This window comes from Podarcis filfolensis (assembly GCF_964270895.1).
Source record: "Podarcis filfolensis genome assembly, chromosome: 6".
Lineage (NCBI taxonomy): Eukaryota > Metazoa > Chordata > Lepidosauria > Squamata > Lacertidae > Podarcis > Podarcis filfolensis.
This window is the reverse complement of record NC_139609.1, coordinates 57851307-57993669: the sequence shown is the minus strand read 5'-3', so window position 1 is coordinate 57993669 and position 142363 is coordinate 57851307. Positions and strand designations below refer to the sequence as shown.

The window sequence follows — 142363 nt, the reverse complement described above, 5'->3', positions numbered from 1 at the left end:
TGTCAAAGGCCTGTGCAACAGGCCCACAACTTTAGGTTCCAACAACTGTCACTGACTCTCTTCTCCTCTTCTCTCCTCTTCTTCCAGCACAGGCCCTGGCTGCTGTGAATGCTGTGAAGTTCCACGGAGCCACGTTTTAACCCACGGCGTCTGCACCCCAACCGCTGAACAACGCGCGTGGTCATTGTTAGGGTTCTCTCGGCACACCCATCTCCTTCAGTCAAGCTGCGGAAACTTTTCGGGAAAGAATAGCTGCCATCAAGGGAGAGCAGGGATGGCATTTGCCTTTGTCCCATTTCCTCCTGCCCCACTGCTGCTGCTGCTGCTGCTATGGCCTGTACCAACTGCCCACAGTTCAGCAGGCTATAGTGCAGGAGCCGTTTCCATTCTTGCCAGACAGGTCCTCTGTACCAGGTGCAGCAGACTCCCAAGGCTAAGGACCGGCAGCAAAAGAACAGCTGTGTCTCGGCAAAGAGGCAGCACTGAGCCAGAAAAGGGATGCTGGCAACAAGAATGGGAGGTGATGTAGCTCATCTCCTGGAGCTGTATAGCCTGCAAGTGCCGGCAGCAGGGAAGGAAGGTTGTGTGAAGAATGACTTTGTATCTGCAGCCAGGGAATTCATAACCCTCTACTGAAGTGAGCACTAGATGTTTCTTCTCCTCCTCCTTCTCCCCCCTTACACACACACACACACACACACACACACACAGAGTCTCTCCTCTGCCAACCAGAATGGCTTTTAGCATCTTTCGCCTGTGGAGCTAAGCAACCCGTGCACGGCCACGCTTCCCTGCTTATGCTCACAGCCTTTCACAGGAAAAGGAAAGACAGCAAGGAAGCACAAGTGGACAGACAGAACTTTGTGGATGTGGCAGAAGACAGAAGGTTGACTGTGTGGGGACCCAAAGCGGCTTTGGAATCTTGCTAGGGTTGTGAGGATGTTGCTGTGGCTGGGATGGGCCGGCGTTTTCTTCTTTCCCAAGCTTAGGGGTTGGGTGGATGGAATGGAAGGTGCGGGCAATGTATGTGGACGTGTTTTAGGGGTGCGGGTGGAAGATATAATGGGGGAGGGAAGATGTTAGAAAAGCTTAGTTGGCTGTGATTCGCCACTAGGTGAAGCTTTAATGCTTTCTGCAACCCAGAGAGGTTGTCTTTTATCTGTAGGGAAAGAAAAAACAAAACTGGGACTGGATGGGTGACATTTCTTCTCACATCACAGCCAATTTGGGAGAGTGCCACTGAGCATTTTCCTCCTGGCTTCTCCGGGGCTTCAAGTAATAGGATCAAAACTGTGTGCTGGATAGATCACTGTGTTCACCAAGCACTTGTCGCTTGCACCATCAGGTACTGCTGATGAAAACTGGATAGGGGACTAGATGGAATATAGATCTGAACTAGACTGGATGGGCCATGAATCAGCCTCCATGGAATGTGTGAAGCAAAACTCTCCTGGCTACTGGAGGAGGGGAGGAGGGGGGACTGAAGCAAGACCTCTGATGTTCATCATGTATCCTCTTGCTTTATTCCCCACCACAACAGCTTGTAGGCAGTGCTTTTTTCTAAAAAAAATGTTTAGGAGTACTCTCATTTTCCTACTCATATTGAAATGCTGCCCCTCAACGAGGCCAAACTTAGATTCACAAACTGTTTAGGGGTATCTGTCCCCCTGCATCCCCCCAGAAGAAAAGCACTGCTTGTAGGTGATTTGGAAGTAGAGTTCTCTCTCAAACACAGACGCCTGCAGCCTTCATCAATCTCCTCTCTGAAGGGTGCAGTAATCATTGCCGTGACCTTTCAGAGCAATTGAGCTCGTATATTAAGAGCATAGGACTAGTGATGCACCTGCTCCAAGCTCAGACCACCTCAAATGAGCCCTCATTAGTTTCTCAGTCGTTTGAGAGCAGAACCAGCTCAGAATAGAGATTGGCCAGAGGTGCAGGCAAAGAGAGAGGACTTGGCAGACCTCAAGAAATACCAACCAAACCTCTCTTGAAACGTATTCAAACAGTGCTGATTCATACCTAGCCAGGAAACTTACCAGAATGAGGGTCTAAATTGGACCTTCTTTCGCCCTGCAGTTGTCTTCTGAAAGGGGACTTATACCTGGTAAGGCTTATCTGAATATAATTTAGGGCGAGGTAGTCAACTTCCGTGCTCTCGGAGGATGCTTTCTTCTCTAGTGATCCATGGGCTGAACATATATTTCACCACACAACCTAGACCTTTTTAACAGTAGTCAAGCTCTGCATTAAAGCTGGCACCAACTTGCAATAAGGGCTTTGCAGTTCTGCAGCATAGCACTCAGGCGTGGATAGGGCATTGCACAGCAAACCCAGAGAGATGTAACATTAAAGCATGGGCTGCCTCACACCACACCTTTTGGAAAGAATTTTACTTCTACTTGGACCCTGTGGGCCAAAGTTTTTACACTCAAAATATTGTTGGGCCATCATGAGGCACATGAAATTGCTTCATACCAAAAATAAGGTCAAGCTGGACAAAGTCTTCCCAAACTGGTTCCTTCATTCTGTCTCAAATCTTTCTGAAAGAAACTCAGATTGTTCTAACTCTAGCTTAGAACACAAAAATGCAGCTGGCTTTTCTTTTTTTAATTCCCTTGAGCTGGATTTTCAGATGGGGTCTTGGTTATTTTGTTTTTGTTTTTAAAAAGCTGGATTCCCATTCATTCAATGTTTTGTTTGATTGTTTCCTTGAAGGGTTGACACTTTAGATTGAGATTCAACTTCTAGGTGGCAATTTGGTTGATTTTAAATGCTTATACATTCACCAAAAAAGTTAGCAACTTCATTCTGGACCTGGCTTTATCATAAGCATGTCCATAAATGTATTTATGAGTTTTAGTGAAACGTGCATCAAAACTGGGGGATCTTTTTTCCATATTTATTGGAGCAATACTGCTGTGGCTTCTAAAATCTGCCATTCTAAAACCATATAATCAAGGCTGATGGAGACTGAACATGAGTTAGTTTTCTAAGATAATGCTCAAGCTACAAGGTGGGCTGATCTCCCACGCCTTAGGTCATGATGCTTTTAGATATTGTTTCTAGAAGGTTTGGGAGCAGAGAGGATGATTTGACCAGAGAGAGAGAGAGAGAGAGAGAGGGGGGTAGAAGTAGAGTCTCTGAATTTTACCAAGCCCTGCCTGTGTTATCCACCATAATCTGAATACTGTGTCAAATAATCTTATTTAAGTGAGGCTCTTTGCAGTGTTGTAGTTCTATGAAAAGGTTGGCTTGACAGAAAAGAATGGTTTTGAACTTTCTTCCCAGTGCAATGCTCTAGATGCTAAGAAACTCTACTTTGCAGTTTCGTTCTTTCCTTAGCTTGGGTCACTTAGGAGTAAGTTCAGTATCCAATGTATGTGGTTAAATCAGCAGATTACAGGTCAGTGTACAGAACTAAACTAAATGTGAAAGTGACAGACCCATCTCTTATAATGTGGGTCTGCCTTAATCTCATATAAAACCTGGCTGAGTGAGAAGTCCCAGTTTTAAAAGTCTTGCACAGGTGAGAGGAGCTGAGAGCTCTTCCCAGACCTTCCCCATAGCCCTTTTCCCTCTACTGGGCTGACTTATTTCTAGTGAGAAGAAAAGTGATGCTGGGAGGCAGACTGCAGGGAAGATAAACTGAAGTGGAGCAGAGTATTCGGTTTTCCACACCACGTGCACTATTTAGTGCGCTAAATTGGAATCTGTGTATACACGATTGGGCAGTCCTAAATTTCAAGAAACAGGCCTACCACCATCAAGTCCAGTTTGGCCCTGAGGCAGGGATTGGGGGAGGCTGCTCTAGGTGCTGTTAGACTCCCAACTCCTTTTGACCCCAGACAGCATAGCCAATGGTCAGGGAAGTTGGAAGTTGTAGTCCAACAACACTGAAGGACCACAGATCCAGGAGATGAAATGAAAAGGGACAGGTACAGAAACTGTCCCCCTACCCCAGTGAAGGATTGCTTCTGAGTATACATAGATAGAATTGCACTGTGAATTTTATTAGAGTCCATTTCCCACGTTCATTTTTACAAGCTTCCACCTCGTAATCTCCCAACTTGGGGTTAGCTTCCTCCTTGACGCTTCTGAGAATCCACCTCAACTGATATTGACCAGAATGATAAGTTTTTGGCAAGTAACAAGATCTTTGTCATATAGCGCAATGGAAAACTCTTGGCAGGCTATCCCTAAGTCAGAAATGTTTTCCACCTCCCTGTCCAATGAAATGATGAAGTCTGTTTTGTTATTTAAATGATCCTTTTGGCAATATGTAGAACACTCCAGGGAATCAGAGTTTTTGTTCCTTTCTTTCTCCTTCAACATTCCAGGATGATGATGTTAAAAATTATTGGTTCTGCTCCTGCAGTAGCACCCATGTTAGCTCATTAAAAACTGTCCCTTCATTATCCTCTACATGCCTTAATATATGTTTTATGGAAATTATACAGTGATGTGTGCTAAATATCTATATCTTTGTTTTTTTCCTCTTCTCACTAAACTGTTTTTGTTTCAAGCTTATGTTCTCTCTCAGTGCACAGGGCCACTGAAGCCAGCCCTGTCACTGAGTTACTGAAATGGAGTCACTTTGGGCAGTTTTATCAGAATAATTAAGAAAATAAAAAATAAAAGAAGACATATTTAAATAAATATATATATTTTCTGCTTTTATTGAAAGCAAATTTATTTAAAAATAAATGTAAGCTGTCAATTTAGAGGAATGATGCATTTATTTCCTTGTTTGTTGGGTACGGCAGTTGCTTTTGTATGTCAGGGACCAGTCCTCAGCTGAAGCTGTTTGGCAGTGGCTCATTTGTTGACTTAAGCCCATTGAGGCTCTGGCCCAGGAGGTACGTTATAGGAAGATGAGTAGGACTGTAGCATATCAGGGACCGCAAAGATTGTCTTGCTGGTACGCAGCTATCCCATGGGGATTCTTGCAATATAGGTGGCTTTTCCCCTACTTCGTGTCAATGCTACTTCTTCTTTTATACTTTTTGTTCACGTGAATGTGTTTTTGTGTGGCAAAGCAGCTGGATTTCATCCTGTCTCTCTCCATCATGATCACTCTCCCAGCTACTACCCTTCCCTACTACCATTCCCCTTAATATTGTTGGGGAGAGACACATCCTTCAGATGTGACCTGCATTTTCCCTTGTTGTGAAGGAATCCTTGACATTTTCTAAATGGTGGCAGCTCATTAGATAAGCAAGAGTCGAAGAGAGGCCTAAATTAGCCTCTTGAAAGCTTGTCGGCTTGGGATTGACCTTCCCTTGACATCAGAGTAGGCCTCCTTATTCCACCTCTTGAGGTAGTGGTTCTACCTGTGCATCTGTTTGAGAGATGTGGAGGTCACCTCAAAAGGGTACAGGTGTCAGTGAAACCATTCAACCAGTGTTCATAAGAAAGGAATGAAGCAAGGACTCTGCCACTTTTTGCAGCCTCTTGCCTATTTTTCTGTCAAGGAAGTTTTGGATCCTAGGTCCAATTACCCTTCCCTCTTCTTTTCTTGCAATTGAGAAAGGCTTTAAAAATGGCACGAAGGATGTCAAGGAATGTTCTCCATCACCCCTCACCAGCCCTCTGCTCAGTTAATAGCTAGGTGGAGTCTGTGACCAATTATTGCTCATGTCACTTTAAGTGTTTTGAGGTTACAAGCTGTGAGCTCTCAACAGAATGTGTTTCGCATCACAGTTTTACAGTATTGTGGAACATGTTTTTAAATGGTTTTATTTTAAGTGTTTTCCCTTCACTTCTAATAACACTTTCATATGCCAGCAGCACCTGTAACCAAGAGGAACTACATTATTTATGCACATTATTTGGAGCAATTTTTATTTTTATTTGCTTGTGTTAGGTTTAAAAAAACTATCAAAAAAGCAATGTGATGTTGATGTCTTTCTTTTGTATAAAAGTGACCTTAGATGATGACAATTTTAAAAATTAGCAGTCTGTGATTTTAAAAAACAGTATGTCAGTGGCTTGGGGTTCTTCACACCAAACCATGGAATAATCTTTCCAGTAATTAAATCTGCAGCAGCTTGCTTAATATTCCCCTCCCAGCAGCATTTGTTCTAGATGTAGCTACTTAAAAAGGTCAAAATCTCACACAAGGAAAACAAAACAAAACAAATAAATGCATTTGTACCTTGCAAGTTTGTATAAAGCAAATAAATAAAAATTGATGGTTTGTAAATGGACGGTGTGCTTCTCCCATTCTTCTCAGTGTGCATGTCAAATGAAAGAAGGAATGACAAAGAAGCAGCCTGCTGGTAAGATTAGTTCCTGACAATCAGTATCTCAATACGGAGACAGATAGGTAGCCGTGTTGGTCTGCCATAGTCAAAACAAAAATTTTTTTTCCTTCCAGTAGCACCTTAAAGACCAACTAAGTTAGTTCTTGGTATGAGCTTTTGTGTGCATGCACACTTCTTCAGATACACACTTTCCTTCCAGTAGCACCTTAAAGACCAACAAGTTCATGTTGGTATGAGCTTTCGTGTGCATGCACACTTCTTCAGATACATCTGATGTATCTGAAGAAGTGTGCATGCACACGAAAGCTCATACCAAGAACTAACTTAGTTGGTCTTTAAGGCGCTACTGGAAGGAAAAAATTTTTTTGTTTCAATACGGAGAGCCAGTGTGGTTTAGTGGTTAAGAGCAGTAGACTCGTAATCTGGTGAACCAGGTTCGCGTCTCCGCTCCTCTACATGCAGCTGCTGGGTGACCTTGGGCTAGTCACACTTCTCTGAAGTCTCTCAGCCCCACTCACGTCACAGAGTCTTTGTTGTGGGGGAGGAAGGGAAAGGAGAATGTTGGCCACTTTGAGACTCCTTCGGGTAATGGGATATCAAATCCAAACCCTTCTTCTAAAAATAATAATAATAGAAAAATAAGTATCTCAATACTAAATGCTCTTCACCACCAGCCTTGTGCATCAGACCAGTTGATGGCCCTGCAATTCTGTGCATAGGAAGAGAATCCCACCAAGTACAATGGGACTTATTCCCATGTAAGTCTGTACAGGATTACAGAGGTTCAGCACAACTCTGTAGAGATCTTCTGAGAACTAAATTCCACTGAATTCAATAGCAGTTCATTCCAGGTAAGGGGGGAGAGGATTGCACTCAGAGAAAGGAGACTTAGATGTTATGTTAATGGGCAAGGTAGCGCAACACAATAGTTATTTGTACGGCGGTTCCATTTTTGCCAAACCTTTGAGAGATCAAGTTATAAAATGATTGCAAGAATTTCAATAGAAGCAGCAAGGATAGTTGGGTTATATCATGAGCATGAAAATACATTTCAAAATGTGCTGAATGATTCGCTTATTGGAAATGGATTCTCTTCTTGTGTCCTTAGTTACTTGTCAAGCACCAAAAGAGAACATATAGATCTTGTGCCTTAGTGACGCAGATATAGATAATACAGCTGTCCCTGGCCAGTTAATTAGCTTTTTATTATGGTATTTCTTTGCTCGCTGCTTGCATGAGAATGGGACATGTATTCTATTTTCTATGCAATAGAAAAGGAAATGCTCCAAGACTGCGTCAGAGGGATTTTTTTTAATTATTATTATTTCTTGAGGCTAATAGAAGATGTTTGCATGAAACAAAATAGTTGGCAAGATGCTATGCAATATACCAATGGTCCAATGGCTGGACCCTATATCTAGTTGATAGATTCTTTTTTGGTCTTCACATCTTTCCACCCTGCCCTCTAAGCTAGGGATTCCCAAACTGGCCCATGGGCCACCAGTAGCCCATAAGATTCATTCAGGTGTTCCACATCATCTTGGAATCACAGAACTATAGAGTTGGAAGAGACCACTAGGCTCATCTAGTCCAACCCTGCAATGCAAGAATCTTTTGCCCAACATGGGGCTTGAACCCACAAACCTGAGATTAAGAGTCTCTCAATCTGTGGATTTGTGGTTGAAGATGGGAGACAGCACATCCATTGCATAAAATATTCATGTTGATTATTAATTGTATTTTTGTTGCTTCTTTTAATTCCAACATTGGATGTAATTGTATTCTATGGAGTTGCAATGGCTACAACTGGCAGAAAAACCATTAAGTGGTCTGTTAAGATGCTCAGGATTTTTCAAGTGATCATGGGAAAAACAGCTAGCAGAAAGGAGTGTCTGCCCATGATGACTGTAATTGATGGGCAGGTTCATGTGAAAGCAGGTGCCCCCTCCTCGACATTTACTTCCCAAATGCAAATAGGGAATGTGGAAAGGAAAACAGCCCTCGAGGCTACTGTGCATTAACTTCTAGAAGCCAAACAAACACATGAATGAATTTACTTTAATACGGTCACAGACCAGCATAAGCAAAACATCTAAATAAATAGCATAACAATATCTCTAAGTGGATAATTATTAAATTAATTGGGAACAAGAACCAAACGTAGATTAAAACATATACATAGAATACTTGATTAAGCATAGGTAATGGATGAATGGTTGGATGGTGTTCTTGAAGCTACCAGCATGAGTTTGATCAAACTGCGGGAGGCAGTGGAGGACAGAAGTGCCTGGCGTGCTCTGGTCCATGGGGTCACGAAGAGTCGGACACGACTAAACGAGTAAACAACAACAACAACAATAAATGGATGAATAAAACGATAAGGAAAATTTAAAGGAGATCAGTTAAAAAAGAACAGTTGTATGGGGTGGGGCTTCAGAAGTGCAGATCTAACAATATGGGCCTTCTATTTACGACTGATTTGTAGCATAGACCATCCTTCGACGAATAGCTATCATGGCAGCGCAAAATCTGGCGACTAAATCTGTGACTTCTGGGCTTTTGTCCTGTAGTAATAGGGGGGTGTAGTGTTGTTCTGAACACCCAGGGAACTTACATAGGATGGGCTGGATAAACCTAGCTTGAATGTCTATGTAATACTGGCAATAAAGAAGGGCATGCTCCGTTGTTTCCTGCTGCCCAGAGCCACATGAGCATTTTCTCTCCTCATGTGCTATCTTCCTATAATGGCTTTCCTGAACTGCTGAAGGGAGGGCCTGACAACGAGTCAAGGTGAAAGCCCTTCGTTGTTTTGGTATTTTAAGATTAGCTATGTATGGCATTTGAGACCAAACACACACATGAATAATGTCATACAGTGGTACCTCGGGTTAAGAACTTAATTCGTTCTGGAGGTCTGTTCTTAAGCTGAAACTGTTCTTAACCCGAGGTACCACTTTAGCTAATGGGGACTCCCACTGCCACTGCACGATTTCTCTTCTCATCCTGAAGCAAAGTTCTTAACCTGAGGTACTATTTCTGGGTTAGCGGAGTCTGTAACCTGAAGCATCTGTAACCTGAAGCATCTGTAACCTGAAGCATCTGTAACCTGAGGTACCACTGTAATTTGTGTGGCTTTCTTCTTTTCATTCATTTTTGCCAGCAGTTTTCCCCATAATTCAAGCCTCAGAGAGACCTGCTATTAGCTTCCCCTCGCAAACCCAGGAGAACAGGAAGCACAAGCTGAGCATTTGTGATGGCGCTTCCCCGCCCCACCCGCTTGGAAACTCCAGAGTGACAGCCCAGTGAACTTTAAGAGGTGTCTTCACTGCTGGGAGGTTAATGATTTGCAAGGTGACGCAGGAAGGGCTAAAGGCCTTTCCAAGGTTCACTGGCTGCGGAATATGTGGAAGTGACAGCAGCATCCTGCACCTCACCCCCCCCCTTCCGTGACATTTGCATCTGCACCTGAACATCCAGAGCCGTTCTAGGCCTACAGCAGCGAAGATGATAGAGATCACAGAAATCCAGAGTAAGTATGACCATATCTTACAGCCTGAAAGGAAGAAGTTACTTCTTCTTATACCAGTGTAATCAGGTTAGCTAAGAAAGAATGATTGGGTCTAATCAAGGCTTCCTTTTGCCAGCTCAGCTTTTAGAGAATGTCACCCTGACCTCTCTTCTTTACTTCTTTACTTTAATACTTGCCTTTTCACTAGCAAGTTCAAGGCAGCAAACATAATGCTCTCCCTCCTCTCATTCTAATAACAAACCTGTGAGGTAGATCAGGTGGACTGTGACTGAGTGGCCCAGCAAGCTTTGTGACCGAGTGGGGATTTGAACCTGCACCTCCCTAGTCTTATGGTCCAGTGCTCTAACCACTGCACCACACTGGCTCTCTAGTTCCAGTGTTACTCTGTTGACTGTTTCACAGGCACTTTTTTGGTTTGGTTTTGAAAAAGATCGGAGAACGCGCTGTTGGAAAAGGAAGTAAATTAATATCTTTGCCTCTGTTCCCAGGGCACAAGAGTTTCAGTATAATCTTTAACAAAAGTACAATCTGTGGGAGGAAAATAGAAGCCCTGTGACCCACGTGTATGGAGTAAATAACAAAAGAATCGACTCAAATAGAATTAAAATGCATGGCTAAACTCTCTCCAGCAAGAAAGAGCCCCCAGGAGCAGAGTTTAAACCCACAAAAGTCAAGCAGAAGTATAGCTTTAGGAATACAGTCATACCTCGAGTTGCGTTTGCTTCACGTTGCGTTTTTTCTGGTTACATATGCGGCAAACCCAGAAGTGTTTACTTCCGGGTTCACCGCTTCATGCATGTGCAGGAGTGATCTGCAGGCTTCACGCATGCGCAGGAGTGATCTATCGCATCACACACACGTGCAGAAGCGGCACTCTACTTATGGACTTTTCGGGGTGCAAACGGCACCCCGGAATGGATCGCGTCCATAAGTAGAGGTACCACTGTATAGGTTGTTGAACCCATTTAGTGAAATGCTTGCAAACAGCACTCCTTTCTTTCCAACCCCTCTTGTGACGAACACGCCACACACAGTTAAGGAAGTTTAAAATTCTTTACTTACAAAACGTTCCAAAGATCAGATTCATGCATTTCACAGAATCATAGAGTTGTAATGGACCACAAGGGTCATCTAGTCCAACCCCCTGCAATGTAGGAACCTTTCAGCTAATGTGGGGCTCAAAAGCACGGCCATGACCAGTCGCATGCTCTGCTGACTGTGCTATCATATCCAAGCAGCAACGGGAGGGACGGGACGGAGGGACACATGCAGCTTCAATTCCTCCTTTTACAGAGGTAAGGGGGTATGACTTAGCTGAGTTTAGGAACAGACCTCTCTGGTTCTAGCCCTTTTCATGCACAAACTAGAATTCATGCATAATTATCATAGAATCTTAGAATTTTAGAATCTTAGAGTTGGAAGAGTCCCCAAGAATCATCTAGTCCAATCTCCTGCAGTGCAGGAATATGCAGCTGCCGCATAAGGGGATTAAACCTGCAACCTTTGCATTATTATCACCATCCTCTAGCCAACAGAGCTATCCAGGCTGCAATTTCCCACAAATTTTACATTTATTGCTCTGCCCACTTTTGCCTTTGGCCCCATTGACACACAGCTCCCAGAAGGGAATGCAGCCTTTGGACTGAAGAAGGTTTGCCATCTCTCAGCTAGACTGTGATGGGACAGTGAGTTGCAGATCACCAGCAGAGTTTGTGGCAGGGACCTGTTTGCTGTCTGCCAATGTATCACCCAGAGGGATCTTTCCAAGACTGCCAACTATCATCCTGCAAAGGAACACAGCACATAATAATGAATAGCAGGAAAATTAATGCAGCTGTCCAACACTGACATTTGACTATGATAGACACCCTAACCCATACAGATCTCAAAAGAAAAGCAGGACCATGCAAGAACAGGTATTCTGAGCCCAAATTGCAGACACCAGAAACGTATTTTCCCACTATTGAGTTATAAGTGGGCATTCCTCCCCCTGATCTTCAGAATGCTGTGTGTTTGATTACATTCATTTCATCTGTTACAGGGATTGGTGTGGGACTTGTGGGCTTCGGGGTGTTTTTCCTCCTTTTCGGTATGCTATTGTACATGGATTCGGTGCTTCTGGCCTTCGGAAATGTAAGTTTCTTTCTCAAGCTCCAGATGTTTCCTTCCAGATGTTGCTTTTGTCATCACATATATCAGCCAGTTTGCCTTCAAAGCTTTGATGAATCATAAGGATCACTAAGCCCAGTTTACAGGCACTGTTGTGGAAGGTAGTTCCATTGACATCAACTGGGAGACTTGCTTCCAAGCAGAGTTGTCTAGTCTAAGGTTTTAAGGAATGACTACCAGCCACGATGGCTGTGTTCCACCTCCTCTGTCAGAAGACGTATGTATCAGTCACTGGAAGCCACCGGAGGGGAGAGTGCTGTTGTGCTCAAATCCTGCTTTCATGCTTCCTATAGGCAAATGATTGTTCAAAGTAACAACAGGATGCCGGACTGCATGGGCCTTTGGCCTGATCAGGACTGGCAGCCCATTACAGAATTGAAACTTTTGTATTGTGTACCAACCACTATACACAGCACATGCTGCAAGGGTATGGGTGTAAGTGATACTTCATGGACTGAGGAAGGTGATGTTCCTCCAGCAACACAATATCCTTGGTCAGCAGCTTCCTGTGTCAACAATGAAGTGGCTGAAGGCAATGGTGTAGCATGGGTTGCCAGTGCCCGGGGCAGTGCGGAGGGGGTAGGTAGGAGGGAGCAAAACAGGCAGAGTACACATGCACATTCAGTATCAGTATTAAACTTTATTTCGGTCACAGACCAGCATAAGATAAAACATACCGAAACTGAGCACATAAGACTGAAAACAGGTAATGAGTAAAAACTGGTAATTAAAAGGTGATTATATATCATACCTACTTAAAATATAGAAACAGGGACAAACAGTTAAAAGCGACTATGTGGGAGGGAGTGTGAAGGAGCACAGGTCTTGTATTTTGGGCCTAGTTTGTGGTGCAAACCATCTTTTGACGAATATCCATCATGGCAGCGCAGAATCTAGCAACTGAGTATGTAACATTTGGGTTTTCATCTTGAAGTAGCAGGGAGGTATGAACTTGTTCTGTGTGACCTGGGAATTTATGTAGTCTGAGCAAGTAGTATCCATTTAATGATATGTCATCCCTGGTCCAGGTTTCCTGTATCAGTAAGCTGTGATGTTGTGATAGAAAATCAGTGAAACAGGTGTTCCTGATAGATGCTGCCCATACAACCACATTCCAGGTTAGAAGGGCAACCTTATGCTGGCCTGTTGGCTGTCAGTCCCTCTTTCCCTCACAAGGTGGTTGGGGGGCTGTTAATTCCACCTGTGCATGCACAGTCAAGAGTTATTGCACTGTCCTTGTTTGCAGGGATAAGCTGTTTTCAAGGGAGCCCAGCAACGGAAGCGTGCAGCTGTATTCAGGCAGCACCGGGTGTTGAAATTCTATGCCCCCTAACAATTTTGTGCCTGGGGCAACCACCGCTACACGATGCCACTGGCTAAAGGATCCCCACAAGACAAAGAAAAGAGAGGCAACAGGACCAATGTTCTCCTTTCCCTCCAAAGACAAAACAGAGAGAATTACTGAAGAGGATACAAAGTTCATCAAGCCTGTAGGAAAGATTCAGCCTTTATGCCCAGCACCCCTAAGAGAGAATACCAGGGATAGCCAATGTGGTTACTCCTGATGTTGTGCACTGCCGTTCCCATCAGCCCCAACCAGCATGCCCAGTGGTCAGGGATGGGGTGGGGTGGGGCTTGGTCCAAAACATCCAGAGGGTATTGTGTTGCCTACTCCTGAATTCTAAATGATCACTATATAAAGTGTTTTGTGATTTAAAAAAAAGAAAAGAAGTATATACATAAACATGAAAATCAGGGGCAAGAAATCAGGAGCCCTCTAGATATTCTTGGACTACAACTCCCATCAGCCAAAGCTAGGGCTGACAATGATGGTGGGAGTCAGAGTCCAACAGCATCTGAAAGGACGCACGCTCTCCATCCCTGATAGAGCGTCTACTAGCTATAATACACTCCAGTAATCCCTGGGTTTTGATCTTCTTCTCTTTAGATCCTGTTCCTGTCTGGTCTGGCCATTATCATTGGACTAAGAAGAACCTTTGGTTTCTTCTTCCAGAGGCAGAAGCTTAAGGGAACCAGTTTCTTTTTGGGGGGCATAATTATCGTCCTGCTTCGGTGGCCTGTCCTAGGCATGCTTCTGGAGACCTATGGCTTCATTAACCTCTTCAGGTGATTATTCATATCAAAGCCACAAAGCTTTCTAGGGAAACTACTGTATGTAGGCAAGTCTGGGTAAGTCCAGGGTTGTTGATAGCTGCACGTGATGCCAGACCTGAACTCTACAAGTTTACAGTTTCTGAAATTGGTGCTCTAAGTTGGAGCCTCATGGGCTACAACCTTACCAGTTCTAACAAAAAGAAGATGGGACAACATTTGCCCTCCTCCAGTTTGCAGGGACCTCATCTGTTTTTCAGTAATTCTCAAATATTATATATGGAGGTTCTGAGATTATGTCCACAAGCTCCTTTAGTACCCTTGGGTACAGCTCATCACCTCGTGGAGATCTGAATTAATTTAAAGTACCCATGGGTTCCCTTACCACCTCCTTTTTTGGACTGTATCTCCCTCTTTGCGTTGTTTATTCTGTGCTGCCATTCCATTCACACAATGGATTTCCACTTGCACAATGGATCTTCCCCTCTCCTCTCCTGTACAATCCTTTATGATCCTCAAAAACTGCTCTAGAGGGTTGGAGACCCTCCAGACCAGATTGTTCCTTCACCCACAGATGACCTCTCTCCAGCTACTTTTCTCTCGGCCAGGATCACTTCTGGTATTGGAGCCTCGGCTGGGAGAAAGATGCGCAGAGGAAGGAGCCATGGCTAGAGAAGCTATGAACAAAGGAGGGGGTCAGCACTCTTTAGCCATCTTTCTACTTTGCTTTCAACACAGAGAATTGCTGCTGTCACATCTAGTTTAACTCTCGGGTTTCGTTCCGGCTGCTGATTTTCAGCCATTATTAACAATGACTTATTTGTCCTCAGGAGTTTTTTCCCAATTGCCTTTGGGTTTCTGGGATCATTGGTGAACATCCCATTTTTGAGCAAGGTAAGAAAAAATTTCGTGTGTCATGTGCTCTCAGGGGAGCATGATTCTATCTGGCTGGTTTGGTTCCCTTAAGCTTTACAACAGGGTTGGGGAACCTGCAGGCTTCCAGGTACAACATACGACTCCCATTGTCCCCTGAGTGGCTGGGGCTGATGGGAACTGGAGTCCAACAATAGGACTCATCTACACTTCCATTTGTGCCATGATTTGTAGGCACAGGTCTGTGATTTTAAAAAACCCAAAAAAAACCTCACTGTATACTGTTGAACTGGAACAAACATCAGTCAAGTCCTCTGAAGGCTGATGTTTGTTCTGATTCAGTGGTAAACAGTGAGTTTTCGCAGGGAAAGAGGTGGGACCAAAACAACAACAACAACCCATGCCTGGAAATAATAGAATCATAGAATTGTAGAGAAATGTGATTGGTTACAAATGACTTCTTGTTGCAGCTGTTCCAGAAACTTGGAGACACCACCTCTATGGTATAGCCTGGAGAAGTGGCTTCCTACCACAGACAACTTCCCCTCCTACAAGCAAATAGACCTGTTTTATAGACTACTGTGTTGTTTTCACAGCGGTGTGCCATTGAGACCTCCTGCCCAGTTCATACCTTTGAAGGCCTCTGTGTGATCACCTGCAGGAGTGTGCAAGGTTATTAGCAGGTTCATATCCCAGCAGGAATTGCCTGGAGGTGCTGTTCGCAAGAGCACTTACAACTGAACTGCTGGTACATAGAGATGATCATGCTGGAAGCTAAACAATGGCTATGGACAATGGCTGAGTGAGCATCAGTACCTGGGCACATCCGTGTTCACAAGATTTCTTAGCAACAAACCAACATTTAGGACTTGTCAAATTGCTCCAAGGAAGACACATCCCTTGGGGTCTTCACCTTCCAAACAGCTGCAGTAGAGTGAGTAAGCAAAGTACCCAGTTTCTTTTGTTTTGTTGACATGCTGTACCCACTGATATTTTTCAGCCCTTGTGAGAAGCCATAATGCAGGCATCTCCAAACTCGGCCCTCCAGGTGTTTTGGGACTACAACTTCCATCATCCCTAGCTAACAGGACCAGTGGTCAGGGATGATGGGAGTTGTAGTCCCAAAACAGCTGGAGGGCCGAGTTAGGGGATGCCTGCCATAATGGATCAGAAATTTGAAACTGAAGGGATTAAAAACACACAAGTTGAAAGGCATAATTTGAACACTATGACACTAGAACAATTTGTCTCATCTCACTAGCCAAATTCAGCAATAGGAAGGAGGAAAATGAATATAAGGGTGAGAAGTGTTGTTCTGAGTTTTCTGTCAATTTCGAAATCCCAGTAAAGAAAATGGTTGGGGGAGGGGATGAGTTCGCAAAATAACTTGCAGTTCAAAAAGACACACACACACAGCCTGTACTTTGGAGCAATGTCTATTTAACAGAACGTGAACGCTATTTGATTCCACCATGTGCATATTTTCTATTTTTTTATTTAACAAAACATAAAACATGTTTTAATTATATCAAATAAATCATGTTTCTCAAGATGTCACATGTGTGCATGTCTGTTTTGCTCAGATGGGAAAATAGGAGCTACAGGGAGACCACTTGATTTGGGAAAGACAGCAAGGGTGGGGAGTTAAATCCACTGGTGAGGGAACAGTGGCTGCATTTTGTCATTTAAAAAGAACATGGGAGAGCCAACCATGGACCTCAAACCATCTTACAGTGGTACCTCGGGTTACTTACGCTTCAGGTTACATATGCTTCAGGTTACAGACTCCGCTAACCCAGAAATAGTACCTCGAGTTAAGAGCTTTGCTTCAGGATGAGAACAGAAATTGTGCGGTGGCAGCGCAGCAGCTGTGGGAGGCCCCCATTAGGTAAAGTGGTCTTCAGGTTAAGAACAGTTTCAGATTAAGAATTGATACGGAAAGGGGGGGGTACCATCTTCGGCCCCTCCACCAGCCCCAGGGGACTCGAGGCGATGACCTCGACAGCTCCCTAAACCCCACACTGTCGCACAAGCACCACACTGCACCCTCTGCACCCTAGTCCTGTAAATAAAGGACTTCTCTTTCCCTCTCCCTATACGGGCGGAATAAGCCCACCATCTTTCCTTCGTTTCCCTCTCGCTCCATTCTTAACGTGAGTAGACCGTGTCAAAATGTATCTCCCATTGACTATAATGGCCGCGCTTTGGCCAATCAGAACCGTGCATTCGCCTTGCAGAGGTAGCTCAGCTAGCTTTGCACGCCTCATTTAACCTCCTGACAGGTTGTTGACAGCTCCCCTGCTGGGAGAACAATGGAATCGAAACTCCTGGACCCCTGAATGTATCAAAGACTGCAACAATGTATCCATTCACTTCCGACTTTGATTAGCAATATGAGAGTGAACTTGAAATAAGCTGAAACTTCTAAAATTCATATAAAATCAACCCTAGCACCGATTTCCTTCGTTCTGGTGTCAATCAGCTCAGCTCCCTTCGGACTCTACGATACCCTATTTCCCTCCATAATCTCCTAAGCGACAGGTCACGTACTCAGGAAGACCCTAATCCTGTCAGATCGTTCTGCCAAGCCCTTCCTCCGGGCAATGCCAGGTGGCAGACGATGCATATCTGGACTATTGTTCTATCACCACCGGTGCTCAGGAAGTGCTTATCTATGCATATCTCTCACTCCGCACACTGCCCCCTCCCTTCCCTGAAATGCTAATGTGTGTAACCCCACCTTTCTGTAACATATTCATGATGTAAGCTGTGAAACCCAACCTTCCCATAATGTATTCATGACGTTTATTGCACTGTATTCTGGGACTTGGAGGGAACTTTTAAAAGTTCATGTCACCCATTTCTGGCTGTTCAATCTTGCCTTGAACCTGTTGCACAATAAACCTTGGATCTCCGCATCTTGCTCCTGTGTCCGGCTGAGCTCATTTTTCCGCTAGGACCCGCGGACTTAGTCCGACGAGCCGGGAGGCTGAGCAGACTCGCACCCGGAATTTTACCGTAACATTTGGCGCCCAACGTGGGGCGGGCGGTTCTCCCGTGCTGCTGACCGGGGGCCCCGAAATCTTCAGCCGGCTCCGGGCCGCTTTGCCCGGGAAGACCTTTTGGACCCCCGGCCATCCTCCGGGCGGTAATCAAACGTCCCAGGGTTCAGCCGGGGAGCAAAGGACATCCAGCCGGCTTCTTCGATCCCGGGATCATCATAGAAGACACGTGAGTATAAGGAAAAGGAAAACCCAGTGCACTGGTGGGAAGGGGGTGGAATCTCCTGGCAACTGAATTCTCTGCCCTCCTCTCTATCGCTCTTTCTCGCCTGTCTCTTGGTCCAGTTGCTGAGAGAGACCGTGGACTGCCGCTCGACCCGAAAGGGGGGTTCTGAGCTCTATCTCTTTTCCTCTCAAACCCTCCAGTCAGCCGCACCAATTGAGAGTCCGAAAGTAAGACGGAGAGACCCGGCTTGGAAAGACAGCCGACTCTCTGCAACGGACATCTCAGTTGAAAGCAAGGGGCTGGAGTTCTTCTTCCGAACTTCCCGAGCGCCCTTACGGAGGGGGCAGGAAGGGGTCTTGCTTTCTATCAATAATCCCAGCCGCACCGGTCGGGCCACGTAACACGTGTATCGTGCGTGAGCCCGCTTCCGAAAGCAAGGGGGATTTTCCGTCAACAAACAAAAACTCTATCAAGGGACTACCCGATCTGGCACCGCACGGCGCGGGCGTCCAGTAGGGCCCCTTTTCCTGAGATTGTAACGATAGGTAGGAGGTTGCCAGGAGGGATAGCTCAAGAGGAATTGGGCGGGATTTGGCAGAGTGGAAAGGAAAACCCCAGGAAATAGATAAGTAAGGAAGAAGAAATAAGTGAGAAAGGAAAGAATTTTAGGAAATAGGTAGAAGAGCTCTCTAAAAGAAACCCTGTTAGGAAGTTGCCAAGCAACTGAGGATAGCATTCCCTGATAAACCCCAGCCCCCCTTTCAATAAACCTCTCTTCTTTTACCCCAGACACGCGTGAATTTAAAATGGGTACCCAAGCTTCCAAATACGAGCGGACTCACTCCGGGAGGAAGGCTTCCAGAAAGCCATCCAAATCCCAGAGAGACCCCGACTCCCCTCTCGAGGTTGTCATCTCTTATTGGAAGGCTATTCCCGGGCATAAGGTACTATCGAGACAGAAGCTAGAAGACCTTTGCAAAGAAACCTGGCCTACAGGCACAGCCTCCGCGAGACCTGAGCTACGCTGGCCAAAAGGAGGCTCTTTTAATGAAGACCGCCTACGATACCTCAAAAAGTATCTGATGGAGGAGAAGCCCCGTCAGTTAGAATACCTAGCCGCCTTCGAGACGGTCAGAGGAATGTTCCAAGTTCCGAAGGAGGCTACGAACTATCAATTGCCAATCTTAAGTCCTGCAAGGCAATCTCTACCCCCCCCCCGTATGAAGGATATCCTACAGATGACCATACGGAACAGACACTCATCCCCTTCTATTATAGGGGAACTACTCGACCCGCTCTAGATGAGAATTCAGACAGCGATGAAGGGACAGGAGAACCAGGAGCACAAGGGGGCATAAAACAGAGATTGCGAGCTAGAGATAAAAGGAATGTTACCACAGGAGACTCTAGTCATGCAGAGAAATCCAAAGAGACCCCGGGGACGTCTAGGGACACGGATCCGGTAGTCACCCAGATGCCCTTAAGGGCCCTACCGATCCCACCCTTGCAGCCGGACGGACCCCCTCGGATGATATACACCCACCAACCATTCTACACGGCAGACCTGGTAACCTGGTCAAATCAAATGCCATCCTTAAGAGATGACCCGGACAAATGCCACCGCCAGGTCAGCGCCATTTTTTCAACCCATAACCCAACTTGGCCGGACGTCCATGTTCTCCTGAACGCCCTTTTTAACGAAGCCGAGAAGGCAGATATTTTAGCCAAGGCTGCAGAAGCAATTGAACTCCCGGATTATCAAACGGGACGCCCAGAAGGGGTAGAAGCACTCACGGCTCAATGCCTGCGCGTCGAACCGGCCTGGGATTATAATACTACAGATGGGATTTGGTGTTTAAAGTTATTCAAGAAAGCGATCCTAGACGGCATTAAGGCTGCTGGACAACGTACTGTTAACTGGACGAAGGTCCAGACCGTGTTACAAGGGACCAACGAACATCCGTCCGACTATTATACCAGGCTGGTATCAGCCATCAAGACCTGGGGGGGGGATTGATCCAGATAACCCCCAGCACGAAGTTATAGTGAAGGGCTTCTTTAAAGACCAAGCGTGCCCTGACATTAGAAAGGCTCTGAATCTACAAATAGGGTATGACGGAAAAAGCGTCAGTGAAATCCTCTCTATTGCAAAATCTGTTTTTAACTCTCGAGATGAGAGGAAAAGAAAAGACCCCAAACCTGAAACTGAGCAGATTCTAGCCCTTAGTATGGAACCACACTCCACCAGAGGCAGAGGTTTCAGTCGAGGAAGGGGGGTCCGGGGAGGAGGACCTCCGAACCCTCATAGACCGTGGGGACCCACTACTGGGGGATGCTTTTACTGTCAAGAAGACGGGCACATAAAAAGGTTTTGCCCCTACCTCAATAATATGGCCTATGGCGTACCGCAACCTAATATGGCCCACGGGTATGGAAACCCCACACCCACCACCTATACCCCTCATACAAACCCCTCGGCCCCCTTCAACCAACCGACGCCTCCAAGTGTACCTGCTCAAACCCAAAGACCCCTACCAGGACCGAGGACTCAGATGCCCGCAATAATCCCACCTACTCACCCTTGGACAAACGCCACCGCACCACCCTTGCACCCACCTAACCAACCTCCCCCGGACGATATAGAAACCTACTGACAATTAAAAGGGGATCCCAACCAAACTCAAACTATCTGTCCGATCCTAACCTTATCTCCAGAAGACCCGTTTTGCACCATAGAGATTGACGGCCATCCTTATCAATGCCTCTTAGATACCGGAGCCACATATTCCACCCTAACGAATAGCCATTTGGAACCAGGCTCAGAGACCAGAAAAGTTATGGGACTGGATGGGATACCCCGTACTTGTCCACTTTCACGCCCATCTAAAGTTACCCTCGGACCCCTGCTCGCTGAACATACCTTCCTCTTAACCAGCAGCCCTGTAAACCTCCTCGGAAGAGACTTACTTTGTAAATTAAATGCGACAATTAAATGTTCCAAGGAGGGCATCTACCTACACATGCCCGAGGAATCTATCCCCGCATTCCAGGGAATAATAGCAGAAGAGAAAGCAGACAGGCAATCTCCAGAGCTCCCTCCAGAGTTGAAGGACTTACCCTCCTCCCTATGGGGCACCGAGTCAACATCAGTGGGCCTCCTACTCTCAGCAACTCCCGTAAAAATCACCTACAAAACTGACCTACCTTTCCCGTGCACAAAACAATATCCTTTGCCCAAGGAAGCCATCGAAGGACTAACACCCATGATAGAGGACTTCCTTGAAAAAGGGATCCTGGTTCCTTGTGCATCCCCATGCAATACCCCAGTGCTCCCAGTTAAGAAACCGTCCGTAGAAGGAGCCCCAGTCCGATACCGCTTTGTCCAAGATCTCAGACTGGTGAACCAATTTGTGATACCCCGCCACCCAGTGGTGGGCAACCCAAATTCCCTCTTGAACGCCATACCGGCAGAGACTGAATGGTATACAGCTGCGGACCTATGCTCTGCCTTCTTTAGCATACCCCTAGACCCTGCCAGCCAATTCCTCTTCGCCTTCACATGGGGCCCTAGTCAGCTAACCTGGACTAGGTTACCCCAGGGGTATGTGGAGTCACCCGCGATCTTCTCAGCCATACTGCATCAAGATCTGCAGGATGTACACCTCCCTGCTGGCTCCTCCCTCTCGCTTTATGTAGACGATCTGCTCCTCTGTTCTACTAGTGAGGAAGCATGTAAAACCGACACCAAACATCTTCTTGCTGAACTAGCCCGGAAGGGACATAAGGTCTCACCAAAAAAAACTACAATACTGCAGGCAAGAAGTAAAGTACCTCGGGCACATCCTAGGAGTGGGCACCCGAAGCTTAGCCACTGACAGAATAGAAGCAGTGACAAAAATTCCCCTTCCAAAAACTAAGCGGCAATTGCGGGGTTTTCTGGGCATGGCTGGCTTCTGTAGAGCTTGGATCCCAGGTTACAGTGAAATAACAAAACCCCTGTCCGCCATGACCCGCCAAGACCATCCGGACATCCTAATATGGGAGGAAAGAGCCTATAAATCTTTTGAGCGGCTAAAGCGGGAACTAAGGTCTGCCCCCGCTCTAGGTTTACCCGACTACAGAATCCCCTTCAACTTGTTCGTCCATGAACACATGGGGGTAGCCTCAGGGGTACTGACTCAGCCTTTCCGAGACCAAGAGAGACCGGTAGCATACTATAGTCTGCAATTAGACACCACCGCGAAAGGGGCAGTAAGTTGCCTAAGGGCCATAGCCGCCGCAGCAATCCTCCTTGAAAAAGCCCAAGAGACGGTCCTAGGACACGAAATCATCATTCATGTTCCCCACTCTGTCTCCACCCTCCTAACTTTGAGAGGCTGCCATCATTTTTCAAACTCCCGACTAAACAAGTATGAAGCCCTCCTATTAACACCATCAAACGTTACTATCAAACGAGTCAACTCCCTTAACCCAGCTACCCTTCTGCCTCTCCCTGAGGACGGAACCCCACACCACGACTGCGCCACCATAGTTCGACAGGCAGAAAGACCCAGGGAAGACTTAGATCATCTACCTTTGGAGAACCCGGACCTAATACTTTACACAGACGGTAGCTCAAAGGTTGTGGAGGGGGAGAGGAAAACAGGATACGCCGTGGTCACTGATTTTGAAATCTTAGAATCCAACCCAATTAACCCCCAATATAGTGCTCAAGCTGCAGAATTAATAGCACTCATACGTGCCTGTGAGATCAGCGAAGGCAAGCGGGCTACCATCTATACCGACAGTAAATACTGCTTTGGATTGGTACATACTACCGGTCAAATCTGGCTACAAAGGGGCTTCCTGACGGCAGCCGGCTCTAAAATTTCACATGCTGCCTTAGTAGAAAGGCTCCTGACTGCCATCCACCTACCGGCCGCGATCGCAGTTGTGCATTGCAAAGCACACACCCGGGGTAGGGACCCAGTATCAAAGGGTAACAGACGAGCTGACAAGGCAGCTCAATCAGCAGCACTCCGCCCCCCGAACAACGAGTCAGAATTTCAGGCCGTACAAATCCCAGCCAACATAGATCCCACACAAATTTACAAAGAAACCCCTGAAGAGGAAAAAAGCCTCTGGCGCTCTGTGGGTGCATTCGAGCAAGATGGCGTGTGGGTCCTCCCAGATGGCAGGACCGTCCTTCCAAAATCCTGGGTTCCAAAATTGGTGAGGGTCCTCCACCAACGAACACACTGGGGAAAGGGGAGGCTGGTAGAGCATGTTAAGAGGTCCTGGTACGCTCCGGGACTTGCAGTCGCAGCCACAACCGCATCAAAGAACTGTACCACTTGCAACTCCTTTAACCCCAAGCGACAACCCCGAAAGCCACCGGGAGCCAGGCCGTGGGCATTCGTCCCCTTTGAAAGCCTACAATTGGACTTTATCGACCTACCACACTGCCAGGGCTTCAAACATGCCTTGATCATAGTAGATAAGCTCTCCTCCTGGGTAGAGGGATTCCCCTGTAGGAAACCCACCGCTTCTGTAGTAGCCAGAGCCCTCCTACAAGACATCATTCCTCGGTTTGGCATTCCCCGCCGCCTAGACAGTGACAGAGGAACCCATTTCACTGCTCAAATAGTGCAATCAGTGGCAAAAGCTCTACAAATAAAATGGGATCTCCACACACCCTATCACCCTCAGTCCTCTGGTCAAGTAGAGCGCATGAACCAGGAGATCAAAATACAACTGGGAAAACTCTGTAAGCTCACTGGACTGAAATGGGTAAATGCACTCCCACTAGTTCTCCATAATATAAGGAGTGCCCCTACTGGACCACTGAAACTATCTCCATACGAACTCTTATTCGGGAGACCTCCCCCTGTCTATAATACCATCTTTCCCCTCTCTGAACTCGAACTAGGGGAGGCAGAACTCACTAATTATGTCATTCAGCTTCAGACACAGCTACAACGTCTCCACCAGTACGTGGCTCTCGAAGGACAGAATCTGCCCATCGACGTCGAAGCCCACTCCTTCCATCCAGGTGACTGGATCCTCGTCAAGGTCTATCAAAAGGAACCCCTTCAACCTGCGTGGGAAGGTCCCTACCAAATCCTGCTGACTTCACCAACCGCCGTGAAAGTAGGTGAGAAAAACTCCTGGCTACATCACACGAGGTGCAAGTCGGCACCCCCCCCCCTCCGGAGGCGGAAGAAGACTGCGGTGACGACTTCACCTTTTCAACTCCGCCCGCTTTGCCAACTTCATACATCGACGACGAAGATCAACAGACCGGACCAGATCGGAGCCAAGATCGGGCTCAACAGACCGGACCAGATCGGAGCCAAGATCGGGCTCAACAGACCGGACCAGATCGGAGCCAAGATCGGGCTCAACAGACCGGACCAGATCGGGGCCAAGGTCGGGCTCAACAGACCGGACCAGACACCGCTACATCCAACTGGACTTCCGAGATCATCCCCGACACCAACGCCATCAAACTCCGCTTTAAACGGGTTTGACAGCTCACTTTGACAGCCGCTTTGACAGCTCCATAGACTTCCGCTGGTTTTGACAGCTCGCTTTGACAACCACTTTGACAGCTCCATAGACTTCCGCTGGTTTTGACAGCTCGCTTTGACAACCACTTTGACAGCTCCATAGACTTCCGCTGGTTTTGACAGCTCGCTTTGACAACCACTTTGACAGCTCCATAGACTTCCGCTGGTTTTGACAGCTCGCTTTGACGGCGATTTGACAGCTCACTTTGACAGCCACCCTGATACCTCGCTTTGACGATTGGCTTCGCAGCTTACCCTGACGACCCCGTGGATTGCCTCCTTCCTTTAACCCCGTGTGACTATGAACCTGATCCTTTTCCTCCTTTTCCTCGTCACCCCGACCGGAGCATCGCCTCCCTCATCAGACCACTGCACCGGACTGCAAACGGACTATCATTTCCTCGACTACCACAAGGTCGAGACCGGAGGAAAGTCCAACCCTGACCGAATGGGGGACTTTGACTTCTGTCTCCCGGAATCCCGGACCCTTCTGCGCCATTCGCTTGTACCCCGGCTCACAAACAATGAATATTGGGAACTCTTCATCCGCGACAAAGACCTACACCGCATCGGGTCAGCTGCCCTCACGCTCGATCACTCGTTTTACCGATTGCAGTGCTATAACGGGACGTACCTTCTCTACCAAAATGGAGAGGTCACGCGGAGCCCTAATTGGACCGAAAGCAAGGTACGGAGAGCTTCGCCGGCATACACTGACTCGAACCATCCCTCCGAAAACCTGATCTTCGGATTCCAGTGCCTCCTCATGACCCCAGGACCCCGGAAGCCTCAACTCCAGGGACTTTGTCTGAGGCGGTTCTGTTGCTTGTGGGACCTTGGAGTCACCCATGACTGGAAGGGAGCCGAATACCTGGAAGGATGGCATCATCCCGTGCACCCTTCACGCCCCCCCACATGGGACAATGTCGGACCACTAAGGTGCGGAGGCATCGCCAAGGAGAGGCGACTCCTCAATACTACCGATCCTCTTCACCCAGTAGGTACTGCACCCCGACGACTCGGCACAGACCCCTCCATCCCCGGAGAAGACGTCCTCTCATCCTGGGAACAAAACTCTTACATCAAGCTTCTCAGTCAGGTGGCAAAGGAGGCACCCTACTCTGACTGCTGGATCTGCGCCCATGCACCCAGCCACCTCCAACAAAGCTTACCCCTGGTCCCAATACCAGTAACCTTGGAGCAGTTCCGCTCCGGAGACGTCACCTCCTGGAACCTAACTGCACTGAACTTAACACATCAATACCTCTACCTCACCGGACCCACGAAGGGACCCCTCTGTCGTGCCTTCACCGGAGACGGGACCTTCATCGGATCTAGCACATGTAGTTCCAATTTGGAAATCCTGTCCACCGGCGAGGTCACCGTTACCGACACCACTGGCTCCCACACCTACCCCAACCTCACCAGTGCTTGGGCCACTGTGGTAGGGCACCAACCCCATTGGAAACCCCAGCCAACGGACTCTATACTGCTGCAAGCTCTTGCCTCCGGGAGGATGGAATCTTACCTTAGCGGCTTATTCTGGGTATGTGGACACCGCGCATACACCTGGGTAAGCCCCCACATGTCGGGATCCTGCTTTGTTGGGTACATTGTTCCCGGAATCAGAGTGGTTCCACACCTACCCCCCGGGAGGCAGAGGAACAGGAGAGAACAGAAGGGGCTGTCAGACCTGACAGATGTCGCTGCCAATGGGGAGACGGTAGGCAGAGCCCTCTTCCCCGCTTATGGAGCAGGATCCAACCATGTGGACATCCTCCGGCTCACTGACATCCTACTTAAATTCATGCAGGAAGCCACCCAAATTACAGATTCCCTCATGTCGGAACTGTCCGAGGTAAGGCAATTAAGTTTACAAACCCGAATTGCGACAGATTTCCTGCTGTCCAGTCAGGGAGGGACGTGTGCCTTAATAGGTACCGAATGCTGCACCTATGTGACTGACCAATCTCTAAATATCACCGGACATTTAAATAATATCCATGAACTAGCAGGAAAACTAAGCGACATACAGCATGAGGGACTATCCGATCTAGACCTGTGGGGGTGGCTACCGAAGCTCGGATGGCTCCGACAATTACTTAAGGTTATGCTTGTTACTGTCCTTGCTGTTGTCCTTTGCGTCTCAATGTTCTGCTGTACTATCCACTGTGTGACTCCTTGCTGTTCTCTCTTTCGCTGTCCTAAACAATCTGCCCCTCTTTCCTTCCGAGCCTATTCCCGTTCACACAGTGCCCCTGTCTTCCCTGAATATGTGCAGATGAGACACCTAGGAGAAGGGGAGTATGAGATCACAGAAATATAGGGTGCGGAGAAAGGATTTGCAAGTTCTTACAGAACTTTAATGCAAATCTATCTCCGAATGGGGGACTGATACGGAAAGGGGGGGGTACCATCTTCGGCCCCTCCACCAGCCCCAGGGGACTCGAGGCGATGACCTCGACAGCTCCCTAAACCCCACACTGTCGCACAAGCACCACACTGCACCCTCTGCACCCTAGTCCTGTAAATAAAGGACTTCTCTTTCCCTCTCCCTATACGGGCGGAATAAGCCCACCATCTTTCCTTCGTTTCCCTCTCGCTCCATTCTTAACGTGAGTAGACCGTGTCAAAATGTATCTCCCATTGACTATAATGGCCGCGCTTTGGCCAATCAGAACCGTGCATTCGCCTTGCAGAGGTAGCTCAGCTAGCTTTGCACGCCTCATTTAACCTCCTGACAGGTTGTTGACAGCTCCCCTGCTGGGAGAACAATGGAATCGAAACTCCTGGACCCCTGAATGTATCAAAGACTGCAACAATGTATCCATTCACTTCCGACTTTGATTAGCAATATGAGAGTGAACTTGAAATAAGCTGAAACTTCTAAAATTCATATAAAATCAACCCTAGCACCGATTTCCTTCGTTCTGGTGTCAATCAGCTCAGCTCCCTTCGGACTCTACGATACCCTATTTCCCTCCATAATCTCCTAAGCGACAGGTCACGTACTCAGGAAGACCCTAATCCTGTCAGATCGTTCTGCCAAGCCCTTCCTCCGGGCAATGCCAGGTGGCAGACGATGCATATCTGGACTATTGTTCTATCACCACCGGTGCTCAGGAAGTGCTTATCTATGCATATCTCTCACTCCGCACACTGCCCCCTCCCTTCCCTGAAATGCTAATGTGTGTAACCCCACCTTTCTGTAACATATTCATGATGTAAGCTGTGAAACCCAACCTTCCCATAATGTATTCATGACGTTTATTGCACTGTATTCTGGGACTTGGAGGGAACTTTTAAAAGTTCATGTCACCCATTTCTGGCTGTTCAATCTTGCCTTGAACCTGTTGCACAATAAACCTTGGATCTCCGCATCTTGCTCCTGTGTCCGGCTGAGCTCATTTTTCCGCTAGGACCCGCGGACTTAGTCCGACGAGCCGGGAGGCTGAGCAGACTCGCACCCGGAATTTTACCGTAACAGAATGGACCTCCAGAATGAATTAAGTACGTAACCAGAGGTGCCATTGTATTTAGTTTGGCTAAAGCTATGGAGATGGTTATTCAGCAGAGAGCTATGTGATCTTTCTTCCCAACCTCCACCTTGTGCACAGGGCCTCTGTATGTCGGATACGTACCCTCCAAATAATATGTACAGCTGCTGGCCCCCCCTCCGCCTTGTACAGTAGCATGGCATGGGGGGCACAGATTAAGTTGCCCCGGGCACAAAATTGTTAGGGGTGCAAAATTTCAACACCCAGTGCTGGGCATGTGTAGAGGAGGGCGAGAGAGAATAATGTGGAAGAGATACTTAGAAAAAATGTTTTAAAAGGAAGGCTTGAGGGGGAAAAACATGTTTAAATCAGAGCAAGAAAGAGAAGGCATTTCATTCTCTGGAATTACCAATTTATACCAACAGCTCTGGCTCCATTGTGAAGAAGGCGGAAACAATAATAATGTAAAGCTGCCCCATACTGCAAGCAAGAGGAATAGACATGGCAACTGTTTCTGAAGCAGAATCCATTAAGGAGGGAGAGTAGAAGACAAAAGGTAGAGGTGGATCCATCTCTGCTGATGTCAACTGCCAGGTCATGCAGCAAAGGGGGGTTGGTGGGTTATACTGCACTTGAGAGGGACCTGGACTCCAAAGAGCAGCTGCGCTCTCCTCCTTTCAAGAGATCAAACAGAAGCAGCAGAGGAGTCTTGGCACGAACATCTAAAAGAGAACTGAGGTTAGTAGAGAGGGAGGAACTTTAAGCCTCAGGCTGCACTTGCACACTAACCTGAGAGAAAGTCCTGCTGAACTGAATGGGGCTCACTTCTGAATAAACATGAATAGGATTGCACTGTGGGGCTAAAATGTATGCAAATATATACATGGGAGTAAGCATCATTAAATGAGTGTGACTTGCTCATGGGCAAGCGATTCATAGGTTTGGGTTGCATATGTCTTTTTCATTTTGGAAGAGGTAGATTGCTTTTTAAAGGAATGAAATGTACTCCCCCCCCCCGCATGTTGCCTGCATGAATTTTAAAACACTCTCTCTCCCATCTGTCATGGATGCTTTAGCTAAGTTTCTTGCATTTGGGGGGATTGGACTATAACTCCCAAGAGACTGTGATCTACTCCCAGTATAAAAAAACTGGCAGTGATCTACCCATTGTCATTGGAGGGAGGAGGAGCGTGTGTGGGGTGGGTGGATTACCCAGAGTTGTTCAGCTTTTTGGGGAGTTTTTGCACAGAGTTTTTTAGCTCCCCCCCCATAACTTTTTGTACATGATAAGGATCCCGTGAACTACCAGGATCTGCTGGGGATCTACTGGTAGATCACAATCTACTGGTTGGATATCCCTTTGACCCTTGGGGTCCCTTCCAATTTTACAATTCTATGGTTCCATGAAATTTCACCCCAGCTTTGGAAGTCATGGGGTGGGGGCGGGGGGGGGGTGCATTAGGCAAGTCTCCCTCTCTTGTCAGACTCAGTTTCCCAACTGCAATTATTACAGAGAGAATATGCATAATACCGCATGTTTGAAGAACACAGTAGAGTGCTGAGTAATAATGATAATAAAGAAATAAATATGTGCTAAAGCACACAAGTAAGGTTCTTAAAAAGGCAGGACACTGCAACAGGAAAAAGGGATCAGGCTTCTTCTGTCCCTCTCTTCTAAAGTAACAGTGGGGAAACATTTGCCCTGGAAAGAACTTTTCTAAGAGCTGAAAATTCCTTGCAAAGATACGTGACTTTTCATTGTTCACCATATCAATCAGGAGCCCATAACAGACACATTAGTCTAATCCACTGGTCAATATTCCCTGTGCAGGCAACATCCCCTACTGGTGTGCTTCTACTCACATAGATGATTCAAATCATACACAATGCATGCTGATCAAATTTAGCTAAACAGGAAAGATGATCTGCATGTATTTCTAATATAGCTAAACAAGATTTTCCCTTTGTTTTAAATTTCCACAGCTATTTCGTCTCAGTATCATAAGCCCCCTAACACATACTTCTCAGGGTTTCTTCTAATTGCACAGGACGCTGAAATTCAAAGGGCTGAAGGAGCAATTGGCTTAACTGGACATTGTTTGACATCCTTCAGCTTGTAAGATTCCAAGGCTCTATTTTGCATTCAGATTTTGACTCAGTCCTCCTGAGTCGGCCACTGTATTTCCTTCTTTAGTAACTGGTGTCATTTCCCTAGACCTTTTCCCCAGCTCTGCTTGTTCTCACAACAAGCATTTGCTGGCTTGAATGGAAAAGGAAATATAATAAAAAAAATATTTTCCTGCAACCGTATCACATTACCTTTTCTATTAAAACAAAATATTGACAGGTCAATAGAGACCTAAAAGTAATTATAATTATTTAGGAAAGGACATAAAAAGTAGTTATTCTGATGACAGGGTCAGCTTTGATTGAAACCCTGTGGTGGAGAGGACTCTTCCTACAATGCCATTGTCTTTATAAATTACTTGGTTAATTTAGACCATGATTGGGGGACCTATGGCCTTCAGCTATTGCTGGACTACAACTCCCATCATCCCTGCCCATTGCTGGAGTCCAACAACATCTTGATTGAAATGCTTGATGGCCAACCCATCTCTAATTTCAGGGGGCTGCTGTCTCAATGGTGTCCCAGGGTAACTGAGGCTGAGAGGAACTGAACCAGAAAAGTCTAACTGCAAGATTTCAAGCCTTGTCACCCCATCAGCAGCCTCCCTCTCCTCCCCTTGCCATCTCCTCCTCTTTCCTTCTCTTGTATATGTCCTTGTGATTTGGAGATCAGTGGCAAGAAAGTCATGCAACTGCCCTTTTCACCCTGCCAGCACTGTTTTTCTGCTGTGTTTTCTTCCAGCATTTCCCCACCCGCTCTCCTTTCCTTTATCTTTCCTTTCAGATCCGCTACATCCCAGGATGAGCCTGTTCCATTCCTCGCTGGTGCTCCTATTACTCTTCAGCGCTCCCTTTGGAGAACCAGCTGACAGCTATTTCCCTCTTAAGGACTCCTGGCATGCAGGTAGCAAGTGGTATCAGTTGTGACCCGTTCCTACATTTAACCTGCACTCTTGATTCCAAGATCAGGAGTGTCATTTTAGTATTTTGATTTTCAAACATGGGCTGCATTAATTCATGCTGGACCCCACTATGCCGATCTGCAGGGGACCACTGTGGACTCTATAGTCCATGTGGCTAATTCTTAGGAAGGTGTGGGTATCGCAGATGTACTTCCCTCCTACCTGCCTCCCTTTGGGAAAGAACTGTGGCTCAATGCAAAAGGTCCCAGCTTCAGGCCCACTGCATGTGTAGGACTGAGAATGAATTCTAAGTGAAACCCTTGAGAGCCACTGTCAGTCAGTGTAGACCATGGATGAGGAACTCTTGCCCTCAAATGCTGAACTCCAACTCCCATCAGCCCTAGCCAGCATGGCCAGTGGCCATGGATAATGGGATTTGTAGTTCAACAACATAGAGAGAGCAACGAGTTCCCCTGGTATAGAAAATATTGAGCTAAGAGGGCCAATGGGATGACATAAGGCAGCTTTCTACCTTCTCATGCCTTTCCATCACATGCCTCACTATTTGTGAAAGTTCATGGTGGGGAGGGGATAATGCAAACCCTTCGGAATTTACTTTTCAACAGGTTTCTCACCCCACCCGAACAGTAAGCCTCAAATTACTTTCTATCATATCTCTCTCTCTCTCATTCTCCCTAGGGGAACTTTCCAAAAACATTGCCAACCCAAGCCACTGGGCTGATGCCATCCCATGTCCACAAAAGAAGTCCACACCACCTTTTATGGGCAAGCGTCAGGAGGAGCAGCAGCAGCTACGGCAAAGGATGCCTCCAGGGAAGAGCAGAGTTGTCTCCGTCCCACAGGAGGCCTTGCTGGTGGAACGGAAGAATGACCTCTCCACCTACAACTGGAACTCCTTCGGTTTAAGATATGGCAAGAGACAAGCGTTGCCAGCAAAAGAGAAATTATGAAAGTGTGGGGCTGCCATAGCCAAGTATGGTGGTCCGGGGGGAGACCTCAGGGGAGAGGAAGAGGGCAAGCTCTGTATTGTGGTGGGTTTCTTTCTTTGCTCTTCTGAAGGAATGGAAAACAGTTTATGGTTCTCAGTTCTCTGAAGTTCACAGTAAGATGCTGGCATTTCAGCAGAGCAAGGGTGGAAACATATGTTTGTTTTTGAAGTAGCAAGCTGGTCATTGCTTATTTCTTTCACCAGTTCTAACTGGATATTATAATAATGACCATGTTCATTCTGTTTTCACTAAGTGGTGTATAGTATTACGATGGCGTAAAAAAAACAGGGAAGGGACAAAGCGTTTGGATGTCCACAAGTTGTTGTGTTAAACTTTTCTGTCTACTTGTCTATATCGCATGCATAATTGTATAAACTTCTATTATGTCACCTCTTACTTGTCTTTTCTCTAAACTGAAACTCCCAAATCCTAAAAACTCTTCCTCACAGGCCCGGCGCAACCATTAGGCGGGGTGAGGGCACTGCCTCAGGCAGCAGAAGACTCTGTGAGGCATCACTCCTGCAGGCACCCCACCTGCCCTGCTGCCTCCATCAGTGACAGAGAAGTGGCAACAACACTGGCACCCATTTTGGGTGAGATCTCACCCCAAATTGGTGCAATATTGCCCCAAATCAGTGCTGATGGCAGCACTGTTTCTTGGCCAGTGGTGGGTGTGGTAGATTGTGTGATGCAGGTGGTGGCAGGTAAAGTGCGGCAGCTGTTTCATACCGGTGGTCCACAACTGTTTTCCAGTCAGCAAACATAATGTTATGTCCAACATCTTGTGCCCATTTAATCATAGCAGATTTAACTGTTTCATCCTGCGTATTCCATTTTAACAGCAAGTTATACATTCTTGAAAGTATCTTAGTTTTGGGATCTAACAGTTCTGTTTCCAATTTTGATTTTTCCACATGGAAGCCATTTTTTTTGTCCAAATTATAAGCCTCTCTTATTTGATAATAATGAAGCCAGTCTCGCACTTTATCTTTTAATTTCTCGAAACTCTGCAATTTCAATTTATCTCCTTCTTGTTCCAATATTTCCCAATATTTCGGCCATTTGGCCTCCATATTGAGCTTTTTCTGAGCCTTCGCTTCCATTGGTGACAACCACCTTGGGGTTTTATTTTCCAGTAAGTCTTTGTATCTTATCCAGACATTAAACAATGCTTTCCTGACAATATGGTTTTTAAATGCTTTATGTGCTTTCACCTTGTCATACCACAAATATGCATGCCACCCAAAAACATTATTAAAACCTTCTAGGTCCAAAATGTCCGTGTTCTCAAGAAGCAGCCAGTCTTTCAACCAGCAGAATGCTGCTGATTCATAGTAAAGTTTAAGGTCTGGCAGGGCAAATCCGCCTCTTTCCTTTGCATCAGTTAATATTTTAAATTTTATTCTGGGCTTCTTGCCCTGCCAGACAAATCTAGAAATATCTCTCTGCCACTTCTTGAAACAGTCCATCTTGTCCAAAATTTGCAATGATTGAAATAAAAATAACATTTTTGGCAATACATTCATCTTTATAGCTGCAATTCGACCCAACAAGGAAAGCTTCAGATTTGTCCATATCACCCCCTTGATCATTTTGACGGCCATTTTCTGAACCTTTTGCAGCTCTACAATATCCTTTTAGCGGTGACACAACCAAAGGATCTTTGGCAAAGGAACTCTAGGGCTGAGGGCATATGGTCTACATTTCCGTGAGGTATAGTCTTCATTTCCTAGTCTTCATTCCCATGATGTATAGAAACAGCAACGGTGGCTGAAATTAGTTGTAAAGGACACACACAGCCCCTAACAGCAGTTGGGTAAAGGTTTGCGTAGTTAGCAAAAACAATAACACAAGTCTCAAGTTAGATTAGACCTCAGATTTTGCCATTAGAATGTTCTGAACTCCCATAAAACTCAGATGTGACGTGCCCTGCTCAACCTATAATTCATTCCCAGAACCCATGAAGCACAAATAAGGCTTTTCCAGAATAACTAAATACTGCTACTGCCCACTATTCTGGTGACTATTTCTGAGTCTTTCTCTTGCCCTTCTTCTTTTTCCTCCTCTTTCTTAGCAGTGTGAGCCCCTTGCCCCACTGCAAAGCATAATTTCCTTGCTCATTAATAAGCTCATGAAAACTACTGTATTTGCCTAGCTGCATGAACAATGCACAAAACCCTTTGGATCCTTTCAATTTCACTTTAGATCTCAGCTGCTAATTTCTACAGAGAGGTTGGGCCACTGGAGGAAGTAATTGAAAAATTCTTTGCAGGGACTTGGGCAGCTGAGAGACCCACGACTGCTTCTCTGTGTGCCAGGATGGCAAGAGGGGAGATTTAGGAACAAACTGCCCCTAGATTAGGGGAGGAAGACCAGGGTCTCATCCAGACTCCCTCTTGTGCCATGTTTCTAAGCACAGCTTCTGCGCATTACAGCTCCGCGTCCAAGCAATTTCCCCCTCCCCATCAGCGCTTTTCGCATGCAAACCTGCTCTTTATTGCTGAATCGGAGCAAACAGCAGTTCATGGAAAACCAAAGACCCTCCAAGTGTCCCTATTTTCCAGGGACAGTCCTGGATTTACAGAAGTTGCAGAAAGTCCTGTCCACAAAAGTTCAAGCAGCATGTAAATCACTTCAGAAGAAGCAGAGCAAACATCCACAACAACAGTAATGGGGCAGAGAAAAAACAATCATGGGGTGGAGAAAGTGGACGAGGGAAAGTTTTTCTCCCTCCATTCCTCACAAATCTAGAATTCAGGGTCATCCAATAAAACTGATGAGAAGAGGATTCGGGACAGACAGTAACAAATGCTCTCTTTTCCTTTTACACAGGGCATAAACCACTGATGGAACTTGCCTCTGTAAGATGTGGTGATGATGGCTACTAGCTTAGATGGCTTTAACAGGGGATTAGACACATTCCTGGAGGATCAATCTGTCAACAGCTACTAGTCATGGCTATATGCAGTCTCCCAGTGGGCTCAACAAAAGGAGAGTGATTACCTTTGTATCCTGCTAGTGAGCTTCCCATGTACATCTGGCTGGCCACTATGGGAAACAGGACGCTGAACTAGAAGAGCCATTGGTCAGATCCATTATCTTATGTTCTGAGCCCAAACAAAGCCACTTCCGGCCTTCCCAGGAGGTGGGGTTGCGGGCTTCACACCCAACCCCACGTGAGCGGGGGCTGGTTTCAGCCCCCGCGAGAACAGGAGAATCCCAGCCACGTCTGCCCCCCCAGCCAGCCAATCGGCTGGCTGGGGGGCGTGGCCTGCCCTATTTAGGGCTGGCGCGGAGGGGGCTCGCCCTCTTTTCGTCGGCTAGCCCTCACGTTTTTTCCCACCCTCCCTCCCTTTAGGTAGGCTTTAGGTAGGTCTTTGACTTTGCTATGGACTTCGGTCTGTCGCCGCAAGGGGCATGGTAGGAATTTTCCCCAATTGGCAATTTGTAGCCTTTTGGTTTTTCACCTACCTCGTAGCAACTCGTCACAACTCTTCGGCATTGGCGGTAGGCATTGGTAAGAAGGGGTTAAGAGGATGTGTGTGGGGGGGAACGCCATCACCTCCCCCCAGTGAGCGAAGGGTGGTCCATTAAAGGACTCTGGGGGGCGTGGCCCTGTCCGAAGCCTATGGAGGTGTGGGCCAAAGGCACGCCCCCGAGCGGTGACCCGGGGGAGCTCCTAGTCAACGTGCCTCGGCAGGAGACTCCCCCGATTAGTGTTAACCCTTCCCCGTGTCTCCAGCAAATGGGCTGGAGCCGGATAGTCGATAGGACCAATGCCTAAGCCAATGCCTCTCATTCCTGAATTCAATAAAGTTGTGGCCTAATTCGCCCAATTAACCTTAAATTATGGTGTCTCGTGTCTTTATTTATCCTGGTGGGGGGCAGGAACTCGCCACGCAACTCCTGCAATGTTGGGCATTTGTTTGCATGAAGAAAAGCTACAAAAAACCCATCAAACATTCATTGGCGCCTTTGGAGCTTTTATTTATTTAATTTATATATAAGATTTCCTACTCACCCTTCACAAGGGATTAATTTCATTTCTTAGGCCGAGCTGCTACATTTCAAATTCTGTTCCTGGATTCTCACCAGCTCTGATCTGTCTCCGCCTACTACTTTGATCTACTCAAGAGAACCCTGTCTCCTCCTCTAGTGCTTCTTTCGGTTAGCACTAAGTCGATGAGAAATATTAGAGGGGGAAACAGGAGATCAGAGGAATGCAAAGAGAATCTCAAGAATAAAAACTTCTCCTCTAACTTAAGTTAGCAGTCTCTAGCATGGGTCTTGAGGAGACTGCAAGGATGACATTGGAGAGGACTTTCCTGTACAGGTAAAGGAGCCTATCCCCTCAGGAATATGAAACACTGGCAGGTACAAGTGAAATGTGCCTGTGGCAGCCCAGGCTTTCAACTGAAGTGCCCAAAGAGAGGTTAACATCAGATTTAACAGGACACAGCAGCAGAACAATGAAAAGAGCTCTCAGACCCAGGAGAAATAATAGACACACAATATGATACAACAAAAAAGTTACTGAGATTTGAATAGATGCTATACTCTCATAAAAGTGTGGATGAGCCCTGATTATCCAACTCAATCATTTTCCTGCCTGACACAGTTTGATACATGTCGGGCATATGCAGTAAACTGACAGATGAATGCAAAGAAATAAAATGCGAGGCAGGATCAAGGTCCATGTGAAGTTTCCACGGGAGTGAACCACATTATGACTTTATGTGATTGAATTGTGGTCTATGGATCCCTCAAGATGGGGGATTTTGTCTGTGTGTGCTTGTGTATGCTAATGCAATAGTAGTGGATTTATACTGGACTGCTCACATATCATTTCTATTAGTTGTTGTGCAATGCTTCCCCAGTTTCACTGCATTATTGCCATCTGGAGGGCCACTCTTGTGCAAACTTGACACTAACACCCATCCATCCAACCCAAGCGCTTGTGGCATGAAAAGTTGCAGGATTTCGGCAGGAAGCTATGGGACATGGACCAATTGGAAATGAAGCATTATAGTATGTATGCCTGCCCCAAAACCTTAGCATGCGAAAACGGTATTGAAAGTGGGGACCCTGATATTGTCATGAGCAGAAATCATAATGAATATTCAATAAAAAAGGACAACTGTAGCAGAACTGAGGATATCAGTCCCAACAACTCCTTTCCTCTTAATTTAAAACAATTCCTGTATCCTGAAGTTATGTGAAAGATACTGCCGTGATGGGATTATGCTCTGAAAGTAAACAAGGCCTACTGGGTGACCTGGAAGTGCATTTATTTCTGCAATCTCCTCTCCTGCATCTTTCTTATATCTCTGTCCCAGCTAGCAAGCAAATGCAAACAGGGGTTGGTGATTTTTTGACCCTCTGGCCATAAGGGTTTGCCTAAGGGCTTGCAGGCTGGGCAGTGTGACGCAGTCACTGGAGCCTTAAAGGGTGGGAGTCTCCCAGTCCCTGCGTGGGAAAAGGCCTCTGGTTCCTGCAAAGAAGAAGGCTCAACAATGACCTTGCGGAGCCAGGCTGACCAAGAATGGGCAATCTGTAAAGGGAAAGGAAAGGGATTAAAAGCAAGGCAAAAGGTGTTGAAGTCTACACTGGCATAGGCATAAAGTGAAGGTCTAAGTAGTGAAAATCAGCTGGGAAAATTGCATGCAGAAAACTCTGCTCTATCCCAACTGCTTGGATTCACATAAGCAAGAGTTGTGTGGATCCAAGAACAGTTTAACTGCATCATGTGATTTTCTTTAGCAACCAGCAACTTGGTCTGCCATTAGTATGCTACTGTATAATCCAATTTCAGTAGCTTTGGTTCAGGATCTGCATATGTCATGTATGCTCTAAGTATTGTTGCACACCATCCCAATCTCCGAACAGCACAAGATCCCAGGGGTTCCAGTTTGTGTTTTCTTTGGAAATGACACAGAGCAGAGACTGTGGTGACTTTATGATATATGGTTTATTTACACATATATACAGCATGAGCTTACAATGGAGGGGTTCTCAGCATCAACACCCCAAGAGGGTCTTCATAGAATTGTAAAGTTGGAAGGGACCCTGAGGGTCATCTAGTCCAACCCCCTGCAATGCAGGGATCTCAACTAGATCATACACGACAGATAGCCATCTGACCACTGCTTAAAAACCCACAAAGAAGGAGAGTCCACTGCCTCTCTTGAGAGTCTGTTCCACTGTTAAACAGCTTCTACCACCAGTAATTACGTTCTTCCTGTTGAGACGTTGGTGGACCAGTGCGGTCTGGTGTGAGGATAGAAATGCAACGTGTTCCCCTGCTAATTCCTTCTCTTTTAGTAACTCCTAAGAGTAAACGACTTCCTTTTAGGCTTTACTTCCTTCCTGCTTCTACTCAGTCAGTATCAGTATGAGCTAATACTGTGGTTCCCAATGTGGGGCACACGTCCCACAGGGGGACAATTTGATTTTTAAGAGGGGCAATTCGAGAATGAGTTATTAACAGTTAATGGCCTCTACGTGAATAGGAGTTCACTTTTTGAATAATAAGAATTATATGTCAAAGGGCGGGGGGGGGCATCAGGATTTTAGAGATGCTTAGGTGGGGCATGGCCAAAAAAGGTTGGGAACCACTGAGCTAATGTATGCTAGTGTCAGCTTCTTGGCTCCAACTCAGTCGCATGTAAAACCTGTGCTCAGAATGGCTTTTTTGCCATGGACAATAAACCTTACTTTTTCTTCATCTCTTCAAGTAGCAGTCTCACCAGACTATTACCTTTTGCACAGTGCTGCGATACATTTATCAAACTCCAAGAGGGGGAGTTTCGCTCCCCTTACCCACACATTTCCATGGCTCTTTAAAGTGGCCCCCAAGGCGTCTTTCGCACTCGCATCTGGAGATGCCAGGAATCCACTCGGCCGCATGCAAAGTGTGTGCATTCCCAGTATGCACTCTTCCCATATGTTCTGTTTGGCCCCAATATGCCAGTTGCACCACAAGTTAATGCAAATGTATATTTTTTGCCAAGATAGGTTTTACATTTGCAGAGCAGGCAGATTATTCAAGCTGGCGTAAGCTGTGTGCTTGTGAAAATCCATCAAACGCTTCCCATGCCTCTCTCCGTCATATAAAAAGTCTCACCCAAAGGTTACCGAGGCCATCACAACAGAAGTAACTTAGCTGACACTTGGAGGAGCTTGCTGTTATGCTGCCATATGTGCCCTCCTCCTCCCACCAAATCCCAAGTGCCTGTAATATTATTTCATTGAAAGACCTTGTTGCCAGCCCCTTTGTGCCCTTTAACCTGTTCAGGGGCGGGGGATGAGCTTGGGAAAATCTCTGCTCACAAGCATGATGCCTGACGCAGTGTGTGGGAAAACAGAGCTTATTTATTTACCGTGGTAACTGCCCACAGACGTAAAAGGTTGCCTTGGCCAAAAAGAGGGCAATTAGTTACCCCTTTTTCAAAAGGCAGTCTAAAGCGGCAAACCAAACTGGGAAAAGACCCACTGAATTCCATAGAAATTATTTCTGAGTAGACATGGTTAGGATTGTACTATATTGATAGGGCCTGAGTGCATGACCATGACCTGTATGCTTCTGCACACTCCATAGCATTTGCCACCTGAAGCAGCTGCCTCACTCCACCAATGATAGGGCCATCACTGCTCCAAAGCACTTCTAAGAATTTTTTTTGAGGCAGAAATGCTGGGCCAGGCCCATATTTATTTATTTCACTTATATCCCACCCACCATAGGACTCAAGGTAGCATACACAGGGCACTGATCTGACTCAGACGTTCTCAACTTTAGCAAGGGGCAAAGTGGCTTCATCAGCTACCTCTGTATCATCGAGTAAGAGAGGAAAGCAAGAGATCTATGCAGTTATCTAGCTTCCCCCCTGCTTAATACTGCTCATAATACTCCCTACCACCACCACAAAAATAGATACTCCATATTCTGTGAAATAGTAAAGGTAAAGGGACCCCTGACCATTAGGTCCAGTCGTGGCCGACTCTGGGGTTCCAGTGCTCATCTCGCTTTATTGGCCAAGGGAGCCGGCGTACAGCTTCCGGGTCATGTGGCCAGCATGACTAAGCCACTTCTGGCGAATCAGAACAGCGCATGGAAACACGGTTTACCTTCCCGCCAGAGCAGTACCTATTTATCTACTTGCACTTTGATGTGCTTTCAAACTGCTAGGTTGGCAGGAGCAGGGACCGAGCAACGAGAGCTCACCCTGTCGTGGGGATTCGAACTGCCAACCTTATGATTGGCAAGTACTAGGCTTTGTGGTTTAACCCACTGCGCCACCCGCGTCCCTCTGAAAAATAGTACAGGCCTGTTAATTTCAATTTTCACGATTGCTTTAGTAATTGCAAGTGTTCACTGGAGTCCACGTGCTAAGGATCAGGAACATAAAATATTTTCTAAGAAATGCTATTAAATAAAAAGTGCAAGACTGACCTACTTAGGGGTATGTTTAAATTTGTTCCACAATAATAAGCGGGATCTTGATTTCCTCACTGAGCTACGTACTCTGAGCTAATCATGGAAGAGAGTGAGTCTTCATACGCATGCCTTCATGGGCTCTGGCCAAGCTGCCCTTTGCCAGGAAGTGAGGTCAAGCTTAGCATCCCAAAGGCACTCCCCCCCCATCAGCAAAATTTATTACTCCTTCCCTACCAATCAGTACTGAGCAGAAACTCAAGTTCAGCACAGCAACTTTTTCTATAAAAGCCCAATGGACATGGGTTCTCTTTGTATACAACACCAGAGTGAAGGTTCTGCTATCCAAAGCCGCAGTAGGATGCCGTGGTCCTGGGTCTTTGTAGTGGTTTGCTGCTTCTTGTGCTTTTCCGGTGATGCCTTCCAAAGGTAATGTGCCTTCTCTTTTCAAGTCAAGTCAAGGCCTAGTCTTGGGAGAACTGCCTGCTTCCCAGCGCACGATGAATGCGTAGGCTAAGTACCTGATGCAGCAGGGTCAAGGACAAATCAGAATTCCCTGATGAGGTGTATGTAGCTACTGTGCTGGGACTGATGTTAGCATTCACATGTTTTTCCTCCAGCCCATTTTGTATTATATGTGACTGGTGGCAGGTGGGAAGTTGTACTTACGTAGGAGAGAATAGACCACCATGGTGTACTTCAAATTGGGGGAAGGTAGAATTGAAGAAGTTGAAGGCATGGGTGAAGATATAATAAGAAACGAGTCAAAAGGCAGAGTTGGGGAGCAAGAGTATGGATAAAGCCTGTTAAGGCTGTGTAAACACTATATACCTTGTTTTTCGCTTTATAAGACGCACCAGACCACAAGATGCACCTAGTTTTTGGAGGAGAAAAACAAGAAAAAATTATTCTCAGAAGCCAGAACAGCAAGAGGGATCGCTGCGCAGTGAAAGCAGCAATCCCTCTTGCTGTTCTGGCTTCTGGGATAGCTGCACAGCCTGCATTCGCTCCATAAGATGCACACACATTTCCCCTTACTTTTTAGGAGGGAAAAAGTGAGTCTTATAGAGGAAAAAATACGGTACCTTTAAAGTACAGTGCTACCTCGGGTTAAGAACTTAATTCGTTCTGGAGGTCCGTTCTTAACCTAAAACTGTTCTTAACCTGAGGTAGCACTTTAGCTAATGGGGCCTCCTGCTACCGCCGCACGATTTCTGTTCTCATCCTGAAGCAAAGTTCTTAACCCAAGGTACTATTCTGGGTTAGCAGAGTCTGTAACCTGAAGCGTCTGTAACTTGAAGCATCTCTAACCTGAGGTACCACTGTACATTTGAAGCCCTTTCTTTCCCTCAAAGAATTCTGGGCACTTGTTAAGGGTTGCTGGGAATTGTAACTCTTTGAGGTATAAACTCCTTTAACTCCTTTAATCCCAATACTATGGAAACGCCCTTTGATTTGATGAATGGGTTCTATGTAAAAGGAATAAAAAAAGTGGACACAGAAATAGTAAGATCTGGTAACAAACTGTCTGGTGGAAAGGTTGGTGAAAACAAAGTCTAGACTGTGGTGAGGGGACAGATTGTATGGTGATGTTTTTACCAGAGAAGATCAAGAAAGAACTAGAGGGTGGAGGGAGTACAACTTTGGACATACAGATTGGCATAAATCACCTCAGCAGAGAAGTGAACAGCTGAATTTGGGAGAGAAGCCTGCAATAAGCACATCCTTTCCTTTAAGCTGCTACTTAAAATTCAGTGCTGCATATTGAGAGATGTCTCAGTTCCACTGAGAAATCAAGGCAGGTCTCCAGAAAATTGTGATTAGGCTTTGTTGCCTAATGTGGACTAAATTTAAACAAGCGTCAGCAAAGCTGTTTTGGAGGGGTGGAAGGTAGAGGAACACAGGGGTTTTTTCCTACTTTTGAGATTGAAACTGTGACCTTTCAAATGCAAAGCATGTTCTCTACCCCTGAGCTATGCCATTTCCCCCCTAATCAATGAAAGGGTCTCATAAGAGGAACAACTGCTTTTTCCTCCCCATTTCTGGAAAGGTGCTAATAATGACATATCCTAGGTCCCTGCTTCTACATAACAATACACTTTCCCAATAGCTATGCCACAGCAGCACTGCGGAAATTTAAATCTGGATGGCAGCCCCAAAATCAAGGCGGACCATTGAAGTAAATCGCTGCAGGTGAAGGAATCCTAGAAACCCTTATAAAGATAAAGCGAAACATTGATGTCTGTCCTCAGTGTGGCAACCTGAAACAGAAGCATATTCTTTGTGGCTATTGTTATGCAAAGGTTAAACGGGAGACAATTGCCATAAGGAAAGAAATATGGGCACAGGAGGGAGGACCACATAAGGCTCCACCTATAGAGACTGTTGTACTGTATGAGGGAGAGAAAGCTAGAGATGAAGATGAAGGCAAGCGGATCATAGAAAGAACAAGGAAGCGCCCATCTTTGTTCACACAGGACTGATTATGTCACACAGTGGAATCTTTGGTCACAAAATCCTTGCTCTCGCAGAGTAAAAATAGCTGAAAAAATGCTACTGATAACACTTATCCCCAGAAAGGGTAAATTTAAATTGTATTTTTTAATTTGCCATTGTAGTACAGCATCACTGCTGTACTTTAAATGTTAACAAAGAAGATTCTAAGGGAAGAAGCAAATGCATTTGGTTATTGTACTTTTGGAAATTACCTGGATGACTAATTTAGCTACTGTAAACTTAGCTGATTTTGTCATTGTATTAAAGTTGGTTAAGCAAAGTCAATCATTTGCAGGGGCAGATTCTTACGGCATCTATTTGGTCATATTACACTGTACTGTGTATTTGGGGGGGGGGGGAACCATGGATTTAAACTGCATTTGTAAATGAAATGAAGCATATTCAGCAATCTGCCAAGTCTGGTTAACCATTGTAGACAGTAGTGGGATTGTGAGAGAGGGTGCCACAAAGCAGGTATGGGAGTCACTGTGATATAAAAGGAAGGAGTGGTTGGTCCTCAGGAACAGAAAAACAAGTTGTAGAGCAACAAATGCAAATAGTGATGGGGGAAGCATTGTGTAGGTGGGTGGCAATAAAGAATTATGCTTATGTAACAAACATGAAGCATCCTTCCCTTAATATTGGAAAAAAAATAATTTTAAAAACATCCAAAATGTAAGGACCACAAATTTATGCAGGTTTGAAGCTGTGGACAACAATATGCAAGACTGAAGAACATGCTTCAAAAACTGCTAAATGACTTTTAAATAAAATCGTGTGATTCTATTCTATAAACATAGATTAAAACTAGAGGAAAATTACTTGCTGACAGTCCATTGCAAGCATTTACTGCCATCTAGAGCAAGTGAGAGGTATCTTCCAAGCCAAGGCAGCTGTCATCTGTGAATCAAGGCTGCTTCCCCCTTGCAGCAAAGTCTGGAAGTGGCCTCAAACAAACTGTATTTCCTCACCAGCATGACTTTATTTCTTGCAGCAGTTTATTCAGCTCATTGTGAGGTGGAAGTAGGAGAGGCATTCTGGGTATCCCAGAGAAAACACAACAGCATTAGAAGAGCCCTGCTGGTTCAAACTAAAGATCCTTCTAATCCAACATTGCATTCTCACCCAAATTTTATAATTCCTTTCTTAACACCTTTCAGGATTCCACTTAAGAAAATGCCCTCAATCAGGGAGACCCTGCAGAAGATGGGGATGGAAGTGTCTGATGGCTTCCCTTCCATGGAGCACAGTCTATACCATCTTGGCGAAGCGCTTCATAATGTGACAGCACCTACCACCCTCACAAACTACAGAGATGTGAGTGTTTGATGTTGCCCCATGAGCAAGCGAGTCAGCAGATCAGGAGAGCCCAAGCATCTTTGTAGAGATATTTATGGAGCTTGCTGTGATGGAGGGCCCTTCCACCTGTCCTTTTGAACCATGCATCCATGATGATTTGTGCTCATGATGGCAACAGGGTGGTTTTGCACGATCCTGCATTCCTCACTGCGTACACCTGCAAAGGTGGGGTTTTGGGGTGTGTGTGGATGCACTGCTTCATCTCCCATCAGTGCAGGTCCTGTAACTTCCTGCAAAAATGCTGTAATTTTTATAGTACAAATCTTTCAGGATTGTTCGTTTGTTGCACTTTTGTGGCGCTGTAAAACAACACTGCTTACAGATTTGTTATTAGATACTGAGCAGCTTTTAAATGTTATAAATAAATAAAATGAGAGTGTTCCCCTCCAGATGCTATAATAGGATTTGGAACACATCACAAAACAACTTATAAAGCAGAATAATGTGTAGTTGGTGCAGCATCAGTCTACCACTCATGCATTATTATAGTATCAATGATATGTTGCCAAATGCAGTCTGGAGGGGCACTAAGATTTAGGAATCAGCAGCACCCACTATTTATTTGTATTGCAACATGTCTTTCAGACGCAATATTTTGGTGAAATCAGCATTGGCACGCCAGCCCAGATCTTCAAAGTCATTTTTGACACAGGGTCGGCCAACCTTTGGGTGCCATCTCACCAGTGCTCCCCACTGTACAGCGCCTGTGGTAAGTGATAGCGAGTACCATGCATACTCAGGGAAACACATGCCAACAATATAGTATGGAAATGCCTGGATTCATAGTTTTTTTTCAATTCGAATGCATGGTAATTAAAACATTTGTTCATCGTGGAGTATGATCTGTTTCTGGTGCACCACTTAATATAACCTTAGTGTCTTTCTTTCCTATTAGCTTCCCACGCCCGCTACGACTCCTCCAAATCAAGTACATACAGGCCAAATGGAACTCAAATTGCAATCCAATATGGGAAAGGACACGTCAAGGGTTTCCTTAGCCAGGACATTGTGACAGTAAGTACTACAAGGGGGTAGAAGGCTCCTTTCTTTCCACTCATATGCCTTCTTGCTTCTGAAGGAGGGGAACTGGCGCAAAGCTTTCCCCTATCCTGGCAGACACAAGGCCATTCACAGGCCTGGATTCTTCTATACCAAATCACTGGTTGAAGGCTACGACCTCTTGCACTCAATCAAGGAGAATCCCCATAGTCTGGACCAGCCTTCCCCAGGTTGATGCCCTTCAGATGTTTTGGGCTACAACTCCCATCAGCCCCAGCCAGCAAGGACAATGATCAGGAATGATGGGGATTGTGGTCTGAAACATCTGGCAGGGGGAACCAGATTGGGAAAGGCTAGACCAGACTGCCATGTGTCACTTCAACCACTAGATCAGGGATAGGGGACCTGCAGCTGACCTGCCAGGTGTTGTTGTACTGTCACTCCCATCATCCCTGACCAGGAGCCTTGCTGGCTGCAGCAGATGGGAAGCAGAGTTCAACAATATATTGAAAGATTTGGCATTCAGCACTGTCACACTCTCCAAGTTATCTGAATGATGAGAAACTCCAGGGGCACAGTTCATTATAATTTGGAAGGAAGTCACAGGAGGCTGGTGAAGTTTTGCAAAATTTATCTTTATTTACAAATATGCAGGTTGAACATTGGGGAAGAAAAACCCATGCCTGCTTTGCTCCTTAGCAAAGGTAACCTTTCTTTTCCTTGTTTCTTCTATCCAGGTTGCTGGCATTCCTGTTTTCCAGGTGTTTGCAGAAGCCACAGCGCTCACTAACAAACCTTTCAACTATGCCCAGTTTGACGGAGTGCTTGGTATGGGGTATCCCAGCCAAGCCATTGATGGTGTTACCCCAGTGTTTGACAAGATCATGTCTGAACAGATTCTGACGTCAGAAGTGTTCTCTGTCTACTACAGCAGGTGATGGTTGTTTGGAAGCGCCTACATGCCAGATAACTGGGAGTATAGGTGGTCTGGACAAATCCTTCATAAGGAACCAAAAACTCATTATCTAGTTCAGGCCATCCCCAACCTTCGGCCCTCCAGATGTTTTGGACTACAATTCCCATCATCCCTGACCACTGGTCCTGTTAGCCAGGGATCATGGGAGCTGTAGGCCAAAACATCTGGAGGGCCGCAGGTTGGGATGCCTGATCTAGTTGAAGCATGTTTTCAGTGGTAGAGTACATGCTGCTTTCCAGGTTCAATTCCTAGCACCTCCCATGTTCAATCAGGGGCATAAGAAGGCCCTATCTCCATTTCTTTGTGGCAGAGGTTGTGGCCTGAGGAGTCCTGAGGGTCACACAGAGAGGCTACTGGGCCTTGATGTACAAACGCTGGGGTTGCTCTTCTTTGCCTGGAAAGCTTAGTTTCCATTCACGCAGAGTTCGACATTGGCCCATCACTGCACCACTTTGAGTATCACTCTCCCCCTGCCTCATTCTCATGCACAAGAACGCTCTCCTCACATTAGTACCTATGCATTTTTTTTGCTCCTGCCAACAAGAATCTAACCAACAGAACCTGAGGTGTATCATGCCAAGTGTATCAGGTACAAGAGTGGGCAGGAAGGAGAAAGTGACTGCTTGTGATTTTTGTCCTAGGAATTCTGCACTGAACACTGGGGGAGAAATCATCCTGGGAGGCAGTGATCCATCTTACTACACGGGGGACTTCCACTATCTCAGCATCAGCCGGGAAGGCTATTGGCACATTGATCTTAAAGGGTGAGGGATACTGCTTTTTACTGCTCCAAGTAATTCACAAACCCTTCTAAGCTCCATCGCCGTGTGACAATCCAATAAACACTCCATTTATCAAACTTGGGTTCCTTTTTAAAAACAACAACAACCCTTATTGAGCTTTAAAATTGTACAAAACATTTCCCCCCAAAATATCCTTTCAAAATGATAACAAGGACTTTAAAAGCATTAAGGAAGAGAAGGGAAAGGGTATGTCGAGGCATTTTCATACGCCAGTTTATCCTTTCCTTAAATCAATATATGATGCAGCTGTAAAATCTACATTGCCTGGAATGTATAATTTTATTTATTTGTCCTTTAATGTATTCAGTGCTACATTCACACATTCATGGCCATAATATCACAAAAAAATAGTCAAATAAACTTTCGCAAGTGTGCTTGGTCTCTAGGGCTGGGGAACCCATTGCCCTCTAGATATTGCTAGACTACAACTCCCATCATCACTGGTCTTTGGCCATGCTGGCTGATGGGTGTTGGTAGTCCAACAACATCTGCAGCGCCATAGATAACTCCATATATTAGCACATACATCCTATAGGTTACTTATCTTCTCTAGGTGTCAGAATGGCTGCTTCACTGCAAGGGCGAGGGTGGGTAGGGCATAAGGGTTTGTCTGAAACATGAAAGGCTGTTTTGCTTTCTCCACAGGGTTTCTGTCGGGGGCGAGCTGCTGTTCTGTCACGAAGGCTGCACAGCATCTGTAGATACTGGGACTTCCTATATCACGGGTCCAGCTAGTTCAGTGTCTATTCTGATGAAAGCCATAGGAGCTACTTTGTTTGAAGAGAAAGATGTAAGCAAACTGAAAGCTCTCCTCCGAAAGCTTATCCTCTCTTGCAGTGGGTAGACAAAGAAATGACAGGTCAAAAAAGGAAAAACAGCAGTGGAACCCGAAGCCTGATTGCTTTTTCATGCATACAAACACTCCCTTGGTCCCCTTGAATGCTGTTTTGTTTTGTTTTTGTTTTGTTTTGTTAAAAAGTGAAGTGCTGGGTCTCATATATTAGTAAAAGTGCTATGCGTGCCAGCACAAAATGGCTGCCATAAGTAGCAAAAGAAGACATGACAGTACTCTATGCCTGAGACTCCCATTACAGGTGCAACTGTCAAGTCTGAAACTAGGAACCTTAGCACTGCCCCTTCTCCTTGTAAGTAATTTGCTGGTCTTCTCAAAAGGTGAAGAGTATAGACAGTATGGATTTGGAGGTTGCTTTTGCTTACATGAAACCTAGATTGAAATCTAGGCATGAGGGAGATACTCCGATGGATATTAGATGGGCTTGGTCTTCAACTCTTGCCTGAAGTACTTTGCCCCACAGTCTTGAGTACAGGACCTAAAAGTTTCATTTTCCTATTAACTCCTTTCTCCTCTCACAGTATATCATTGAATGCAAGAAAATTCATTTGCTGCCTGATATCTCCTTCCATTTTGGAGAGAGAGCCTACATACTCAGTGGCTCCGCCTACGTCCTCCAGGTAAGATGCTGGGCAAGATTTGCAATAAACAGGAAAGGTGGAGGGCAGCTAGGAATTAGAGGAGTTGGGGTAGAAAAAAATTCCAGGGGATATTTTTTGAGGTCTGATAGTTTGAGCAATGGTGCAGCACTAATAGGCACAGTGGAAAACAGGAGTGCCTGGGGTGCTCTGGTCCATGGGGTCACGAAGAGTCGGACACAACTCTTTTGTGTTTTGAGACTACCATTCCCATCACCACTGACCACTGGTCCTGCTATCTAGGGATCATGGGAGTTGTAGGCCAAAAACATCTGGAGGGCCAAGGTTGAGGAAGCCTGATCTAAGGCAATAAAACTGTCTCACTGACTCACTTCCCTGCTTGGTTGTGCCATTCTCTCTGCAGCATTCTGAATATGGCCAAGAGTTCTGCACCGTGGCGTTCTCAGGTTTTGATATTCCTCCTCCACTGGGCCCTCTCTGGATTCTGGGTGCTAGTTTCATCGGAGAGTACTACACTGAATTTGACCGGCAGAACAACCGAATTGGCTTTGCCACATCCCTCTGACACGGAAGAGTCCTGTTTCAGAGATTACTAACTTTTGAGAAGAAACTGCATAAACTGTGAAAGAGAACAGCTTAATAATATATTGTTTTCAATAGCAAAAAGAGCTTGTGTCAATATGTATGCAAAGCCCTCCAATTATTCTGCTGCATTGCTAAAAGCTATAAAACAGTAACATCAAGAATAACATAATCCCTGGATTTCAATGTCCTCTTCCTATATTGTCCACTGAAGTCAGATAGCTGAAAGTTCTGCTTCCCATCTTAAAACTAGGATAGTTGAAATCTTTCCACCTTAAATTATAACCTGTAGACTTCCCTTTCCTGCTTAGAGGAAGTGACTGGGAAGTGTCCGTCTTCTGTGGTTACTTATTTCCCTTCACTTTTGTGGTTACTGACATCCATACAAAAAGCCGTCCTTGTTGTGAGAGGGACATTGCATACTTGGCAAAGTCCTACTTGTTTTCAAGTGAAATATGATCAGGCTAGATATGGAAATGATAGCCAATGAACAAAGGTGAGGAAAAACACAGTGTAAGAGAAAAAGAAGGTCCCATGCAACACATCTGAACAATCCTGAAGCAGGGTTCATCTGGCAGTCTGGGTTTCTCCCAAAGAATCTTGGGAATTACAGTCTTGTGGAGCTCCTGACACTGAATGGGAAACATGACAGGATAGAACTGCCCTGGTTTAAGAAGTATAGTACAAAATCCTTATATGACACTCCCATTTGGATGTGGTAATTTTTTGCATTAACATTGCGTGTCTGTAAGTGATTGCATGAGGCAAATTGAAGAACAGAATCTTCCATTTCATTTCACTCACTTAGTATATCTATATCCTGCCTTTCTTCTGTCATGGAATTCAAGAAGACATATATGGCATTTCCAGGCATTTCCCACCCAGATACTTGCTAGACTCTCTACACCAGGGGTTGTCAACCTGGTCCCTATCGCCCACTAGTGGGCGTTTCAGGATTCTAGGTGGGCAGTAGGGGGTTCTACAGCACAAGTGGAATCCTCCTTCCTTTGAGCACTGGTGGGAAGGAAGGAAATTTGTATTAGTGGGCAGAAGGTATAAAAAGGTTGACTACCCCTGCTCTACACTGACCTAACCTGCTTACCATCAGCCCTCAGACCATTCCGTGGGTTAGAAATCAAGCTAACGTTCTAATTTTGTCCATGGCCTAACCGTTGAAGGTATTGACTTAGGATGTCGTCAACTTCTTGAAGTCAATAGCAAGTGCATTAAAACAACGCATAGGATAGAGAAAGTGGATATAGACAGGGACAGCCCGTCCAGTTTTGCCACCTGAGGTGAAACAGGAATTGCTATCTCCTGTCTCACAGCCCACCAGCATCCCACCCAACTACTGCCACTTCTGCACCCCGCACCCCACCCCTGCCACCACTGGAACACCCTGGCTCTCATGGAACTTGACAATAGCTTGGGCATTCCACAAAGCATTGCCACTCGACTTCTCCTCTCCGGCGCAGGGAAGCCAAGCAACAACGTGGGGTGCAGGAACACCCTAGCTCTCGCCAAACCCAGCAGGAGTCAGGGCTTTTGCATGCCATTGCTGCTCATCTGCTCCACCTCAGGGGTGAGAAAGACAAGTGCCAATGCCATGTGACAGAATGCAAACCTCTCACCAGTGAGAGGGAGGTGTTCTGGCATCAACGGCAACAGTTGGGCAAGCAGAGCACTGCCTCTTGAGCTTTCACCACCTGAAGTGAGAGCTTCACCTTGCTTCATGAGCGGGCCAGTTCTGGATATACATATGTTTTTCTCCTCTCTACAATACTAGAATTCAGGGCCATCCAATGGCACTGAACGAAGAAGAGTCAGGACAGTTGGGCAACAGAGAGTACTTCTTCACACAGCACATAGTTAAACTATGGAATTCACTTCCAGAAGAGGCAGTGGTGATCACCAACTTGGATGGCTTTAAAAGAAGATTAGAAAAATTCATGGCGGATAAGGCTATCAATGGCTAAGATGGCCATGCTCAAACTTCATAGTCAGAGACAGCATGCCTCTAAAAGGCAGTTGCTGGGAATCACGGTGGGGAGAGTGCTGTTGCTTGTGGGTTTCCCACGGGCATCTGCTCAGCCACTGTGAAAACAGATGGACCTCTGGCTTGATCCAGTAGGCTATGATGTTCTCAAAGCCACTCCCCCTCTGATCCTAGCTGTGAAATATTACAGTCACACCTTGTAGCCATTACAGCCTTATCCTCCACAAATTCCTCAAATTCTTTTCCAAAGTTGTCTAAGTTTACATTTACATTTGATTGGTAGTGAATTTCACAACACATGGGAGTGAATTTCACAACAAAACAGAACTTCTCTGCCAACACATGTTCAGTAACCTCAGTGAAGAAGAGATGACACAGTAATCTCATCCCCTTGAGGGATGAGCCAAAACCAACAAGTGGCGCAGCAGTTCCTAGCTAGCCTTCACCAACCAAGATGGAAGACGGACCTTTCACACCTCTGAGCAATGTAAGATTTAATTTGTATCCAGAATTAAATCACCAGTGAATACTTCTGCCATTGGGACTCTTCAGCTAATGCATCTGAATGACCCTTAGTTCAGCCTATTAACACCTCTGCCAATGTGGCAGGACAATTTCCTGCCTGCCCATTTTGTACAGGACAGGAATAGGGCTTTAGATGACAGCCACTAATGACCTGCAACCAGGAGGTATTAGCACTTCAGACTATAACCAACAAGGAGGACAATTATAGCCATTCTGATTAAAATAATTAGAGTCATTCTATTTCATGAGAAAATGAAAATCACTCTGTGTTGCTTCCTAGATGTTTGGGAAAGAAGCAATTCTTCCTGGTTAGAAATTGGCACATTTCAATTTGAAAAATAAACCAATCAAATGTAAATGATGATCTCCTATCAAAATACTTTAAATATTTTGCTCCCCAAAGTTTTTGGGGTTATAATATGTTAAATCCCAGATCTCACAAAGAGTGGGTGTTCACTTATAACAGTTACCAAGGCTGCTGTCTTAGCTCTACTGATCTGGGAGCAAGTTTCACTGAATTCAGTAGGACTGACTTCCGAGTAGACGTGGTTCGGATTGTGTTTTAAGTGCTCTACAGTGATTACAGAAGTTAATCCCCTGCTCACAGCCTCACAATTTAATAAACACAATACAAAATTGGAAAGGAATGAGGAGGGTAGAGGTGAGCATGCAAATTCAGGTACCAGTTCTTGAAAGTTACATAATCTCCGCAGTGTCATCTGATCCAGACAGCCAGCAGCACAACCAAGAAGTCCTTAGTCCTTTGCGCTATAGTTTAAGCTAGTTCCTTTAAGTTCTGCAGCTCTGGAACATGTAAATATCACTGCTTCAAGCTCTCTCACTCTCCAATTTCTGGGAGACCATTCTCCTAACACTTTGTTCTACCCTCACATAACCCAATCCCATGTCATTTACCTCTTGAGTTTGCCTTGTTGCATTTAGGCCCCCATTACAGCATGCAGGGTCTCTGGCACCTGCACCTCTCCTTATAATATGACAGCTACAGACCACTGCACTCCTCCATCAACAGAATTAGTCAAAGGAGCTCTTGGTTCAGGCCAGGCCTTATCTGTGTAGCCTGTATACATGTAGAGCCCTATTGCCTTTGCATGCCAACTAACAGATTTGTTTTCTATTAAGTACAAGCTGCTGATTCTCTTGCTGATTTCTCACTCTTCTGTGTGAAAAAGGTAACAGCCTCATGGTGTGTTGTGACTCCAGGAGCTTTTTAAAAAAAGAAATATGCTTTAGTGTGTGTTTGCATTTCACTTATGATCAGGAACACCTGTGCTGAGTTAAGCATGGACCTCTCCTTCAGGATTAGCATGGACTGAAGTAGCCAATGCATTGTGGGGTTTGAGAGACAGACATACACTGGATGGCCATTTCACACGCGCCCTTCAGAATGATGGTTGCTGCTACTCTTGTTGCAGATAGAGCATATCAGGGAGCACCTTTCCAATCACTGCATCTTTAGGTCAAGAAAATCTTAATTGCCTAAAGCTTTGCCTGTCATGCACCTGCCTTCAAAGGCACATAGCCACAGTCAGGAACAAAACTGGAAACCTTAATAATTGTTGAAGAAACTAATAGCTGAGCTATGGATCATGCTTTTGGCTGAAGAAACTGAGTTACGTATATTCAAGCAAAATTATTAGCTAACATCACCATCACATTTATGTTCCATAAGGTGGCTGGCATACATGGCCCCCTTGTTTTTTATCACCTCAATCTATGAGGTAGGTTAGACTGAGACTGACTGGCCCAAGTGAGTTTCAGAACTGAGTGGGGCTTTGACACTGGGTCTCACCAGTCATCTCTCAAATCCAGGGATGGGAAACCTCTAGTCTAGTCTTCCAGATGTTGCTGGATCACAACTCCCATTGTTCCTGACCACTGGCTATGCTGCCTGCAGCTGATAGAAGCTTCCCCATCCCTGCTCTAACCACTACACCACACATAATTGGGACAATTCTTTACAGGGCCAGCATCCCTGCTCACCAAAACACGCTGCCTTCAACTGATGTGTGAATAAGTACACATTAGACAGGTATAACATCCCCCTCTCCATACTATGGGGAAGCTGCTCCTGATGAATTCTTGCCTGCCATGCCCCTCTTTAGCTGCCAGATCTCTAAATATGTTTACCTGAACCTGAAATTTCAGTGGAGCTTACTTCCAAGTAAACATGCTTTGAAAATTGCAGCCTGAAAGGCCCAGAGCCTCTGCCAGGGTGGACCCTTTTCTCCCAGGGGACTTAATCACAGCAGCCTCCCCTAAGAGCCTTCCAGCACGAGACTCTTCCATGGGGAGCGGCGCGTTTACTTGATAGAGTCTCCAGCGCTGGCTGCCTGCTCGCTGCTGTCAACAGAACCTGGAGCCCCACCTGGCACCTTACCTGGCGGGATGCTGATGCTGATTGCAGCAGCATCCGCAGCAGCATCCTTGGAGGAGGCGCGCTCCTGCTCCCTTGCCCTGGCCGCAGCATCTCTCCGCGGCTCGAGCTGGCGAACGACCCCCTCCTTGTGACATCACAATCCGGGCCGCGCCGGCTGTTCCACTCCGACCCCGGGGCGGGGGGCGGAGCGGGCGGACGAGTGACTCATGGATTCCGAGCGGGGCCGGCTCCTCCCCGGCCAGCCCCTTCCCAGCCCCTCCACATGGGCTCCCTCGCCGGCCTCCTCCAGTCGCGGAGGGGGTGGAGTTGCTGGCGCAGGCTGCGCTCGCCTTCCTTCCGCTTTCCCAACTCGCCCGCCGCCGCCGCGCACCTGAAGAGAGCCGCGCTGTGGCCGGGCTGCCTCCGGGGCATGGAGGAAGGAGTGGACGAGGACGAGCAGCAGAAGCAGCAACCGCCGCCGCCGCCGCCACCGCCGCGCGTCTCCACCAGCTACCGGGCCATCCAGCGTGTCGGCATTGCGGTGGATGAGACCAACGTCCTGCCGGGGGCTCTGCAGCTGATCCGAAAGCTGAGACCACAATGGGAGACCGAGCGAGTTAAGACCAAGGTACCGAACGCCAGAAGAGCACGGAGTTTTCTGGCCAAAGAAAGAAAGAAAGAAAGAAATCCAAACACTCTCTCTCCTCGGGGTAGCAGGGGGTGCGACGCTTGGGTTTGGAGGGGAATTATCCAGGAGGGGCGTCTGGGGCGGTAGGCTTGGCACAAAGGGCACTTCAGCCCCCAGCCTGAATTTGCAACATTCAACAGGTCGAGGCTGGTTTGAGGATGAGAACCATTCGGTAGTAGGATGGAACCGGCATTGTTCTCCCTTATGGGTAACAAGATTATTTGATGGAGGTTAGCCCTTGCCAGAACCACACCAATTGCTACCTTACTATAGTCACCTCACCCTTTCCGTGCATGGTTCTGGGTCAAGCAAGAATTAGAATCCTTGTCAATAGTTGGGAGTACCGAAGGAGGCGCTTAATCCACATGGATCCCAAGGCTGCAGTCTTGAATCTGTCATTCTGTCCTTCCTGGTTTCTAAACACAAGGTGGAACTTCCCATGCCTGTCCCTTGCCCCTCAAAAAATGCTCTGAGTGGTTATAATGAATTGGTCCCCAGGTGACACGCCCTGTACTCAGAGCATTTCCTTCTTGTTTTGAGCCTTGAAGACCACTTAGTGAGAGGCTCATGCAGGAGGCAGTGGGTGATCCAGTGCTTAGAGCAGAGGCATCTGGCAGTCGCTGTCTGTGTCTGCCCAGGCCAAGGAATTTCTGACTCAGTTTTCACATCTGTAATTCAGAAATGGAATGAACTGCCCTGTTTCCCAGTTGTGGGGCATGACTCCATAGGTGGAAAAGACAATCCTACAGAGCCCTAGTGCATGGCTAGGTATAAACATTTAGCAAGCTTCCCTTTGCATTACAATATAGGCTGAGGAGAACTCAAATGGGATTCCTGTAAAAAGCATTTCCTGTGCTTCCAAATGAAACAAGATTCCAAGGAGCTGCCTGGCCCTTTAACAGCTTTGAGATTCCCCCCAACAGGAGAGTCTGTAGAGAATGAAATTCCACTGGAGTTCACGCCAGCCTATATTGTAATGCAAACATTTAGCTTCCAAAAATATTCATAGGTAGCCATGCACTGGTTTTGTATTTTTTCCAGGTGGAAAAAATATTTACCCTACCATTCCCTGTTTATGCTCTGTTGGTGCTCAAGGGAACACAGAGTCCCTGGCTCAAAGGATATAATGGTGCATGCTTGCACCATGTCCACAAGTGCAACTTTGTTCAGGTGAACCTAATGACTCCCATCACTTTCCCTGTTGTTTCCCTGAATAAAATCGGGATGCTGGGCAATCTGCTCTGGTGAAAATGGGAGAGCTGTGTTCATTTCATTTGACACACCTTCTGAAGAAGCAGGGCAATACCTCACTAACATCATGCTCTGGATTATCTGGTGTGCTTTCATGAGGGCTTTGATCATCCCCCAATCTCTTAGGCAAGGAGTTTACGTACTTCAAAGTGTGTTTGCACCTGTCTTTTCAAAAGAACAGGAGTTTATTCCCATATTCCTGAAGTGTAGTTGAATGTCATAGTTGTACCCCTGCTTCAGTGAGGCACAGAGAAACTCTGTTCCTCTTTGCTTTGCCTTTCTGCTGAGAAGAAAATTAGCAGCTATTCAGTATTCCCTTGTGTAGCGTAAGGGAGGATCTTTCTGCCAAACTGTTTCTGCCCAAGGGTGAGGCAGAAGAGTGAGAGCCAGTGCCATGTAGTGGTTAGAGTATTGTGTTTCCAGGACCTGGGGGACCAAACTTCAATTCCCCACTTAGCCCTAAAGCTCGCTGGGTTATCTTGCGCTACTCGCTGTCTCTCAGCTTAACCAACCTTACAGGGTTGTTGTGAGGCTGAGCTCCTTGGGGGAAAGGTGGGATATAAAGGCAATAAATAAAATAAGCAATATTCAGCACTTTGCTTTCTATCTTTCAAGTAGTGGCAGGCAAACTCACTTTGGAATTGTGCCTAGCCAATTGAGGCATTTCTCAGCTCAGTTCCAGAAATGTAAAGACTCCCCCCCCCCGACACACACTCCCTGAGTTCTGCCCCACTAGCCCTTCCCTTTCAATCTACCTGGTGGCAATGGTCATAAGCTGCAAGTCTTGCTGAGAGGCCTCCATTTCCCAATATACTTGGGACATGGGCTGTTGCTGTTACTGCATTCACAGTGCCATGGGGCTGGAAGAGACACACCCTTTGTATATTGTAATCTGAGCTGAAGAAGAATTGTGTGTGTTTATGTGAATCATGCCCACTTTGCAAATGACATGAGCATTTGAATCTGAACAGTTTCATATCCTGGACCAGGTTATCGCAGACTTCCAGGATGTCCCTGCTAACTTTCATGCATCTGACTGGAAAGAGATCTTAACTGTCACTCTGGCTTCCTGCCCTAATATAATATCAAAAAGAAATTGGGTCATGTGTTTTTTGGTCTTCCACCTTTTTGACATAATTTTGCTAGCGGTTTCATGGCACATTTTGACATGCAATTGCTCTTCATTGCAGCCCCCACGGCCCCACCCATTCTAAGACTATGGTTTGCATATGGACTTAATGCAGGCATCATGGCTCAGTGTCAAGCAAGCTTTCCTCCTTTGCTTTCCCCCTTCATTCCTCCAACACACCTTTGCTTAATATCCAGTTTAATGGAAGAGTTTTGATTGGCTCAGAAGCTAGCATGTTATTTTGTTGACACATTCTGTGTCTCAGTAAAGACATATTTGAATTTTTCTCCCCCAAAGTGGCAGTTTAACCCTTTGCCATGCATGCTAACCTTTTCCTTTGCTGAGGGCTTGTTTGGTGGCTTTCTGTTTGAGAAAAGCTTATATATTTGACATACAGAGGATTGGCAAATAGCACTCCAGGAGGCAACATCATCATCCACGCTGTGCAATGAGCACTGGGGTTTCATCCCTGCTTTGCTACACCACTGTTGAGGGAGCTGATTAGAGAACCAGTGTCGTATAGTGGTTAGGAAGCTGGACTAGGCCCACAGTTCAAATCTCCACCTGACCATGAAATCCACTGGGGGAACCTTGAACCTGTCTCTCAGCTTAGCCTACCTCTCAAAGTTGTTGTGAGGGAGGAAATGGAGCTAGGAGGAGCTGTGGCTGCTTCCTTCTGCTCCTTGGAGGAGAAGCGGGGTATAAATAAAGGAAGGAAATAAATACCAATTAAAAGAAAATTCACCAAGATGCAAATGGGTGCAGACATCCAGATTTACTATTACTGCCTCTGAGGCTCTGCAGGGCAGCAGAGGAAGCACTGCAGCTGCAGCCCCAGCCACTTATGGCATCAGAAGGGGGGCGCAGGCAGATTGAGCCTGATCCCTGTGCCAGCTCCAGACTGGCACAGTAATCAGGCCCTGTGGTGGTTGGTGCAGGCTGTGAGAGCTTGGGATCAAACCAATCTTAGGTTAGCTAAGTCACACCCTGTCCATTTGGGGGCCTTTTGCTAGTCTCCACTGGTAGGAATACCACTGACACATTTTCTGCCCTCCTGCCCATTTGGCAGGTTGGCATCACTCTGTCAGCAGTAGCTGGAGGGAGGCCAGCTGAGCAGGCAGAAGCAGGGAGAGGGATGTTTCCTCTCAATTCAGACCCCCAAACAGTTGCATTGCCGCCTAATATTCAGCCCCGTGTTGGTGAAAGAGTGCAATGAGCACCAATTCCATCCATAAAGGGCTCAAAGGCAATCTGTGCAGGCCATTCCCTTCTCTGTGCACGCCTCAAAAAGGATAAGGTAACCTCAAATGTGTGTTTGGAGGGTTCCCACAAATGTAAATGGTAACGTGGGTTTGAAAGGAAGAGAGACGGATCTGTTATATTTGTTTGCATGCCCAATTTGGCCGGGTGCCTTCAGCAAGCAGATTCCCAGGAAGTGTGGGGAGTCAGTGACAGAAGGATCATTACAAATTTATAAATTGTCAAGTGTAATCAAACAGATAAAGCTGTGTGGAAATGAATGGTAAAGGTCATCTGCAAACAGCCGGGAAAGAATGAGGCTTCAAATGAGGCTGCGAGTTCTCTGGAGCAGAGATTCTGTCTGTATCTTATAGGGTTGCTCAGTTTATAGGGGAAGGGGCATAGGAGCCCAACCCCCATATGTGACAGTCTCTTAGGGACTGTTTTGGAAAGCTACAAGGGAGCCTTACTTTGGCTGAAATTAGCAAATGGAGCTTGAGGATATTTCCTGTATTTTCCTCCATAATTTGAGCTGTGTGCGTGACATACCTGTATACATAGAACACCCAGATCCTGACATCCAAAGCAGTGCTAGGCAACTTGTTCCCTTAGCACAGGGATTTATGCTTGCACAATGGAACTTTCTCCCGTTTCCTCCCTCTTGATGTCCCCTAAATCTGTTCTGGGGTTGCTCCCAAACCCTCTGGCAGATTTGGGGAGGGCAGGAGGCACATGTAGGGGGAGGAGAGGGGAAGTTCCATTGCACAAGTGTAAATCTTGGTGCTGATGGAAAGAGTGCATTGGATGTTACCCATGATCTCGCCTCGTCACACCTAGGATATGTTGAACAGACTGGAGGAGTGCCTCTGCTGCAAGCTGCTGCATAGTTTTGGGTTGCTGGGAAAGGGTTTTGCCCACTCCCTCATCTTGGGGAAAGCAGTGTGGAACCAGCCTTCTGCTTCTACTTACCCGCATCTCTGACTGACCACAGTTCTTGCTTCATCAAGCTTGGGAGGAGGAACAGGTTTGCAAAAGTCCCTCCCCCTGCTTGCCCTTCCGGCCATCGCTCATACCACTGCCATGGGTGGTACAGCATGCTAGGCCCACTTCTCCAGATCTGGCCCAGTGCTATGGCACCAGCGAGGACCCTAAAGATACTGGGGGGGAGGGGAAGGGTGCAGGTTACACAACGAAGTGGGTCCTATTTGCAGAGGGTTATTGAGGATTAACCATTAAGCAGCTAAAATTCACACTATGGAATGCAAGGAAAGTGTTGTGGGGATAAGTGCCAGTAATCCTATTAAGGTCCACAGGAAATATCATCCATAAGCTTTATAGCAAAAATAAAGAATAAAAATTGAAAGCACAACCAAAGTTCATGTCATCAGCATGGAGGTCACATAGAAATACAGTTGCAAAAATATATGGAGAGGTGGCTGCTTGAGGCATTCTTTTGGCAAGGAACTGTTCTCCCCTTCCTCCACCCTGATCTTTTTAGATGGAAACTGCCACTGTTTCCCAATAATGATCAGACTTAAGGTCTTCCCAACTTAGCCCAGCTCCCTTCTCCTCGCTGAAGCCTTGCCTGTTTCTTAGCATCCTGGGATGTGGAGAAGACACAAGCAGCTTTTTCATATATTGTGTGTCTGAGGACTGACTGAGCCCAGGCAGGATATGAAAACAGGTCAAACCTTTATGAGCTTGGATCAAGGTAAACCCAGATCCCTGTGCACAGTTCACTAAGGCCAAAGCAGATGCATGTATAGATGTGCTGAAGGTACTGAGGATCTAATGCTGCCCTGTTAGAAATGACCTCATGAGCATGTACAAAGGAGCACAGAGGGCACACACAAGTCCAAGAGCTTGTTTTTTGAGCCTGGGAAAAGGGAGTATTCCATATGCTGAGGCAGGCAGCCAAGCGCCAGGGAGAAGGCAAAACAAAACCCTCTGTCCATCTGTGAGGAGCCGTCAAAGCAACAAGGGACGCGTCCTCATCAGAGACATCTCCATTGATCAGGCCCTCCCAACGCCACACATCTCACAGCTTGTTTATGTCTTTGGGTCCTAAGTTGTTCAGTATTAAACTTCTTGTGCTAATTCAGGGGTGTTTCTCTGAATTGGGGAGGCATTTGCACTGCTGTCAAGTGTTCCACCAGTTAATCCATTCTTTCATTTCAATTCAAAATGATCCTCAAGGTGGCATGCAATAAAAATAAATCAAATGCAATTACCCTTGGGCTCCTTCTACCCTCTTCGGCATGGCTCTTAAGTAGTAAACACATCCTTCCCAAGTGCCCCAGATCTTATTAAGTCGCATCAACCTTTATCCTATTGCAGTCCCCTGAGTGTTGGAAGTTTATTTATCAAATGTAATTTTTGTGCCACTTGACTTAAAAATAATAATAAGTAGAAGAAAGTCCAAAGCAGTTGGATGGTCCTTTGTTTGGCTGCACACTCCTTATTCCCTGGAAGATGACTGTGACCAGTCTTTACATTGTCCAGGGGCAGTGAGGGCGTGGCCAGGTGGAGCACCTGTGCTCCAGGTGAGCTGCTGACCAATGGCTTTTGGTGCTTCAGGGAAATAAAATTCAGAGGTGGTCCAAACAAAAGCTTCCGTAGTTGTTAACTATTTTATTTATAATGTCAGTATCAATTCAAACCATAAAGCATACACACACATGATTTACTCTCCACCCTCTCCTTCCCCTAGCTTCTGCCCTCCAAATGTTTTAGACTACAACCCCATCATCCCTGACCAAGCTGACTGGGAACATCTGGAAGACACCAGGCTGCCTGCCCTACAGTGATGCTTTCCTCACAACTTAGGCACTTTTTTCTTTTTTCTTTACATTGCACAGCTTTGCTTTCCCACCATGATTTCATGGAGCTTGTATCCCAAGGGTTGTTTAAAATAATCCTTCATGACCACAATTCTGCTTTTGCAGAGATTTCCCTCATGCAGGTCAAACAGAGATGTCCACAGTCCCAGTTTGTACTTGTTGTGAGCTGTTAGGACAGTCCACTCAGCACTGGCATAATGCAGTGCCTGGGCAAGGGGGGAAAGTGACTGGGCATATGCAGAGTGGTTATGAAATCTGGCTTCTTCGTGGATCCACTTTTCTTTTCCCAGCATAGGAACTTAATCTAAATTGATGCTCAGATGCAGTAAGCCTTGGTGCCTTCTGAAACCAAGCTGGATTACAAGTCTTTTGAACCTATTTATCATTTTTTAATTGGTCCACCCAGTTATAATATTAAAATTACACTTGCATCATCTCTGTTGTCATCAGAGTACAACTGCTCCTCACTGCAATATCCTAAAATCCATCTTTTCTTTTATCTGGTACTACAGCACTACTCAAGCATGTGACAGCATCTCATTTCCACCCTTTTCATATAGCAGCTCCTTTGCTGACTCTCATGCATACTAAAAAGTATCTAAGATAGATTCCTTATGCCAAAGAGTTCACATCACAAATATGCCTCTTACTGTGGCTCAGCCCTGCCAACCTGATTTCTCTCTTCCCACCACCCTTTGCATTTAGCTATTTTTTATCTTCCTCTCTCCCATTTTATCCTCACAACAACCCTGTGAGTTTGGTACAGCAGAGAAAGAGGAGATAGAGAGACTGGTGTAAGGTTGCCTAGCTGAGTGGGGATTTGAACCTTGCTGTCCCTGGTCTTAATTCAAAACTCTTAATAACCATTATTACACTGTGTTGGTTTCCAGCACACAACCTGAACAAGATGCTTGCTGATGAATAGTGTAAATGAGCTGTCCTGTGGCATATATTGCCATGATTTCAAGAAATGATCATCTTCCTAATACCATACCTATCCATACAGGTTTGAGATTTCACAAGACTGTTTTGCACTGCATTTTATTTTATTTCATTTCATATGGAGGCGAACTTGCTTAGAAAGTGAAATTTAAGGAAATACCTAATGAAACGACATCATAGAAAATTGGTAATTGCTTCATTTTGAATTTTATTCTATCTACCCAGAGCTTGAGGATCAAATGCACACAATTGTGGAAAGACAAGACATACAGGGAGAACTTTTGAATGGTGGAACCAAGCAAAGTTGAAGAAGCGACTGGTGTCGTGGGGTGGCCACGCAGTTGCCTTGGCAGGGCTGCCACATTGATGGTGGTGGCTTTGCTGGTGCAATTGCACTGCCCTGACCCTCACCACTGTCCTGCTCCATTCCAAGCCCCATCCCGGTAAACAACAGCAATGGCCGTGTTTGGAAGGATAGGTCTGTTGTACCACATGCCCCACTTCTAAATAGATGATCAGTAGTATTATTTGTTTCAGAATCTGTGGCTCCGCAAACAATTTCTAGATATCAAGGACATGTGAAACTGAGAGCTACATATTCTTTCCATGCACTTTTGGTAAAGCAAACACAAGTGTCATTCTTCACAAAACATGGAATCTGTACTTTATTCCTATTCCTAGAAAATAATAATACTTATTAAAAATAAGAACAATACTTGGCCTTTTTATTTAGTATTATAGGCTATTAATAGGTTTTCTTTTCATGGTGGGTAGTATCCGACTAAATATTTGTGCTAGTGCATTTGCAATGTCAGGATTGGGTTCGTTTATTATTTTGTTAAGAATTACGCTTGGTGCTGTAATGAAACGGACTCTGGGCCACCAAAAATTGTGTCATAATAAATATGGTTAGTCTTTACAGTGCCACCCCTTTGTCATTGTTGCTGCCATAGACCAACACAGCTACCCCTCTAGACACTGCTACACCATGACCTAACCACTTCCTCTCTATCTATTCCTCACTTAGCTCTTCACTGAAGGCATCACCAACAAGCTCATGGCTTGCTTCACAGCTGAGAACATGGGGGATGCAGTCCTGGTGAGGGTCTATGGCAGGAAGACAGAGCTTATTGTGGACCGTGCTAATGAGCTGAGGAATTTCCAAGTGCTTCAAGACCACAGCTGTGCCCCTAGTCTCTATTGCACCTTCGAAAATGGCTATTGCTATGAGTTCATGCCAGGGAAGGCCTTGGGACCAGAACATATACGACAGCCAAATATATTCAGGTGTGTGTGTGGAATGGGAGGTGGGGGGTTGTGTATTTCCTACTCTAAACAGAGGCCTATTGCTTCTCTGTCAGAAGGAGTTCCTACACTTGGTGGACATATGAAGAGTTTTGTGGGTGCTTGGCTCCTCCCAAGTTGTTCTGCTGCTGTAATGAGTCATGGTTTGATTTAACATATTACCCAAACCCAGTCTTGTGGCTTAGCTTTCCAACCATGAGCTGCAACCAGGGTTTATTCTAAGGTTTACAGCTTGTAGTTCATCTAGGAGAACTAAACTACAAGCCTGGGTCACTTGACCAGACTAGCTGTGGCCAAAGGTAGGTCTTTCTATTGAAGGAACACAAGATCTGGCAGTAGCCTTGACCAGAGAGAAATCTGTGACACATCATGAGTTTTGTGTCCTTTGGCTGACCTCACAGACAAAGGAGAGGACCAGGGGGGAAATAATAATTCTGTGATGTAGTAGCATCCTGTTTTTTCTCACATAGCTGTCACAGTGTGGATATGCTGAACATCAATGAATGGTGAAAGGGAACTTACATATTCTTGCTGAGTTTCCTGGAAGTATAGTAAGCCAGAGCCACCAGAGCAAGAAACTTCCCCTGCTTGACACATTCAGCAAAGTCTTGTATCCAGAAGGTGATTGGACTTTTATAGATTTAGAATCAACAGAAATCTAGGGAATTGCACATTTTGGGAACCAAGAATTATTCTCCCACTTTGCCTCCATTTAATAAGAAATGCAACTCCACTGGCAGGCAAAGAAGACTGAAGGCATCAGGGAAATTACTGTCAGTTTGAGCCATGTTAATGGCAATTTCACATGGTTTATAGACCACAAGAGGTATGACTTTTCACTGTACAGATCCCCTATAGGTAGGTAAGTGGTGTAATGTCTAATAGTATCATGGATTATCCAGTTTGACAGCGAACCAATAGCGCAGAGCCTCAGTTGCCCACAATCTAGGCTTAGAGGTAGCAACATGTTTGAAATCAGAATAAGCAGTCAGTAGAATTCCTGTGATAGCTTAACCAGAGGAGAACTGTTAATATGTGAAAGGCACCCTTTGTTCATTATTCCCTAGGAATGGAACTACAAATCTTACCCTAAACTTGAGCGATGTTCTTCTTTCGCAAAAAAGAAAAAGTGAAAAGTGAAATCTTTGTTGTTGTGGCCCTGTGCTACAGTGGGTTGGATCCAGGCTTATTCATGCTTAGAGCAGACCCATGGAAATCAATAGGAGTTGATAGTCACAACTAACTGAAGACGCATTGATTTCAATAGGCCTACTCTCAGTCTGTGACGTAGCTAGCTGCTCAGGTGCCCGGTGCTACGTGTGCATCCTGCAGCCGGGGGCAGAGTGAGCCATCCATGGGGGCGGGGTGAGCCAAGGCAGGGCACGCTGCATAGAGCCTCTCCGCAGCCTCCCTCTCAGCTGTAGGGCAGCTGAGACGGTGGGCAGACGCAAGCCCCCGCTGCTCAAAAAAAGCAACGTGGAGCTTGCAGGCAATCTGCCCACTGCCTCCCCCTAAGGAGAGACGCATGGCTCAGGCATGCTGCAGGCCCCACGGTGTGGCGCCCAGTGCCCCCCGCCTCACCTAACTACCAGTGGCATAAGAAGGGGGGTACAGTGGGTGCGGGAGTTGTTGTTTTTTAAAAAAGTGTCATGAGCCCAATTTTTAAAAAATTATTTTAAAAACACATTGTTGTTGTTGTTTAGTCATTTAATCGTGTCCAACTCTTCATGACCCCATGGACCAGGCACGCCAGGCACATATTTTGGCCATTTTGTCACCCCCCTCAGTGATGACACATGGGGCAGACCGCACCCCCCATATCCCCCTTCCTACGCCACTTCTCTCAGCATGACTAGGTCTGGATCCAACTCAGTGTTCTGTTTCTGAGAAGTCACTAGACTAGCCTTCGCCAATTTGATGCCTTCCAAATGTTTTGGACCACAGCTCCCATCAGCCTCAGACAGTGGTCAGGGATGATGACATATGTTGTCCAGCAACATCTGGAGGGCACAAGGTTTAGGAAGGCTGTGGTAGACTATGTTCTACCATCTTATATATATTGAAGGTGGGTTAAGGGGAGTAAATGATGTTTGAAGCTGCTCCAATTTACAGAGGATTCGGTAGAAACATTTTAGATTTCTAGCAGGGAAAACCATGGAGCACTTTTAAAGTTAAGATACCAAATTACGTGAAGTTGAATTCACATGCCAGACTGGATTTTAAGTGGGTATTTGGCTGCACATTTTTATCCAGGTTTTGCTGTTTTCTAGAGGCTGCCATAGCTTCCATTAAAAGCAGTGTGTGGCTACTGAACAACTTTTGTGATTTATTTTAGGCTAGTAGCCCATGAAATGGCTAAAATGCACAGGATTCACACCAATGGAAGCCTCCCCAAGCCTTGCCTATGGCATAGACTGCACAAGTACTTTAACATTGTGAAAACAGAGTTTCCAAGAAAGGCATCTAATTCTGGGTAAGGAAATCAAGAGTTAATCTCTAATAAAGGTATTCATTATCCGGTAGCTTTGGCCTGCTATGTTGTAGTTATTTCAAGCATACGACACAAGAACTGGAATAGAGAGAAGTCACAGGAACTAATTTTAAGAACACAAACACAGGGCAGAGTGGCAAAGTCGTAAATGGATCCTAGACTTTGCCACTAAAACTTCACAGGCAAAAGGATGGAACTAATGGTTCTTGCAGCTATAAACTATAAAGGGGGAGACAATTCTGCCTGGTTTCAAAAACTAAGCCTATTCAACACCCACTGTCAGGGTGGGTGTCAGGAACAAGTCAGCAATAATGCACAAGGTGTCAGTAGAATTAACTCTTTATCCCAAAGCTCTTTAAGTCGTTTCCTCCCCCGGTCCTTCCTAAGCAATCTGAGACTCTGACACCTTGTCTGACTCTCCTATGCCCTCTTCATACCTCTGCAGGCTCTGGGAGACTTATGGGGAGGGGAGCTGGTCACAGCAGCAGGAGGAGACCCTCCCGCTTCTTCAGAAGCCTATTCATCATTTGGTTTGAGTCTAAGTAGCTAAACCACAGGTTTTCCAAATTTTGCGGGTGTCATGGACTGGCTGGATGCAGAGGAGTGGTGGGAGGCACCAGCTGGGGAACCCCCATGGGGAACCCCTAGGGGAAGAAGGCTCAGAGCCAGGGGATTGCTGGTAGGATGACAATGAAAGGGAGAGGAGGGGACAGACGGGGAGGAGGAGGTGTTGGAAGCTGAAAAGGTAACAGGGTTTAGTGAGCAGGAAGAGAGCAGTCCAGAATCAGAGTATTTCAGGCATGCAGACTTGTCCACCCTTGTGTCACAGTGTGAGGTCACTTGCATTGAATTCTATGGATTGTCCTGTTTGCAGTAACATGTACCATGATGAAACCGAGGTGAATCAAGAGCCCTAAATAGCTGCTTTCAGGCTGCACTAGCTTATAATCAATCTCTTGAGTGTGCAAGTAAATTAAAGAGTGAAGTAGAATAAAGGCAGTTGAGCTCATAAAATAATTTTCTGTTTCTACAAGGAGAACCTCCTTGGATTTCATGCAGAAGCTGCAAAGAGTCCCTTCGGAGATGATCTGATCCTTCAGAGAGATTTTATGTTAGTAATATCAGTTTAAAGTTTCAGGACCGTATAACAATGTTTGTCCAAGTAAGGAAGCTCTACACTAGTAATACAGTCTCATTTTGGTCATTTGGGGGTTTGATGTTTTACTGCTGGTGATCACTGGCCCTAATACAGGATTCAATTCTAGTAGATCTATTCATCATGCTGGCAGGGGCCAATGGGAGTGAAGTCCAGCAACATCTAGGGGACCACAAGTTCTCCGTCTCTGTCCTAGGAAAATCTTTCTCCAGAATAAGAAAACCCTGTTTTACCAGTTTTAGAAAACTCATCCCTTGCACTAAGAAAGGTTTAGCATCTGCAAGTGGCTTCCTTTTCTTTTCCTTCCTAAGTCTCCATCAGGAAGTGCACATTCCCAGCCTAGAGGTGTTAGAAGAAGAAATTCGGTGGATGAAAGAACATCTCTCCCAGCTTCGATCTCCGATAGTCTTTTGCCACAATGACCTTTTGAGCAAGAACATAATCTACAACAAGGCAGAAGGTTTGTTGCCTAACCAGCAGGTTACCGAGTTGGGGGGGGGGTCACAACTATTTTAAACTCTGAAATTAAAAACACTTAAGACAAGCTGCAGTCACAGAAATTGAGTGGGTCCTGAAAACATATTTTTTGGAGTAATAAATACTTAATGCTTTGCAAAGCACTCAGGACCTAATAATGAGAAAAAATATCAAAATGCAAACGCCAGAGAAGCTCTCCTGTTTCTTTGAAGAGACACTGGGTCTAACAGTGTTAATCCTACTCACACTGGACCTGTTGAAAATAATGGACACGACTGCCTTAAGTCCATTAATTCCAGTGGTTCTACTCTGAGTAGAATTTAGTGGAGTACAACCCACTCTGCCCAAGAATCCCAACTATTTCTCTCATTGCTTTTTCAGGTCACGTCCGGTTCATAGATTATGAATACACTGGTTACAACTATCAAGCATATGACATTGGGAATCATTTTAACGAATTTGCAGGTGAGTTAAACTCACCTTTGGTGCTGTCTCTGCCCCCCCCTTTCCCTCCCTTCTTCCATCTCACTTTCTCTTCTCATTCTTATTCTTCATGGAAGCATAAAATAGCCATTCAATTCCTTTTTACCTGTCTTCAGAGGCATAAGCTGAAGCTTTTAAAAAACTGATTTGCAAATAATCGTATTATTACACACATTATCAAGCACTAGTAATTAAGTTTATGCATGAAAAGGAATTGCCTACCTGCCTACCTGTGATCCAATAAATTTCCCTCCAGAAAACAAGAGAAACATCTTACTGTTCCATAGGTCTGAAAGGTCTACGCCATCGAGATGTTCATTCCTTTCCCACACAATCTGTTTTCTTACTAATTTCATAGTAACACGAACTACCTCTGCTCCTTTAAGGCCTAATGCTTTTGTCTAATATATTAAATTACTGGGACCCACTTATTTAAACTCCTTTCATAATCTTACAGAAGGGCTGTCAAAGAAATAAAGCAAATCTACACCTTTATTGTTCCCAGGACAGTATAGGGAAGAATTCAGCGTAGCGCTAAGCACAGCACTCTGTCAGCGCAAGCATATCTGCTTGCCTGATGCAAAGATCTGCCTTCTCCTTCCCCTGTGTGCAATTCTGGAGTTCCCCCAACACACCCTGAGACCATTTGGGGGAGCCTGATGGGAGGAGGCAGAGAGAAATCCCCGCTGTGCTATCAAAAGTCCTTGTATGGGTTTTCACCGGTAGGTCTTGCTAACTGAATCCTGCAGGTTATTTGAGTAGGCTGACCACTCCCTATACTTTGACACAAAGTGGGTAAAACATAGGATGCTTCAGATTCTAATGTTATTCCACTTCAGTTCTTTCTCAGTTGTTGCACAGCTGTTGCCACTTAATACTTTGGTTCTTAAACAAGGTGGTACTTCCTGTCTGTTACACACCCCTTTGACAACCCTACTCCTGAGGTACTCCAGGTAACAGACCCAGGAATCACCACACCCCTCTTAACTGGTTTGGGAGTCTTCTCAATGTAGAAGAATCTCTCCCCTCCTGACTGGAATGAGTCCTAAGTAGATTGTATTTTCACAGCTTCTACTTCTCCTGGCTCAGCCTCCCAGTTAATTCCTGGCCTATCACTCTTACAGGACACCACACACTGTCCTTCACACTAAGCTCAGAAACTCCTTTCTCTAGCTTGTGATATATTCCTCAGAGTGGATGTTTCTACCCAGAACCAACTCTCTCTCCTCTCACTCCCTATCTCCCAACCTATTCTCCCAACTCTGGTCCATGGGGTCACGAAGAGTCGGACACGACTAAACAACAACAACATTCTCCCAACCTCTATCCCAACCTATAAACTGTCTCTCAAAATCCTCTCCTTTTCAACCCCCTCTCCTGGAACCCCGGCCAATCAGAGGCTGCCATTCGTTAACCGTTTGCTGGCAGGGAAAAAGAAAAAGAAACAAAAACCTGCCCAGCAAAAACAAACACATCACAGCTGCCTCCGCCATCTTTCTTTCTGGAAGTCCAGTCTTGAATAGTACTGATGCTCTCTTATATTATGTGGATGCTTTTTGTGCTAGAAAGTTATGCATCCTCTGTTTTAAAAATGGCAAACTTCTGGCAAACAAGGCTAGCCGTACTAACGTATGGCAAAATTAGTACTTTTGGATTGTTAAAAGATTATTTCCACCCCACCCCGTAATTCTGATTCAAAGGATGGATTAGAAGCAAGCTCCTTTGGAAGGACCTGCATGTAATTATCCAGGTCTCTATATTAATTCTCTGCTAACTGAGCTTTTATGTAAGACAGGAAATCATTGTGTCGCTAATTACATCTGCTCTCATCTCAGCTTGCATTCTGTTTCCACGAGGATCATAAAAGCCAAGCAGGGTCAAATTGGAAGAGTTTCAGAAGGGGACAGCAAGAATCAGAGGCAATAATAATATGCGGCTGTTATTTTGAAGTTGTTGTTTTTAACTGCTATTTAAAATTGTGGAATTGGAAGCTTGTATTTTGTTGATGTGCTGTAGCCCACTGTGCGGAGGGTATTGGCTGTCTACAAATACAGTAAATCAGTGTTTCCCAAACTTTCTCCCCAGTGGCGTAGTGTGGGTTGTCAGCACCCGGGGCAAGGCAAGTAATTTGTGCCCCCTAACCCGTGGATTTGCGTCCCCTAACCCGTGGATTTGCGAACCCTAACCCCCAGATGTTGCGACCGGTGCGACCGGCCCCCCCTGCACCCCCCACGCTACGCCACTGTTTCTCCCACCATGAACCAGGGGAAAATTGCTGAGGGTCTTGGTGGCCCAATTAATTATTTTTCTGCCTGTTATAGCAATTGTAATGAGCTGTGCTAAACACACTGTGACTTTACAATTGTATGTTTATTGCTTCTTTTATTTCTTATACAGTCGTACCTTGGTTTTCGACCAGCTTAGTTCTTGAATGTTTTGGCTCCGGAACACCACCAACCCAGAAGTGACTGTTCCGGTTTGCAAACTATTTTTGGAAGCTGAACATCCAACGGGGCTTACTCGGCTTCCGATTGGCTGCAGGAGCTTCCTGCAGCCAATCAGAAGTCGCGCTTTGGTTTTTGAACGTTTTGGAAGTCAAACGGACTTCTGGAACCAATTCCATTCGACTTCCAAGGTACGACTGTATTTTTTATTGTACTACAATTTGAATTCAATGGGGGGGATATAAATAATAAGGCAGTGGTTGTGCTATTTCCTGTTTTCAAACACAAAGACAGGAGAGCCAGTGCAGCTTAGTGGTTAGAGTGTCAGACTAGGACCTGGGAGACTAGGGTTCAAATTCCACTCTCAGCCATGAAGCTCACTGAGTGATCTAGGGCCAGTCATTGCCTCTCAGCCTAACCTACCTCACAGGATTGTTGTGGGGATAAAATGAGGAAGAGAACCATGTGCACCACCTTGAGCTCATTAGACAAAAAGGTGAGGTACAAATATTAATTTGATAGGCATGATGAGCACCATTGATGGCATTTCTACAAAACAAAACAGATGTGAGCCAGATTGAAATACTCAATACTCAACCACTGTTTGTACCAAGCATAGGGGAGAAAACAACAACAACAACAATAATAATTTTATTATTTCTACCCTGCCCATCTGGCTGGGTTTCCCCAGCCACTCTGGGCAGCTTCCAACAAAAGATTAAAAATACATTAAAACATCAGTCAGTAAAAACGTCCCTAAACAGGGCTGCCTTCAGATGTCTTCTAAATGTTATATAGTTGTTTATTTCTTTGACATCTGATGGAAGGGTGTTCCACAGGGCAGGCACCACTGCCGAGAAAGCCCTTTGCCTGGTTCCCTGTAACTTTGCTTCTCGCAGGGAGGGAACCGCCAGAAGGCCCACGGCACTGGACCTCAGTGTCCAGGCTGAACAATGGAGGTGACGACGCTCCTTCAGGTATATTGGGCAGAGGCCATTTGGAGCTTTAAAGGTCAGCACCAACACCAAAAGCTTGAGGGAAATGAGAGCACAAGGACCAACCACTTCTGCCAAGACATAACACAGCTATAGGGAGAGTTAGTATTTCCTTCTCCAAACATGTTTGTTTCTTCCATTTTAACTTTAACAACTGCAGCTTTTAAAAAAGCAGTTCAGCTGGAACTATGTAAGCCAGTTCAACTGCCAGGTGACCCAGCGGTGCAAACAACTCTTAGCATCCCTCAAAAGTGTCCCAGTGACCTCACTGTGCTTGCCACCATTGTTCTTGAGGCTTAGCTTTCAGGCATCCTGAACCCACTGAGCTGTCCATACTGTCCCATGTCATGTTCTGTCAATTGCCTTCTCCTGCTCCAGGACTGAACGAGGTGGACTACAGCCTGTACCCCTCCAAAGAGATCCAACTGCAGTGGTTGAGGCACTACCTGCAGGCCTACAAAAAACTAGGCCAGGAGGACCTGGGGGGAGGAAGCAAAAGCAGAGGAGAGAGTGGAGCTGTGTCTGAAGAAGAGCTGGAGAGCCTCTATGTGCAAGTGAACCAGTTTGCTTTAGTGAGTATGTGCATCATGAAGAAAGTGCAAGGAAAGAGGGAGAGAAAATTGCAGACACTGGACACTGATAGCACACAGTTCACATATCTCTGAGGGCCACTTTTACATTTTGTCAACTCAAGAGAGCTGCATCACTCCCTGTTAATGGTTCACCTCTCCCTTTTCACAATTTTTTCTCTGCAGTCTTTTTCATCTTCTTGTACCACCAAAGGTCTGTTTCCTCCACAATGAATTCTTCCATTTAAACGCCTGCTGATTTTTTCCCCATCAGGCTTAATGCAGGCAATTAAGACTACATCTTTCCACAATGGTTAACTGCTGTCTCTCTTAAACTTTTTGTATGGTTTTAATTGTATGGTTTTATGTGCTGTTGTTGCAAAATTGCTCCGATATTTTTAATGAAAAGTGGAATTCTTTGAAAAACTGTTGAAAAAATCGCTCTAGTGTTTGCAGAAGATGATTGTGCTGGGGATGTCACAGGAACAAGTCAATATGTGCATTTTGCAGCTGGATTTTTCCTGGTTCAAACGAAGCCATACATTACACTTGCAGAGTCTTAGAATCATTGAATTGTAGAGTTGAAAGGAATATGCAGCTGTCCCATATGGGGATCAAACCTTCAACCTTTGCGTTATCAGTACCACACTCTAACCAACTGAGCTATCCATGCTGGGTCAGTTTTTGTAGCTTGGCCCAAGACAGAAGCACATGTACTTCTACTGAATGCAGTGAGTGGATTTTCGCATCACCTTCACAGCTTTTAAATTTGTATGCTTGTCTTCACTCACACTTTCACTCACTCTCACTTAGGCAATCCCAAATATGTGTCCTTGATATTTCTCTTTTTTCACAGGCCTCCCATTTCCTGTGGGCTTGCTGGGGCCTGATTCAAGCCCAGTTCTCTACCATAGACTTTAATTTTGCCAGGTGAGTGTGATTTATTTGCATTGGTAAAGGAAATTTAAGGGAGATAAGAGGGATGCTTGTGGGTGTCATTTCTCCCTGGGGCAAGGATGATTCTGAAGCAATATACCATTTTAAAATTGGAGGTTTTGTGCCACGGGAGTTGCCAGTGACGATCTGTCCTCCATTTTGATTTGATATTGGCATAAGCTGTTGAGTGACCCAAGGTCACTGTGTGATCTTCGTGGCTGAGTGGGGTCGAATTGCATCTCCCCCACTCCCAGTCTGGCACATTCCCTATAGCACAGTCACTGTAACATACAAAGCACCTAAAATAACCATACTGTGAGCACTGGGTGAGATAGATCCATATATTAGGGTGTGAATAGAGATGTAAGGGGGATTCTTATCAGTGTGAATGGCGGGGGGAGGACCAAGTGGTGTGTGTGTGAGTGAGTGAGTGAGAGAAAATGTAAAGGCATGGTGCTATGAGCACCCGCAAATAACAGTCATAAGGCACTGATAAACTAGAGTGGATTCATATAACTAGAACTTCTTTAACAAGTCTCTGTCTCTTTCCCTTCTCTGCAGGTATGCAGACATAAGATTTAAACAGTACTTTAAAGCAAAACCTGCAGTGACATCCTTCAAAATGTCCAAGTGAGGTTAAGGCCCCAAAGAGTCTTCTGGTCCTCAAGATCCCATACTTATTTTCTCTGGGTGTAGAGCACCTGCCCCCCCCACCCGTCCTCCTCCTCCTCCTGCAGTTGCTTCAATGCTGAGCGGTCAGACATCATGAAACGGGGGATGGAAAAGGAAAGCACACCTTTTTTGAAGCCAAAAATTAAACCAAGCCCCTGGAACATGGCTGTGCCATCCATGGATTATCTGCCACGTGTTGCTTTCAGAAGGTGATGTTAGGACATGGCTGCTGGCAAGAGATTGCATTCACAGAGTCTGGGGGATTAAGGAATGCTTCAAGGGCTTCTGGGCTTAAGGAGTGGGTAGAAGGGGTGGGCTTAGAGACTTGCATAGCCTTGAAGGTCTGTACTGGATGGAATCCCCTCTGTTCCTTGGCTGGGAGGAATGGCTAGGCAAAGGGTTTTTAACAGTTCAGTCCTGTGCATGTCTGCTCAGAAGTTAAGCCCCACTGAGTTCAATGGAACTTGTGCCAGATGAGTTTGTCTAGAATTGCAGTCTCAGCAAACCATGGCATTCTGTTATTTTGATCTTGGGCTAAAGTTTGAAGAGAGGGGTGGTAACATCTCTATACTACACTGATAGGAATAGCTTGAGTCCCTCTCAGACCTCCCACCCCTCAATTTCTTTCAAGAGATTGAGATGGGAGAGTTTGGAAGATACCTTGCAATGCCCTGCGATGATCTCTTTAAAGATATTGAGGCAGCAGGAAAGCCCCAGACCGTACAGCGTTAATGTAGCTGCTGCCTAATACATCAGCTGGCAAATGGGTTGTCTACGTTGCAAGTCTTACTATAGGTTACTGGAGATACAGTATCCATCAGGTGGGGTATGCATGTACAATTTAAGCTACACTGCTTCAAAAAGGGCCAATGTGCATCAGCATGGTGGGAGGAAACACAGTAATGTTGGCAAAAAAACATGGATATACCAGGTTTACCAAATACTCGGCCATCATGATGGCTGGGGGTGGGACAAGTCCCCCAGTCCTTTGCCTCCCTCCCACTGCTGTGTTTGTCAGTTCTGTGTGACATCACCCTTGAGCAGGACTTTGTGCCATTCAGCATTTAGAGAATGTGAAACGACATGTTCCTTCTCCATGAGATTAGATCACAAAAGCAGGCAAATGAAATCGATGCCAGTCCAGCAGAGAAGACAATTGCACTAGTCAAGTCTAACGATGGACCTTTTGACCCCAAAAGCTGCCAGAGGAATACACACTACACTAAACAATTGAGGCTGCAATCCTAAACCCCATTTGCCTGGGAATATGCTCCTTTGAATTCAACAGGACTGACTTCTGTGCAGACATGGTGCTGTTAATGGCCCAAATAAAAGACAGACTGACTCAGTGGCAGTGCCAGTTCAGCGGTAGGGCAACGTGTAGATTAGACAAGCCCAAGAGATGCTCAAATGCTCTTCCTGGCCTCCTCTACCACCCCTTTAGCATCCTGTTTTACTTTATATGTCAATATACCTTATTGTCCCTAGATGGTGAAAAACTGGAACCAACTTGAAACATTCCTTATGAACTGTGATCAGCTCACATGGTGCTGTGCCTCACAAGCAGGCCTCTTGGGTTCCTTTACGAGAGGACCAAACCTACGTACACACCTCCTACTGGTTCTCCAGTCAGAATGGGAACATGGCTCCAGCTTTGCCCCAAGGATGGAGAAACATGGAGGGGAGAGGCAGAGTGAGAATCAGGAATCTATCAAACATGAGAAGCTGTCTGTATGCCACCCCCTGTCCCTTGGGATATTATTTTGCTTAGTGAACCATTAATAGAATCAGGAACAACAGATCCCTCGCTTCCTCATGATGTCCTCACTGCTTAGTTAGGTACTTTCATATCCCCAGTGATCAGATTTTCACTGAATATGTATTTTGACAGAACCAAGCAGCCTCCTGCAGTCTTTTAATTGCTGTGCTGTTTTAATTAACTTCCTCACCTACAGCCTACTGCTCCTAGGATTCAATTTCCTGTGGTTTCTCTGCACTGGTATAGTTAAGGTAGAATCGATTTCAAGGGAGGTCATTAAGTGCCCTGTAGATGCTACTCTGCCAAAGTAGGGGGCAGTCCCAATTTGTCACAAAAGCAGAACTACAGGGAACAGGGTAGGGACTGAAGTCTACTGAGTTTTGGTCTAAGACTGGCCACTGGTGAGAACCCAAAACTTTCATAATCAGTCCTTAGTGCAAAGCAGGGGAGGGGAAGCAGTGATCTTCCAGATGTTGGGACTACAACTCCTGCCATTCCTGATCACTGGCTATGCAGCCTGGGGCTGGTGGGAATTGGGAATTCAGCAACATCTGGAAGACCCCAGGTTCCCCAAGGAAAGATTGAAATTTCACTGAAGCTTCCCAGAATACCCTGTCACCCATGCAGAGTTTCTCATTTAGGAATGTGGGTTTTAGTATTCTTGAATTTTCTCTCATTTACTTGCTTTTGCAAGCACTTGATCTTTTAAAGAAGGTCAACCATATGGGAATTTGTATATGAGAGACTGCAATGCAATGGGTGAAGAAGACAGTTCCAAGATCTTGCCTACGATCAGATCCATGAGCAGCAAATATAGCAATCTTGCTGATAGGCAAGATTCATGGGTTTCCACTTGCTGTGTTCTGCTGTCTTCATATCTGTTGTCCCAGGAATGACTTCAGTGGAGACACTGGAGGTGGGAGGAATCATGAATGAATGGAATGGTGATGCAAACTGGCCCTTCCATATGCACCCTGTTGGGCAAAAACCGTACTTTCACAAGCAAGGAGCAATGCCTTCCCAAGCTGCTCTGTCTCCAACCCCAACCCCCTGGTCAGCAGCACATTTGTGCTGCCGAAATGTGAATGTAGAAGTGATTTCTAACTACTAGGTTGCTTGGTGCACTTTAGGAAATGAGACCTTCACAAAATCAAGTTCTATGTGATTTCTGTCCTATACCAGAGAGAGAAAGGATCAATGTGGAGGCTGCTGTCTCAACGGGGAGACCCCATAAGCTGCATCCTGGCCACAGTTTTTCTGGCCACCCCTGTTTTTCTAATCCCTTCCCTTATTCTAGAATATTTCAACATTTGAGGTGATTTCTAGCTGTCACACATATTTCCATGTGTCCATCTCAGTGTTTGGTCCACTAGATCACAGTGTGCAGAAGTTCTTTTTGGAGTAAATGTGATGCCACTGCAGTGTGGGAGCTTCAGGCACAGTCCAGACTTCATAAAAACTGGAGCCACTCCTCTGAGAAATGCACGCTTGCTGCGCTTTCATCCACAAGCACCAATTTTGCCTTGAGGGTCAAGTCCCCTCTCCCCAGAAGAGTTTTGCAGCTTAAAACAAACAGGCTGGTTGTGTTTGTATAAGCAATGCTCTAAACACAGGTAGCCCACTAGAAGCATAGAGGAGGAACCAAATTGGTGGTGGGAAACCCAGGATTAAAGATACATGCCCTTTGGAAAGTGAAGGCAGGCACTGGGTCCATCCCACAGGGGGAAAGAAAACCCAAAACGTTTTATGCGTCTGTCCGAACCCACATAGAACCAGAAGCCAAACCACTCATGTTCCAGAATGAAGGATTCAGAGTAGCCTTTTGGTATATCAACTACTATCAATTTACAAGCATGAAAATGGATTTTTATTATTCCATATGATGAAATATACACTACACATACTAAGCATGCACTTCCAATATTCTGCTTATAGACCCAATGCCAACTGAAAGCTAGTGAGCACTCACTTCTATCTGGAATTTGGCCTACGAGCAAGCAGTTTTGGAGTGCCTTCTTCATGTGTCTGCACTGTGTATTTGATCATATAGAATATTAAGAATTTATTTTTGTAAGCTCGCTATTGAGTATCTTACCTTAACTCTTGTCTTTTTGTAGCTGTATGCTACCAAGATCAAACATTCTGTTTTTATTTTGACTATTGTGCCACATGACAGCTTTGAAAAACCCTGGAAAAATTATTGTTTGGGGCCCGAGTAGGCTTCTGGACACAAAACAAGTGTACAATGAACTGTTGATGCTTACGTGTTGTACTGTGTACTCAAGGAGCAGGTTTCCCTGTGTTGTTGTGTAGTGTAGAAAGTAGTCCTCAAAATATGACCCTTTTAAAGCTCTTGAGGGCTCTAAAGCTTGCACTATCTTGACTTGGTTGGGCAAAAGCAGGACATGCCAACAAAGGTGTGCCCTGTTAAAATGTGTAAGCTTTCCCAATCCAGTACAAAGCCACCAATCAATGGACGAGGCAAGACTAGTTTACCAACAATTGGAACTGCATCTCTTAACTCAGGGATAGTTAACATGATGCCTTCATGTTGTTTGATTTCAGCTCCTATTGACCGTACTGGCTGGGGCTGATGGTCTGCAACATCTGGGTGTGACATTGGCTATCCCTACTTTAATTGGTTACTGATGCTTCTCCATCCCATGCAACCATATTATATGCGTTCCCTCAAGTTGCAGGTGTGGACAGAACTTTGAGTTGTGACCCAACCACTTTCCTCATCAGTAGCGACCATGCATTCAGCTCTGTGTATATAAAACTGCAAGATTTCTCTTCATTATGGTAGTTGCTGACACTATCAAATCGATTGTGTGTTATTTACAGGAGCAAATGGAATTAGTGACGTTTGTTCCCTAAATGAAGGGAAGAAAGGAACCCTTTTAACACCAACTGTGTCTCTCTTTATCTATAAAGCCAATGTGATAAAATTAAAATGAGTCAAAATGCTCTCCTCCCCCTTGAGCAATCTAATACTCATGGCTGTCGTGCAGTTCTTTGCAAGGTTGACTTTATTATTAGATTGCTGGTATTTTATGCATTCAGGAAACAAGTCTGTTCAGACGTGCTTAAGAGATCCTTCCCTGATAGGAAGTATATATTAACTACAGCAGAAACATGTGCCTCTCTTTATATATTTTTTCAGCAAAAAAGAAAAAGAAAAAAAGAGAGATAATTAAGACCCTGGGTGTGCATCATTTTGAAAGGCAACTAATGAATTCCAAGAAGTGTTATGCGGTTCCTTGAGCTGGGCTAGGCACTGGAGAAAACAAGACACGCGAGTGTGCCCACAGCAAGCACCAAATTGTGTAGCCAGCCACTCCATGCTGTTTGTGTTTTCAGAAAGTAGAATGTCCCATCTTGCCCTTAATAGGCCGGTTTTGGGTGAGAGGGGAGGACGGTACTGCCACCAACCCAATCTCTGAATGACAGGCCAACATGGCTGGATGTCTCACCAAGGCAGACTGCATGAATTCTATCTACCCCTTTTGTCCTCCGACAGGCTCAAAATATCGTTCACCTGCCCGAGGTCATTTCCATCAGCAAACTATCCTTCAGATCAGCCAGCAAATAATTCCATCACATCAACGCTGCGTAGCATATTTGCACTCCATGGTAGACAGACATTCTCATAAAGAACTATGCACTAACAATTCAGGAGAACAAAGCCAACTTTCTCTGGCAGGTTAGAATTCAAATCATGGCCAAGAAATCCACATACATTTGAGCTGTTGAGCCTTAAGGCTTGCTTGGCGGGTGGTGATGTTTGGCTGGTGAGGCCGTTGCAAAGGAAAAGCTGCTTCTGGCCTTTGATGAAGCAAAGAAAAGATGGAACATTTTGCTAGATGTGCACCTCCTCTCCAGTGACATGGGGCAGATAAAATATGAGCTGGGATTGCTGTAGCTGGGACCAAGGCAAACTGGGTCTCAAGATTCCCAATTTCCATCATTAATTTAAGTGGCGATTCAAATCAACCCTACTTATAAGGCAGAAGCGATGGACAGAGCGCCGCCTTCTTACCTGACCCCCCCTTGTCTCCTGTCACTGGCACACCAGGAGGGGCATGGTTCAAACATACCAGCAGAGCCAATCCGTTGGTGCGTTTGCACCATACTAAACTCATCACCACTTCATTCCTGTAGCACACCACAGCAGTGGCAATGATAGGTCAGGTAAACTACTGTGGAAGGCTGATTCTTTTTAATTTACAGTGGTGCCCAAAGTGGGGTGGTTACAAACTAGAAGGGGGAAAAGGAAGCGGGATGGTTAGTCCAGGCTCAATTATTTCCAATTGAATAGAAATGATGGCATGGGTAAGTAGGTAATCTCACCCCACATCAAGTAGTGATTTAAAGGCTGGATTGGCAATCCCAGCATTTGGGACATTTCAGCTACACGAGAACTAGGAATCAAAAGCAGACACCTTCACAAAGCAACTGAAGCTAAGGACAGCAGGTGTATTGGGGGGGGCGTTGAATACACTTCAAAGACAACTGCTGATTCAATTGGCTTTTTCCTCTTGTAAGCAAGTTTTGCAGGGGTCCTTACAGGACTGGGCTGCATAGCTCACACCTGCAGTTTCCTGGTCAGTGCCAACATCTGCATATTAACCCAGAGCAGGTTTGTCTTGTCCAATGTACCTGTTGTATTTAAGAGCGTAACCAGGAAGTATTCTCAATCTTCACCTGCAGGCAGAAAGTAAAAAGGACGGGGGGCTGTTGCATCAGCTCCACAAAACTAGATCTCGGCACAATCCTCTGCTCAAAAACATCCTCTTTATTGTACCACGGAAAAGAAAACCCATTATAAACAAGTATGTTGAAATATACAGGTTAAGTTACTAGTCTTATTAACAAAATAAAGCTCTATCTATATGTACAGATATCTTTGTGGGGGGGGAGAGGGAGAGGGGACAAAACAAAACAAAACAAAAGCAGCAGCCAGTTGCTAGAGAAAACCAGGGTGGGCGGGTGGGGAGATGGATGTGTTTATAAAAAAAAAACAGCAAGAGGCAAAGCCTTACCCATTCCCCCGCTAATTGTCTCACTTCCTCTCCATTGAGCCTGTCATGTGCCTTTCTTTGCTCTCATGAAGCTGTCTTTAACATAAATGAGAGTTGGGGAGGAATAAATAACCAGGGAGGTGCAGGTAAAGCCAGTCAGGGGAGCCAAAGCAGCCAGCACAGGTCACATGGATAGACAAGGGGAGGTTCCAGAGGGAATTCCTGCATTCGTCTGTTGTGGCAAAGAGAACAGAGTGTCTGGTGTGATAGCTCAAAGACTTAACACAGTCAGAGAGGAATAAACCTTTGTGAATGAGGGTCCAGGTGCAAGGGCATTAATTAGAGGTTTCACCTTTTTTAAAAAAAATGGGGGAACACCTTGCCACTCTTCTTGCAAGTGCCATTTTGCTTGTGATGCAAGGAAAGCAAGGAAATCTTGGTCCCTTAGGTTGGGTCATGTGGATAAAAAAGGTTGATGTTTCAATACAGTGGTACTTCTGGTTACAAACTTGATTCCTTTCGGAGGTCCATTCTTAACCGGAAACCATTCTTAACTTGAGGTACCACTTTAGCTAATGGGATCTCCCGCTGCCGCCGGCGCACAATTTCTGTTCTCATCCTAAGGTAAAGTTCTTAACCCGAGGTACTGCTTCCGGGTTAGCGGAGTCTGTAATCTGTGGTGTTTGTAACCTGAGGTACCACTGTAAATTACTTTTGCCCAAAGAAAGAAGGACTTTTCAGATGACATGGAGTTTTTCTTAAAAATAGAAGTGGAGCTGAATTGCTTTTACCTCCAACTCAATCCTCCTTTCTCTCATTGTTCATCTCCACATCTGGAATAAAAAGATGTGGTATACATGCACTGTTCCAAGATACAAGGGAGGAGGATTCCCACTTGGGACGGCCATCCTGTCAAAAGCCAGAGACTATCCATTTTCACTATTGAGATGAGGCAGAGTAACGGTGTCTTTCTACTATTTTTGCTTTCTCTATGCCATTCCATCTTTGGCCAGTAGAGAGCAAACGCCTCCCATGTTTTGGACCATCTCTACTTTTATATTCTCCATTGGCTTCTGCTAGAACATTGTCAGAGAAGACTGAGAAGTTTAAGAAGGTCATCAGGTGTGGTGAGGTGGGAGAAAGGGGTGTATGCAAACACACACACACTATACATCTATATATTTTAAGACCATGACCCTCTACATTCCCTCTCAATGCCCCTGCTTCTCTTTCCTTCTTTTCAAGTGGTGAAATTCAGCATTCTCCACTCATTGGCCAAGGACAATGTGAATCAGTACCAGAACTACTGCAGCTGCTTTGACCAATTCCACAAAAGAATAAATGGGAGTAGAACTGGGCCAGAAGGATGCAGGAGAAGCCCCTTCAGCACTGGGCCAAGGAGGACTTGTGTATATAGTCATACCTCATGTTACGTTTGTTTCATGATACGTTTTTTCAGGTTGCGTCCCACGGCGACCCGGAAGTACTGGAAAGGGTTACTTCCGGGTTTTGCCTCTGGTAAATGCACAGATGCACAAAATGACATCACAGGCATGCGCAGAAGCAGCGAATTGCAACCTGTGAGTGCGCAGATGTGCCGCTGCAGGTTGCGTTCTATTCATGTTGCGAACGGGCCTCCGGAATGGATCCCATTTGAAACCAGAGGTACCACTGTAATAAGCAAGGAAGGGCTTGTGTTGTGACCACAGCAGGTAGAGAAAGTTGACAGGGTGGACATCTAAATACATCTAAACACACCTGACAGGGTGTGTGCGATTGGCCCACAGTTATTTAGAGTTACCAATTCATTAAAGGTTTTAAAATGTACTCATTCAAATTACTGGGCCTTGAATGAGTCCCGTATTGCAATTTTTCCTCACAATCTCCCTGGGTTACAAGAGGGGAACTCAAGCACCTGCTGCCTTCTTTGGCTGTGCTAACCATTTCTCTGGCTTCCTTGCCGGAACTGAACCCCGATTCCGTGGGGCCGACATGGTAATCACAGACCATGGCAGTGTAGGCACATCCTAATGCCTCCCTATCAATGTTCAGTGGTACTGTCTCTGTGTACTGTAACAACCACAGGTGATGGGGAACCAGGGTTCAGTTCCCAAGAGGGGTCCTGAGAATCTGTCACCACATCCAAGGCAAGCAGCTGCTGTTACCTGTGCCATCTTAGACCCGCTTACCTGGGAGGAAGCTCCATTTAACTCAGTGGTATCTGATGCTATGGAGACACATAACCAGGGTGGCATAACTAGAATTAACTCTGTAAGAATCTCTGCCTGAGTTGGGATTCTCCTCTTCTCACAGATATGACCAAGGGATCCTGACCTCCACTAAGGATCTAGTTAGTTTTGAACCCTGCTGCTGCTGCTGGGTGTCTCCTGCTGCTGCATATACTGAGAACTGGCAAGCACACAAGCTCAGGAGGGAAACGGGCAGTGGCTTATTTTACAAAACTGGGCCAGGGCTGCCAAGGGTAGAAGAGGGCCCCTCCGAGATGTCCGCTGTTATTCATTCAAGTCCAGAGCTAAAAATGGCTCTATGGGAATTTACTGGCAGGGCCGGTGGGAGCAGAAAGAAACAAACACAGGACAAAAGTGGAGTTGGGGTGGGGAGGGAGATGCAGAACTGGCAGGCATCCGGAACATACAGGGAACAAGCGTTCCACCCAGTTTGAGCAAAACTGAAAGGCCCCAGAGAGGTCAGATAAACTGGTGGTGACTGTGTGGCTACTAAAAGCTGGTGCAGAACGCCAGCAGGTGAGGCCTCTGTCCAACCAGCTGCACACACCAGCTTTCAAGGAAAGGAGATCAAGCAAGCAATGGACACAAGGAGAGATTTGCTGGTAAGCCACAGCACAACTGAATGCTGCATGGAAGACACATGCAGTTGTGACTAGGAGTAAACTTCTCCCCAGTCTTGCATTTGCTCCGAAGAGCAAAAAGATTGGTGTTATATTGCTCAGTTGGATTCAGGAGATCTTACATTCCTGGATCGGCTTCAGGTTATATTCCCGGTTGTATGCACTCCCTTGCCAGTCCATAATGGATTTTGTTCCCTCTTATATAAACTCACAGCAGCTTGAGGAGAGAGCCCTGCGCCTCCACCCAGAGGGCAGGAGCGATGTCCCTCAGCAGTCGCAATGTCATCTGCATTCCAAGGCTCTCCTTGAATGGCACCTCTCTTTGAGCCTGACCCTCATGCACATTCAGCAAGCCTGAGCCAAAATTCCTTCCTTTCAAGAGAGAAGATGATGAATGATCAAGAATCCCTACCAACACTATGGACACCAATGACACACAGGCCAGATCCTTTCTTTCTTCCGCTCCATGTCTGTCTTTTATATAAAACATCTAGGAAAACACTGAGTCAGACCATTGGTCCATCAAGCCCAGTATTGTCTACTTTGACTGGCAATGGCTCTTCAGAATAAGAACCTTTTCATTGGAAGTGCCAGGGATTGACCTCCTGCACGCAGAGTGTGCCCCCCTATGCCGCTGACCTACAGCCCATGGGTACAACTTGGTACAACTACCCACAGGTCTGGCTGCTTCCCGGGAATCTGCAGCCACACAGCGGAAGAACCTGGGGGTATTTTCTCTCTTCCTTGGCCCTCTCCCGCCTTCTTCCAAAGTCAGCTAATTATTTTGATGCTGGAAAGAGGACAAAGGCTGGGGAAGTCCCCTGTTTCCACACACCTCCCTCCCCCTTCACACCACTGGCTTAGTCTGTGAGAACCACCAGCTCGCCATCGCTCTTCTCCTCGCCCTCCGAATCCTCTTCTTCGCTGTAGTGGTACATCTCGCCATCGGGCACTGAATGACTGTCCTCAGCCCCGTCCCCTTCCTCTGGCTTCAGGCTACGGGTGTTGATGATGACCGGCATGTTTGCTTCCATGCCACGGGGCAGGTAGTGGTCCATCAGGGGTGAAGCCAGCTGCATCCCAACTGACCGCTGGTACATGAGATCCGAAGAGGAAGGAGGCATCTGGCTGCCCTGAGGTCTAGAAAAGACATTACAGCATGAGAACCATAGCCTCCTCTCTGCTGCTCCACCACTACCATATACCCCACCTCTCCACAAGGGACTAGGGACTCAGCTGTACAGCTGCAAATATAACGTTTGAAGTGCATTATACAAATATGACACTAGATGGCGATAGTGAGCTTATGGGAAATTCAATATATTTTTCAAAACTTTTTTTTATAAAGCATTTTCACAGCATTTCTAAATGTGTCTAGATTCCGCCTAGATTGCAGTGTGTTTGGGCAATGCTACCCTCTAGGAAATGCAAGTGAAACAGAGGAGCTGTCTGCCACGACCCTTGCTGGATACCAGCTTCCAGATCCTGGGAAGGGCTTTCGGGGCTGCCTGTCTTCTGTGAAGTGCCAGCTATGCTGATGTGATGTGATCCAGCAAAGTATTTAATCACATGTGTGATCCCTTCAAAGTCAGCGAGGCTATCCATAGGCTTAAAGTTAAGACCCCCGGTTTAGTGTTTGTCTGGGTCAGCTGTGTCCTTGCCACCAAGGCATAATTTTTAAGAATGTGCATGCCTCTCTGTGGCGACTACCAAGGAAGCCTTTGCTGGCCACAGTCAGAGGTTTTGCTCGTGCAAAGGGCACTTTGCAGGGGGCGTGCTGGGCTGTCTTTTGCTCCCCAAATCAGCCACTCCCTAAGTCAGATTTGAGCAACAAGAAGCTCCTGGCTGGGCTCGGGAGCAAACAGAGGGGAGAAGGGGCAGGGAGCCTCACGCAATCAGGTAGCCCTGCCTGGCGTCCTGGCGCCGATTCCTCATCAATGCCTTGTATTCGCCGACACGGAGCCGCTTCCCTTCCACGATGCAGGTGCGCTTGGGGCGGGGCTTGTACTTGTAATTGGGATACTTCTCCAGGTGCTGGCGGCTGAGCCGAGCCTGCTCCTCATAGTAGGGCTGCTTCTCCTGATTTGACATTGATTTCCATCGTGAGCCTGCAAAGTGGAAACAAGATGCAGAAGGAGAGGTTTAACCAGTTGACTTTGTTCTTGCTTCCAGCCACATATAGCTAGCCTGTTCTGCGCTGTCAAAATACTGCTTTTTAATGTAAACAGGAGAGGATGTCCTTAAAACAAAAGGAGAAGCGGAGGGACGACATGAAAATAAATGGATTTCAGATGTTGGAGATGAGAAATATAGGCAAGCAATTACTCTTCCAAGTCTGAAGTCTGAACCCAACAAAAATGGGTTGTTCAGCAGGCCATAAATTACAACAAACAGGCTGCATCAGGTAGATCACATAGTACTAGTAGTAGTAGTAGTTGAAGTAGTTGTACCCTGCCCATTTGACTGGGTTGCCCCAATTTCTCTGGGAGGCTTCCAACAAATATAAAAGCAGAATAAAACATCAAACATTAAAAATTTCCCCATATAGGGAATAGTGCTAATCTAGAAATTGTGCTAGACTTGATCAAGGCAATGGATATGCCAGATGGAGCACCCATTTCAAAAACAAAACAAATCCTATATGTCTGCATCCCCTTGCAAAATGCCATATGTGCCTTTTAAATGAAGAAGAGCAGAGGAAGGTGTCCATCAAATATTTTCAATCCACTTAAGCTAGGAGCAAGGACCATAGATTCCTCCATGTGTTCAGTTTGCACATTTTTAAATAGGTATATGTTTTATGTCCTCAGTGAACACTAACCCTAACGTCATGGTTAATGTCGCTTCACACTACCAGAAGGAAACGAAGTTATTCACAAGGACAATGTACAAAATACAATATACTATGAAATCCATTAACACGAAAGAAATATAATGAAAGTGCTCACCCACAAAAAAATTATCCAAGCACAAGATAACCACTGCAAAAGGATGAACACCAAAAATCAAACCAAACCACCAAAATCCAGGAGACGCAGTGCTTAATAAAGACTTCTTCACCTTGTAATGACCACATATAGCTGAAAAGTTTTCATTTGAAACTCTTAGCTATTGTCAAGCAGCAAACACTGACTCAGAAAGGTTGTTTACATATGTTATTATTTCAGAGAGATGCACTGCACATTTCAAACACACTGCATTACTTGAGAGGTGGTAAAAAGAGCCAGACTGCAAGGCCCAAATACCAAAACAGACAAGTGAGAATTTAATTAATTTTATTTCTTTCATCTATTTATATGCCACTTAATCGCTGATGTTTCTAAATGGTGTGCATAAAAAATTACAAAAAGCATATGGTGAATAATATCAATGAAAATTAAACATCGGAACAGAGAACTTCCTTAAAATGCTTGCTGGAACAGAAAGGTCTTTTCAAATGCCCAAAGTTCTAACAGGGAGGGGATCTGCCTGATCTCAGCTAAGAGGAAGTGCCTCAAAATCAGGCCCACAATACCAAATGTACAGCTTGTGGGGGATACAAGTCGTGCATCTGAGTCACTGGGGACCACTAACAGTTGTTAAGGGCTTTGCAAATTAATACAAGAACCTTTAACTTGGACTGGTAACATATGAGCATCCAGCGCAAACTGTTTAAACCATGGCGTTATGTGCTGGCGATAGTCTGTCCCCACAAATAGGATAGCGGTAGTGTTTTGCACCAGCTGGAGTTTCCAGACCAAGACGAGGGCTTGCTCCACCTAGAGTCCACTGCGATAATCCAGCCTTTCCATATAAAAGGCCACAAGCCACAGTGAACAGGCAGCCCACCTATTGCTAATGAGAACCCCTCCCTCCTGCTGACCTTTCCTGTCACCTTCCTATGCTGCTCTTTTTGAATTCTTCCCAGCACAAGGTATGGTGAGCAGGTGCAACAGCTAAAATAGGCTGCCCTGCTGTAACTTGAATTCCCTGGGCTGGGTGACCTTTACTGTCATTCCCACCCGAAAGTGTGTGAAGAATGCAGGCTGGAGAGATATGGAAGGTTTCGTCCAAGCAGGGGAAGAAGCAGAGGAAGAAAATCAGCCCAAGATTACTTTGGCAGACAGGACTAAAAACAACAACACAGCAAGCATTCAGGAGAAACTCAGCCTGGACAAAATTCACTTGGTCAAGGCTTCTTGGGAGAGGGAAACTACAGCAAAGCAGGGTGGGTTGAACTACCCCTTAACTATTAAAGAAACTCAAAATCAAAACAATGATGAGTCCTGAGGCCAGATTTGCAAATACAGCTGAATGAGGTGGCAGAATGGACCATTATCATTTCTGACTGCAGGCAGGGGTGCCATTTATGAATATTTACCTAAGTACAAAAAACCCACAAAACACCCCTCTTTGCAGCAGAAACTGGCACACCATGAAACAGCTCCCTCTTCCCAATTTTTACTTGTAGGTAATAAAAATAAAAATGAAGAGTGTTAAAAAATGGCAATATCCTCATCTGCATTCAGAAGAGATCTAGTCGATTCTACCGTCTCCTTCTGATGCAGCTCCAACCAGTGTTACATTCATTAATATCTGTGAAGTATTCAGCTGCTGCAGTTCATGTGGGCACAATACAAATTTGCACACCTTCAAACTATGCCAGAAAGATTCTGGTGCAAATTCCCCCAGCTAGCTCATGAAAACTTTGAGATATGCTCTCTCAAATAAGTAATGTTTAAGTAACACAAATCCATCACAGTGGCTATTTGTAGGTTGCGGGGTGAAAAAGGCAGTCTACCACAAGGCCCCTTGATGCTGAAGGTCAACGTGGGTTAAGAGCACTCCTTTAAATAAAGAGCCCTTACTTTTATTTTAGCAACAATACACAAGCCCAGATTAAACATGCGGAGAGTAACCCACAAACCTCCAATGCTGAAGTATAACATGTTCACTCCCAGCATCAGTGGACTGAGACCTCCTTCAGAAACCACACCAACCTCTTTAAATAACCACCCAGGCTGTGCGACAGCTCAACACTAGGCCACATCATGGGAAACACATGCTTGAGTGAGACAGCACTGCCGCTAGTGAGGGTTATTTTTGTTTAGCATTAACAAAACATGACATCTATATTAGGTATTGTGCTGTTAACTTCTACCTGTGGTGTACAAAAAGACCAGACAAGGAGCTGGATGTCACACAAAGCAAGGGTGGAATCCAGCCTAGCACTAAGACTCGTGTTCCATCAGCACAAGGACTTCTCCTTCCACAGTGGAACATTTCCTCCCTCTTTTCCCTGCCATGCACTCTCTAAATCTCTTGTTGGGGCTCCCCGCAACCTTCTGGAGCAGATCTGGGGAGAGTGTGGGATGTGCATGGCAGAGAATGGGTGAGTCCCACTGTGCAAGTGGATGTAGTAATTGAATACTGCCCTGTGTTTTTAAGGCTCAAATCCTATGCCCACTTACCTGGCAGTAAGCCTCATTGAGTTCAACAGAAATTTACTTCTGAGTATACATGGATTGCCCTGAGTGTATGCTATTATCCAAGAGTTCAATATCTTCTACTTAAATTTTGGGTTAAGATTCAGGTGATGAGTGATCATATCATTTCTCAAAATATGCTTCTTGGAACAGTCTTCAAAATATACCTTATATAGCAAGCTCATGGTACTTTATTCTCACAACCTGAATTTTCAGAACTATGTGTTCTTACAACTGGGTTCCCTGCTTACTGGCTCTGACGAAGAAGAAGAAGAAGAAGAAGAAGAAGAAGAAGAAGAAGAAGAAGAGGAGGAGGAGTTTGGATTTGATATCCCGCCTTTCACTCCCTTTAAGGAGTCTCAAAGCAGCTAACATTCTCCTTTCCCTTCCTCCCCCACAACAAACACTCTGTGAGGTGAGTGGGGCTGAGAGACTCCAAAGAAGTGTGACTGGCCCAAGGTCACCCAGCAGCTGCATGTGGAGGAGCGGAGACGCGAACCCGGTTCCCCAGATTATGAGACTCCCACTCTTAACCACTACCCCACACTGGCTCTCATTCTACAAGGTAATCTCATTCTAATCTAGTGGCAGAGCATATGCCAATTTTTGCTCAATAGTTTAGGCTGGAAACCACCCACCAGCTGGGAATATTATACAGCAGAGCTCCCTGCAACTAAGAAGAGTTCTCATGTCATCATTCCACTTTCTTTACTGACCCCATTGTCAACGTTTTTGACAGGCCCCTGTCCCAAGATGCTCATTGTCTTTTCCCCTCTTAAGTTAAACTTTAAAGCACCATGTACGTATATCTACACTGATGTAGCAGAGCAACAGCATACAGCTGCCAGGTCTAAGAAAAGTTGTGGAGGACCAGGCAGGGGTTGGGGCAAGCCACAGTGACTGGAGCAAAAGTGTTCCTTCACCCTCAGGTTTTCCCCAGCCAGGCCTTAGAATTCCTTAGAATTGTTTACCTGGACTGCTTGTAAAACAGGATGGGAAAGTTGCGGAGGTACAAATCTACTTATAGATCTACTTATTATTTTGGTCCTTTATAAGCAAGCCCTTGTGGTTGTTAAGCTTGCTAACAGGGATAATTGCCATACACGGGGGTTTTCTATGGAATGAAAAGTATGCATAAAGTGGCTCAGCTTGCTATGGCCACTGCAAAAAGCCTGGGGCTACTTTCTCAATTCAAATGTTGTGGGTTGTCATGGCGATACTTTGTAAGAAACAGAGACCTGGGAGTTGCCTTTTATATTATCATTTTTAAGCGAGATAATCCATTTTATCAGGTGTACACATGTTGTGTGTCTTGCCATTGGATATACTTCACAGATTATGATATTTGCTGTTGGCACAAAAATAGTTATTATAACTTTTGGCAGAAAACTGTAAAATTGATCGGTTGACCAACTTGACTGTTCCAAACTGGAATACTCACTTCTGGGTTTGCGGCGTTCGGGTTGTTCGGCAACTAAGCCGTTCGAGAACCAAGGTTCCACTGTACTCACTGCAATGGATGTGCCATCTCCCATCTTCAACCATAAATCCACAGGCAAACCATGGGCCATCTCAATGAAGCTTATGGACCACTGGTGGTCCAAAGGCCACACTTTGTGGACCTCCAAGCTATGGGATTTGGCCTGACACACAGGCCTTTGTTTTAACCATGTGTTTCATGAGTGTTGCTGAGGGCAGAGATCATCCAGGAAGGATGGCAAGGCCTAGTGTAGCACTGTTGGTACATAGCTGTCAACTTACAGATTTGAAAATAAGGGACCAGCAGCCTTGAAAATAAGGGACCAGCAGCCAAAATAAGGGACCTGCAGCCTCACCTGTTCCAGGCACTCCAGTATTCCTGTCCTCCTGCAGTCTGGTCAAACTCATGCTGGTAGCTTCAAGAACACTGTCCAACCAACTTTGTAACTAGAGGTTCAACTGACTAGAATCTGAATCACATGCACCACAAGGCCTATGCAGCCTCAACTTAAGATGGCCTGGCTTTGCACTGCAAAGTTTGCAGCAGCACATGCAACAAAATGGCATCCAGCATTCAAAAACCCCCTCAGCTTGCATTAATTAGCCACACACAAGGCATGCAAGCTCCACCCCCCAGTCAATCGTAGACTTCTTATTGGGTGAGCAACACAGCCAAGCAACACAGTTGGAGCCTCCCTCCTCCCTGGCAGGCAGGGAGGGAGGGAGAGGAGCTGCTTCCTTTGAAATTTAAGGGACATAATTTAAGGGACATTTAAGGGACATCCATCAATAAGGGACAGCAGTGGGACATGGCGCTGGAATAAGGGACTGTCCCTTCAAATAAGGGACACTTGACAGCTATGTGTTGGTAGGGAAAATATTGTCTACGGGGAACAGTGATAAATGGAGATAAATCTAGATGGTCAATAATTTATAATTTAAAGAGAGATAAATCTAGATGGCCAAAAATTTATTGTGGTTCCAATAAAAGCACTAGAGAAGTCAACACAGGTTGCTCATCATTTCCATGTCTCTTTCAGAGCAGCTCCTACACTGCTTCATTTAATTCACACCCCCTTCGCTTCCTTGTGGTCCAAGGCAAGATACTTTCACTGCTCTTATCACTTAGGCTGGTTTGTGATAAGACATCCTTTCTGCCCAATCACCATGGGTTCCACAGGTAATCCTGCAGATTAGAATGAATATAGGCATGTTGTAGATTGCCACCTAATTAGCACTCATCAGTACCAACCGATCAGGATTTCTGCTGGCTGTGAATTTCAGAATAACTTCACATGCCGGGCATCTTTAGGTCAGCTGCATGCTGGTGTGAAGAAACAAAATCACCTACTGGAAACCTCTCTTCTAAGTTCCAGGTTTTCAAGCACCAGTTCCTTGGGTTGGCGGCAGTCCACAGACTGCCTCCCACCAACCCACAGCTCAGAATCCTATCCCTGAAAGTAAGCCTTATTTTGTTCCTTCTTCCAGCAGCAAAGCTCTAAAGAACAAGAGACAGAATAGGCTTGCTGCTGAATGGAAGAAGTGCTAAGTCTGTACAGGCTCACTCCTGAGGGCTACTGGGAAAAGCTGGCCGCCTGCTGACTTCACAGCTGCCAAGGAAGGCCTAGAACTGCTTCTCAGTGCAAAGCCAGCAGTTTATGTCACTAGCTTGCAAAAAAAAAGGCCCACAACCACAGCTGTATCTATAGCTCCCTGAGAATGGGCTTCCTCTGCACATGTGGGTTTTTGCTCTCTCTTTTTCTAATGCAAAAAAAGACCTTAAAAAATAGAAAAGACTGCTTTCACATCTGCTTGTGTGCTCAGGTGTGAGAGCCAAAGAATCAAGACAGCTGAGAGAGAAAGAGAGAGAGAATATGAGGAGGATTTGCTTTTGTGCTTTTGTGCTTTTATCCTAGCGCACAGTCTGCTGGTAACCTGCATGAGATTAGCAGTAATTCCTTGCCTGAGGGTGCATGGGGCTAACAATGTGCCTTACAGGAATCCCAAAAGCCATGGAGGGGAAGGGGGGGAGCAGAACGAATACGGACACCCGCCCACAGACTTACCTAAAATCTTACTGATGCTTGAGTTGTGCATGTCTGGGAAGGCCTGCAAGATCTTCCGTCTCTCATCCTTGGCCCACACCATAAAGGCATTCATGGGACGCTTTATGTGGTTGTTGTTCCTGGATTCGGGGAAATGTCGTGAGCCTGTGAAGGAAAGACCAAGGAACAGCCACTATAGAGACACCGGCAAAGCCAAGCCAATCAGAACTGGCAAAGGATTAGGGCATTTAGGAGCAAGCAGCAGACTCAGTTTAGAAAAGAAAATACTTCTTCATGCAGTGTGTGGTTCAACTAGGGAACTCGCTTCCACAGGAGGCAGCGATGGCCACTAACCTAGATGGCTTTAAAATAGGATTGGACAGATTAATAGAGGAGAGAGATATTGGTGGGTAAAGTCTGCCTCTGCAGTTAGAGGCAGCAGCCCTGCCCTCCCCAAACCACGGACTTCACAAATTCTCAGCTTCTTTGCAGTTTCACTTACAGCTGACATGTGGAAACCACATTGTGCTACCTATAGGCCATGTGAGGAGAACCTTTGGCCCTCTAGGTGTTGCAGAGCTACAACTCCCTGACCATTGACCATGCTCGCTAGGGCTGATGGGAGTTGAAGTTCAGCAATGTCTGCAGCCAGAGTCTCCTACACCTGCTATAGATAGCACAATGTGGTTTCTGCATATCAGCTGAGTGTGGAACTGAAAAGAAGCGAGAACTTGTAAAGTCCATGGGGGAGGAATCTCATTATACAAACTAAATGGGATTTTTCAGCTTTGCCTTTCCCCACCCCAATTATTGGGCTTTGGAGACCTGAAAGATGTTAACTGCAGCAGAAGCACCTATGAGGAGCAGAAACGGGGGGCACCCAATTCTACCATAGATAATTTTTTTATGATCAACTATCATTACCATCCCCATCACAGGTTAGCATGGACTCATCCAGTCTCTGCAAAGAAGTCTCATCCACCTGTTCTTTTGCAGGTGAAGAATCCAAGCTGACGTGGTCCTGAAAGCACATGGGAAGGTGGTTTACTGAATTTTACCAGGGCAAGCAAGGTTAGGAGTGACTCAAATGAAAACTTCAACTGAAGCATTTACTGGCATGCACTTTTTGCTAATTATTATTATTATTAATATATATAGGTAAAGGTAAAGGTACCCCTGCCCGTACGGGCCAGTCGTGTCCGACTCTAGGGTTGTGCGCCCATCTCACTTAAGAGGCCGGGGGCCAGCGCTGTCCGCAGACACTTCCGGGTCACGTGGCCAGCGTGACAAGCTGCATCTGGCGAGCCAGCGCAGCACACGGAAACGCCGTTTACCTTCCCGCTAGTAAGCAGTCCCTATTTATCTACTTGCACTTAGGGGTGCTTTCGAACTGCTAGGTTGGCAGGCGCTGGGACCGAGCAACGGGAGCGCACCCCGCCGCGGGGATTCGAACCGCCGACCTGACGATCGGCAAGTCCTAGGCGCTGAGGTTTTACCCACAGCGCCACCCGCGTCCCAATATATATATTAATATATATTAATATATATAATTAATACACACACACACACACACACACACACACACACACACTTATTTATTTATACCCCGCCCATCTGGCTGAGTTTCCCCAGCCACTCTGGGAGGCTCCCAATCGAGTGTTAAAAACAATACAGCATTAAATATTAAAAACTCCCCTAAACAATAAATAAATAAAGGCTAAAGACTGTATGCTTTTACTTCTTGTTAGTCAAAAGTAAATGACTTCTGAGAAATAAGGAGCCCCAAAATGCAGGGCTGCATAGCCTTAAAGCTGGACAGCCAAGGACCAGCCCAAGACCAGCATGCAGCACTATCTGCAAGACAAAGGGGCCTGGAAAGGTTGTTTAGGACTCAGCAGACAGGGCAGGAAAATATCAGAATCCCCTCAATTTAGAGGGAAGCCCCATTGAAACCAGAATGGAAACTCCAACAATCATTCTAGATCACTTCTAAAAGCATCACTCTAAAGACAAAAGTCATGGGAGCAAGATCTTCTTGTAACTTTATGACAACAGAGCAAGAATTCTATTTAGTGATGCTCCTGAAGTTCAGAATTGGAGAGTTTAGGGCACAAGCGTCCCAGTTCAGAACTTCTGGGCTAATCCTGAACCAACCCCCGACCCTCTAAGGTCCAGAATCAGATTATAATTTGTTTGGTTCCAGCAACAGCCTCCCCACTGCCACACCTCTTCCCTTACCCACTGAATCAACCTGGCAGTGTTGGAGGTGATGAAAAGGGCCACTACTGTTACAGCTTAGGTCCTGCAGCAGCATGGGAAGTCCTGGAAAATATAATTCCCCAAAGATTCTAGTGTCTTAATAAGAAAGCTGAAGAGCTGGGAGACTGAAGTTCCCAGGGAACCTGGTACCTGGGATGCTGTTGCTGCATCTAGACCAGGCATCCCCAACCTGTTGACCTCCAGACGTTTTGGCCTACAACTCCTTTGATCCCTAGCTAACAGGACCAGTGGTCAGGGATGATGGGAATTGTAGTCCAAAACATCTGGAGGGCCAAAGGTTGAGGATACCTTATCTAGACTGCAGCATTAGCCCTTCTTGTTGCCTTTGCAGAGTATATTTTGGTGCAAAAAGAAGGGACAGTGGAGGTAATTATGGAATCCTCACTACATTGTCTATTGGGGTAGAAGCTCAACTAAGAAGCTCACAAGGCTTCTCATATTCCTGATGACCTTGCTACAAGCACAGGCTCAGCATGCCTCAAGTTTAAAAATGTATACCTAAATTCAAGTCCAAACCAAGTTCCAATTAGCTCATTATAAATGAGTCCGTTCCTAATTGAGCCTTGGCAAGTTCATTCTTCGCTATTACAAAAGTTGACTTTGAAAACTTGGGTACCAGTTACGTTCCTTACAGGTGATGGGTCTATGCCTCCACAGATTCCACATTATACTTATCCGTATCTACTTCCTCAAAAATATGGTTTTCACACCTGACTTTTAACAGAGAGTGCATCTTCAGGGTGTTATAGGAATTCTAAGGTTTTATATATACAGAATAAATGTTCATAAATGTACAAGGCAAACACACATGCATAAGTACAGTGCCTGAAACAGTACGGAAATCCCGACTCTCTCTCTCTTTAGGACCAAACCTGTCTCAGAAATACCACTTACCTTCCTATAGGGATGATTTGGAGATCCATCCAACGCTCTGCTTTGGCTGTGCAGAAGCTGCCGGGCATCCTGGATTGCTTTGGTGATAGCATCTCCCTCCCCCAGGAACCCTGAAATTTAAAAATGGAATGGAATCAGTGTCACAAGATCAAGCAGGGATATCTGGTGCCCTTGCACAGAGCCCATTCTCAGAAAGGTACTTGGGGAAGAAAGGCATGCCACTTAAGTTCCAGTTCCAGCAGTCTTAGATTCATTGTCTTCTAAAGCACCCAGTTAATATTCTCTCAGACCCATCAAAAGATTTTTGTCTTATCAGAAAGAGAAAGCTTTAGTTATCTTGTGCCTTCCATGATCATGAAGCTGCAGGGTGAGCCCCTCTACCATAAAGAATGGAGATTCAGGTCCCCACTTACGGAGATTCATAAGGATGCATTTGAAAATGGGGATAAATCTACTTTTCAGTGTTCTGTATTTGACCACAGCAAAGTGGTCAAATGGGAAACAAATCACATTTTAGTGAATTTGAATACGTGCTTCTAGAGCAGCCCTTTCCTAATCTAGTGTCTTCCATAGACGTTTAGGATCACATATCAGTCCCAGCGAGCATTGCCAATGATCAAGGATTACGCAAACTTTGGTTCAAAACATCTGGAGGACATTGGTTGAAAAGGATGCTCTAGAGTAAGGTTACCAGATTTTTTTTTCAATGAATCCAGGGACACTTTTCAACTTCAATGGATTTTGTATGGGGACTGATTTGTAAATCCGGAGACTGTCCCCGGGAAATTGGGCCGTCTGATAACCTTACTCTAGAGTGAAAGTATATGTGTCATGGTATCTTTCTTTTCAAAACCAAAGCAAAAAGCTGCCATACACAAGCAGGCTTGGGATTTTAAATTACTGAAAATTTAAACATATATTAAATGAAACACATTTAAACAGAGCATGTGGACATAACTGATATGAAGTTGTGTTATACTGAGTCAGACCAGGACTGAGCATTGCCTCCACTGATTGACAGCAGCTCTCCAGTCTTCCTTAGTCCTGCCTGGAGATGCCAGGAATTGAACCTGGGACATTTTCTGTATGCTCTACCAATGAGCTGCAGCCTTTCCCCTTCCAACACTGGTGCAGCTGCACCAACAGACAAAGACAATGCCAAACAGAATCCTGAGGAATGCCAGGTTCAAGTCCTTCCTAAATCCAGGGATGGGTGCAGATCTTTTCCCGCAGCAAATCAAGAGAGTAAGGTAACAAATCATGATCGTGCAGTTGTTATCCAAATGCAGAAGCACTTCTGTGCCAGCTCGGAACCTTACTGTTATGTACTGAAGTTCTCACCCTGGGCCAGCAGGGGGATACTGTAGATAGTTTTCACTCTGGTCCACATATGCAAATAAGAGATTGAAAGTGACGTTCAGTGATTGGATAGTTACAGAAAGTGGTTACTGTTGCGTTGTAGTGGAGCTCTATATAAGCAGGCTGGCTGAACCCTTCAGTTCTGTTCTGGCCTCTGAATGAACAAGAGCTGTTTGAAGAATCACTGTGTCGTCTGATATGTTCACCCACAACTTAACACTTACCCAAAGGGAGGCTGGGAGGGCTGGTCTGCAGCTCCTGAGAGACCCCATGGTTAGGAGTGAGGGACTGGCAGCTGCTGATCTTTAAGCTGGGTGAGCTGGAGGAATTGGGGAGCTCGGAGCCTTTGGGCTTTGCTGTTAAGTTCAGTGGCTGTGAAGATTCCTGAAAAGGAAAGAGAGGAGAGTAGAAGCACATTTCCAGAGGAGTTTGGGAGCCCACAGAGAAAACAGGTTGGGGGTTGCACCTGGATCTGTAGGTGGCCTGAGCTTGAGGGTCTCTTCAGTGCAGACAGAGGGGGGCTGTGCAGCAGTTGCATGGGGTACTCCACTGCAGATGGGACAGGAAAGAGAACAGTCAGAGATTAGTTACCGAATCAAACAGCTGCTCAAATCTTTTTCCCAGCGAAATCTCGCCAGGAATAGCAAGCTTTCTGCATTAAGAGCTAGAAAACTCAAACGGGGCTCTCGGGGTTAGGCAAGCCAAAGACAGGTTTGCATAAAATTGAAACTGGTTTAACAGCTAATCAATAGTTCCCTGGTGTGTGTCTCTGAGCATTTGGGGGAGTCATGGTCCTCTGATGCAGAGTCTTCCTATGACAGCAGCCCCAAGGAGGAGACAGATCCACACACTGGTCCTTCTCATGTGAATCCACTGGCACTGGAGCCTACATCTTACCCCCTAACCCCTGAGAAAACACCTCTGATAACTAAACCACAGACTCCTCTGAGGGTCAGGGGAGCCCAAATGAGCTTTCCCCAAAATAGTTCCTACAGATGCAGCACTTGGCAGGGTGGGGGGCAGGGGACAGAGGCCTTCCCTCTTGACTGTGCAGCCCAGACCATAAAGCTCTGCCAGTTCCTCCAAGACCCCACCGAGACAATTTGGGATTTTCTGCCACAGCTGCAGGACCACTAACTGTAATCCTGGATGGTTTCTTGGCCCTTTTCTGAGGCAAGGCTAGCCCCAAACATTTTGCTGACTCAAGTGAAGGCCAAGACAGGCTAGCTGGAACCAGCTCTTTAAATCCAAGAAGCCTGACTGATTTGGCTTTAATCGAAGATACTAATTTGCCAACCGCATAGACTTGTGTGGTCCCATGGACACGCAAGAAAACTGTGCAGAAGCACCCAGAAAGACTGTGTCTCATTAACCAGAATTCAGCACTTTTCTTGGATTCTTCATACCTGGTTTACAAGGGATTGGCTGGATGGGAAGTGCCATTTGAGGATCTGGGGAGACCGGAAGAGGCTGGTGGCTGGGAGGAAAGGCTGGAATCATTACATAGGGCATGTTGACCTGCTGGAGAGAAAAGGGTGAGGGGGACAGACAGACAGACAGACAGACAGAGCCAAATACAAAGTTACCTTTAAGCAGTGTGTTTTCTAGGGGGTACTCAAGGGTACGTAGTACTGGCACCTCTTTTTTTGGTTTAAAATGTGTCATGGGTGTAGCCAAGGAGGGCACCTGCCTCCCAATCAATACAAATCAACACAAATCTGAGGTTTTGCCCCCCACAAAAAAGCCTGCCTCCCCCAAACAAAAATCCAGGCTATGTCCATGCTTATTGTAACAACTTCATTTTGAGTACCAGCTCCTGTTTCTCTAGGAAAAAAGCATTGCTTTTAGGGAACAACACGATCTATCCAAAAAGACTTATCCAAGATCGGGTGAAGGAAGTTGTGGAGAGATCTCTATGGCCTTCTTACTTTTCACTCCATTAGGTAAAGGTAAAGGGACCCCTGACAATTAAGTCCAGTTGCGAAGGACTATGGGGTTGTAGCGCTCATCTCACTTTACAGGCCGAAGGAGCCGGTGTTTGTCCGCTTCTGCAGACAGTTTTTCCAGGTCATGTGGCCAGCATGACTAAGCCGCTTCTGACAAAACCAGAACAGCGCACGGAAACGCTGTTTACCTTCCTGCCAGAACGGTACCTATTTATCTACTTGCATTTTGACGTGCTTTCGAACTGCTAGGTGGGCAGGAGCTGGGACTGAGCAATGGGAGCTCACCCTGTCTCGGGGATTTAAACCGCCTACCTTTCTGTACCCTCCCAACATATCTATGGAGGTAAAACCATGCCATACTGCAGTGGAGGGAAGGCTGTAGCTTAGGGTCAAACTACAGTGAGAATGAGATGGGGAAATGCATTTCCAGTGCCATTTTTTGCTTTTCTGTGCTCAAGGAAGCCAGAAGGGATGGGATGGTGGAAATTTGCAGTGCAGGAGGGCGATTTGGACAGGGGCTGCAGTGCAGGAGGGAAATTAGGACCTCCCCTCTGCACAATGGCTTTGATCAGTTTGCCTTCAAAGTGAAGGGCCTATGGCTTAGTGGTAGAGCACGTGCTTTGAATGGGGAAGGTCCTGGGTTCAGTCCCTGGAATCTTCTGCTAAAAGGGTAACAATCAGCTGCTCATGAGTCCGTGCAGAGTGGCACATATGGTGCTTTGAAGCCCTGATGTTTAGCTGGTTGTTAAGGCTTTAAAGCACTATATACACAGCTATCTGCAAACACCAGCGATCAGACAATTGCCAAGGCTTGCAAAGAGCTGTGCAGGGCAATATGCACAGCGCTTTGCAGGTGCCACCAGCCCCATTACAGCTAAGAAAAATCTTTACCTGCCCCATAACTGATGTCATAGATGACTTCAGGTGTAAGGCAGGTGGCCTCAGAGACCAAATGGGGAAGCATGGCAAGCCTAATCAGAACTGTGGGCCACAGATTAACCAACCCTGATGTACAACATACACTCCAGTCTAAAACACATTCAACTTTGAAGTGAGACCCATGGATTTTGATGGGATTTACTTTTAAATAAGGGGTTTAGATTTGCAGCCATTGGCAGACCTATCTTACAGTTTGAATCCATGTTCAATTCACTATTGTCCTGCTTCTATGTTAATTTCTGGACAGCTAGAAAAAGAATTCATGTGACACTCCTAACCTAGTTACACAGGGAACATCTGGCAGAGCCAGGTGCCAAACCTTTGTCTCCTGATTTTCAGTCTATCTTCCTTGCTATGTGCAGGGGGAAAGGAGACCCCTTTTACCTGGATTTGCTGCTGTAGCAGGTTGATCTTGTGTTGCTGCTGGATCAGCTGTTGCTGTTGCTTGGCAATCTGCAAGAGGAGAAGACTATGAAGGGCCAAGGGGCCAAATGAACACAGGCAGCCCATGAGAGCTGCTGCCTATGAACCAGGCATTGAGAACTTCAAGACACATGATGCTTGCCATTCAGCTTTCCCAAGCGCTTCTCCATCTTTATTACAAAGGAGAACCGCCCAGCCCTTCCACAAGCCAAGCTTGAGTATTTGTAAGGAAGAGGTGAATGAGCACATTATTTGAATCAATCTGGTATCAGATTTGCACATTATAGAGCAGAAAACAAGAATATAATGCAGGGTGAGGAACCTGCAGCCATCCAGTTATCCAGCAACAACTGGAGGACCACAGGTTCATGTCCCCTGATATAATGTGTACAGCATTACATTAGAACTGGGCCTGAAAAGTGGTAGCATTTGATGGTTCTACGGAGTTGGAGTTAGGTAGTGGTATCCCAATACCTAACCTCATCCTAAAATCTAAACCCTTGGGATTACTTCTAAATCATGAAGGCTTGCTGTCTCTCAAATTTGGTAGCACTGCAATGCATAACCACACCTGATGAAGTAAATGATTGTCCTTACTTAAAAGACTCAAGTGGTAATAAAATAGGTAGTTTTGATGAGTTCACAGGAGCTTTTATCTTCTTTGCCGCAGCAAAGTAATATGCCCACTCCTCTGGAATCTCATTTTCTTAAAATTGTTCAGTTCTGGAGGTCTGTCCGCTGGTCAAAACGGTACGCTAGAAGAGGCGTCTTATGCGTGTGCGCATTCGGCGGCAGCCACTTCTGCGCATGCACAGATGGCAGAAGCCGCTTCCGCGCATGCGTGAATCACGGCAACCCGGTTTACTTCCGGATTTGCCACAGACGCAACTTGAAACGTCTGCAAGACGAGGTGTATGTAAGTCGAGGTTCCATTGTATCCTACAGGGGCTGTCAACTTGTCTTAGTCCTATGACGAGTATAAACTGGCAACTAATTTGTACATAACTATGACTGCTACTTAGTTTATCATTTCAGAAATACGACAGGTGTCAAAGTGCAGCTGACGTGCATGTTGCAATTATTCTTCCATGTTAACAACTGCTTGATCATTATAGACCTTAAAATGGGGAAATGAACCTTTGAAAAGTCTTGACTGATGGACCTGGAAATCACAAGGTTGAAACAATAATGTTTTCTTTAGTTTTGGTGTTTTTTTAAAAAAGCTTTCCTTTTTGTTCTGTATGTTTTCCTAATTTTTCCTCCATATTCACACATATCATGGAAACTGTACACTTTTTAACATGAGGATCTAAGAATTCCAACAAGCAATGATATACAGCGAGATGAATCAACGTGATTCACAAATCACTGTAAAGTGGTCATAATTGCACTTAACCGTTACAGTTCTATAGACATTGATCAAACTACATTTATAATTCATGTAGCTCATTGTAAGTAGTTTGTGGAACTGAATTCTACATGCATGGGGAAAAGGCACTATCATTAATAGCTGGTTCTCCCACTCACCCCCAAATTATCATGCTTGCAAATACTGTGTAACTATAACTGTATTCCATTTTTTAAGTCTACAATTGTAATCCTAGTGAGGCTTGCACCAGACTAAATATGCATAGGATTATGCTGTGTATGGCTACAGCTAATAAAACCTTTAACTCTTCCCTGTCACCATGCAGTAGCCCAGATCTACCTATTCCCACTAGCATCACCTCCCTACATCACCAGAAGATAATATGATATGTGACTTGCAAACCTGTTCACTTTACACCAGTTTTCCCATTCCAAATAAGGGTGATATTCAACTCAGTTTTAACCAGAGTCAATCCACTGAAGTTACTGGTCCTAACTGAGTCATGTTGATTAATTTTGATGGATTTGTACCTAGTAAAACTTACTTGGCGCCTACCCATTATTTGATTTGTGTAGTAAGGCTTTTAGTGCTTTAGAACAGATTGTGTGAGTGACTCTCACTGCATTGTGACTCCCACGCCAGCTACACTACTTCTAAATTGTTTTTCCCCTAAATCACTTGAGATATGTAAAGTGCCAGTAACCCCTGTAGCACTATTATATCAGGGACAGAGTTTACAAGATTCTTTGCCAAGGTCACATGGGCTCTGCCAACCTGCATCCAAGCCACTTCCTGAAGACCTATCCCAAAGGTTGAGAATGGCAAACACAGCCCAAAAGTTGTGTTCTACTTCCTACCTGTTCCTGCTGCTGCCTGGCCAGTTCCATCTGTTGCTGCTGCTTCTCAAACAGCATAGCTGCCATGTTCTTCTGCTCCGAGTGGGCAGTCAGCAGCTGGTCCCGCAGGATGGACAGCTGGTTAATCATGACCAGCAGCTGCAACTCCTTCTCTGCCAGGCTTTCTTGGGTTCCTGGGACAAACAAGAGCCCAAAGGAAAAAAGGAAGAGGAAGAAGAACAGGAAGAGAGTTCGTAAATCCAGGTCTGCAACATCTAATTCATTAAGCACATTGTGGAGAGTGAAGGGGGTTCAAATAACACACACATTGAAAGAAAGTGTAAGGGGACGAGGTAGGTTAGCCCTGTGCTTGATGACCATTTGCACAGGGATCAAGGCTCCCTGTTCCGTCAATTTATGAAGGGGATCTACTCACATGCTCATCTGCACACACAGAAGTCCCCATAAATTGGTGGGAGGCAGCAGTCAGGGTCCCACCTTCGCATGAAGTTCTGCCTGTGTACATCAATGGGCAGGTAGAGCCCCTTCACATATCAGCCATATGTGCAGATGGCATGGGTTGGCACTGCTACACACGGGCAAGAAAGGCAGGGCTGGCTGATCAAGCCACACAACCACCTTCACACATTCTTTAAACACATAGCTCCCCACCCCAAGAGTTGGAGAAATCTAGGTCTGCAGTGTATAATCAATTAAGCATAGCTGATTGCATATCTTTTGATTCATTAAAAAGGTGGCTGCAATTAATCAGGTAGCAGATTTTTTGTTTTGTTTTAAAAATTAATCAATTCTTTTTAATGCAGGTACTCACAAAATTGGGGAGCGGGGAGGCACCTTCTCAGAAAAGGCCATCACCATCACTCTCCCACCCAGAAGAAAATGCCTTTTCTAAGATGGTTCCTGCTGGGACACATGCATGCCTCCCCCCCCCTTCAGAACTATTGTTCTGTATGCAGATAAATGCAGATTTTATTGATTAGCTGCTATACGGATCAATTCAAACTCAGTCAAGATTTCTGAGGATCAGAGAGGAATCCAGCAAGCCATGATTCCAAAGTGGACAAATGTTATGCTCAGGGCAAGGATTCACTCTGGAACCCATACAGGACTGGATTCCCAATCTCTTATGAATTTTCTTATGAGGTGGTTCAAGGCTGGCCGGCCTGTCTTCCTTCAAAAGCAATTCCAGTCGCCTAAGAGCAGCTAACTAGCCCATGGAGCTGTTTTTGCTGTACATATTGAAATCAATGTGGCAAATCCCACTAGGATTGATCCATTTCTAATGATGTGTTGTCACTCTTGGGGGGGGGAATGTTGCTATCCTACATACATTTTAAGTGTATTTTACATATTTTACAAAGACTTTAAAGGTGGCAGGGTGTGTGTGTGTGTGAATGTAAAATATAAAATGTATGCAAAATTTTCCAGAGAACAGCAGCACATCATCAAGGCCTGCCATTACTTGCTACACTGATTTCAATGCATGTAGTGGCAGGAGTCCTCTGAGCTAGCTAGATGCTCTTAGGCAGATGATTTTTTTTTTTTAAAAAGAGAAAAGATGGCAGGCAAATAGCAATTTGACCACCTTGTAAGCACAAACAATTTGGACCACCTTATGTTTTTTTTCTTAATTTCTTATGTCAAAGTGTGGGATTTAAAGATTATATATGTAGATTTGTCCTTGAAAACCTGAATGGAAATGGGATGGAACGAACTTTGGTTCCACCTTGCGATGAACCGGCCCAAGACGGATTTTGTTCTGGGGCCTATTCCTAGCAAATGCCCTAGAGAAATCATCACATGCAATCAGTTTTGTGAATTATAAATAACATATACAATTCTCCCCAAAGACCAGGGGTTGGGGACCTGTTCTTGCACCATGTGTTGTAGGACTACAACTCCCATCATCGCCAGTCTGCAAGGTCAGGGATTATGGGAGCAGTAATCCAGCAACTTCTGGGGCGCCTCAGGTTCCCCACCCTTGTATTAGAACATACATTCGCAAGATACACTAGCTAATTATGGGAAGCCATGTCTTATATTTCATTGGTTTTGTATCCTCTGTAATAAGGCAAAGCTTTATGAGGTGTGGTGATATTAATTCAATGACAGTAGGCTTCATAGTTTAACTTAACTGATGTGGGAGAAAGAGGGGCTAGGGGTCCAATATTGTCGCTCTCTAACCAATAGAACAAATTATGCCTGCTCTCTGTGGTCTGGGCCTTAATGCAGTCCCAGCCAAACCAGACCAGATACTCACCTTTCACATCTTTGGATTCCATTGGATTTTTCCCCAGAAGTCTCTCTTTCCAGTCACTGGACAGTAACTTCTCAATGGTCGGCATCACTGTAGAAATAAGAATGTTAGTGTGCAACATGTAGATGGCTTTCTGATTTGAAAGGAGAAAAGTTTCAGAGTTTATTTTAAACAATGTATTCATCAGAAATGATGACTGGATCAGCTCATGGAGGACAAATCTCCAAGGACAGATTCCTCAGTGGCCAAGATGATTAGGCCTTTTTAAGAAACCAACTGCTGAAAGGTGGGACTGAAGGAAGGGGACAGATTATTCTATATCTAAATACTTCAGTTTTTTAGTGTCTCGGAAGCCGAACCTTTCGATTTTCGAACGCCGAAAACCCAGAAGTGAATGCTTCCATTTTCGAACGTGCCTCAGAAGTCGAACGGCTTCTGAAGCACATTTCTTCATTCTTTTAATGGAATTTGCCGACTGCCCATTGCGCCTCGGTTGTCAAATATTTCAGAAGTCGAACAGTCTTCCGGAATGGATTACGTTCGACAACCGAGGTACCACTGTGTTATTTACTCTTTAAGTCATGACACTTGGATGGCCGGACTGTTTGATCCAGTATGAACATTCTAAAATTATTATGCACATTTGTCAGTATAACTACATCCACCTGCAGCAAAGGAGCCACTCCAAAAAGGAAATGATTCAAGCGAAAGGGGCCAGCATGGTGCAGCTGGGCTGTAGAGCCATTCTCCTGACAATGGGGTCACTACAGCTTATCTGGGTGAGGCACAGCAGCAATGAGGTGGGGCCTGTAAGATGCGCTGACAGGAGCCCAGATTGGCTCCACTGTTGTAACTGTGCAGCCCCAACCTCACTGTTCCTTTGCTGCCCCTCTTCCAGGCAAGCTGAAACAATGCAGGTGCCAGGAGGATGGCTCCATAGCTCTGCCCTAGCCACTACTGGATATATGAGTAGCTACCATTCACTACATCCCTCTTGACAAGACCTCCACAAGGTCCTTCCAGCAGGTTCTTTTCCTACTTAGAAACACAAGGGATTTTAACTAGAGATGCCGTGAATCTTGTACCCTGTGAATGCAAAGCTTGTGTTCTGCCACACAATTATGGCCTCTTCCTAGAAAAGATGGCAAGAATGAAGGAGGTGGACTTAACTGAACGCAATGGTTGTAAAGCACCCTTCCTACCTTCTTTTAAGTTTCTGTTGAAATCCAATTTTTCCCGGTTGCTCACTGCCGCCTCGAATGAAGAGTTCCTGGAGTCTAATGTCTTGTCCACTGGAGATGCAGATTCCTGAAAGAGAGCGAGCCATTGAATCACCAACAGCCTTCAGGAAATTAAAAAGGAAAGGATAACAGATAGAGCTGATCCTCATGAAATCTTCCTTCTGTGCAGGGTGTGTTCGAGCATCCTCTTGAGTCAATGAGCTGCAGACTCGCCTGGTGAATCAGGGTGCTCATTTCGAAAATGAGAAGATTGTGTCGCACCCACCCAAAAATCTTTTCAACTCACAAAGCAAGGACAAAATCAAATTGCTGCAATAGTATGTGGGTCAGCCATTAAACTAGCTGAGGGAGGGAAGAACAAAAACCTATGGAACTGTTAGGAAAAGTTACACCTTTTTCAAGACTGTGGATTTAAAAAGGGAAAGTAAACATTAAATTATGGCTCAGATGTCAAAACATCATAGACGGGAAACTAGCCCAGTACTCTTCTATTGTGAGTGGTAGTGGCTCACCCAAATCTTAGGAAGAGGCACCTATAATTATTTATCTGTTATTTGACTTAATGGCTGCTCATTACAAAAGGGTCTCTAAGCAACTTGCAAAAAGTTCAGATTTAAGGCCAAGCATTAAAAATAAATATTGCACATTACAATAAACCAATACAATGGCCCCCAAACTGCAGAACTTCAGCAGCAAAAAAACAATTTGCAGTAAACATCAAAACACTGATCACAATCCATCAAATTCCTGGGAAAAGAGATAGGTTTATATCTGGTGCCAAAAGGGTGTTAATAGCCCTCACTAGGGAGAGGATTCCACAGGACAGGAATGACAATTTAAAAGGATGGACATGCCAGGTATTGAATCATAGTCCCTCCCCTTTGATTAACAATAATAATAATAATAATCCCCAAATCTTGAGCATTTCCCCCCACTTCCCCCCCACTTTTTTACAACATGTGTCTTAAGGGAGCAAAAACTTAATGGCCAGGCCATTTTAAAAAAGATGTACACCTAGCCGTTTAGATGAGGGTTTCTACCGCTACACGTTCAAACTACAGGAGATTCACGATCCCAGTGGCTCAGTCAACTGTCAGTCAAGAGGGCCCCCTATTTTGACTTGAGCAGTAGGGTTGAGGGGCAGCTCCCTGTTGCAACTTAACATTTTGAATTCCTTCCCGCAAAGCTGCTCTTTGCCCCCCCCCCCCGATAGTGTGTGTGTGTGTGTGTGCGCGCGCGCACGCACGCATGTGCGTGTATCCCAAGCAAAGCAAATTAGCAACTTCAAGTGAGAGAACTGCAGGGGGGACGGGACAGGACACTGAAATCCTACATACTGTACAATGATGCTGCTGGCTGTTTCCATGTAAAAACCAAAACACCAGGAGGTAGGCCACATACCCATATTCACAGATGCTAATGTAATATCGGAAACTCACTCTGGGCTAGTTCAACCACTAGCTAAAGTAAGGTGGCCACTTCTGGAGGCTGATTTGAGGTGTCCATTATTAGATATTTAATTTATTATTGTTGAATTGAATAATGCAATAGGGGAAGGTCTGTGTGTAAGAGTGTCCATGTAGAGACCATGTACTGCTCTGTCTGAGTTTCTTGAGCCAGACCTGAGTGGAATTATACATCCTAATGGCCTGGCTTATGCGCTCTGAGTGCAGAAAATGTGGAGTGCCCTGCCTCAGGACAAGGAGGAAGGATGGAAGCCAATAGACTTTGTCCCACCTGTGGAAGCGTCTGGGGCTCAGTAACTTCACTCAGTGGCGATGGTGAATTGTGTGGTTTCTCAGAGCCAGGAGGAGCACCAGTCACCTCCCCCTGTGTAGACTGGTAGCAGCTCTCAGTCTTCTCTTCTATCTTAACGCTGCAGTTCACCATGTTCCCGGCTCCATCGAGCTCCACCTGAGGAGAGGCAGGGCTCCTCATGGACATCCTGTGGGGAGAGGAGAAAGAGGGGGGAAAGGTAGGAAAACATCACATTGATGGATTTGCCAAAGAAACATGCCTTGGCATGGTCAGAATTTGGCGGGAAATAAAATTCCTGAATTGGGTACAAGACAGAGCCTCAGAGTGAAAATGGCATATATACACATTGTATGTGTGTTTCATTGCACAGGAGTGATGTTAATGCCACAGGAGAACTGGCCCTCAGACGGCTCTCGGCTTGGACTTTCCAGGCCCGACAGAACCAAAAGCACAGCAATGCAACCACACAGCAACTTCCTGGCACAGAAGCACAAAAAGGGGGCTTGGGGCGAAAGCAGCCATTGCAACTGGCCAAGTGCCACCATCCCTGCCACTCGGAGCTCTGGAAAAGCGCAGGGCAGTAATTACATAACAAACAAAGCCTGTCTCAAGCTGTGAATTAATCAAACTGCTGAAAATAAAACCTTCCTCTCAGGAACTTCAGACAAAAGAAATGAAAACAACAAGGCTGGCTGGGTAATGAAAAGCCAGCACACTGAATAGGGGACAAAAGGAAGTGGAACAATAGGGTGTTGGACAAAAGCAATAAAGTAAAAGGAAGTGTGACAGCTGAACAATGGGGCACTGTGCACGCCAGAGTTTCTGATCTTAGCAGGGCTTTTTTATCTCGGTTCCCTGCCCTTCTCTGAACAAATCATTGTGCTTTTCAGGCTATTGGGTTTCCTCCGCCGCTTGGTTTTTGGCTCCTACTGCCATTCCAGTCTGAAGCCTGCGCCCTTCCATTTTCATCCCTGGTACGTTCCTATCCATGCCGCAGCCCACCAGAGACCAAATAGATTCATCTTCTGGAGACAAAAGCCATCCATGTGTTGGGGAGGAGCACTGATAAGTGACAGCAACTCATCCCCCACCCCACCCCACGAGGCATGCCAACTGCATTATGTAGTCTCTGGCTCGCGCGTCCGATGGCAACAAAGCAGGTCTCTCTCTCTCTCTGACACTGGTGCGCCGCTGCCACAGGAAAGAGCCTTTGCTCTCTGCTTCCTACGGCTGCTCCACATCGTGTTCAAGGAGCTTGGCTGGGGTGCCCAAGTCTCACACTGGGCAGTTTTCTGCATTCCTTGCAAGCACAAAGGCACGTTGCCCCAGCTTCGACCACTTAGTGCCAGGTGAGAAGTTAATTAATAAAAAGTTAATAACTTCCAATTTCTGTTTGGCATGAAGGCTAGATGAATGCATCCACCACCACAGAGGTGTTTCCAATCCCCTTCAAGCTCAGACAGCAGAGCAAAGGATCAGCATGGTCAGGAGAACTGCCACGGCTGATTGATTGATTGATTGATTGAATTCGCCAGGCGTATTTTGCACCTGGCTATCAGACACTTGCTAAAGGTGCCTGGGAGTATCAAGATGGCGCCTGAAGTCGCCACCATCTGGAGGTACATGCCTGGGGATCCTTGGATCTTGACTGTTTTCACACACTGGCAGTGCATCCAGCAGAATACTATCCGTTATATTTTATTTGCACAATCAGAATGAATTTCAGGAACAAAAACATTGTATTGAAAAATACAGCTTTTGAGCTGTCTGGCCCTAAAATGGCAACTAGGCATTCTGTTTGGCAACTATAACCTTGGTTTAAGGAGCCATTTGGTGCCTAGCTTACATATCTGAGTTTCTAGCTAGGCGTCAAATGGCGCCTTAAACCTAGGTCATCACAACGGAATATCTAGTTAACCCTTGGGGTACCTTCCAATACTACAATGCTACAATTCTATTATCTCAGCTACATTGCTTGACTGTAGCTTGCTCTTACAACAATTCACTTGTTCCAGAAAGCAAGAAGGAAAGACACACACAGGGGAAATGGAAATGGTATCAACTATAGACAAAGACAGAGGATTTTTAAAGTGTGGTGAAATATACTCAGAGAAAAGCCATCGGTTTCATGGAGTTTATTTCAGTGTTGTGATAAAAACAGTCAGTCATCAGGTGTGTCTCCCTCTGGCCCCTCCCAGACCCCAGGCTATATATCCTTTATTCACATCCTAGGCTAGTTCAAACTTCCCTTCTGGAGCTGGATTGGACGGCCCCAACGGCTAATCAGATGCTACATTATAAAAACCTCCCTGCATATTATTCTAGGATCCAAACTCCAGACATAACATACGATCTGTTCCATTTGGGTGGCTTGTGGAAAGGATACAGCACAGCCAAATATATCTGCACTCAGCCCTGCCCTTACTTTGCTTGTTGGGGTGATGGAAGACTAAGATGCTCAGCAAGGGGTCGACAGCAGCACAGAAGCATGTCTTTTACTGTGCACGAGTCAATTGCCTCAATGGAGCTGTCAGCCACCAACCTGGCACCCCAGAAATCTTCATAGTCGCAATTGGACCCATGGCAGTAGCAAATTGCGCTATGTGCCTGGGGAACTTCGAACACTGTTTTGTCTCAGCAACCAGGTGATCCGGCACACAGTTCCTCATAAGGAAACCTCAGTGTGTTAAGTTTACTTCCTAAGATTCTGTGACTGTGTATGTCTGCAAGTGAGACATTGAAAAACAGGCCATTATTATCTCCACATTTTGCAAAGGGGGGGTGGGTAGTGATGGAACTGGAGGAACTGTCATGGGAACTTTCTTAAAAGTTCACTGCAGAAGTCATGTGTGAATTAGGGACTGCCTGGTTCATAGCTCAGGATAGCCTGCCAGATATTGTTGGGACTCCCAACTCTCATTGGATCTAGCCAACATGGCAAATGGTGAGGGACGATGGGATCTGTTGTCCTGAAACATCTGGAGGGCATTACACCGACCGCCTTTGCAACACTGTTCTCAGCAGACAGCAGGAGCCCTTGAAGGGCTGTTATATAACCCACTGTGCAACTCTGTGTTTCTTTATTAAAAGGCAGTGCGTGCCAAACTTCCAGTGTGGCGCTAAGCTGCAGAACCACCAGCAAAGCAGGAAGCTGCCATCTAGGCATGCCCCATGACAGATTAGATTGGGTGAGAGATTGAGCATTCACTTCAATAAGCGGCACAATAGGCCTCAAAAGGAAATGATAGGGCACCACAGTCTGTGATCTTAGCTAGCATGCAAGAGTGCTGGGTGTGTTGTTGAACACCACATTCTTTCTGAACAGATATGTGTTAACCTGCCAGTGATCTAAGTTACCCACTGTAGAAGAATCTGAGAAAGATGGCCTCCCAAAGGATTTACTGCAGTGCAAGTTAACTTGCCATGCCAACATTTCATGCCCCCCCCAAAAATGCAGTGATAAATATGAACTAAATACAGGTGAGCTGACTTTTAGGTACACATTCCTCTTAAGAAAATTTATTTATTTACCATTTTATGTATTATATGTGTATGCTGAGACACTGGCTTGTGCAGTAGAAAGGAAAACTGACAAGATTGCTGACGTTTTATCTAACTTTGATGAATGAATATTGCATTTTAGTGTTTATTGATTGCTTTTATGTGTTTTATTTGCTGTGATCTGCCCTGGTGTCCTATGACAAAGGGCAGGATATAAGCTAAATAAATAAGCAAGCAAGCAATCCTGCCTTTCTTCCATCATAAAACCCCAGGCGGCATACAGACGGCTCCCAGGTGATCAATGACCAGATCCAGGCCCGCTTAACTTCAGAAAAATAGTGGCCTTTTGTGCTTTGCGACCGAACTCTGCTCCTTCTAAATGCTTACAAATGATGAGCAGGAGTGCATATTAACTAACTTACCCAGGAAGGATGGAGATATGCTGAAGATAATCCCCAGTGGAAACCAGATGGGATAAAGTGAATTTGCTTGTGCTTGGGGACTCATATTTGTGTAAGGGCTCATTGGACTAATACCATAGGCAGGCAATATCAAGCTTCCAGTCTGGCTAGTCCTGATATAAATGCTAGACTGAGCTTGGATTTCTGCCCTTACTTGTTTATGGAGCGGTATCTTCTACCTGCTATGCTTCAAAACTTCAGCTTCTCCAAAGGCCTACCCAGTCCAGTGCTCTGTTTCCACATGGCCAACTAGAGGCCTATAAGAAGTCCACAAGCAGGACATGTGTGCAACAGTGCTCTGCATTTGAAAGATCCAAAGTTCCCAGTAAATTATGGTTCCTGAACCTGTCATTGGCCTACATTTGCAAACATACCATTCCTATTGCTTGCAACATACAAGCCGCAAAACAAAAGGCAGGTTTAGCAGTTGGCCCTCCATTTTCCATTTCTGATGCAAGAGATGTCAGTAGCATAAACAGCTCACGCTGTAGTAAATGGTACATGGAGGACCTAAGACCATCTTTGCCAACTTATCATACATTTCATTTTGCAGAAGTGCTCAAAGAACCTACAGAAGGTCAGAGTGAAAGAAACATAAAAAAAGGTTTTTCAAGGCACCCCGTCCCGCAAAAGGCACAATATGCAGAGATGAAAATGAACTGAGCAGAAAGGAACCCATGCTTTCGTTCCAGTCCTTATTACTTCAGAAAGAATGCTGAATGCATAACCCCATTATGCCGAGGGGGAAAGAAAGCCATATTCTTGTTGCAGATCCCGCTCTCACGCTGGCTGGTATGCAGCCATGTAAGAGGGCTGCATTGTCATCCGGACAATGGGGGAATCAAGAACAATCAGTTGGTGGCGAGCTGAAAATGTATTCATTTTAAAAGAGAACACAAAGAGAAACTTCCAATCCTCCGGCAGGTCAGATTCGTATTGTACTTAACCTTTTGGTACCACTGGAAGTTTACTCTCAAAATGGGTCTGTTACTTTAATAGGTGTCTGTTTGAAAAGGGAGCCATTGTATTTTTATTACATGGTTTGCTGAACAAAAATACAGCCAGTTATCTTGTTACAAGGCTTGTTCCAGCACTGGGCCTGTTCCCCATTCTAATAGTCTCAGGTAGTTACCTCAAGGGAGGGGGGCGCTCTGAAGTGCAAACAATGGGAACCGGAACAATTGGCCTGGGACATGGAAAATGTCTTCCTGTAATAGGGCTTTCCTTTTAATGTTTCCTTTTCTTGCACTGGGTGGGAGGGCTAAGCAAAGCTTGAAGTCTTCGAATGTACAAGACAAAGAGAAGGGATGTGGCAGAGGCCAAGAATTTCAGCAAGATTCAAAGAAAGATTGGCACTGATGCAGGTAATGAAACACCCCGTATGCTAAAATAGTTAAGCCTACAAAGCAGTGACTTTTTAAAGTTATGAAGCAATTGTTATTTGTTAATTTGCATCTTACCTTTTCACCAAAGGGTGCTCGTTTATGTAGCATTTGCACGTAAAATGTTTGGGGGTAAGCTTGCCTTTTCTTTCATCCTGATGACAAGTAGTCTTTTTTTTTCACAGAGACTGGATGGTGAGACTTAAGAGAAGTCTGTGACTTCTCCATCTGATTACAAGAAGCCGCCTTATACTAAATCAAACCATTAGTTCATCTAACCCAATAGTGTCTATCTCAACTGGCCATAGCTGTCCTTTCAAGGTCCCAGGTGGGGGTCTCTGCTAGCTGTGCAACTTGAGACCCTTTTCAAAGGGAGATGCCAGGATCTGAACCTACGGTCCCCTGCAGGCCAAGTATTCGCATTCTCTGTCCCCAAGTTATGTTCCCGTTCACCACTGCATCCTCAACTAAACAAATCCAAGTGTCTTGTCTTCAACAGCAGCACTCTGGTGTTCAGTGAATTATGTTAGCTTTGAGGCAGGAGGAGGTATGTGATTTCCTAAACATTAGGAAATAACTATGTGTAGTTCAGATGAGAATTACATGAGGACACTGCATCATAGCTGCATTCTGAAGTTATGGTATGTTAGCACATATTATGGCCACATTCAACAGTCAGGTAAATTCACTTGCATTTTCGGGACCATATGTGTCAATTTATCAGGGACCTGTTAATTGCGATGTGATAAACAGACCCATCAGAAGCAGCTCTGAGCTATCTCTTAACCTAACTCGGGAAGTGTGATGCTGGTCACTTCTTTAGTTACAATGCTGAGCTGACTCAGGATCCTGGGTGCTTCACTGCTGCTTAGCAACAGCCCCTTACAGAGAGATCAGTCTATGCTTCACTGAAAGGATAATGTCATCACCAACCTTTAAACCTTACTCTTAACATCCTGACTTATACATCATGGGGCGGTGGGTGGGGGGAAGAGTTATCTCATAAAAATTTGGGCTTTGAGTGAATATACAATAACCACTGAGAATAATCAAAGCTGGGTGAATTTATCTGTAAGCCCAAAAAACTGAAATCTTGCTATGGCGCCAGACTCTCTCAACAGCGGCTGCACAACTTCTTTCTACTTCCATTGTTATTTCTTTGTGGCACACATCCTGCTATTCTCCCTCCCTGTACTGCCACCCTTCCTGGCTAAAATCTATCTCTCCTGTTTATCCAGTGCCAATAACAAAAAATAGCCACCCTGGGACTGGCAGCATGTGAACATTTGCAGGCCTCACATCTGGAAATGGCACCTTCTTGGGTAGGGTGAAATCTCAAGGAACCTATGGCATAGCCATGTGTGGATTTGAAAGTCTGAAACAAAAGAGGCAGGGTGGCTGCCATTGTGTATCATTGCAATGTACCCTCCAATTTTGATGGTTTCAAGTCTGTTAATGGTACCTCAAATGGATCTGCATGGAACAAGATCAATAAAGTTTTCTCAGTGAAGAATGGGCACAAAATTACTACCTTCCTTTGCATGATTAAGTTGTGACAGGATTATTTCTAAAAAAACAGCAGTGGCAGCAAAAACCACCTTCCTCTATGAATTTGGCCATGACTGGAGAATCACTTTGGGAGGGGACAGTTTGCTTTTTGTGCCTCCAACTGCACAGAGACCAGCTTATCTTACACTGTCTGTCCCATAATAAAAACCTGTGGGTCCAGTATTCACCAGCCTCTTTGGCTTCAATACCAGCTGCCTTCCCACTCCAGCTGAGGGAGAGGAAAGGGCTGAGCAAGGGAAGCTGTCCCATGACAAGGAAGGAACACTCAGGTTTGCAGTGGGGTGTCCCAGGCCAAGTCCCTTCCTGAAATTGTGCCTGTCACCCACAAAAGAAGTAGGTGGAGTAAAACTCAAGTGGTGTTGCAGCACGTTGGATATGAGTAATGCCAGAACAATGAAGTCCATGGGTGTCCATGAAGGGGGGTGCCCCCCACCAGTAAACTATAATTCACAGATCCCCAGCCTTCATATTATTATTATTATTATTATTATTAGTGGTGGTAGTAGTAGTAGTATCTGTGCCAAAACCGGATCTGAAATGGATCTAGAAAATCAGATTCTTCCAAGAGTGCTTAGATTTGAATAAGCTCAAGCATTTGTAGAACCTGACACATGAAGCAAAATGTACAGGCACTGTTCTTCTAAGTTTTTTCTTAGTAAGAAACTAGCCTATTCTCCACTTTCAGTGTTTTACTTTGCCCCTCTCTGCAGAAAAAAAAATCCTCTAGATGCCCATACTGACACAAATTCAGCTGGGGAAGGGTTCTGAAGTGGTATTCCAACTGCTGGGAAAGACACATGTAGCATGGTGTTGGGTGTTTATTGGGCAGCGTCTGGGGTGGGATGGATCCTGAAAGACAAAGAGAGATGCCTGGGGTTGCCAACTCGTTGCTCCATCAGGGCTCCTGTGCCTCGGATGTAGGTGTAATTTTAGGTGGGTTATTAGGAGTAAATGGTTTGAGGGTTAACAGCCAAAATATGAGTAGAATAGAAATCCCCTATGCTACACAGTGTATAGCTAAATCATATTTAGGCCCATATATATGAAAAATTTTAATACACTGGATTCTATTCACACCAAACGTAGTACAAAGGCAGACTGCTCACAATGTCCATATTGTAAACGGAGGCTTCAGTTCATAAAGGTTTGCCTTGACAAGAATGAGTGCACTACAGAAGAACCAACAGACAAAACCAACATGGGTTTTGTGCTCTATTTTTCTCCCCTTGGATTTGCAATACCCCCTTAGACAGACCATCAATGCATGAACAGACCAGATCGCCAACTCGTATAAACAGTGGCGTAGCGTGGGTTGTCAGCACCCGGGGCAAGGCAAGTAATTTGCGCCCCCTAACCCGTGGATTTGCGCCCCCTAACCCGTGGATTTGCGCCCCCTAACCCATGGATTTGCCCTAACCCCAGATGTTGCGCCCGGTGCGGCCCGCCCCCCCTGCACCCCCCACGCTACGCCACTGCGTATAAATGAACATGATGGCACTAGCCCTCTGCAGATGATCATTTGATGACACTGTGCAACAGCTAAGAGAATAGCTGTTGATACAATCCCTCCTTTTATAGATATGGCTTGCCTTCTGTTTGGTACTAGCATCCTTGCATAGAACTAGTTGGTACTCCTGCTAACTCTGCAACAGATTTTAATTAACAGTTTGTATTTAAAGTTACCTGATTCCAGTCATTTTTTAAAAAAAGACATAGGAAAATCTATTGTTTATGAAGGAGCTAAGAACCCAGGCCCCTTATGGCAGTAAGAAAGCAATTACGCTAAGCATGATTTTCATCCCCCCTTAAGGTAGGCAAGAGTCTTTCTAATCAAGAGTGTGGGAATTTGGGTGCCTGAAGCTACCCATCAGGTGAAATTCTTACCACGCATCTACTAACACAGCCCTCCTACTCTGTGCGTTCAGCTCCAAGAAAACCTGGAGATAGCAAAGAGGGTTGACAATTACAGAGAGTTTGGTTCATTCCCAGAGCCCTGTGCCAAATACGCTAGTTTAACAGTGGCGTATGCACTCTTATGCTTTAAAAAATATTCTACATCACATACATTCTACACAAACAACAGTGATCTTGCAAAATGAACACATCATGGTAGCACATTTGCATAAGAGTGTTCATTTATTATTACAATGTGTTGTACGTGGGACTGCCTTAGAAGACTGTTCAGACACCTCAACCAGTTCAAAATACAGTCACAATATAGCTGGCTGGAACCACTTGATGGGAATGTATTGGATCTGTTTTTAAACATATTCACTGGTTACCAGCCAAGTAAAATTTAAAGTGATGGTGCGTACTTTTAAAGTCCTGCAAGATTTGGACCTGGATACCTGAAGAGATGATTACTTCAATATCAAACTGTCCAAGATTTTTGTGATATCATCAATATTGTTAATCAAGAAAGTAAATATTTTGCTTACATGTAATTGTCACTATCTGTTCTTCATGCATTTCACTTTCTTCTGACCTCACTCCTACCATCCCCCAAACCATGTGTATGTATATATGATTGCCAAGTTAGGATCACGTCATGATTCTGGTGAAGTGGACTCTAGTTGCAAATGCTTGTGCCAGACTTACACACATTAGTCTTTTATGGTTGTTTTTGCTGCAACCCTCTAGAAAAGATGATACTCTGGGTTTCTTCTGTTTCTAATATCTGGTTGCTCAATCATAGGTACAGTCAATTAATAAGGACAGAGAGAGATCATGTCAGATACACTGATTTGGGCAAACCATGAGCTAGGCTTGTTGATTTAAGCACAAATGTGATGTTTCACAGCTGAATGTGTGAACTGACTCAACTGCAAGGCACTGTGAGGTGATATGAAAGATCTGTCTGTTTGATGTGTGATGGCTCATTCACACACATATATCAACACTTGCTGATGCATGTGATCAGTATGCATGGGAGAATTGCTTGGGACAGCTCCAAAGAAGCAAGAGAAAGTTGAGAGTTTCTCAGAGGGAAAAAATATAGTGAGGTTCAGACATTCCAAAGTATTAAATGGAACCTGCTTCCAAATAGCACAATGTATCTTCATCATCAATTTATTCATTGCCTTCTACACAATATCAAGGTGATATACAATAGAAACAGAAAAACAATATTTAAAAGCAACAAACAGCAGATACATTTAAAGCAAGATCAAAACAATACAAGATAGACCTTCACAGCAAAGACCCATATACCCAGAGGGGAAAGCCTGCAGGAACAAAAATGTCACCCACTTGCAGATAGTGGGTGCCTGTCATATCAGAATGGAATTCCACAACAGGGGCAGCCACATTAAACTCGCTGCTCTGAGTTGTTCCAAGTCTTTGGAACTTGCAGGAGAAACTTTCCTTTTTCAGCTGGCTCTTAACAGTCTACAGCTAATGGGCATGCTCAAACCTCACTGGGGTGTTATTTGGAGTGGGGGCTGTCACTTTAGGGGATTTTATTATATATTTTCACACTTCTGCAAACCCCAGGGTTCCCCGTGGTTTCTCAGTGGCTCCATTTTGGCTCCAATCCTGTTGGCGTTTACCACCTGAGTTGGCTATTACAAGGAGCGATGAGGTTGAGAAATTACAGAACAATCAAAAGTACCCCATGCTTTTTATGTACAAAAAGTCTTGCTTTGAGTCAATTATTGTTGTTGTTGTTTAGTCATTTAGTCATGCCCGACCCCATGGACCAGAGCACGCCAGGCACTCCTGTCTTCCACTGCCTCCTGAAGTTTGATCAAACTCATGCTGGTGAGTCAATTATTACTAGTCCCTAAATTCAATAATAGAGGGATGTTCTATAAATTTTATAGTAGGACCAAGAAAACGCAAAATGACCAATTTTGATATAAGCATGAATCACTGTTGGAGAGGGACAGATGGCATAAAGTGGGATAAAGATCCAATGCCACATCTAGAGATGACCAGAGTGTTTCCATGAGGACTAAAAGAAGTTACTAAAAAAAAAAAATTTAGGTACATGCTTATCTGTACTTACAATAATTTCTCCAATATCCCTTTGTGCCCTTGTTTAGGCACCAGAAACACTGCAAAGCACTTTGCAATGAACAGAAATATTCTTCTATTAAAGTGTTTAGCTAGGAGCAGAGAAGGATAAAAAGGAACCTAAAAACCAACCTTGCCCTCAGCAGCTGCAATCCGACATCCCACTACCCTCCAACTGACTCAATATATATTCAGCATTGATACTAATGGCTGCCCCAGCTGCTGTGCCCGTTTGACAATCTAACAACATAACTTACCAGCAATGTCAGAAGTGGCTCCATGTTATATTAAATGTTAGAGGATACGCGCGCACACACATTTAAACACACATATTTGAAGACCAACAGGAACTGACTCAAAGCAAAAGATGCTTCCTGTCATTTCTTCAGCCGAAACCGAAGAAAAAAACCTAAAATTAAATCCCCACTAGTATATTTACTGCAAGTTTTTCATTCGTCCTTTCTGCTCAGCACTCCACCATGGAGCTCTGGGTGACATACCTGAGCTTATGCCACTTTTATCTTCCCAACATCCTTATGAGGAAAAGTCAACGCAGTGAGCCCCATCACTAACCAGCAACTTAAGACCAGAGCTCTGCATCCCTCTCTCAATCAAATCACTCTGGCTTGCTCCTGTCTGAGTGTATGGGAAAGCAACGAGGAAGTCCCTTTGTAGCAGACTTTCCCTTCCCATCCCCCAGATCACTTTTTTTCCATCTTCCAAATAAAACTGATGTAATGCAGTTCTTTGAGCTGATGACACGACCATCTCGACTCTCCTTATCTTTGTATGAAATCAGTGCTCTAGCATCATATCAATGTGTGCCAATATGAAGCCTCCCAACCAAATCTAAGTATCAAGACCACATCGCTGTTTATCAGCATCACAGAGCTGACTTAAAAGTTCCAATTTTGCTCAGAATTTTTATCTGGATATACTCAGAACAGCACTTTAATTGCTGACCTATTTTGTTTTCCCTGTTTTCTGTCCTCCCTTGGCATTGCCATTTATAAATCCCTCTCAACCTCTCTCCTCAATGTAAGAAAGAAAGTGTGGCTTCCTAGGACATACATGCAACTGTTCTGAAGCAGCAGCTGCCTTTGTTATCACGGGAGGTGCATGCGCTGAACTGAAAAGCGTAGCAGTTCAATGTCTAAACAATATCTAGCAAATTAGTCCTGTGGCACTTCACCACACACCTTAGGGCCCACTACAATCTGGATACTATAAGCTAATTTATTAAAGATTGTGCATTAATAAGATACTTCCTTGAAACACAAGAGGAAGTATCTTATTAAATAAGTTGCAGGGAATGGTAGTTCATCTGAATGCAGCTCAGTATCAGAAAGTTTTTAATATTTGATGTTTTATTAGGTTTCTATATGTGTTGGAAGGGCCCAGAGTAGCTGGGGTAACCCAGCCAGATGGACAGGGTAAATAATAATAATAATAATAATAATAATAATAATAATAATAATACATTTCTGTTGTATCGATCCTGCTGCTATTCCATAGACTAGAATCAATAGTACTCTGATTCGGAGAACAGATCACCTGCAAATGTGATGGCATGGACTTTCTCGTAGTGTGTAAAGTGCTTTACTTTCTCCTTTTTTCTATTTAGATTGTATCAATTTTTGCAAAGTTACAAAAATAACACCGCAACCAAACAGCCCTCCCAGCCCCTCCAACCAAAACTCATGTAATTATATATAAGCTAAGATTATTAATATTTATACAGCTTTTTCAGTGCCTCCTCTAAGACATTCCCACACTCTATGACCAAGATAGATATGAAAAGAGGAGGGGGAAGTGGGGGAAAGACAGCAAAACATGAACCAGCTTAATTAGTTTGCATTTTCGCTGCCACGAGCTAGTTACCATATAGTTTTAGGAATGGAGCCAAAATGTTGCATATTTGTACTGGTGACTCAAGGCAATTGTTCTTTAACTGTTAGGTCTAATAAGTTCATTTCTCTGAGGAGCTGAAAGCCTTCCAACTTTTGAGAAATATGTGCTTGGCTGTGGCTGCTGCTTTGAGGGCCCACGATTTATGCCCCTGGTCCATTTTCAACTCCACAGGTAAGCACCCTAAGATGCTGTGAAGTTAGGCATTCGGGTCAAAATTAATTTTCCAACAGCCTTCTCATCAAAAGGATCTGAATACAAGACAAGATCAGAGCGCATAGCTCCACCTATTGCTGAGCATCTCCAGAAGCTATTGTGTTCCAGGGATTTCTGACAGATGCAGTCTATTGAGAGTCTCATATACGTGTAATATGTGTAGCAGCCTTGACACAAGTTCTATCAATTTCACAGATGGAATCGCAGTCCTCCTTTCTCACAGCAACTAGTGACTAGCCATCAAACTGGAATAAACAAGGGGAGGGGGGATGCAGGAGTTATTAAGCACTCCAATTAAACATTCTGGGCTCGATTCAGCTAAGTTGTTGCACTAGCCAAAGCCAGAAAAATGAGTCCCACAAGCGCAAAAGAATTTCCCCTCTTCTTCCCCCATGCACCCTGCTTGCCATCTCCCAATTTGCTTGAATGGGTCCAGAGAACTCCTAGAACGACGGGCAAAACAGTAGGAGAGGTGAGATTACTTTGTTCCCTTGCCTTAATTTTCACAGAAATGTATGTCCTTTGCACCTGCTCACCAAAATAAGTGATGGGGGTCCCAGTCCTACAGATATGCACAGCTCTGATGGTGCACAGAGTAGCTTTCCCCAGTCTGCTCAGGGTCATTGCAGTCTCCCTTGCAAAGTTTGAATGTAGCCCGTCAGCCACTGCTTAAGATGACTGCTCTCTTTTCAGGATTGCCCAGGGCCAATACACCATGTTTTTGTTCAACACTATCATGGTGCCTCTCCCAGCTGAATATTAATTTATTCTGAAATTTATATCCCCACCCTTCCTCACAAAGAAGTCCAGGGTGGCAAACAACAAGCAATAAAATGATAAAAAACAAACCTCATTTGGCACCTGGACAGGGTATCTTAATGATCTGAGAAGTCTGTCTGATAGGAGATGAATAGGGTATGTGCTGCTACAACCAGAAGCTTCCACTCTCTGACCCCTTTCAGTCCAACACTTTCAAGCTTTGAAACCAGAATTGTTTGATGCCATTTCACACTGCATCCAGACAGGACAGGGTGTGGTGGAGCAAGAGGAAGAGACTGCCCTTTGCTAGCACTTAGGTGCCAGTGAGATTAGCCAAATACTAATCTAAGGACATTTTCACATATGAGACACAAGCCATTTTTTGTTTCAGGTACGGTAGTTTGCAATGCTAATGTAGAAAAAAACCCACCACAGGGGTTGGCTCAGTGCCACTAATAGGGGGGGGGGATGTGTAAGTGTACTATGGTGACACCACACAAAAGCATCTTGCAAAAATCAAACAATCCTGCAATTGTGAATTTACAATCCAAAATTATTAATTTCTTTAGGGATTTCTTTCCTGCCCTTCATCGTAAGGTCCCAGGGTTAGGTTACAACAACAATCAAAACCAACATATGCTAAATTCTTGCTCTTAATCAGGGGCATATAATTTGTGTACCATATCAACTGTCCTTAAAAACTTAATTGCAGCAATAAAGACATAACAAGTTACTGAACTTGAGGTTTCCTCTCATTTATAAAAGATAGTACAATCAGAATGGAATCTTACCAAAAATATTATTTCTATGATCTTTGCTAAAACAAAGACAAAGGAAGACCTACATTTACCATTATGATTACTGATATTACGTTGTTCACAGAATTATTCTCAGAATCTCAACTACAATGTACTTAACACAGCACATGCTTCTGTGGCATCTTGTTATTCCAGAACTTGAGAAATAAACTCCATTTCCCCATAAAACAGTTATCTCTCATACTTCCTTCTCGAATAACATTAGCTAATTGGACTGTATCACAAACCATATTCTCTAGCGCTCAGGTCAGGAGCCACTCGGTCAGAGAGTAAGGTTTAGACTATAGTCATTATCATTATTTTGGAAATAAATATACAGGGTACTACATATCTTCCCGTCCTCCCATTTGCCAACAGAGTAACTAAATGGCAGCTGGGGGTGCAGGCTCCTAATTCATTGCTATCTGTTCATCCTAAGGAAAGTCCCCATTTTTATTTTTGTGCCTTGGAGATAACTAAGAAAGGGCCCTGCCATTTGGGCAGAAAACAAGTTTTCTTTTATTGCAGAGTAATAAAACAAGAGAGTTTCAAGAGAGGAGGAAACTTTGCCTCTGCATTGTTTGCCGGCATTCAGTTACACCCGACCCACCCTAAAAGTTTAGGAAGAATGGCATTTGTTTTGTTCTCCAGCTCTGGACAAGAGACAAGAGGCTCTTTGTGTCTCTCGGACTCCTGAGGCACCTGTTCCCCACACCACTCCATTCCTCACAGTGCGCCCTTATTTTATCCCTGCGTGTCCTGCTGTCTGTTCTCTCCAGCAAACAGCTTTGGCAGCCCCTTCCTACACCTGCCCTGATCTGGCACCCAGTTCGAAGCAGAGGGATGTGGGCAAGGCACAGTTGCTCTGCAGGCACAGAGCTGCACTTATGTCAAGCATTTGTTATGGGGAGCACACGGCAACAGGGCATGGAAAAGAGAGGGAGGTGTGAGAGCAAGTGGAGGCGTTCAGTGCTGGCCTGGCAAACTGTCACTGAACTGACAAACCCCTCAAGATGCACAGCTGCCACAGCCAAGGACGGCTCTGGGGTTCAAAGGGCACGCACCAAAGCCCTATGGCCAGACAACACAGACCCCCATCTCCCTGAAAGCAGTATCATACGACTTTAAACAGTCACGGCTTCTCCCAAAGAATCCTGGGAGCTGCCGTTTCTAAGAGTTGTGAGGAGACCCCTACTTCCCTCACAGAGCTACAACTCCAAGTGGTTTAACAGTCAATTCCTCTTCCCAAGGAACTCTGGGAATTGTCGCTCTCTGTGGGGAAAGACCCAAAGAAGATTCCCACTATTGCAAAGACTTTTTGATAACTTGTCAGTATTTTTTACTTCCAAACATCACTTGAACGTTTTCCCTTTACATATTTAGACATATTGATCTGATAATACTCTCCCTTGCTGTACTTGCTTTCCACTTAAGATTGAGGGACTAAGAAGATGCAGTTGCGTATATACAAACCGTTTCATGCTAACATGTGGGCTAGAAGCTTTAAAGAAGCAACTACAGACAGACATCGAGAAAGCAAGTTCTGCACTACACCCAGCATTGAACAGGCGCTGCTTTGAGCCTCTTTGCTTCAAGCCATGGCACTGTAAGATGGAAGGCAAAGGTAACTCCTAAATGGTCCTGCATTTTAGGGACAAGGTCCATGCACCCAAGGTGCTGGAGATCAAAGCAGGACAAAATTCCTGCTCTTCCGCCCCCAACCTCCTCTTTGTCTCCTAGTTGGGTGGATTTCTTGGTTATAATCAAGGACACCTAGCAAACAATGTTGTAAACCTTTAAGGACTTTGCACCACCAGGAGCCATATTGTCCATGTCCCCACTAATCAGTCTCGCCCTCCTCCCCACTCCAATTCAGAAAAAAGGCCCTTTCTGGCACAGCATGAAAAACAATGGTATTCCTTAAAGGTGACACTTACTTTAAGTGCTCAGCTGGGATTGCTCTCTTCTGTGGACTAGTGTCTCTTTTACTGCCGGCAGCCCTGCTGGGCTCAGGGTCATGCTGAGACTTTTGAAAAGACAGGGCAATTTTCAGTGTCTCTTCTACCTGCTTATATTTGCAAGTGAGAAAGGTGGCTAAAAGGACTTTCACCCTGCTGTGATGTGTTCTGCCCCCCAATACCTGCCAAAGGTTTCTCAGTATGACCTGGTACCATGACGTGAGCTCTCTTCTTTTTCTCCAAGTGGATGCACAGTCACTTGTTTCTAACACATGAACACTACAAATTGTGTTTAGGAGCCTTCGGTACTGCAAGCCACCCTTGTGTCAACTGGATCTGCATGCTGCAGCCCAGTTCCTTCAGAAACAAAAGGACCTTCCTGTGGTATCAGGTATGCATTTGGTTGACAACAGGAGAGGACCTTTCCTGTGGTCTCACACACCAGGACTCTCTCTTTACATCCTTTCCTGGGGGGAGCGGGTCCCACTTCCCTCACTCTTTGATGGTCACCTGCTGTTTTGTGAAGACCTTTCCTTTTAGACAACGAGCATAATTTTAGTTCTCCTGGCATATGAAACCTTGGCTTTCAACTATTACCTGCTGTCTCTTTCTTCTTTGACTGAAGACACGTCTCTTTACCCTGGCCTTTGTCACCCAAGATATAATATTCAGACCCAATCTGTTCTTGTGACTGTAATTTGTTTTAAGCTGTTTTTAATATTGCATTTTGGGGATGCTGGCGGCGCTGTGGGTTAAACCACAGAGCCTAGGACTTGCCAATCAGAAGGTTGGAGGTTCGAATCCCTGCGACGGGGTGAGCTCCCATTGCTCGGTCCCTGCTCCTGCCAACCTAGCAGTTCGAAAGCACATCAAAGTGCAAGTAGATAAATACGTACCACTCTGGTGGGAAGGTACACGGCGTTTCCGTGCGCTGCTCTGGTTTTGCCAGAAGCGGTTTAGTCATGCTGGCCACATGACCCAGGCTCGCTCGGCCAATAAAGCGAGATGAGCGCCGCAACCCCAGAGTCGGTCACGACTGGACCTGATGGTTAGGGGTCCCTTTACCTTTACCTAATATTGCATTTTAAGTGGTTGAAACTCACTCTCGGATGACTTAAAAATTTTATTGGTAAGAAATACGGGATATACTTTTTTTAAAAGTAAGTTTTTCTGAAGGTCTTCTGCTCCAAGGACTTTTGCCTTTTCTACCTTGCTACCCGTGATGTCCGGAACTGCCTCCAAGAACACTTTCTATATGCTTCCCCACATTCCTCCTTCAAACCCTTTTTCAAAGCTCACCTTTTCCATGAAGACTTTGACATGACTCCTTAGCCCTCCTGCCCTCATGCAATGGTGGAGGTCCTATGTTTTCTCCACATGTTGTTGGATTCCAACTCCCATCAGCTCCAGCCAACATGGGCTATGGTCAGGCATGATGCGAACTGCAGTCCATCAATATCTAGAGGACCACAGGTTCTTCATTCCTGTCAATGAAACTCTGCCCATATACGTGCAACAGAAATTGACACACATTATTCGCTTGTTTATCCTGGATTCTTTTTCTCTCCTCTGCCTCTGTTACCTCCTGTACATCAAATTTAAAACAAAAATTAATAGAAATGACCCAGATGAATAGATGAAATCAGCACCTTTCTTTGGCTTCACACATATGCTTCCCATGTCACTGAAACCAAGAACCACTTCATATGTGACCATATGAAGTGTTCAATGAGTGTACACATGTCTAATTGGATGCATGCACATATTTTAGGAAGCCCCAGTCATTACAACTTCCCACTATGCATTGCTCAATGGCAAAACAGACACATATGTGTTGATCACACCTAAGAGTCACTCATTAGAGTCAATATATGATAAACATATTTTCCTACCAAGAAAATGTTTTGGAAACATCAATGCTTGTGAAGATGTTCCAAGACTGGATTCCAAAACAACCAGTAATCCAAATCGTCATCTGCATATTGATATAAAAACCCAGAAAACATAAAAGTGTGGATAGACTAGGATTTCTATGACCCTAAAGCCCTACTTATAGCTCCAGCCATATTAGTTCTACCATCAGCTACCGATACATTTCCAGCACAGTAAATCAGAAGAGCTATAACTCCCTAGTTGAAACATGGCAGTAAGATTGCCACAGGCTATAGCTGGACGATGTGGTCTCTCATAAGAGTCAATACCACAGCTGGTAATAGTTTGCAAATCCCTTACGGTACTTAGCGCCTGCTTTGTTTGGTTATCTAGAAGAGCCTGACAAAGAGTTCACAACACTAAAGATAAACAACCAAGAGGGTTTGTGCAAATCACTGTTACTGTTAGAATGTCTGAATCCGCTCTTTAAGTTTCCCATAAAATCTTGACTGTTCTGAGTTGCACTGTGTAGTCCTGTTTACTCAGAAGTAAGTTCCACTGTGTTCAATGGGGCTTATTCCCAGGTAAGTGTGCATAGGCTTGCAGTCTTAGTTAAAACTCTCATTATACTTTTCAAACAACTAAAATGAGCTCTGGATCAGGTGAAAGCACAAACACCCAAGACCTGGACATGCAACAACATGGTTACCAGGCAGTGTGTAGCTGATGTTTCCTTCACCTTTTTATATAGTTAGTTGAACTTAATTTTATTCAAATAGGTGGGAATGGAGTCATTGTCCAATTAATTTTAACAGTCTGAATCCAAACCTAAGTGCTTCACATAAGTTGAGCTGTTTAGTAACTAGATTCATACCTCTTCAGAACAGCTTATAGGATTCCACTCCTGTTTTTGCATCATTGGGGAACTATTTTGCCCACTCACTTTAATTACTTCTTGCAAATTTGCACTGGTTCTGTGCTTCCCACATTTCCTGCTGGAAATGGCTCCCTCAGGCTCCCTTGCTAAGCACACATGGGCTAAAACTGCGCACAGGAGAGCAAGGGAATGCATACAACATCCTTGTTTCAATCACATTCTGAGCAAGGAAGGTCTACAGGAGCTTTGCATTTGGCTGATTGCAAGTAGAACGCCTCATGCAATCAGGGCCCCTGCTTTGTCAGGATCCCCAGTAACATGGAGAGCTCTACCTATGTTCAAGCAAACATGAATAAAAGCCCCCAACGGGGCTCATTCCTTGCTCAACAGAGGGGAAGTGGGGAGCTGAGCTGGCAGGGCAAGCAAGAATCAGGGTGTCGGGGGTGGAGCTTGCACAATAGTTGCTGCTTTTAAGCAGAGGATAGCCATCTGTCATGAATGTTTTAGTTGAGATTCCTGCATTGTAGGGGATTAGACTAGACCCTGAAGGTCCCTTCCAACTCTACAATTCTCTGATTCCCATCCATGGATTCAGCGTTCGAAACTCCCATTGTTCTAGATGCATTTTGCGACAGGGAAATTCATTAGTGTGAGCAGCTTCTGAGCTCTAGGTGCGGTACTGCGCCTAAGATTTCAGATTAAAACTGCAGCATGGAAGGAAAGGAGGACCTTTTTCTGCCTCCCCACTTCCAGCTACTTTCTGAAGACTGGAGAAGAGACCCTCTTAAGAATATTAGGGGAGTGGGCAGGGGAAAGACTAGACCATGGGTAGGCAAACTATGGGCTGGGGGCCGGATCCGGCCCAATCACCTTCTAAATCCAGCCCGCAGAGGGTCTGGGAATCAGTGTTTTTTTACATGAGTAGAATGTGTCCTTTTATTTAAAATGCATCTCTGGGTTATTTGTGGGGCGTAGGAATTTGTTCATTCCCCCCCATATAGTCTGGCCCCCCACAAGGTCTGAGGGACAGTGGACCGGCCCCCTGCCGAAAACGTCTGCTGACCCCTGGACTAGACCATGTGAAAAATGAACATAATATTTTAGCTGCAGTTCATTCATTTTCTGCTTTGTACTCTGGTTATAAAAAAAGCATGCCTAGGCATTCCATTGTTGCACCCATAACCTAGGTTTAAGGTGCCATTTAGCTCCTAGCTTTCATAGCTCAGTTTCTCACACTGCATGGATTCACATTTGCTTGTTCAGTCAAATGCTTGAATACACCTAGGGAGGTTGCTGTAATTTGAAAACTGTGTTCAAGTTCCTTTAACACTAGCCTCCCTGGTTTGATAGGAGCTTCTGTTGAAATGCACCAGGTTGGCTAGTAATTTGAAGGTAGGAGGGCCCTTTGCATTAGGATTTTTTAAAGGAGCATTTTGATATATATGCCCCATGTTTTCATTCCACAAAGGCGTTTGTCAAAGGGGCTTACAAATATAAAACAGAACAGAAAAACAGGAAGGAGCCAACCATTAAACTATCAAAGTAAAGCTAGCGAAAAAGCAAAAACAAAACAAGAAGGGAAAGAGCCATGCTCACATACAATACAATAAGCAGCAACAGAATCAAAAGCTTGCTCTAAAGGAATGTTTTTGATTGTTGGGCAAACTCAACATCTCTTACAGTAAGACAGATCTAAGTATTCTTTTGTTTAGATTTTTATTATTGCAAATAAGTTTGCATAGGACTGATTTCACCCTTTGCTACCACCCTTGCGCTGTGATGAGCAATTTCCCTATACTTCACACCTGTTGTTATTCAAGAGGAATCTTACAGCCTGGATTAGAGCACTTGCGCCTATATCCATGGATGTTTACATCTAACCAAAGATGTAAATGTTAATGGATACAGGTTCAACTGCTATAATCCAAGCTGTATGTAAACAAGATTTCCCTTGAATAACAGCAGTTGAGCTGCTAAACTGATCTAACCAACCTGAAGGGGATCATTTAAACACAAACATGGCCCAAAGCCCAGTTTTCATGATTCTGAACTGAACTTAACATAATTTTATTTAAAAGAGACAAAGCTCTCTCATCATTCCATTATTTTTAATTTTTAAAAGCTGCCTTACATCTGCTTGCATCCCCTGCTTTTTGGGTTACCAGGCTTTGTCCAATTCAGGCAAACCCCTCATTTACACACATTCAGTATGTGTGGGACCATGCACAAGAACATCCAGAAGTGACCCAAAAACATCACAAAAGGGGGCAGGGGTGGAACGGAGTGTTTGCAGGCTTTTCTGATGGTGTTTCAAATATATGTGATTTCACTGATGCCTGTGATGCCTCGGACCATATGCCCTGTGTAAATGGGAGGGTTGCCTGTACAGTGGTACCTTGGTTCTCAAATGCCTTGGTACTCTAACAACTTGGAACCCAAATGCTGCAAACCTGAAAGTAAGTGTTCCACTTTGCAAACTTTTTTCGGAAGCCAAACATACTCTGATTTGAGTGTTACACTTCCGATTTGAGTGCCACACTTCTGTTTTGAGTGTTACTCTGAGGTCTGTCTGTTTTTGCTATTTATTTTGCATTTTTGTTTTTGTGGCTTTTTGTTTTGTTTTTGTGACTGTGTGGAACCCGGTTCAGCTACTGATTGATTGTGTGACTGCAGTACATTGTTTATTGCTTTCATTTTATGGAACAATGGTCTCGTTTGATAGTCAAATTCATGTTAAATTCATGCTGTTTTAGGGGTTGTTTTTAAAAGTCTGGAACGGATTAATCCATTTTGCATTACTTTCTATGGGAAAGCACGCCCTGGTTTGGGAATGCTTTGGTTTTGGAACGGACTTCCATAATTGATTAAGTTTGAGAACCAAGGTACCACTGTATAGTCAATTGCCACAGAGAGCACTTGCAATGCACTGGAAGAATCTGTCTCCTTCATTCATAACATGGGGATAAGGAGACTTGCTAACATCAACAGAAACACTACACATGGTTAACCAACCCTATGCTCCTGAGTGTCCATATATTCTGGTATTCAACTAAGTTTTACTCATAATAGACCAACTGAAATTAATGAACATGACTAAGAGAAGTCCATAAATTTCAACAGGACTGCTTTTAGTAAAACTTAACTGAATGCCACCTTACAGGTTTTACCATCAAAAAATATGAAAAGAAGTCCCTTGCCTTATCTGCAAGAAAGCAATATAAAAGACAAGAGCATTGTTAAGGTACATTCACAGAAGAGAGTGGACCTCTTCAAACATTGCATTTTTCATATTGTAAAATGGGTTTCTCTTGTCACAAATTCACTGAGGGGGAAAACCTAATAGCATTATGTGACACTTTGCAAATTCTGGTGGGCATCCATTTGTCCTCTATAGATGAAGCAACCCTGTTTTGCTCCTTGGTATTTGGAGATTAGGGTGATTTGGAAAGGGGAGGCAGTCAGAAAAACATAATAGCGATGGCAGAATCCTTTGTGTCTGAGAGGATGAGAGGCTTGAATTGGAGATATATATATATCCCAAATACAGCCTGGTGAGAATCTCCTTCAATGAAAACAGACACTAATTTCAGACCCTAAAGTACTGCTATCATCCTCATTCAGCCATGCATGCAAAATCCCAGTCAATTGCTTTTCTCCCCTTCCAACTGTGCAAGTGAAGCAGTGCTGATCATCATAAAAGGTTACAGGCCAGTAGATTACACAAAGGGACTAGTAAACATTCTTCCCATTTCCCCCCACCCAAGGCAATTCAAAACACTATTTAATTTCATAATGAGACTCCAGAACGTAGTAGCTAGCAGAGGACAGCTTGGCTGAAAAGGTACTACTAGATTATGAGGCACATGAAAAGAACGGACAATGAAAGAAGCATGGTACTTGCATAAAGGCAGGATTTTGGATCCACATATCCCCATTTGCATTTTTCAGAGGTGGCTGGAAAGGAGGACCTGAATGGAAGGATATGATTAGGGGCAGGAGGCAAAGGAGAGAAAAGATGGAAATCCTCTCTTGATTCAACAAAATTAAAACGGGGCTAGTCTTCAGCTTAGAAGGGTATTTAATTGAAGTTGCTACAAATGATGTATCTACCACATTGTTAGGTTTTTAAAATGATGGTTCAAGCAAGCAAGAGAGGCTGATTGCTAAAGGAAAGCAAACATCCTCCAGGCTCACCATTCACATGGTAATTTTTGGATCAATAAAATCATCCTCCCAATGCTAGAATGACCATCTTCTATCTAGAATTTTTTTGGTACTTAGGCACCCATTGGCCCAAACTCTGAGCAGTTTGCAAGAGACATTCTGTTTCTCTCTCTTCAGAGTCTGCCTTTATTACTGTTACTAGTAGACCCAAGTCAGACCAAAGGCCATTGTTTCAGGACTGGAGCTGTTCCAGGTTTAGACATATGGCACTGAAGCAGGTGGAATAAGGAGGAGGGGAAGAGTGTGCGTTGGTTGGGGAATGGGGCAGGGGGTGGGGAAAGAGTCAAATGTTTTTGAATAACAGCTATGTTTCCAAAAAGTTTCAGCCTCCAGCTAGGCCAACTTTCCTCCTGTACAAAATGAAAGGAGTTCTTTGAACTCAACAGCTTCTCAGCCAAGAATCCAATGATTAAAAACTCATTAGCGCAAAGGAAACAATCTGGATGGAGGTGTACACAGCTTGCAGCCAAGTCAGCAGCAGAGTAGTTCCTCTATGCATAGCGGGGAGCATATTTCGCTCAGTGGGGATAGTGAGATACTCTTCAAAGTGGGGGAAGAGGGTCAAGAGAGGCTATTGATTTGCTGTGATGTGAAAGAACCATCTATTCCAGTTGTTGGGCACTTAGATAGCTTGCATCTGTCACATGCAATCTGTCAGGCAGGGAACAAGGTAAACAAGACACCACCATCTTTTGCCCCTTCAAATAGTTCTAAAGATCAAGAGGTTAGGAACCACAGCCCCATCTTTAACCATTTAAGTTATATGGTGACCAGGAGCAATGTTTCATTTGTCAGATGCTGATGGTTATGGAGGGATCTGAGCAAATGGTGACCTTGCAAACAACCAGGATAGCAGGGGGGGGTTTCCATAAGCCACTAGCTTCTCATTTAGGTGTGTACATAAACTACAGGGAGGAGTTGATACAAGAAAGGAAGCTATTTGGGATGAGAATAGGTGGGGTGAGGTCTGTGTAGACCAAGAGAACAATTTTTAAGTTTTCTTGCTTTAGGTTGACCTCCAATGCCAACATCACACACACTTTCCTGCTCCACCTAGATAATTTGGATTGGGATTCCTGCCATGACTATGACCTATTATTTTCTCCCTTTATTAATTCTTTTATATAAAATATTGTAAATATCAGTGTGACCTTTCCAAAGACTGAACACCGAGTGTGTGTGTCCGCCATTCCAGCTAACATGATCAAGAAACTCAATCTGTACACAGTTGAGATGAAAGGGCTAATCCTGCCCCTCAGACTCCAGGAGCACCAGGGGCAGGGGGTAGGTTTGCTCCACCTTGGTGGTGTTCTCAGATGAACCCCTGTACATATTCATATGGTTGCCCTTCATTCCTACAGAAAGAGAAAAATAAGTATCGCATTTGCTGACAGTGTCGTAGTGCGCACAAACTCCCACAGACAAGTATCCTGTAAGGGGTGCAGTGAGTGATTATCTGTGCACAACGATACAATGGATCCCCGAGATGTCTTTGCATATTCCCATCCTTCCTATACATACACACACATACACCCCTCACGCACACAATTACAGGCATTCTGTCTCGTACAAACCTGACTGCCACAAACTTCCCATAACATGTTCCACTTGAACACCTGGCCAATGGCCCTACTCAAATTTGCCAATGAAGGACTCCAAAAATTTCTGCAAGAGTCATCAGCCGATCCCATCTCAATCCTGTTGATTCCAAACATATGCACTTTGTTGAGTTTTACAAGTTTCTCAGGAACAAGCGGTTCCAGGCCCTACAAACAGACAGACACACACAGCGGTGGATAGCATGGTACAATGGAGGAGCGCACTGCTGCTGCTTACTGCAAGGGAGACATAGTAGGTGCTGGTGAGGTCAGAATGGTGCAAATGCACAGGTTGAGCCAATCCAGTACTGCTGCTGGGGTGACAGATGAGTGCCTCCAACTCGCCACACCATCCACTATAAGCATGTACTTACCAGAAAGGGTCATTGTATTCGAAGAGATGTTCTTCAGAATTCACCTTTTGGCTCAGACAGCCACTCTCAGACTGGAGAGTGAGTCCTACTGGAATTAATGTGCCTTGATTTAGGATCAAGATGGGAGTATGGGGCAGAAATCTGATCGTTTTAGTTAAACAGCATGCACTGAGAATCAGAGTTGTTCCATACTAGAGACACTAGCTCCCCAAAGCACTTCCTCTCCTCCATTTTGCTACCTGTCACACATTACGTTATGTTTTACAGTTTGCAAATGGAACATTTTATCCACGCACTTAGAATGTGCAGGCAGGAACAACATATGAAATTCTCAGCTTTGTGTACAACACAGATATACACAAGAGGCAGCTGGCATTTACAACATGCATATATCGTGGAAACCAAGCATATGCCATAGTATGCAAGTAACACAAGAAGCAAATGTCATGCTTTTCACACTAGCTCTGAAAGTGTCCGGACATCCTTCCTAGATTGTGACCCAGGAGGACAAAAATCCAGACTCACTGGCCTGCCGAGGATGAAAACTAGCAAGTCAGGTGGCAACTGGTCAAAGATTTCTAGTGTGACTATTTGCTACATGTCTCTAAGTCTCTACATTATCTTCCTTCTTGCCTCAGGGAGAATCTTTTGGACAACTATGGTCTTAGCAAGAGACTCATAAATAGTGTAAATATCATTATGCCATGAAATTTCCTCTACCAGCCGGTTAGACTGGGCTCCGAAGAGTTAGATTAAGCCTCCCCCAAGGAGCTCCGATCTCTCCAAGGAAATATTTTAGTCCCCTCCCCCTGCCTCTTTGTCATATTGCAAAATGCTTTTGAGTCTCCCCTCCGATTCCAAAAGTTGTTTACCATGTGGCAAAGGAGGACTGTCCTATGAGAAACACATGCACCTTTGGACACATGTATAACTATGCAGACATTTCTTTGGATCCTGGTGACAAAATGAATGATACCGGTTCAACATGCAGATGTGAAAAGGGAGGTTATGTCTTAGAAAGAGAAGAGGAAGAACAAACCGAGCCCTTGTACTCTCTGCTGCTTCAATGAACGGGCAGCTGACACAACTCCCTTCTCTACAGATACTGTCATGGCAATCACCCTCTTATTTTGGTGCCTTGGGTGCAACAACTCCTCTAGTCCCTCCATTAAGATTCAAATCAGTGATCCTGTGTCTAATTACCATTTTCTGAGTCATAGAATCATAAGAGTTGGAAGGGACCCCAAGGGTCATCTAATCCAATGCCCTGCAATGCAGGAATCTCAACAGACAGTCCCCCATCCAACCTGAAACCATAACAGACCCTGCTTAACTACAAATGCGCTAGCTGTTTTATTGCTGCACCACTCAGCCTTGCAGTTTCCCCTAATATCAGTATTACACACTCTTTCTAAGAAGTCTATTGTGCAAAACCCAAAGACAACGTTGGAAGTTTGAGTGTTGTCTGGGCGACCCCTGGAGCAACATGAAATTAAGCTCCCTGAAACAACAGGCTTGCTGTGATTGACTCACTACACACATGGAACGAAGTCCTTTTCAACAATCCCCCAGCCCACATCAAGCCCACTGGTCAGTCAGTGTGGTGTAGTGGTTAAAGTGTCAGACTAGGACCTGGGGGACTAGTGTTCAAATTGATAAGCTTGCTGACCCTGACAAGAACGTTTCCATCAAATAACAAAGCCCTATCCATGATGATAGCCACTTCATGCAACTGAGCTATCATACGAAAGCCTAGCTGAACCCTAGAAATTCCACATATCTTCTTCCTCTCTTTAAAAATCCAAACCACAGCCTAAACAGAAGAGAACTAGGAACACGACTGCCAGTTTTGCTAGACTTTCTTGCATGGTAGCAAATTGAAGTTGAGGCTGGTTACTGTCTGGTTGTTTCATGTTTATGCCCCAATACCTATTATCAGTTCTCACGTTACTGACCCATGGAATCTGTGGGAAGTACTTCTGAGCAGCAGCAGCAGCAGCAGCACCAAGCTCATCTCAGACACCTCAAGAATACTGCCATGTTATGGGTACCACAAGAAGCTACTATACAAGTGTTTCCATGGAAATACCTCCCTTAGTTTCCCAAAGGAGCTCTTAATGTGCGAATTTGTCCCCCCAAATGTGTTGTGTACAGAACCATCACTCTGCTTAGTTGGGGAAGGGCCTAGGAGAGGGACAACATGTCATTTTGGAAGGTGGCGGAGGTGAGCACATAATCATCTTGAACTTTAGAAGAGTTTCCTGCAAAGGAACTAATCTGGCGGTCATCATATGCAAATGATCATGTCATACTCATAACTTTCAGTCCCAAAGGACCCCCCCACAATGGCATACAAATTTTTAAAACAACATGATTTCTTTTTTTACAACAGCTATAAAAACATTCAAAATAAGAAAGCAACAACACAGCCTTTAAAGCAGGGATAGGCAACCTAAGGCCTGTGGGCAGGATGTGTCCCAATAGCCTTCTCAATCCGGCCCAAGGACGGTCTGGGAATCAGCGTGTTTTTATATGAGTAGAATGTGTCCTTTTATTTAAAATGCATCTCTGGGTTATTTGTGGGGCCTGCCTGGTGTTTTTACATGAGTAGAATGTGTGCTTTTATTTAAAATGAATCTCTGGGTTATTTGTGGGGCATAGGAATTCACATGGTCTGAGGGATGGTGGACCAGCCCATGGCTGAAAAGTGTTGCTGACCCCTGCTTTAAAGTATCTCAGTATCCAACAGAACAGCAATCATAATGCTAACTTCCTCCAAAGGCCTTCACAAACAACATCATCGTCACTGCTCTTCCAGAGCTGAGGTGGAATAAGCCAGGTGGATTTCCAAGACCAGCTTCAGGTATGAGAGGCCCCTGACCAAGTGCCCTCCAACGACAACCCTCCTTTGGTGCTGAGCCTTGATTGTAGTGGCGGGCAGTGGCAGCCCTCAAAGCAGCCATGGGGGGTGGCGTCAGCAGCCATTTTAATTTCCCACAAAGCCCCACAGTGAAGATATGTTGGGGGCATTGCAGGAAAATAAAAGCAGCTACACTCAACTGGCTTTGATAACACCCCTCCCCCCCAAAAAAAATGCGGCCCCAGGACAAGTGACAGCATTGGGCCCTGCCAGAATGTTGGGGCCCTGCCGGCTGCCCAAGAATGTCAGGTGCTGGTGCCAGCCCTGCAGACATTGCTCAGGAGTGACTCTTGTGGTGCCACCATCCAAAAGGTTCTGTTCATTAAGGGTGGGACCAGATGTTGCAAATGACAGAGAATGGAGGCATACAAATTCACTGGGTGATGATGTCACATCACACACCGAGAATCTTCGTGTATGTTATGATGGAGAGAGAAGCAGGAGATGTGGTGGTGGTGCTTTCTTTCTCTGACAAACTTGTATCATTCATAAAGCCTTCTGATAGGCAGAGATTCCCCTATATATTTTACTTCTATTGTGCTTTTTTGAGTATCAGGTGGAATTCAATGGCACACACACACACACCCCGCCCCAATTAGGTGAAACTAAGATTAGGACAATTAAAATGCCCAAGAGCAAAAACAAAACAAAACACTCACATGGACACCTGAACATTGAGTAATTTTCTCCCACCTGACTGGGGCAACCTTTGTCAGAAGCGTGTTATTTGACACAGGGTGCTAAAGCCTGGCAGGCATCCAAAGGACTTAGCAGCCAAAAAAGATATTGTTTCACAGGGAGAGCAAAACTGGGTTATAGTATTTGTTTCAGAAAGGAAAGACTGTCCTCAATAGGTTGTTCTGCAATCTTAGATAAGGCTTGGAATTCAGGTGCCAGCATATAACCTTAGGCTATTTGCCTGTTGCCTCCAGATAAACTACATTCATTTGGATGGAGGACAAGTCACAAGCATAGCAGCGGTGCTAACTCACTCCGGCCAAATCCTTTAAAAAGTCAGACTGAATTCTCAGCAAACATGTGTATTCCAAGTAGCACAGTTCACAGTACTTAAAAAAATAATAATACACTAGCTGAAAGTTGAGAACAAAAACACGTATCATGATTCTGCGCCTCCATCCCTGATCCCCTGACTTTCTTACTGGTTTAACCACACTTGTTTAGGAATCTGTCAGGAAAAAAATAGCCAAAGGATATTAAAACATTTTCATCTTTTACTTGCAAGTATGTTACCAGGCCACATTGATGTTTTTAATCTGATGTTTAATAGCAGCCCAAACTGTGAATTGTCTACAAAGAGAAACGTTCAAATAAATGACAGGTGATACTGGGGGAAGGGGGCAAATATATTTCCAAATAATAGTCCTAATCAGAGAAAAGGATCTTAGTCTAAGACATATGAAACTGTCAAACGAGGATGAATCTTTGGGTCAATTCCCACATTATGTAGAGGCCAACCTGGGTTTGCCCCTAAGTGTGCACTTCCTACAGACCATCACAGCTCCCTGATGAGTATAACCAGGCAACACACTAGTTTGTGATTTATCATATTCATACCTCGAATTTCACCACAGTCAGTATCCAAAAAGACCAAGGGGGTTGCCAGTTTCTCCTTCCAGTGGCAGCCTGTGAGACATCATGGAATGTCGCTCAGAAGCTTTTCCCTCAGCCTGCAGAATAGCTTTTCTGCGGGCAGAAGCTTCCACCAGAGGCAGAGGCCTGATGTGCGTATGAATCCTTTAGATCTCAGCCCACAGCTGTACACTTTTAAAATGCAATGTGCAAAAACACCTTTTGCAATGGATTTCCTATTCCGCTCAAAGGATTTACGCCTTGCTCTGATATCATGTGAAAGCCTGCTCTGCTGGTATTATAACCTTTCCCACCCGCCCACCCTTTGAACTTTAGCACTCTGTGAACTTTAGCATTTGCAAGTGTCTTGTGAATCATCTTGATAGTCCTGGATACAGCAGCAAAAAGGAGCAGGAGTTGAAAGAGTCTAAACTCCAGCACATGCAAGGCCTCACTGCCAGAGTCCAGACCTGCCTTAAGCACAGCGTAAGGACGTAAGATGAGCTTGCTGGATCAAGCCAGTGGCCCATCTAGTCCAACATCCTGTTCTCATAGTGGCCAACCAGATGCCTGTGGGAAACTTGCCAGCAGGATTTGAGCGCAAGACCACTCTCCCTTCCTGTGACTTCCAGCAGCTAGTATTCAGAAGCACTGCTGCCTCCAACTGTGGCAGCAGAACATAGCTGTCTCAGTGAGCAGTCAATAGCCTTCTCCTCCTTGAATTTTTCTTATGCTCTTTCAAAGGTTAGTGGCCATCAATGCCACTTGTGGGAGCGAGTTCCATGGTTGTAACTATGTGCTGCGGAAAAAAGCACTGTAGCTTATTTTCTCAGCCACCAGTAGCGATGCTGCACCAAAGTTTCCCTCTTGTACTTACAGATTACAAGAGGAGACAAAAAGCAGGGTTGGGACACCAACCTAGACCAGGGAGAGGGAACTTGTGGTCCTTCATTGTGTTGGAACCTAGCTCACATCAGACACAGCCAAAGCGGTCAATGGCCAGGGATGATGGAAACTGTAGCCCACAAACATCTGAAGGACCACAGGTTCCCCTTCTACACACACATCTTTGCACTCCATCTTACACATTATCTGCTTATTTATTTCACAAACAATTCACATGAGCTACCAGCAGGTGCAAATACGCCTAATAGTAACACCCAATTGTCAAGGTTAGTGAGAGTCGAGGAGACCGCAGATTTCCTACCCCTACACTAGATCTGCACCAATTCTTAGTGGATCAGATTATCAATCCTCTAACTGCCTTCACAGAACCAGTCCTATGGATGTGATTTTCAAGGGAGAAAAAGGAGGGAAGATTAGGCCACGTTGAACCAAAGTTAAGTGCAGCGAACATTTAGGCTTAAATGTTCTTCACTCGTTTTGAAGCTGATGCTAAATGCTGAGATACTGTCTCCCTCTGCACTTGGAGCAGGGGCTGAAAGCAACTGGATTATCTTGGTTTCTATACCAAGCACATGCAAAGGCCCTCTCCACCCTCCCCTTTAAATGCACCTCGGGCAGCCATCAGGTTTGTCAGATAGGTTACATAATGCACACCCACCCACACACTCCGGTCACTGCACTCCCATTCCATATACTCAAATTGGAGACAAAATACTGTGGACATAATAGAAAAACAATAAGAATATGATTTGTTACTGTTGTTGTTGTTAAAGCATTGCCTACCCCAACACCACAGAAGTGTCCTATCATGCAGAATAACAGTGCTACACAAAGGGCAGTAAAAGAGGAGATCCAGAAACAGGCTGTGCTATCTCCAGAATGTAGGAGGGGGGAGACTCTTATTTATAAGCAATCAACAATTATGAACATGCTACAAATCACCATTCCAACTCTACAATTCCACGATTCTATGATAAAGGAACTTGAGAGTGATCTACATAAAACAACACATTGTTCAAGAAAGCAAACAAAACAAACAACTAGGGAGGAAAATTCAGGTTAAGGTTATAGTCCTGCCAGCTCCTCTTTGTAAGTGAGAATTAACCTTTTAGCTGGATGATGTCTGGCTGCTTATTTTATAACATGCTTGGTGACCTCTGCTGGTGCCTACAACTGTAAGAGCATCACCCTGCCTATCACCCATTGACTATGAAATCATTGTGTTACAGAACCCCACAGACTGGCTGGCGAGACAGTGCCCCTAGTCGGTTATAAATATGCTGTTTTGTTTTGGCCAGGAGATGCGAGGGGGAGAGAGAGAGAGATAGAAAGCAGGAAATGGGAAGAGGAGAAAGTAGCTCTGATTCTCCTTGAAACGATCCCCAAGTCCTGACCTATATGATTAAGTTAGCTCTACCTAAATGCATCTTATACGGTCCCTGTCCGCGAACAGAGAAAGCCACACTGAACAGAAAACCATGCGAGACGGTGCAGAAAACCTGATGGTCTGGTTTTATTTCGGGAGGGGGGAGAGAGGGTGCGCGGGCGCAAATGATACTTTAACCCCTTCCCTTCTGGTGCATATTAGGGAAGCAGGGGGCTCACTGCAAATATTATTTTGAAAGCACTTTTTTTCTGGGGACGGAGATCTTGAATTAATACGCGACTTACTCCAGAGTAGCCGCACAGTCGCTCCACTAAAATCCACAGAATCGCTCCCAAACGAGATGTCTTGATGACTGTAAGGAGAGATTCACCCGCCCCCTTTGCAGCGCCGTTTGGTTCTCATGGGGCATTCCTGGGTAAGTGCATTTATGGACTGGAAGAAAGTGATTCATTGATTCCCTGCGCTGGAGTTGTCCCGTCGATTTCAATACATGCGTACACAAACATACCCGCGCGCGCCGGGTGAGTAGCCAGCGCACAGAGCACCCTTTATAAGAGTTTGCAAACAGGGACTGGAACGAGCTTTAAAAGAAATAATATTTCTTTTTTAAAAAACAAAACAAAAAACACACCACATGCCCTCCCCCGCAAAAAAAGAAAAGGCCAACCAGGATGCTCCCCTCCAAGATGAATGAAGTTCCCATTTTTTAGACGGAAGGATTTTTTATTAATCGGTGGATTAACTACAATTCCGCGCGAGAAAGAACCCAAGCAGCGCGCGCCTTTGCGCTGCGCTCTCTCTGTCTCTCCAAACACCCCAACCAGCTACAAGTTCCCAGAGGCGCCCGCAAAACCTTCCAATCCATTTGGGGGGTAGGGGGAAATCTCCAGAGGCTTCCCTCGCCCACCAGCCTCGGATCGGAGAGAAATGTCATCCCCTCGGGGGTCGCAAGCGGCGGGGGGAGGGTGGGTGAGGCGGCGGGGGCGGGGGCGGGGTGGCGAGCGAGCGAGCGCGGCTGGGCTTCCCCAAGACCCGGCCGGCGGCACTTACTAAGCTGCTTGGCGCTGGCGACTCCGCGCGGCTCCCTCCAGCATCAGCGAGCGGTTCCTTGTGTCGGGCTCGGGCTGTTGTCTTGCAAACGCCGCCCCGCCCCAGGGGCAGGCCGGACCCGTCCCTCGCTCCCTCCCTCTTCCCTCCCCGTTGTATACAAGAGGCGGCCGGGGCTGTCCGATCGCACGCGGCGGGCGTCGCAGGCTCCGCGGGGAGGGGAGGGAGGGGAGGGGAAGTGGGCAGGACGTTCCTCCGGCCACCCATCCGTGCACTTTCCAATGAACATCTTCTCCGGCAGCCCCCGCCCGCCAGCCAGCCTCCCTCCTAGTGGGGAGGATAGGTCAGGGATGCTGCTGCTTTCGCCCTCTTCCTCCTCTGTCCCAACCAGCCTTTCTTTGCTGCGCCGAGCAGGCCTTCCTGGGCTGACGGTGCGCCAGTTGCGTTTCTCTCTCCTTGGCGCGAACTTTCACGCGGTTGCCCGATTTTTATTTCTTTGTTCGTTCTTCAAATTATTTATTTATTCCGCTTCGTTTGTTCATTTATATACTTCAATTCAGTATATGTATTACAAAATTGTAGAGTTGGAGGGGAACCTGAGGATCATCAAGCTCAACCCCTTGTAAGTGCAGGAATATGAAACTGTCCCATACGAGGATCGAACCTGCAACCTTGGCATTATCAGCACGGCACTCTAAGCAGCTGAGCTAGCCATGCAATTTCACTGCTTAGAAAGTTGCAGTCATCTTAATCTGTTTTAGTATTTTATGCCACAGCAGGCGCTATAACCCTCCAATGGTTGGACTTCATCCCCCCCAAAGGCGTATGCACCCCTCCATTGTCTCCTGAGACAGAGAGATTGTCAACAGCAATGTTTTAAAGAACAGTTGTGATTTTTTCTTGGTTTTGCTGTTATTATCATTCTGCAAACTGCTGTGAGGTGTCTGTTTTTTTACAATCAAGCGGTGTGCAAATGCTATTAAATAAAATAAACTAAATGTATTGATACATTTTAGAAGACATCTGAGCTCACTGGAAGGACAGATCATGAAGTTGAGGCTCCAATACTTTGGCCACCTCATGAGAAGAGAAGACTCCCTGGAAAAGACCCTGATGTTGGGAAAGATGGAGGGCACAAGGAGAAGGGGACAACAGAGGACGAGATGGT

General features: G+C 45.2%; 6 protein-coding genes, 1 long non-coding RNA gene and 1 pseudogene across 59 annotated transcripts in view; 7 read left to right on the top strand and 1 right to left on the bottom strand.

Annotated features, from left to right (window-relative positions):
• LOC310764401 overlaps nt 1–6205 on the top strand; it is a 468487-nt gene extending 462282 nt beyond the window's left edge. Inside the window, exon 2 of the long non-coding RNA XR_014549147.1 lies at nt 1–6205. This exon is cut by the window's left edge and continues 589 nt beyond it. This is a non-coding gene — a long non-coding RNA (uncharacterized lncRNA).
• Nucleotides 1–6205, top strand: part of PLEKHA6 (pleckstrin homology domain containing A6) — a 202158-nt gene extending 195953 nt beyond the window's left edge. For all 39 annotated transcript variants that reach the window (XM_083618187.1, XM_083618153.1, XM_083618186.1 and 36 more), the window contains one exon: nt 88–6205. The gene's annotated coding sequence lies outside the window, so the exon portion shown is untranslated. The remainder of the gene's footprint in view (nt 1–87) is intronic.
• Nucleotides 6206–9415: 3210 nt separating this feature from the next.
• GOLT1A (golgi transport 1A) lies at nt 9416–16501 on the top strand. 2 transcript variants are annotated; one of them, XM_083618219.1, is made up of 5 exons: nt 9430–9795; nt 11837–11928; nt 13913–14091; nt 14907–14970; nt 15420–16501. In XM_083618219.1, the coding sequence occupies exons 1-5, from the start codon at nt 9771–9773 to the stop codon at nt 15456–15458; spliced, it is 399 nt and encodes a 132-aa protein (XP_083474345.1). In that variant the 5' UTR covers nt 9430–9770; the 3' UTR covers nt 15459–16501. The 2 variants fall into 2 exon arrangements, with proteins under 2 accessions (XP_083474344.1, XP_083474345.1); XM_083618218.1 differs by lacking the exon at nt 15420–16501 and having other exon boundaries at nt 9416–9795; nt 14907–15387.
• Nucleotides 16502–28223: 11722 nt separating this feature from the next.
• On the top strand, nt 28224–32591 carry KISS1 (KiSS-1 metastasis suppressor). 2 transcript variants are annotated; one of them, XM_083618220.1, is made up of 3 exons: nt 28872–28960; nt 31134–31253; nt 31951–32591. In XM_083618220.1, exons 2-3 carry the CDS (start codon nt 31151–31153, stop codon nt 32220–32222), a joined length of 375 nt encoding a protein of 124 aa, XP_083474346.1. In that variant the 5' UTR covers nt 28872–28960; nt 31134–31150; the 3' UTR covers nt 32223–32591. The 2 variants fall into 2 exon arrangements, 1 of the variants encoding a protein (XP_083474346.1); XR_014549142.1 differs by lacking the exons at nt 31134–31253; nt 31951–32591 and adding an exon at nt 30206–30567 and having other exon boundaries at nt 28224–28960.
• Nucleotides 32592–40676: 8085 nt separating this feature from the next.
• Nucleotides 40677–51718, top strand: REN (renin). The gene is made up of 9 exons (XM_083618217.1): nt 40677–41121; nt 44349–44505; nt 45133–45256; nt 45443–45561; nt 46284–46480; nt 47164–47286; nt 47971–48115; nt 48700–48798; nt 49181–51718. Exons 1-9 carry the CDS (start codon nt 40988–40990, stop codon nt 49340–49342), a joined length of 1260 nt encoding a protein of 419 aa, XP_083474343.1. The 5' UTR covers nt 40677–40987; the 3' UTR covers nt 49343–51718.
• Nucleotides 42839–43334, top strand: LOC310764405 (large ribosomal subunit protein bL32m-like; annotated as a pseudogene). The gene has a single exon. The product of its transcript is annotated as a large ribosomal subunit protein bL32m-like (transcript).
• Nucleotides 51719–54449: 2731 nt separating the features above from the next.
• On the top strand, nt 54450–80480 carry ETNK2 (ethanolamine kinase 2; the record flags this gene model as incomplete). 7 transcript variants are annotated; one of them, XR_014549141.1, is made up of 9 exons in its annotated part: nt 54459–54885; nt 63374–63633; nt 65987–66124; nt 67610–67758; nt 68157–68240; nt 72076–72269; nt 73123–73196; nt 73764–74083; nt 78478–78624. XR_014549141.1 is itself a non-coding variant. In XM_083618214.1 (8 exons), the coding sequence occupies 8 exons, from the start codon at nt 54541–54543 to the stop codon at nt 73834–73836; spliced, it is 1317 nt and encodes a 438-aa protein (XP_083474340.1). In that variant the 3' UTR covers nt 73837–78624. The 7 variants fall into 7 exon arrangements, 5 of the variants coding, with proteins under 5 accessions (XP_083474340.1, XP_083474339.1, XP_083474338.1 ...); XR_014549140.1 differs by lacking the exons at nt 73764–74083; nt 78478–78624 and adding exons at nt 79154–79336; nt 80344–80480 and having other exon boundaries at nt 54541–54885; XM_083618214.1 differs by having other exon boundaries at nt 54450–54885; nt 73764–78624.
• Nucleotides 80411–141301, bottom strand: SOX13 (SRY-box transcription factor 13). Of its 6 annotated transcripts, XM_083618204.1 has the most exons (15): nt 141199–141233; nt 140433–140580; nt 107815–108022; nt 106039–106144; nt 104840–104926; nt 102580–102752; nt 100315–100383; nt 98452–98566; nt 97512–97594; nt 97270–97429; nt 95687–95796; nt 93437–93533; nt 92534–92677; nt 85415–85631; nt 80411–84663 (listed from the first exon to the last, which is right to left on the bottom strand). In XM_083618204.1, the coding sequence occupies exons 3-15, from the start codon at nt 108019–108021 to the stop codon at nt 84384–84386; spliced, it is 1848 nt and encodes a 615-aa protein (XP_083474330.1). In that variant the 5' UTR covers nt 108022; nt 140433–140580; nt 141199–141233; the 3' UTR covers nt 80411–84383. The 6 variants fall into 6 exon arrangements, with proteins under 6 accessions (XP_083474330.1, XP_083474329.1, XP_083474333.1 ...); XM_083618203.1 differs by lacking the exon at nt 140433–140580 and having other exon boundaries at nt 141199–141301; XM_083618207.1 differs by lacking the exon at nt 140433–140580 and having other exon boundaries at nt 85433–85631; nt 141199–141301.
• Between the last annotated feature and the right edge of the window lie 1062 nt (nt 141302–142363).

What these genes read in the sequence shown, in the direction of transcription:
- GOLT1A (XM_083618218.1), top strand. Translation starts at nt 9,771, where the DNA reads ATGATAGAGATCACAGAAATCCAGA. An exon ending in AGAGATCACAGAAATCCAGA is followed by an intron (nt 9,796 to 11,836) that starts GTAAGTATGACC and finishes CATCTGTTACAG; the next exon opens with GGATTGGTGTGGGACTTGTG. An exon ending in TGCTTCTGGCCTTCGGAAAT is followed by an intron (nt 11,929 to 13,912) that starts GTAAGTTTCTTT and finishes TCTTCTCTTTAG; the next exon opens with ATCCTGTTCCTGTCTGGTCT.
- KISS1 (XM_083618220.1), top strand. Translation starts at nt 31,151, where the DNA reads ATGAGCCTGTTCCATTCCTCGCTGGTGCTCCTATTACTCTTCAGCGCT. An exon ending in TAAGGACTCCTGGCATGCAG is followed by an intron (nt 31,254 to 31,950) that starts GTAGCAAGTGGT and finishes CATTCTCCCTAG; the next exon opens with GGGAACTTTCCAAAAACATT.
- REN (XM_083618217.1), top strand. Translation starts at nt 40,988, where the DNA reads ATGGACATGGGTTCTCTTTGTATACAACACCAGAGTGAAGGTTCTGCT. An exon ending in CTTTGTTTGAAGAGAAAGAT is followed by an intron (nt 48,116 to 48,699) that starts GTAAGCAAACTG and finishes CTCCTCTCACAG; the next exon opens with TATATCATTGAATGCAAGAA. An exon ending in GCTCCGCCTACGTCCTCCAG is followed by an intron (nt 48,799 to 49,180) that starts GTAAGATGCTGG and finishes TTCTCTCTGCAG; the next exon opens with CATTCTGAATATGGCCAAGA.
- SOX13 (XM_083618203.1), bottom strand. Translation starts at nt 108,021, where the DNA reads ATGTCCATGAGGAGCCCTGCCTCTCCTCAGGTGGAGCTCGATGGAGCC. An exon ending in GGAATCCAAAGATGTGAAAG is followed by an intron (nt 102,753 to 104,839) that starts GTGAGTATCTGG and finishes TGTTTGTCCCAG; the next exon opens with GAACCCAAGAAAGCCTGGCA. An exon ending in AAGCATCAGTAAGATTTTAG is followed by an intron (nt 85,632 to 92,533) that starts GTAAGTCTGTGG and finishes TCCACTTTGCAG; the next exon opens with GCTCACGATGGAAATCAATG.